A 136,246-nucleotide genomic window follows, 5' to 3' on the forward strand; every position below is an offset into this window, starting at 1 on the left:
CATTAATGGGCCTGACCTAGTGAAGGGTTGGGATCTAATCCTATTGAATTGTCTTAGTTCGAATTTAGAAAATATTGTAGAAAAATAATTTTCTAATAAATGCCTCGTTCGAGACTCGGGTAGGAAGAACTTAAGTCCGAATATGGTAAAACATAATTTAAAAAAAAATCTTGATTATTAAATTAAAAAGAAAAATTGTCTTTGATACAGCAGTAGTAAAATGCTTGAAGTTTAAATGACCCAGTAACTCATCTATCTCATTATAATTTTTTTATGAAATTATATTATTATAATTTGTAATTAACGCTTTAGTTTTTTTTTAAAAAAGTAAAAAGTTGTGAGCTTTGATACAAACAGACAGTTAAATTTTAAAATAATTAATTTACTATTTTTCTCACAAATAAATAAATAATTACTTATTCTAAAAAAATTCAGAAAAAAGAAATTGGTATATTAAGACCTAGTGCGAAAGCTTTTACTTTTTAGGTGTTTTTAAAAATTATATTTTCTTTAAAAAATATTAAATTAATATTTTTATTTAGTAATTGTTTTATGATTTTCATGTAATGATATTAAAAATAAAAATAAAAAATTATTTTAATATTTTTTAAATAAAAAATACTTAAAAAAATATAATGTAGCTTTGGGTTTGGAAGTCTTTTAAGAATTGTCTTTGAAATGTTATATATATATATATATATATATATATAATGGAAAGGTGGATAGGCTAAAGTACAACAGCGTGGATCTTAACGATCGCACACTCAGTCCTTGAATGATTTGAAATGCACTATTTTTTTATTTCTTAAAAAAAAAAAAAAAAGCTTGGCAAAGTATAATATTGTACAAAAAGTCTTGGCTACGACAGTTGAGCAAATTGTGTTGTGTAGGTGTAAAAAATATAATAGCATTTGTTTTCATTGTTTTCAGACTCGGTTTGGTGGTTGATTTGATCTAAGGTTTGGATTTTGAATTTTGATCAAGTCATTGAATTTTGACCGGGTACTAGATTATTCGAGTTAATTTTTTTTTTAAATCAAAACAATATTGTTTTAGTAAAATAAAAAAAATAAAAATCAACAAGTTGCAATTGGGTTTTTGACAAGTTCTTGCCTGGGTTACACCGGGTTTTTTCTTCCCTTGTTTTTTTATTTTAATCCGGTTTGGTTCCAGTTCTGGTTCGGCCAGGTCTTATGTCGACCCATTTGACCAGATCGGTTTCAAAACTATGTTTGTTTTCTATATATATATATATATATATATATATATATATATATATATATATAACAAAATGCTAAGCTTTTTTAATCCTTTGGTGGGTTATGTGTACATCCATGGCATCTCTATATTCTACTAGATGCTTTTTTTAGTTTTTTATTCTAGGTGGTGATGCTTTCAAGAACAACATGATAAAGATGTGGGATTTCTTTATTTATTTGTTGGGAAGTCATTTTGGATTTTTGTTCCATTTTCAACAATATAATATATTATCGAGTTGCAATTGCATAATTAATTAGAAAATTAGACGCAACCAACAAAGTTGATATGGACATTTATTGATATAATAGTAATGACATCACGATGAAGATGAAGATTTTATGCAATTCCATGTATGTAGAGCCACTTACAAGTCCAAGCCATGAAGCCAAGAATAAAAAAGTTTTCCTCCATGAGAAAGCTATAATTTTGCGGAGTTCTTGTAGTTAATTATTAATTAAGAGCATGAATGGTGATAAAAAATAAATATTAGGACCCAATAGTCAAAGGGAATCTGCATAGTGACATGGTAATACCACTTTATTCTAGCATTACATTTCGAACACAACATATATATAATTAATTAAACAACTTTGAATATATTTTAGTGGTTTCCACATGATCATTGTTTAAATTATTAAATTTCTAGTAATTATATATGTAATTAATGGTCTAATCCTATAAATTCATCCGAATACTGTTTAGTTATGGATAAAGCAAGGGATATATATATCTCATCTTCTTATATTTTTTATTTTAGAAATAGATTTATTTTATATACATCACTATTTCTTTAATTAAATATATTTCTATCTTTTTTTGTATTTATACTGTCTATCACAAGACATTGACTAAATACAACATATTAAGAACTAATTAATCTGTTCTTAGCTAAAGTCGCTCCCACCTTCTTCTTCAATATTATGATACCCACTTGAAAATTTAAAACTCCATTTAACCTAACTAGACATCAGCCTGGCCACTTTATTAGAAGAATATACGGGCCTAAATTATTTTGTCCAAATTAGCTGGCCACATTCTTTCGTCATCATATGAACCGAAGGAGATTGTATTTGACTCAGATGCAAGAACACTAGCTAGATCTTAAAAAACATCAATGGCGGACGCCGCCTTCTTTCCTTTACCTTTTCATATTTCACATAAATGGTGTAGTCCTGAAGTCTTTCGTCCATGATGCATGGATCTTCCATGCGTCTATATTGAAGTAAAAAATTAAAATATTCTTATGATTAGAACTAATTATAGGTAATATGTCATCTGTTTTTTAAACAGTAACGAATTAATTTGAACATGATAGAGCTCATATATACTCAACGAGTCAACCATTCTTTCCTGACTTAACTTCTGTACAGTAGTACAATTCGAGATTTATACGAAGAGCATGTTTCTATATTTCATAATTTAAAAAGAAAATTATAATTTTTTATATTTTTTTGTATTTTCATATTATTTTAATATATTCATGTCAAAAATATTTGTTTTTTTTTTAAATATTATTTAATTTAATATATTTTTAAATAAAAAATACTTTAAAAAACAACCCTAACCATATTCTTGAAAAGAGTTTCAATGGAGATCACACGAAAAATAATCCGAACTCTTTTCCGTACATGCAACTATGCCAAAATATACACAGTGACCCATTTATGTTGAAGGAAGTCTGGTGGCACTATCTTCTTGCATATATGTTAGCAGTACGCTATGTGCAATTTAACTTTCAAAAAACGTTTTTGAAATTTTTTTCGTCTTGTTCTTCAAATCTCAAAAATAAATTTTAAAAAATTAAAATAAAAAATTATTATTTTTATATATTTTTAAACAAAAAACACCTTAAAAATACAACTACAACAACAATTTCATATTTTTCCCTCAGAAATCTTTTGAGTATTGATTGCTAGCCTAACTTGCCCCACTCCATCATTTATTATACAAAATATAGTGGGTGTGGTTGGTCTGACTGTATTGTTTAAACCTACATGAATGTATTGTTTATAGTGTCCTAAAGAGGCGTAGTATAATCATAAAGGATTTGAAATCTACATACTAGATCTCAAATTCAAGTAAGGACATACATTTCTTGTAAAAGCCTGGAACAATCGAAGTTTTATTTGTTTATTTGAGCCTACAAAATATGTTTTTTGAGGGGTAAGATTTCCTCAAATCCAAAAAAAAAGTAATATTTATAGTGGCCTCCTAATGCAAGTAATGCTAAAAACGTATTATTATTGAAATAATTAATACGTACGTCAAGCGATTATTTTTCCAAGACCATACATGTGACATGCTCCAGCTCTATAGTGCATATGCTACAAGATTGATAATTACTTTGCATAGCATTATTTATCGTGTTTGCAAAGAAAAAGAAGATAAATTAAGTTAAAATGATTATAATAATTATCGAGTAATATTTAGTTACTATTTCGGGAAAAAAAAGAGAGATGAATATAGTTAGAAGTAGATTACGAACATAGCTAAATGAGCATTAATTCACTTAAACCTCATCTGTAATTACTACATATATATGCTTAATTAGAAGAATTAATTTACTTAAATTAAGTGCAATACTATTAATTAGCTGTGATTTTTTAAGTGTTTGATGATACTTAAAAGTTATTATCCGAGTTTTTTTCATATATTATTTTCGAAAACTACAATTTATAACTCTTTAAACGCCACAACCATGACAAAAAAAGAGGCAACTCTTTTCCAAACGGACCGTGACTTTGGGTAATATTTCTTACAAGGGATCAAATGCCTTTTGTCAAGGCATGTCCTAGTGGACACCCCTTAATCTTAATACTTAATAAATTAAATAAAGATTACTTCTGCTAATACCAGCTGTATGCCTAATTGATCGTGATTAACTATTATCCACTTTACTTGATAGAATAATAACACATGAATCCAGCATGAAGCTGTTCTACGGATCATGTGGTGGGAAGAAAAAAGTGACTTGAATCAATGAATTGGCCAAGCCTCCTAGCTAGCTCTTGAAACACCATAAGATTCAGAGGGACAAAAAATAGTATGTACATTATAAATATATGTTTCTGATTGACCATTTGAGAAGGAATCTATTTTATATTTTTAAAACTGAAGCATTTTGTTTTGGAGCACCACATGTGAATTATGTCTATGCCCTTTTTATAATTTGGTTCAATAAGAGCATAGACAAATTCACCTATAATTTGGTTCAATAAAAACCAAATTAAAAAAATATAGAAAAAAAAAACATTGTGAAAAATCTACTCATAGTATAATGTGAGTGGATCCACAATATATTTTGCACAATAAATTCCCAATGCATTTTAGATTTATAGTTAATAGTTAACTATCTTGATTATTAATTATTCCCTGTATTCTCATATGGATATATCATATCAATCCTCTCAACTTATATTTCTTTCTTTATATATATATATATATATAATATATATATATATATATATATATATATATTCATGGATTAACTAATTCACAAGTAAAATTTGTAAGAAATCTATATAAAAAAAAATTACCACAAGATACAAACTACCTACAATCTGTCTGACTATAAGCAGCTCCATTTATTCACCCCAACAGTCTTCTTGTATCGATACGTTTTATAATAACATACTTTTTTTTTCATTGTAACATTCATTATAATTATATTCAGGTTTTTTATTAATACATTAAAATCATTAACTTCACAAAAAATTCAATTTAATTACAAAACAAACTCATGATTCTTTCAACTCTTATCAATTTTACACCATTTCATACGTTTTACAATCTCTTTAAGATTCTACATCTAAAAATGTGGGAATTTTTAGCGGAGAGCAGTGATGGGGCATGATTCAGAAAAGCATGAGATGTGTAGACATTTTTTCAAGTCCTAGGAAGTTTAACAATTATATATGTCCAATAATTCAAAAAGATGCAAGATTAGAGCCCCATTGAGAAAATAAAATATACATATCTTGTGAAAGTAGATTGGTGAAGGTCATCATTTTCATGGAACATAGCTTTTTTTGGCCTACATTGTTAAAGACAACAAATTATTGTTGGAATGTATAAAATTGCTTAAATGTCTGAGATCCAGGGAAGAAAAGGAAACAAAATAAAAATCATGGTAAAAAGTTTTTTTATTTGATGATAAAAAAAAAAATTGACTCATTTTTTTATAGATTTTGAAAGTGTGCCTTTAACATCAAATTGATATATTCAAAAAAATTTACTAAATTCCTTTCTAATCTACATAATTAAGAAAAAAAATCATAAATAGTACAACACTTTTGCTGTAAAACTTGATTTTTTAAAGAGTTTTTAGTCTGAGAAATTATCAAATTAATAATTATTAAATGTTCTTTTAATAATTTTAATGTACTAATAATAAAATTAAAAAAAATATTTAAATATATTTTCAATTAAAAATCACTTAAAAAGCATTATCAATCACAAATGGCTATGCCATTTACAGAGAACAACCAACATCAAGTTATTTTACTGCTCATTACATAATTAATTCACCATAATCAGTCACAATCTTTTCAAAATTATACCTGTACATTTTTTTTATTCATCATAACTATCACGAACACACCGAAAAAAGAAGAAGATCAAAACTACAGGAGACACCACCAACAGCATCAATCACAACCAAATACCCACACATAATAATTTTAGTACATGATCATGTCCATGGTAGGTTGATTCAAATGGAAATCAGCATTATTCCACGGATTCATGAAGAAATCATCACCGAGCTGATGACCAAAAGCACTAGCAGTGGGGGCAGCAGCATCCTCATGACGTTCAAAAGTGCCACTGCAAAAGTTGACGTATTCAATGATTTCATTGAGAGAATTCAATCTGTGGCTCAGCTCAGCCATTTGAGCTCTGAGGATAGAGTTCTCAGCTTCGATATTCATGTAAAGCTGAGAGGTAACATTCATCCTTTTCAGAATCTCATTATTTTCTTTGCTGAGTTGACCAAGCTGTCCCATGAGATCATCCAGGTGTTTCTGTTTCTTCACTCTGGATCTTCTTGCAGATTCTCTATTAGACAGCATCCTTTTCCGCTTCCTTTGATCCATAACTTGCTGCAGATCCTCTTCAGAACTTGAGTTCCTCAACATGGTTGTTGACCCTGAAGATGCCCCACTAGAAGAGGCCATAATATTTTTCCCTTAACAAATAAATATAGTACTGACAACAACAATAATATATGAACAAGAACAAAAACAAACCCAAGCTGTAATTAACCCTGGACTATGCTTAATAAAAGAGAACGCACGGGACCAAGAAAATGATTATTTCAAGATGGTAATTAAAGATGATGGCTCTATGGGTTTTCAGAGGGGCTAATCGAGTTCATGAGAAAACATAGAACCAGTAGAGGAAGACAACAGAGAAGGATTGAACAAGGTGAGTCCCGCGCCTAAGAGTGGAGTTTATCGTAAAACCAGAAAGGAGGATTTCACTGAGTACAGGAGTCATGAACACTTGCTATTCTCAAACATCAAGAAAAAGATGTGTTCAGCATAAAAAAACAAGAGAGAAATAGAAGAAATGATGAAGTCAGACACGGATTTTGAGAACTGGGTTGTGTATTTGTATGAGCAAAGAAAATATTTGTAACTATAACCTTATCAGGCTTATCTAGAAAGGATGGTGTATAGGTAGAGAAGAAGCAAACGAAGGCTGAGAATCTTTCTACTGGGAAGATGAGGATAAGAAGGAGAAGAGGTTTCTGTGGGTATTGGCAATGGAATTTATAGACTGAATCGCACACCGGAAGAAATTATTTCAATTAAAATATTGGAGGAAAAAAAAAGATTGAAAAAGGAAAAAAGTGCAAATATCATAAAGCTCTTGGTCTTGAGTAAATGATAATTACTGGGTGGCAAGTTTTATCAGTTGAAAGTCAAAATTAAATCACACAAAGGATAAAGTAAGTTTTCATAATTATATATATATATATATATGTTAATGTAGTATAATTTAAGTTTATTTAGAACTTGAATGATCCGATTAAAACTAATAAAAAAATAATATTATCATTAATATATCTTCTTTTAATTTTTTTTAAAGAAAAGAGCTAGATCAATCCTCGTGGCTTTACATCTTAATCATGTTAGTTTCATTCTTTATAACGGTTGTTTTTGTTTTGGTTGTAATTTTGATTAATTTGCTAGAGATATTTTTTATTGGACCATAAATGTAAGAGCCATGGCTAACCTGGCAACATTTAATTATTTTCTTGGAAAAAGAGTATTGATCTGCTAGGTACTATACTGTATATTGTGCAATCTTGTAGCCGTACAAATGGCACATGCATGGTGCCAGATTCATGAGTGCTGGTGGTGGCCTTAAAGAAGAAAACTTTGGAGTTTGGAGTGGCTACCTACCAGCTGTGGGGGACACTAGCTAGCTAGCTAGCTCGCTCACGGACTCTGTTTTTTCAACTTTCATGAGCTTGCATCAAATCTGAGATGCAATCATGGCTACTGGACCCGAACCCAAGTGGCTGGTTCAATTCGGAAACATGTTCGTTCTTTAAAAAGAACCAGACAAAAAGTAACGAAAAATCTTTACGAGTTGATCATCCAATTGATTCAAAACTATAAATTTAAGAGAAAATAAAAGAAAAAATTGACTTGGTTTGATTCGATAAAAACCCAGTTTGATATATTACTTGATTGATTTAGATAAAATTCAATAAAATTTTATTGATTTATTTAAAAAAATTAAATAAAAACATCATCAATTGATTTATTATTTTAATACATGACTGAAGGGTTTTCTCTGGTCAAGTTTTTATAAATATAGTTAGAAGTTGGTACTCGATGAGCTTTTAGATAGTTATTTGAACCACCCAACGGGCTATAATAACTTAGAAAGTTCTTTTTTAATTTAAAAAAAAAAAAACAACATTAAAAATCATTTCTTAAGGTTTAACATTAAAACATGCCTTTTGAAATATAGAACTTGACGAACATTCGAGAAATCATCCTGCTAAAAAAAAAATCTTATTAATAGCAAAAGATCGTTTCTCTTTGTTACAAATCCTATAGAAGAGAAAATGAGACAAATATTAAAGCATATAATAGCCTTAAAAAATATAAATAAACACATGAAGAACACTTGATAGACTTCTATACGCCCTGGAGATTAATAAATATAAGAAATATATGTATACACACACACACATACACTGAAACCTTAGAACCCACCGAGTGTTGGCTAAAAAAAAAGAAAAAGAATACAATAAACAAATGAAAACGAAAGAGAAAACTTGATCCTCACTTACCTTTTAATATAAAAATAAACAAATAGAACTGTGCATGGGAAGAAAAGGAGATCAAAGGGTTGTGTATATATAGGGGAGGAAAGCAAGCCTAAAGGTCAACAAAAGAAATAGATTGATGTTTAACAATATTACAACTCATTTACATATTTTTAAGAAAATATCAATATAATCCTCAATAAAATATTTCGATGATTAAGTCTAAGAATCCTTCAGCCTGCTATTTATAGATTATAATTCAAGGATTATCATTATAGTAATTTTAATAACGCTCTGTGACTTGACATATATATATATATATATATATATATATATATATATATATATATATATATATATATATATATATATATATATATAAAGAATTGCATCTCTTGATTATAACGCAGAAATCTTTATGTACATTATATTATCTTGAAGATTATTCTGTTTGTTATTATAATGGAGGACATTTTCAAAAATATTTTCATTTAAAATTATATTATTTTTTTATCACGTGAAAATAAATAAAAAATACTAAAATAAAATATTAATTTAATGCTTTTTCACTCAAAACACATTTTCAATTTCAAATTGACCAGATGAAGTTTATTGAAAAGGGTTAAAAAGAATGGAATTAAAGAAAAAGTTGATATAATTATAAGTTTTTTTTTTAATTTTGTTAAAAACAAACTAATTACTCTTCATAGTATAAAAAAAAACTAAATCTTCTTTTGACCAATGTTGATGGTGTTTAATTTAATAGATTTTTTTTAAAAAAAATCTCTTTTCTCATTAATCTTTTTATATTATCAACTTTTATTTTTATTATTATTATTTATTAAAGAAATTAAATTAGAAAAAAAATATGAAATGATAAAAAAAATGAATTAAGTAAAAATGAATTAAAAACCAAAGGGGTTAAAAAAAATCCTACACTCGACCATATAAGAATCAACATTGGTACACCAAGGCTTGTAGCCCAGCGGTGGCAAGGGCTTCCTTGTCTCTGCATTCTGGGTTCAAGTCTCAGCGTGTACTCTTGTCATCCTCGCGGTGCCTTACATGTTCATTGGGTTTGCAGGATGTTCAGTGAGCCGTGGGATTAGTCGTGGTGCGCGCAAGCTGGCCCGGACACCCACGTAAATAAATAAATAAAAAGGAATCAACATTGGTAGGTGGGGGTGTTTGAGAGTGTGGTAGTAGTTGTTTTTCAAATGTATTTTTTACTTAGAAATATATCAAAATAATTTTTTTATTTTTTAAAAAATTATTTTTGACATCAGCACGTTAAAATTAAAATGATCTGAAAATATAAAAAAAATATTAATTTAAAATAAATAAAATAATTTTTTTCAAAATCATTTTTAAAACTAAAAAATAAACTGACTATAACCAGAGTTACTGTAATTTTCTCATGTAATAACTCTTTTTTTTTTTGTGTTCAAATCTTCTAGAGAAATTATTAATATGTTTGATAATACAATGTAATGTTATTTTTAAAATTATTTTTGTCTACAAAATACATTAAAACAATTTTTTTAGATTATTCTTTGTATTTTTAACACTAGCATATTAAAACTATAAAAAATCATTAAAAAATATATATATTTATATTTTTTCAAAACCAAACATACTTTACAAACTCAACCTTAAACTAGTGATTTCAGAACAAAGACAAAGAACTCACTATCACAAAACCAGGAATTTATACACATGTTACAATCACTAAAACAATTTTAAAATGATACTGGACTAATTCCAAGCTCTAATTGACAAGCAAGCCGCCCCCGCCCCACCTCATGACTCTCTCAAGAAAACGACTCCTACTTGATGCAAGTTGTCTAAACTATTGCATTCGAATTTCTACCATAGCTAGTTTCATAACTGTGTGGATTTGTTTTTTTAGATGATTTTTGTAGTTGTAATTTGAAAAAAATAAGTTTAGAAAAAATATTTTTAATTATAATTAGTTGGATTTAGATATGTATTTAGTAAAATCTGTAATTGAAATTTATGTATAGCAAAATACATTTATAAAATATTTTAGTATTTTTAACAAATAATAAAAAGAAGACCACCAAAGAATATTTATAAAACTCAATTAAAAAAACATATAAAAATTGTTATACAAAACCTGAGTTTTAAACTCAATTTTTTGGTAATTCCACGACATAAAACTCAATTTTTTTTTAATATCAAACATGTTATTGCGAAAAACAAACACACTCTAAGCATATTCTTCGCTCACCATGATTATTATGCTAAGTAATTGGCTCAAGGATCTTTTCCTTTCCTTCGAAGATTTAGTAGAATAATGAGGGAATCCTCTGCTAAATTAAGTTGCTTGTGCTTCATCTTCCAGGCATTACTGTTCTTTTTACCACCTAAGATGTAAAAGGGTTAGAGGTCGATCCCTACAGATTTTGAAGCATCAAAATACATTAGTGAATAGTGCCTCATCCTATATATATTACCAGCTTAAGAAAGCTTCAAATCTGTTACAGATTTTTATATTATAGATTTTTATACTATAGATTTATGTAAAACATTATAAATGAATATAATATGGATTTTTATGCTCGTGTTTAGCTATTAATTCTTTAAGAGTTAGGTCATTGGTAATTAAATGGTGAAATAATTAGAAAACTATAGATTTCAAACCTTTTTTAATCCAATCACTTTACAAAATTTCTCATTCATGATTAAATGAAGGATTTGGAATCCAAATTCGGATAATTATATACCACCACGACTTTTAACTATCTTTCACCATCTTAGAAGCACTAAAGCTTCATATATTGCTAGTTAAATTATATGTATATTTTATAGATTCATGAATACTTCATTTTTAAATAAAAGTAAAAACAAGTTTTTTATATTTAAAATATCAAATAATGCAAATAATTCTTAGCTCTTGTTTGTTTTTGTATTTTAAAAATATTTTTTTAAAAAAATATATTTATTTTAATATAAGTAATCACATTTTCAAAGATGCTCGTAACCATGATTATGCAATCAGGCTGCCTGAATTTACCTAATTTACCTAGATAATTTTCCTTAATTGGCAGGTGGACACTGGACAGTGCCAAGCCAGTCATCAGCTTTGAATTATACTTGCGTGAAATAATTAAATTGCCTCTTTATTTTTTACGCCTTTTTATCATGGGTGGGGCTTGGCTAGGTTTCCTCGAAGATGGTGTCTTTGACTCTTTGAGGTAGCCAGGATGGGAATTTAACTTTTTATACTTAATATCCTTACTTTTTACAGTAGGGGGCGGGGCCTCCCTATAGTTAAAGGGCAAAGTAAAATAAAGGAAGAAGGTGAGGGACTGCTGCTGGTGGGCTGAGGAGTGAGTGAGGAGTCAAAGATGGTCCCTCAACTTTTCAATCTTTTAATTGATTGTTTTGTTTTTTCTTTTGATTTGATTTTTGTGTGATAATTTGGAGAAATGATTTTCACATGCTGTTTAATAGCCACTGAAAAAGCAAGTGGTGCACCCTTTTTCCTTGTCTGTATATATATACAACTAGGTGCAGTCCAATTAACTTTATTGATCTTATAGTTTTTCTAGCTAGGTTTTTAGTAGGTAGGTTGCTTCGTAACAATCTCTTTATTAATTTCATACCCAATTTATATCCAAATCATCACCAAATTTTAATGCAGAATATTAAATTCGAGTTAAAATGAAAATAATATTAAGATAGTGTTTGGTATTATAGTAATGGTTGCTTAAAGCGTTTTTCACTAAAAATATATCAAAATAATATTTTTTAAAATTTATTTTTGACATCAATACATAAAAATAATCGAAAAAATATTAAGAAAAAAATGGATTTTTATCAAACGGTGCCTAGATATTGATAACATGTCAACTTTAGGGATTCAATTGTGGAGGTTTTTAGATTAGGGATCCAATTGAGAACTCGTGAATAGGTGGAAGACTAATTTGAGGTTTCCCTTACTATCATGCTTAACCACACAAATTGAAAATAATTGTACAAAATCAATTTTCTCGTGGAGTAGTTCACAATTCAAGTACTAAAGCAATAATTTGTTGCCAACTTAGTATTACATTACATTTTGATATAGATTCGATCTCACGAGGGTCTATACTACTAGATGTCTATAAATTCTATACTTTTTAATTACTATCATAAGTATACTTTTCTCGCTTTTTATATATATATATTTGCATTAATATTAGAAAATGTATATACATATATAATATATTAAAAATACATTGAATTTCATATAAAAAACTCACAATAAAAGACAATATTTTCTACGAATTCTCCATCTTTTTCTTTCAATTCCCTTGATTTTTATAAGACAAAAGACAAACACTGCATGATGTATGGGATGAACATGGATTGTGACTTAGCTTGGAAGCCGAACGTGGGGGAATATGGCTCATCTTAAAAAGCTTAGCCGAGTCAATTTGAGTAACATAATAATAATTATTTTTTTTTAAAAAAAAAGAGCTTTACCTGGCTAGAATGAGGGGACACAGTAGCGTTTGGAAATACAGATCAATTTATATATTTAAAAATTTTAATTTTTTATTAAAAATTAAATTTATTATATTTTGAATTATTTTAATGCATTAATTTTAAAAATAATTTTTTAAAATAAAAAAATTATTTTAATATATTTTAAAATAAAAAACACTTTAAAAAATAATTATAACTACATTTTAAAATAGATTCACAAGAGATTTAAAGAATTATGTATATCACATATTTTAGGTAGTTAAGGCAGTATGGGATTTTATTATCCATATTTTTTCAGATGTTTTTGTTTTTAAATATATTAAAATAATATATTTTTATTTTTTTAAAAAAATATTTTTAACATTAAAACAACTTAAAATTATAATAAAATTAATTTTAGATAATACTTTTAATACAAAAGCAAACACACTAGACTGCAATTTATAAAACCTTGACAGCTTTGTCCAACCGATCTAGTTTTTTATTTATTAATTGGTCCATAGATTTGAGCTCCAGACACGAGGACTTCCATAGCAGTGATTGAGGATTTTTTTGACTGTCAGATGCGTTGAGAATGCAATAAATTCCGGTACGTGCCTGAAAAAGAGTTGATGTAATAGTTAGTGCAGTAATGACGGAGACTAGGGTAGTTGGTGACTTTTAAAGTATTTTTTTATTTAAAAATATATTAAAATAATTTGTTTATTTTAAAAATCTGTTTATAATATTAATATATTAAAACAATTTAAACTTATAAAAAAATAATTTAAAATAAATAATAATAAAAAATTCAAAAACAATTTTTTTTACACCAAAACAATCACACTCATGAAGTTACAATCCAATTCACTCACTTAAGACTTAATTTAACTTTATGTTAAACAACATATTTGATCATCTCATATTTATCTGTCTCAATCATGACCTTGACTTTACACTAAATTAAATACAAATCAAGTTTAATAATTGCATCAGTTTAGATATAATATAATAGAAGGAAGTGATTAAGAGGTGTTGAAAGTGTGTTTATTATTATTTTTTAAAGTAATTTTTGTTTGAAAATATATAATAATAATATTTTTTATTTTAAAAAAATATTTTTAATACCCACACATTAGAATAATTAAAAAATATATAAAAATAATTTTAAATAATTTTTTTTTACTTTTTTTAAATACCATTTAAAATGAAATTCTAAACTCACATGAAAACAAGATGGAGAAATCTTGAATGGTACCAGCTCTGTTTGTTTTTATGTTTCAAAAACGTTTTAAAAAAATTAATTTTTTTTATATTTTTACTTCAAATTAATATTTTTTTATATTTTTAGATTATTTTGATGTGCTGATGTCAAAAATAATTTTTTAAAAATAAAAAAAATATTATTTTAATATATTTTTTAATAAAATATATTTTAAAAAATAACTACAATCATATTACTTGCACCCAAATTTTAAAAAAAAAACAAAAACTATGTTGTGTGATTTGCTGCAGTTTTTGGACATTAGCCCCCCAAGGAAAAACAAAGACAATATGGACGAGGACCTACAAGAAGCATTCAGATATGGCCAAATCTCTCAACTATTCATTTTTTTTATTATTAATCATGAACTATAGAAATTAATTTTTAATAATATCAAGATTACCTGCACCTGGTCTGCTTTACAATTAAAAATCCATTTAAAGTTCACTAATCTGTTCTTTGGAAGTCAGTGGACGGCTGGAAGCTTCCTGTGGCTCGCCATTTCTGACATTATTTTTCATATAAAACATATTTATCTTGGAATTAAACACGTATCCTTTTATGTTCCCTTTGCTTTTGTGATTTAAAAGCTTTTTTTAATTAATTTTTTATATTTTTAGATATTTTAATGTGTTGATGTTGAAAATAAATTAAAAAATAAATTATTTTAATATATTTTTAAATAAAAATATTTTAAAAAGTATCATTACTAATACTTTCCCAACTTTTATTTATATATATAAACACGGCACACATTTCTATAAAAAATTATCATAGACAACATGCTGTCGATGATAATTTTTTGAAGAAATGTGTGCCAACTGGCTTTACTGTTTTTGCATGCTTGTGTTAACCCTAACCTGTAGCTGGACGCCACTGTTTGCGGGACAGTAGCCAATCCTTTCAGTGAAGTTAGCGAAGGGGGTCAGCCTTGATCCAAAAGTTGAGGTCACAAACCATTGACAAGGAAACGCGATTTAAAGTTTTTATTTTTTATTTAAAATTTTATTAAAATAATATATTTTAATTTTTAAAAAACTATTTTAATATCAGTCTATTAAAACAATAAAAATTTAAAATAAAAATTTAAATTTTAAAACAATACAATTTCAACCGTATTTTTATTATAAATAAGATAAAAATAAAGTTATGTTTAATAATAACATATAAGATAAAATTAATATTTTTATACTTGATTTATTATAGATAAGACAGAACACAAATAGATGTTTTACTCTTAATTTATATTTTCATTACACTTACAATGTTTGAAACAAATAAATAGAGATCATTAGTTTTTCACATATACACATATATTATCATTCAATCTCCACCTCTTTATTATTTTTTTGTTAAAATTTAAAATATTTTTTAATATATTTTTTAGTTTTTAGATATAATAATGAAAATTTAAAAGACCGTTTGTTTACAAGGTGGAGGTTGCGGTTAAAGTAAAACGTAGGGGCTAAGATTTTTGGTAAAGAAAAAAACAGTAATTACTGTTTTTTGATCCCATTATTTATTGTGTTGCAAACGTAAGGTTAAAAGAAGCAGCCAAGAGCTGCTTTCACATGCTTCTTGCTTGTTTTAGTCAATAATTGAGCTTTATTTCTCTACGAACTCTACCCATCATAATAAATTAATCCTTGGGGTGCCAAATATTTATGCCCAGAAAAAGTAATTTATTATACATAGAGATTCTTTTCTCTGTATGCCAATGTCAAGCCATCACTAGCTTTCTTCTTATAGATGATGATTATAGCCTTGTTTGGATTATGGTTAAATTATCGTTATTTTGCTATTTTTTAAAATAAAAATCAAATTAAATTTTTATATATTAATATCAAAAATAAATTTTATAAAATTAAAAAATATAATATTTTAAAACATAACTACCAACCTATCCACCTAGTAAAATAAAATAAAAAATTTAATTTTTTATTTTTAATTGTTTTATTTTTTAAAAAATAGTGTTTAACATTATTCAATAACACTAATGATAAATTAGACGGAGATCGCAATTCCAATTTTATTTTTGATGATATTTTACCTGATGTTGTTGCGCGCATAAGAAACCAAAAAAACTGTAGTTCCTTGTCGAATGTATTTCATACGTGATGGAATTATAGATAGTTTAATGGAATAATGAAAAATATTTTATATAAAATATTATTTATTTCATGATATAATAACAGCTGTTAATTTTATAATATTTAAATTAAAAACCATCAATATTAATATATATTTTTTGAAATTATTTTACAACCTCAGTTTGAAAAGTATTTTTAACCAAACACATTAAACTACTTTTTGTTCAACCTTCAATTTCAACCATGGTTTTAACCATACATATATATTTTCAAACCAACCTCAACTAAAAGTACTTTTTATAAAATAATTTTTTTCAAACCACAATTCACAACAACAATCATAATACCAAACACGCTTTAAGTTAATTAAAATTAATAGCTTAGATTTGAATGAGAAGATAGATATTAAAATTATGAAATATTTAAAGGAATATTTGTGTACAAAATTTAACTTGATTTTGTGTAGTTCCTTCTATCCTTTTTCCCTAGGGACAATTTTTTTTTTAGATCAAGACAAAAATCATTTATATCTTCGTTTACGTAATCAAATTAACAAAACATTAAAGAGTATCATTAAATCACTTTATCAACACTCATAAAATATTATTTATTATAATAGGTTTTTTTGTTTTTTTTTTGTTTTCTTAATTTTTTTTTCAATTTAACCCTTCAACAACTCAACTTTTTTTTTTTTTTTTCAATTTTATCATTTAATATTAAATTGTTATGAGAATTGTGATTTATAATTTTTTTTAATTTTTTTGTTGGGTTATATGCTAGATTCATTAAATTATATTTTTCTCTCGATTTCAACCTTTAATATTATATCTGTTAGAAGTGAGACTTCATAATTTTTTTTTATTTTTTTTATGAATTTATCATAATCTGATGATTAGGTCATGAGTTTAATAAATTAATTCGGGTTGTTTTTTCAATTGATTTTTTTTATTTCATCTTTTAACACTGAGGTAATTGAAAATTAAGCTTTATAATTTTTTTTATTTGCTTTCTATGAGATTTTTATTTGCTTTCATAATTTATCCTAATCTCATTTTTTTTTTCAATTTCACTCTAAAAAAACTCAATCTTCTTTTTTTATTATTAGATTATTTTCGAATTGGGTTTCGTAATTTTTTTTTAATTTTTTTTATGTGGAGTTATCTCGATTGCATGAATTTATTTTTCTTCTCTCGATTTCAACATTAGATATGTTGGAATTGACATTCATAATTTATTTATTTTAATTTTTTTTCTGTAGAATTATCATGGCCTCATAACCTTGATTGTAAATTTTACATGTTAATTTAGATAATCCAATATATTAGAGTTTCAATATTTTTTTTTTAAATATCATCTAATATATCACCGTATCAATATTTTAAAAAAATATTGTCCAGTAAGCATTATAATATATTTTTTTAAAATATCATCTAATATATCACCATATCAATATTTTAGAAAAATAATTTTCAATATACATTATATTTATAGTTCATGATTAATTTTTTTTTAATTAAAAAACAGTTATCAACACTTTGACGATTTCTTTATATTCAACAGAAATTTATCCAAACCCAAGAGATGCTTTCAGACCTAATATTTCTAATTAAGGGCCATGCCTGGGTAGCTTTATCTAGGCCTAGTTTTGCCAGGCCGAGCTTAAGCGAGACCAGTGGCACAAGGCCCCAGCAAAATATGTCCAAGACTCTCTCCATATGTCTGGTCCGCACGTCACTTCAAAGTTCAAGCTTCAAACTGCCGAATACCAAACCACGAGACAGTTTGTTGCAAGGTAGAAAACCAGAGTGCAATTTTATTACCAGAATTTCTTCATTTCAGCTTTTCAACCATCATGATGCAAGCCACTCTGATATAAAATGTGAACCAAATCGTTACGTTTGATGTTTTCTCAAGCACTAGAGCTGACTAATGTCTAAAAAGGAGGCAGATATCTCTATCACCACTACCAGATTGCCTTTTTTTACCAGAATTTCTTCATTTCAGAATTGATTGCTTCTGCTGAGACTGAAACGCATTTCCCAAAACTGCAAGATCTAAATCTGAGTTTAATAGCGTGCCTCAACAGCTATCTCTCTGCTATGGTGTCCCATCACTTTAGCATTCCTCGAACCCTTGAGCAATCCCATTGTTTCATAAACATGCGGTGAGATACATGGTTTGTCTGCTAGATGAGTGGCTTCCAGTGCTGCAGGTGGCTGGTTTTCATTCTCACCCGCAGCCTATCAAATTAGGCACCGAAGGGATCTGTTTCGGGGCAGGGAAGAAGATGAAGGTGAAAGAAAAATGAAGGATCAGAACAAGTCAAAAGGTGAAAAATATGAAACCTCATGGTCCTCATCACTGATTCTAAATATTGATGCATCAGCTTTGGCACAATACTTCTGGGGAAGATGGCTACAAGGCCAGATATAATTTATAGACCACAATAAATGGTGGCATACCTATTTACAATCTTGCAGGATGCCATAGTCAGGCTAAGAAACTCTAAACTATAACAAAATGTGGAAACAAAATCTCGGTAAAAATTACAGCACATTTTTTCTGCACCGTGCTTCCAAGTAGAAATATAGAACTGGTCTCGTAGACATGCTAGGAGAAAAGATTTTGGAACATTATCTTGTTAAACAATTCAAAGAAATAAAGAGAAATATAAAAAGATGATGAGGCTATGGTTTCATTGATATTATATGATCTTATCACAATAATTTAAAGAAATAATTTCAACTTAAATACAAAGAGATTATATATAAGTTAAATTGAAATAAAATAAAATATCATTCTACCCTCAATAAATAAAATAAAATAACTCTATATTTCTTAATATTTTCTCTCAAACTCACAATGCGGCAATTACAAGCATCGAGAGTTTGTCAACTAGAAAACAAAAACGGGAAATAAAATGCTACTTACTAAAGAAATGTATAATCTACAAAGAAGAAGAAACAAAAGGCAAAATAATAATGTCATGTTTGAGATGATGACGAGTAAGATGAAAATCAATCTCAAGTTGCTTAGTTCATTTATTAAAATCGAGTTGTAAGCAATTTGAATAAAACTCTAGTTGTCATAATACATAAGAGTGAGATGAGAAAACGAAAATGAAAACTCCTATATCTGCCAGTACCAATGTAACTAAACAATCTCTTTGGTAATAGATGTCATATCATGAAATTTTGATTTGGTTGATGATTGAGAAATAATAGATTGATTTTTACTCTTATAAGAAATAAGAGAATCACTTAAAAAGATACAAAAATTGGATAACAGACTTGTGATCTGTGGGATCTCTGCCATGATCGACATTCAGAGCATGCACACAGCTTCATGAAAAGAAGTGGATGAAAGTAAAAGACTCTGAAAGACTGTACCTCAAAGATATCGCAAAATAAAAAGAATAGTTGTCCAATGAATAGTAGTAGGAAAAACAACAAACTAACTAACAACATGAACAACATATGTAATATCTGGACGAGTAATAGTGAGATATACCAAGCTTCCAATAATAGTACGGTATAAAGTAGGATTTGACAAATGTAAACCATTAGATGAAGAATACTTTACGTTAACCTTAACGAGAGTATCTACAGTCTTATTATTATTAAGTTTAGCCCACTCAAGAATATCTATAATATATTTTGACCGAGCAAGAAGATAATCTTTGGGTGAATAGGCCACCTCAATATCCAAAAAATATCATAAAGAATATCTTTTTAATACTCATATTTTTCTAGTTAAGAGGTCCTACGTCATTCTCTAATTGATACTGTTTTGCAAAATTTGATTACGTGAATAACCTTTATAGATGACCTCATACCTCTATTGTTGTCTCATTCTTTGCCAACTGCATACTTATGAAATGCTTAACAGAATCGTTAATTCAAATAATAATCTTTATATTGTTTGCTTCTCAATCATCTATTAAAGCAACATAACCCACATTAGTATTCCTAGGTATCATGAAAATTTCACCAACATATTCCTACATTTTTTTATTCTTAAAAAAATTTCTTATCACATAACTTCAATACGAATAATTTTTTCCATCCAACCTCATCTCACAGATTGAAGCGAATCATCTCTTTCAATAGCTATAATCACTAAACAAAGAACTAAAATGCAAAAGAAAAGAAAACAAAATACCAGATTGCAAAAAGTAAACAAATATTTTTTCGAAGTTATACAATCACTAAAAAATAAAAGAAGAGAAATACAAAACTAAAAGATAAAGGGGCTGAAGTTTTATTGATACTGCATGATGTGATCATAATAATCTAAATTAATAGTTTTAACCTAAATACAAAGAGATTATATATAGGCTAAACTGAAAAGAAAATAAAAATACTATTCTACCCTTAACAAATAAAACAAAACAACCCTATATTTCTTAACATATTTATCTATTTGCGAAAACAACTTCTGGGTGGTAATGAAGCATCTCATCCCATATCATCTCCCTAATCATATGTTCCCCAGGATTCTCATCTATGTCAAGATTGACAGGGACCCGTGCTGGTGGGTCGTGTCTTGGATCGTACAGCCCCGACATGTAAGGGTGTAGAAGTGCTTCTGTCACACTAATTCTCTTAGTAGGATCAAACACCAGCATCCTTAGCAACAAGTCTATGGCCAAAGGATCAGCATGGGGGTATAGATGTGAAAAATGGATTCCCCTTGCATAAGGAAGTGTTTTGATGTACCTTCTAGCTTTTGGGTTATCAATGAACTCAAGATCAGTATCATTCTGGCTCCCAAGGACACTGATAATTAGCTTCAGCTGGTTAAGACACTCTGTTCCAGGGAAAATAGGTCTGCGGCCAAGAATCTCAGCAAAGATACATCCGACAGACCAGACATCAATGGAGGTTCCATAGTTGTCACAGCAGAGTAGCAGCTCAGGTGCACGATACCAGCGGGTGACAACATATTCGGTCATGAACTGCTCATTACCTCTGCTAGTTCTTGCCAGCCCAAAATCACATATCTTCAGATCGCAGTTGGCATTGACAAGGAGATTTCCAGGCTTCAAGTCCCGATGAAGAATGTTTGTAGAGTGGAGATAATTCAGCCCGCGCAGCAACTAAAATATTGTATGAAGATTAGATGCTAGCAGAACAATATTGAGAAGAAAACAAATCGATTGAAAAGCAACTAGTGCTATGCATGGATTCACATTTAATCATTATTCAAGATTAGTTTCACTGGTTATGCTATGTTAAAGCACAGCTATCAAGCTTATTTAAATTTCACCCTGTAAACCATCTAATGCTGTCATCATTACAATATAAACCAGTATCTCCTGGAAAAACATGACTTTACAACATATAATTAGAGAGGTAAAAAAACGCAGCTGTGATTCCCAGTGAAAACACATTCTGCAGATTGATTATGAACATTAGCAAGAAATTGACATCACAAGACAAGCAGAGAGAATAACAATCTTTTACATGCTACCATTTGAGAGAGAGAGAATTTACCTGAAATATAAAATACTTGCAATGATCATTGGAAAGTGGTTGTGTGGACTTGATAATCTGATGCAAATCTGTATCCATGAGCTCATAAACCAAATACACATCCTTGAAACTCGTCCTATGAATAGGCATCATAACATCCTTCAAAGCAATCACATTCTCATGTCGGATATGTCTAAGAAGCTTCAACTCTCTGAGAGTCCTCAAAGCATCAATCTTGTTCTCAAGCACATTATTGATTTTCTTGATGGCGACTTTCTCGTTTGTTTCCCTATTAATCGAAGAGCAAACAACACCATAGGCCCCTCTACCTATAGGCTTAATCGGAACATACTTTGAATCAACCTCAAACACAGTTTCCCACATTGAGTAATATTGCTTCCCTCTTGGCCTAATTCCATTTGGAGGGTCCACTAAAGTTGCCATTTCCCTGCAAATTGTGAGCGAGAAGAATTAAAGCTTTACAAAATCTCATCAACATTCACATAAAAGGAAACCCAATTCACTTACCCACCAATTAAAGCAAGACATCTAATCAAGTAAACAACTTTGAAAAAACTCACACACACGATGAATGATGATGATTCAACAAGCTATGGTAAATATATATACGAAGAATAAAGAAAAGGTGTGGAATTGATACTTACTTGCCGCAATCTTTGATCTTTTGAGATCACCTTCTTGCTTGCAATGTTATTCTCTGTGTCTGTAGCTTTTCTTGCTAATAATTTAATCACAGAAAAACAGAACTCCCACTTTCAACAGATTCCTCTTAACCAAAGAAAGCAAGTTCAAAAAGCAACAAAGTCCTGAACTTTCACCTCCAATTCTTGCTCAATCCCTCAAATAAACAAACCCCACCAAATTCTCCTCCAACTCAAGCCAAGAATCACATGATCACAATCAAAGCAAAGCCCAAAAATCCTTTCTTTTTCCCTCTACACGCAGCCAAATTGCAAGACTCTCAAAACCCAGAAACCATTTGCCTTCAAATAAGAAGCCTATAAATAAAAGCAGAATCTTTTCCACAATCCAGTGGAATTGGAGCTGGAGATCTTATCTATACAGTGAAAGTGATAAAAAAAAGATCTGATCTAACAGGGTTTTTGTTGGATACTCTTGTTAGAACAAGGGGGGGGAGAGGTGAGGGGGCAGTGGTTAAAGACGTGAAGGCAACACAGCAAATTGTGACACAAAAGAACAGCTATGACGCAATTTGCTTTGGGTTTTAGGAAACTTCACCTCTCTTCATGCACAAACAAATATGCATCTATATATATTTGCTTGTCAGTTTGACGGCTTTCGTTTAGCTTGGCTTTGGCTCCCTCAAGTCTTTCCTACTACATCTCGGAAAGAACAAGGTTGGTGCCTTTGCCTAACGGGGAACGGCTAAATTTATTTCCATTTGACAAAATATCCCAATTATCAATATTTTTTAGGTATCATCTAAACAATTTCCCTTCAGTGTGACAATATTTCATCTTAACAAAATATTCATACTATCAAAGTAATTGGCAACAAGGTTTCTAATTGAGACTTAGTTCAAGTGGCATTTCTCTCAAGTTTTGAATCCGAGGCATAATTTTCGTTTATAAAGGAGGATGATGTTCGTTCTTGATTATATTTAGAAATATATTTATAGTAAAGGTTTTTTATAAAAAAAAAAAAAATCAAAACTTTACGCTAAGATCTAAGAGCGTTTCATCAACAATCTAAAATATTCATCTTAAATTTGAAAATCTCATCTCTTTATTATCTAAATATTATCTTGAATTGTTCAAACATTAAACTCTCAAACTCGTCAAAGTTAAATATGTAGCACGTTTTGAAAATGATACTTGAAATATTTAAGAAGCACCACAAACAGATAAGGGCAATTGGTGGAAAATAACAAAGTATTAGGTCAAACCCAAGCTTAAATCCAACATATAGCTTATGGCTAAAAGGACTTCCATCTGCTTGCATAGTCTTGTTGAACGGGGAGGATATGCTTTTTACGCGTTTGATAATTGTCGCCTTTTAATCCATTAAAACTAATAATTCAGTCAATCTTGTGTGTGCATGACGAGTAAACGTCGCTAGACACCAAGAGGAAAGCAGCCATAGGATTATTAGAGCCGGCTGGATTTCCTTAACTTTCCGATAGCATACCCTCCTCCTTCCGATCTAACGCCTTGGATTCATAGGGTTCAAAGTCACTGTTACAAACTTTTTGTGGCGTATCCTATGGGCCATCTTCCCAACATGGGTCCGGTTCCGGCTAATTTTTTAACCGGATAACTACATAGTTGATTTGCAGTTATGGAATTATCATGTTTTCAAATCGAATTATAAATTTGTAGAATCATTAAATTGCATTTTGTCATTGATATTAAACTTGTTGATCCAGAATACAATTGCCCTCTTCATAACTTGAGCCCGGTGTAAAAAAAATCAATTTAGAGCATTAACTTGATGGTCATCCTATAACCATGTAAACTCAATTAAAATCTGATTTGATTTTATAAAATAATTATCTTTTATTAACTTGAATTAATCCACTCAATTTAAAACCTGATTATTGCACCAGATCACCTCTTGGATCAAATTAATAGCTCTAATTTATTGAACTTTTTTTTTGACTGTTATTGTTTGAATTTACCTGCTAATAAAAACAATGTATAATTTTGTTATATGAATTTTAATATGATCAAGATAGACTAAGTTTTTATATTTTTTTTATTAATATTTGATGCAATACATGGGATAGTAAACGATTCAATAGTTTTTCTTCTCTCTCTTGTGATTTCGTGGGAAAATAGAGTAGTGTCATTGGGTTGGTGGTGCTATATGTAGCCTCAAGTGCTGTCAAGTGTAGGCTGCTCTCAAAGGAAGTAAAAATGAAAAACACGACCACTTCCTCAATCATAAGCCAAATTTTAGTTCCGTAAGTGGTGGGCGTCGGTGGGGTGGGTGTTTAAAGTCTATACATGGGTTGATGGACTTAGGGAGAGTGTTTATCACCTATTATTTTTTAAAGTATTATTTTTAAAAATATATTAAATTAATATATATATTTTATGTTTTAAAATTATTTTTTATATCACCATACCAAAACAATAAAAGAAATAAAAAAATTCAAAACTTTTTAGAAACACTATTGGAAACAACTTCTACGTACAATGTTTGAAACATATCAGAAGTGGTGGACTCAAGGTATAGTAAGAAATCGAGGGAGTAAGATGTATTTTTACGGTACTGCTGCTGCCTGTTCTTTAGTCCAAGTAAACCCCCTTTTATCGATTGGGAAAAAAATCAACCTAGTCCCTCACCTATATATTTATTCTTGATTAAGTCCCAATAGAGGAAACTAATGTAGCTTTGACATCAATTGACATAATTAAGAGAATGGGAAATGGAAAAAAGTTAAAACTTTCAAAAACCAAGAACTCCAGAGCTTGGAGATACCTAAAATATTTAAAGTTTTATTCATTCAAGTCTCATTCCATAAAATGCAAGTAATTAAAAAAAGCTATAAAACCAAATAGAAAAAAAAAAAAAAAGAAGCTATTCTCTTCAAATAAAAAAACTAGAAAATTGTAATAATACCATTGAAAAAAAAGGAAAAAAAAAAAATCTTTAAGCTTAAAAAGAAAAAATAAATATAATTAAAAAAAATACTTATTTTTTAAAAAAAACTCCTGCGTCAGTTTCTCAATTTAAAAAAATCAAGTCCTCGAGCTTAAACCTTAATGAAAAAATCCGTTCTCCATCACAAACATGTGCACATAACTTTTTTATAGTAAAACTTTCTCGAAATCCTTTTCCACCATGAAACATGTTCAATATAATATTTTTTGGAGCATAATCTTAGTGAAAAAAATTAATAATATTTTTATGTGTGAGCCAATCCATCACAAGTTCTTAACATTTTTGTATAAATCACTCATTATGATTCTGATTTTCAATAATATCACATGACAATCAACGTTAAGAAATTGTTAGGATTCAATACTAAATGACACAGTCGGAAGTAAATGATAAGCGAAGACACTTAAAATATATAATTTTTTATTCATCAAAATCTCACTTGGCAAAAGACTATCGCGTTACTTTATATATGAAAAACTAGAAAATTTAAATAGAAAAATAAAAACTATTCCCTTAAAATAGAAAAACTAGAAAAGAATAATAATACTAAATAAAAAGAATAAAATAAAAATCCTAAATTGAAAAAAAAATATTCTAAAAACGCAACAGTATCATGAGCTAATATTAGTTGTCGCGTAAGCTAATTCTAGAATATTCTTTGCCATGAAAACAAAAAAATAAAATGTTCATAGACAAATAATTTTATATATCAGGTACCTAATTTTTCAGACATTTATTAATTGCACCCTTTAATCAATGTAGGTTAAGTTTTTCTCTATATAATGTTCATATTTAATGAAATAATAGGAATTTAATGGGAAAAAAAGAATTTGATAGAGAATATAAATGAAAATTCTCTTGAAATATAGGGCCTAATTGATGAAATAACTTTTTTCGGGACTCAATTTACAACCTAATTTAGGATTTCTCCTGGTTTGACCAGTTGAGAGATTGTTTAAAGCGTGGGATCTGCAAGAATATTAAGGGTATGGGCCATAGAATGTGGGCTATACAATTGTCGTCTGAGCCCAGCCAGAAACAAGTCGAGAAAATAAAAATGTGGCTGCTGGGATTCGAGCCCAGGTCTCCACGGCCACAACGTGGAATTCTTACCACTAAACTACAGCCACTTTACTGTGAAAGTTTAACCAGGACACATATTATATTGTACTATAATTGATAAAAGTGCCCTTTACTATGTGAAACCATTATTTAGTTAAAAAATTTACCTATAATTTTATTTTCTTTCTGATTTCCTTTCTCTAAAATAAAAAAAAATGTAAGCTTTTTTCTACACTTAACCAACACGTTTTCATCTAGACATGTCCACTCCCACATTTTTTTCTTTATTTTTTTAACTATTAAAGAAAGTTGATGAACATATAAAATAAATGTTGATGTTGTAAGCCAAAATCTCTTTTCTTTAGGATATTTAAACAGCTTTTTAACTTCATTAATATCATAATTATTTCACAAATCTAACTGATCATATCAAATATAACTTCATCGATCTAGCTATCTATATCTAACAGAGATTACGGAGAATTCATAACTTGCTTCAATAACCACAATTAGATTAGATTATGAAGGAGGTGACTTTGGATAATGAATCCTTGCTAGTAGATTTGTCTTGTTTGATGATTTGGACGGTGGTAACTCAGGAATTGGCTTGATTTTGTGATGCAGATGGTGGAGCTTCAGAACTTGCTAGCTACTATATATATTAATAATTACACTGCACCAAGGTGTCAAAAACCCTACCACACTTGGTGGCTAGCTAAGTATGCATGCTGTTGATATAGATCTATATGTGAATAATATTACCAAATATAATTATGAAATGCAAGCTGCTAGAAGCTTGTATATGGTATTGTATGGGCAATGTTTGGAGCGCAGAACCACCAATTATTGTGAACTAAAAAGCCAGACAAGGTGAGGGTATGCTTTTGTGTAAAGACTGATGAAATCTAATGGAAGATAATGAAAGATTATGGTCCACAATACTACACTATTTAATTTCCCTTCTCTATGCTAAGGAAAAAAAAAGAAGAAAAAGGGAAGCATATATTCTTTGGCTCCAATGCCTTGTCTTCTTCTCAAACATCTTTAACCCCATCGACTTTTTTTAGGCCCCCTTTTCAGGCCTTTGCTTCTACACGGTATGTTACTCCCTGGTTTAACTTTGTTTTTCCTTGCAAGGTTAAATCAAATATTAATATTTTACAGTAAAGTAGCAAGTTTCTTCCCATATATTATATGCTTCTTCACTTGTGTGGAGCTGAGCAACATCACGTGCATTATTCTCTTTGAAGTTATATATTGCTTAGATAGAGAAATCTAAAATTAAGTTTAATATTTAGCTGAAAAATGTTATGGATACAGAAATCCATGCATAGCGATCAACAAGCTAGAGGAGAAGGCTTGTCAAAGATCATACACTGATCATATATGTGTTTAGTAGAGTAATCCTTCCTTCTGAGGCGAGGCAATTCAGCAGAAGTGATAGCAAAATGGTGCCAATGTTGAAACAAATTCTTGGGAATGGTTGACTGGCAATAGCTGAAAAAGGATGAGGAGATCATGGCAGACAAATTTGATGTTCCCCCATTTTCCTTTCTCCTTCATAGAATTTGGTATGTTTATGTGTGTGTAATTAGAACCTTTTTTTTTTTAGTATAATGTCAAAGTATAATGCATCCAACGTGGATTCCAATTGGGTGCCTGCCTATGTATGAAAGTGGATTAGACAGACTAGGTTCTCTCAATTAGATTTTAAAATTCCAGCTGACTTAGAGCGTACTATAGGCATCTTGGAATCCCGATGGGCTTGCAATTATTGGGAAGGAGTTTGCATAATGTCATTTTTATGCTATTTCTTTACAAAAAGAATCCATGTGTTGATTCAAATGATCATTCCCTCTATGGTTTTTTCTTTTCAAGGATTTCCCTTCTCGGTTAGGTCGGAAAGCAGTAGAATTTGACCCCGAATAAACCCTTTTCCAAAAACTAGTGCCACTAATACATAAATCATGTTCAAGGCTCATCCAAATATTTAATTATTTCAAAGAAAAGAAAAGAAAAGAAAAGAAAAGAAGTCGAACCTTTGGACACCAACTTGTACTTGAACATATGAGGACTCGATCGAAGGAAAGTGTAGGAAATGAATTAGGGAAGGCAGCGACAAACTTGCCCATAATGTAAATCTCACACATTCCCTGTCACCTTTTCCCTGAGCCTCGCTTTTCTTGTGCTCTTGGATTATTGTATTACCTCCTCTTTTTGATGAAGGGCCTCTTATTATTTGTTAATTAAAAAACATTATTATATTTAGCAGCACTATAACTTTAATTATCCCCCCCCCTACATGATTAGTGTATATATAAAATTAATGGACATTAGGGTTTCATACTCATCAACTTTTATATAAATATAAATGTTCCCTTCCATAATACACAAGAAAAGATTATATATATTGATTAGGTTAAGGTTAATTATCAAATGACCATGCATGCACTAGCTAAACCTACAGAATCTTAGTTAAGTCGTTTTTTCCCCCTAGGTTATACACCATTTTGCCTAAGTTTTGCTATCACACAAGGTTTTAAATATTTCAAGTTTCAAGTTTGCCATTATTTCCCTCTAGCTACCTTTAGGACCTTTGCTTGCCGTAAGGCAAAACAAGGGCTCGATTATATGGTCAAGCTAGCAATATTAGTTCCGTCTTTCATGAGTGATATATATCCAGAGAGTGCAAAAAAATCCATCCAAACACAGTTTTAGAGCAAAGTGAATCTGCAAAAAAGGTTCTTCTTTAAGGTGATGATCAAGCTAGGGACACTGGGATAGGGAAGAAGGACATGGTTTTTGATCTTGCTTTCTTTTTTATGCATGCTACTTTAAAGCTGAGACAAGGAGGTGAAAAGAGAATATAAGTGAGGAAAGTAACGCGCTAAAGGCAAGCAAAGAGGTTCCTGTGGGTGATTCTTTCAGTAGAGAGTGAAAGGTTCTGATAACATCCTATTTAATTTATTACGCTTATCTAGGGATTTTCAAGTCTAAGAAATTACATAATGGAGCCTGGAAATCTCCACCTCCAGCATCAGTTTCAAGAACAGTTTACAGGTTATTATTCTTCTTTATTATCACAATCTGCTGATTACAATAAGGTTTCCAGCACCAGTGACTTGAACCCAGGAACAGGCTTCATTTTGTAAGTATTTCTCCTCTCTTAGTAGAATTCTACTTTGTTTTTTCTGGTTTGAAGCTCTACGAAACACGGGTATATAAGCTTATACATGTTCATGGATTTAAGTGCACTGTATATATAGTAGTGCTTCTGATGGATTCAATTTTTAAAGCATGGCTACTTCCTCTATAAACTTAATGCTTTCTCCTAGGTTCCATATATGCTGCAGCTTTTGGTTGCTGGAATAGGGACTGGTAAAGGAAGAAGTTCTTTATTATTTCACTGTAATTTAGGCAAGCTTAACTTTATTTGCCAAATGGTTCATGTACTTAATCTTCGAAAGGCGTTTTCTCTAATATTATAGTTATTTTTCTAGGGTCTGCGAGCATGCAAGTAGTCTGAACCTAGGATTTTAGTGGATCTTACTAAAAAATTTCGTATCATGATCGTCTGTTTCTCTTATTTATGATCATGCAGGAATATTAACAGTAATACCAACAACAACTATCAAACTGATTGCATCCCAAATTCAAGGGTCTCTTGGCCACCTGCTTCCTTGACTCCAGGGTTGAGTTTCTGCCATGCAAGTGGTTTCAACCAACCATCTACGGCCAATGAATTTCTATTGGCAAAGACCAAAGAAGAGTTGCCGGACCCTTTCTTCAAGCCAGGTGAAATGATGCACACTGGCTCTAATGTAGAGGGGTCATATTTTCTGTCATCTAAATACAAGCACCAATATTCTCATGATCTAGGTGAAAATCAATGGCCTCTCAACAGCTTATCTTCTCTTCACCATATTTCAGACTCTAATGCTCAAAAAACGGCAAGTCTGCAGAATCTATCTGGTTGTAACAGATATAATTTTAGCCATATTTTACCAAGTATCAGTATTTCAACATCAGATTTGTGTTCTTCATTAGTTTCAAGTTCTTTGGACTTGAACTTACAAGCTGTGGATCTTTTATCAACTAGTACGTATGATGGTGCTGCAAGTTTTAGCCAGTCTTCAGGAAACACTCTCGATCATTTCACGCGAGAACATAAAGATAGCCCTTCAAAAAGCTGCAACAAAGTGGGTTTCTTAATCTTATTAATTTCAGTATAGTTATTCTAATTGTGCCTCTATTAATACACCTTGGATCGATTGCATTTCTGATGATGTACACCTCATTTATAAAGCTGTAAACTGAAAATGCCCCTTTTGATTTTGAAGACATCAACCATTGAAGATGGATTTGGGAGAAAAAAGAGACCTAGCAGTAATTTTCAGTCCAAGAACTTTCTCACAGAAGCTAAGAAGAACAGGTCCACACCACGATCCTTGTGCCCCCCATTGAAGGTGATGATTTAAAGCAGTATTAGTTTAATCTTCATTAAGTCAGAATTTATACCATAGATTCTTGTTTAAATGTGGAGTTGGGTTGTTAACTAGGTCAGGAAGGAGAAACTAGGGGACAGGATTGCAGCTCTTCAGAGGTTGGTGGCACCTTATGGCAAGGTGATAATTAAATCTGCACATTATTCTCCTGATTAGGAATGTCTTAAAGAAATGCATTAAAATATTAATTTGACCATGCTTATATTTTAAGTTTTTTGTCCATTGTAACTTGCAGACAGACACTGCCTCTGTGTTGACAGAAGCAATTGGATATATACAATTTCTTCATGACCAAGTGCAGGTGATTTATCCCTCTCCATTTTTCTGTCCATAGTAATACTATCAAACTAACATACTTCACTCTGAACTTGATAAACTGGTGGACTTTGTTCTTCTTACTAACTCTATTTAGTCCTTGTTGCCGACAGACACTGAGCGTGCCGTATATGAAGTCCTCAAACATCAAGCCAGCTAGAACAACGCAAGTGGTAAGAAATTCTTCTAGGGAAGTTTCCTCATAGTTACAAGTATCTCATTAGATCATCCGTTGTACCAAAATACATACGTAGATACATACATACATACATATATATATTGTTTCCAAGGGAAGTTTGAGAACCATTGTACTTATTTTCATTCTATTAATTTCTTTAATGTGATCATCAATGTATTGTTAACAGAGTTCAAATGAAGAAGATGGGAAGGGGCAACAAAAGAGAGATCTCAGAAGTAGAGGGTTATGCCTAGTGCCTCTATCTTGTGTATCATTCTTTAACACATGCAATGGCGACATGTAAAGATCCCCGCAAGGAAAGAATTGAAGATAGCATATGAGAAAGATGTTCGAAGACTTCATGATGAGCTCAAGGCTGTAATAAAGATAGGTTTTCTATGTGAAATGTTTAGTTTTAGTAATGCAACAATTGATTCTTGGAATAAACAGGTCTTTCTTTTATCAGTTTGTTCCTCATAAATTCACATCCCTATCAAACATCAAATTGTAGAAAGTAGTTTCTTTACTAGTGCAGCGTAATAGCCAATTAGAAGACATTTTCTTCGGTTGGGCACAACCACAGATTAACAAGGCGAAGGGGATTATTTGGAAGCCTGCCTTAGTTTCATATTGTCTGTGAGTTAAGGTCAGCTCATGAATCTATGAACATCTGAAGTCATTCTTCAAGGAACTGATACCAAACCTCTCTGGTCTCAGAGGTCATGCTTGCCTAACTTTTGAGTCACGAGACTGCTCTTCATAGCAGGGTAAATTCTTAAACGATATTTAAGAGTAATTGTACAGTATAAACTGAGGGGGGTATTAATCATTATTCTCCCTTTGATCACTCGCAGTAGACAAGTAATAGGTGTTCAGAAGTTTTTACATGATATATTATATAGAGTTATAAGACACCAGGATTTATCGAAGATACATGTTTGTTAGAAACGCAAATTGGATCTTCACAAAACCTTTAATTGCTATATATACACGAATTTGAACAAGAGAGCACGCAATGGAGTATACTTCAAAACAGAAAATCACAACAGCAGTTCCTTAAGCACCTTTCAGCATCCAGCTTCTCCTCCTTTACCAGAACAACTGCATCACAGGCCAAACAATATTAAACATGATTTATCCATTAAAATTCCAAAGCTGAGCAAACTTATGATGTGTATTAGTACTGTACCATCTTCTTCTTCTTCTTCTTCTTCTCAAGATACGCGACAAGCTCCGCTTGTTGAGCAAGTGAGTCCTCGAGAGCCTGAATAAGCAAGGAGTAATTGATACAAATGAGAATTCTAACTTACTGTTTCTGCTTTTATTAACTCTGTATTCACTACCACGCATTCATTTCCATGGTGAAATACCTTCTTAGTTGCCATAAGCGCTTCCTCCAAGGCCTCAACACGACTTATAGCAGCATTCAACATTTCCTCCTTTTCGGGTGGCATGGAAACAGGCTTAGCACTCAAAACACTCACTTTATCTTCCAATTCAGCCATGCGCTTCAAGACAGTCATGTAATCTGCACCGGAGATGGCAGGTGACTGCTGTTCCCGGCCCTTCACCGACGTGTCATCGCAATAGTCAGGATTGGAGTAGATGGTGGCGTCGGTCAGCTTCCTGGGAACATTGCGTGTCACTTTAATCATGGTGACAATGCCCGTAACCAAAGCCATGACACCGGTGAAGAGTGGTGAGTTGATTGCCTGGGGAGCCTTGCAAGCATCATACTGAGTGTAGCAATCTGCTTTTGAAAATTATAGAAACTTTGATCAACATCTTGAACTAGCTGGATATATGCCCTGAATTTCACTCACGCAAGCCAAATTTCTCATATCGTTTTGTCACCAACATAATTATAATTAAAATTTGGAATAATCTGCAAGTCATGGTTTCTTGAGAAGGAAATAGTGCTTCTCAGGAGAAACTAATATTATCTTATAAAAAAAAGATAAATACATTCATGAAGGAAAACCACACAGAAATATAAAACAATATCTAAAATCAATTTCAAAAAAACTTTGTACAAAATCAATGCTAAAAAATATCGAAAACAAAAAAGACATTAAATCATCAACCCAGAAATAAAATATTCTCATATCACAATTAAAAAAAAAAACCCTTGGATCAATTTCAAAAACTATGACATGATCCTATTGCGAAAATATTCAAGATATTATTGGGGAAAAAAGAAGATAGAAGATTGCAAAAAAAAATCCAAATTAAAGATGCTTTCTAAAAAATGCTAAATCACAATATTATACATGCATTGTTGTTGAAGAAAAACATTCTCTACAGCTACAATAAGCACGTTAAAAATAATAAATATTACACTAATTATATGACAATGATAAGGAAATTACTTTAAGTACATGTGTTAAAAAAACTCATGCTTTATTAAAAAAAAACTATATATTAAAAAGGTCAGACCATCCATGCATACATGTGCTTATGGCTAGGAGATGGAAATTTGAAGACTCCTAAATGAAGAAAATGAAGAAAACTTTTGTAGATGAATTTTTAATGTCCTGTCACAATCTATATTCTTCAAACCAACTTCCGTATAAGCAAATTACTTTAAAAATAAATAAATATTATGAGGGGTGTAGCTCAACTGATTAGGTTTGAATTTACTTTCAGAGATCACCAGTTTCGAGTCTCATAAATCTCAGTTACTGGAGGACTTATATGGTTGTTAACTTCAGAGCTCGTGGAATTAGTCGAGGTACGCGTAAGCTGACCCGGACACCCACGTTAATTTTTTTTAAAAATTGCTTAAAAAAGAAAGCATATCCATTTTTTTTAATTATTTTCCCATTTTTCTGTTTAAATGTCCTCAGTAACAGTGTCGAATTGTCAATCCATTTCTCTGTTTCTTTTTTTTTCCAACGATTAAATTAAATGGTAAGATTTTATAAGGATATAGTAAAAAACCTAGTTATAAGATACCGTCCAAGTAGATGTGGCCTATCACGGCAGGTCCATGCGACCCGTTAACCCGGAACATGACCGGAGCTGGGTTGCTAAAACTGATATTTACATTACAAAACCTATATTTTTGGGTCTTTTTTAATGAAAAGAAAAGTCAAAAGTTGAGTTAACCTTGTTCAACTTGTATAATCTCCAACTTATACAAACTCCTAACCTAGCCCCAATTTATAACAAGTCCTAACCTAGACTTTGAGCCGTGTCTGACCTTGAATTAGATCTTATAATTATAATAAAAAAAATATACCAATAATTCATTCTTTATTTTTCATATAATTTGTAGTTCAATTAAAATTCAGTCAAAATCACAATAATATACTTAATTTAATCATATTAGCAAGTAATGTGCCTATGGAAAGAGCAAACTTACCATTGTTTACCACTTTTTTCCAGCTCATATCCACAGATTTATCAACCATAAGCTGATAGTCCTCTAGCTTGTAAGCCTGCAGGTTGAATTTTCCAGTGAAAAGGTAAAAGGAAAAGGCATTTGAACTGTCAGGCAAAGCGGGAATCAAGAAAATAAAAAACTAGCACATTAATTGTCATTTTTTTTTTTTGACAAAGTTACTCTAAAAAGATAATTACGAAAATGACATACATCTCTGGAGAGGTTAAGTTTGCGCTATTCCCAATAGCACAACCCTTTAATTATTTTTATTTTTATTTTTATTTTTATGGGTTGCACGAGTACTAACACAACCCTTTAAAATCTTTATCTTAGTATGTAATGCAATCTCAAGACTTTGCTACTTTTCTAATTATTTTTTAGATTTCTCTTGCTCGTCAAATTTCCTCTACAAATATGATAGTTAAAAAAAAACCCTGTTTTGTAAAAGCCTACATGGCCTAATAAGAAATAGTAGAATGATAAGATTTAGAGTCATGTTTAAGAATATAATAGATGTTATTTTTTATTTTATTTTTAACAACAACATTTTAAAATAGTAAAAAACACAACAAAAGATTTAAAGCTAAAAAATTAAAAATATTTCAGAAACACGATTGTATCGCAATGGCAAACATCAATTTAGAGAAAGTTTCTTAGACTTGTACCTGCTCAGGAACAAAGGAGGGTTGTGGAAGCTGTGGAGCTGACTCCACCTTAGGAGCCTCATGTAGCTGTCAATCGAATAGGAAGTAAGAGTCGCTCAAAACTCACGCCATGAAGAAAGCAAACAACTCAGAGCAAAGAAATAATTTGGCAGCCCAGACATGCCAAAAGGGGAAATAGAATGAGAAGTGAATATTCAATATTAAACCTTTGAGTTGCTTAGGTCATCCTCACAGATTGTTTTCTCATCGGGATAATGACTTCCGCATTTCTTCGCACATTTGTGATCGCCATTTTGAACCATCTGCAAGTCACTGAATCGAATAAGAAATCGAATTCTACAAGAAACTTAGATAAGATGGTCAGTTCAACTGTAGCAAGCAGAAGAAGTTGCTCTAAGAATTGCAGATCACCTTCATAATCTCTGGGTCATTCCAGGGGCCTTTATCAGAACGCATACAGCCTCCCTTGTCAGCACAGGTGCAAGTACCTCCAAGAAACTCCGGCAACTCACTGGTACAAAAGCCATCCGTTGCGATCAAAAGGGAGAAAGGAAATAAAAAGAGGCTAGGAAAAAAGGCCACATGATTTGTGAACAGCAAATAAGCATACGGGGATAGGTGATTACACAGGGTGTAACTTGGAGATCAAAAAGAGTGAATACAATTGTGACGACTAGAAACTGAGACGAGAAAGATGGTTGCGTAAACAACCATTTATGAACTTACCTGGCATCAATTATCTCAAGCAATTTGCTCTGATACTTGTTGCCAAGAACCTGGTGAATGATATATTGTAATTAGATAATTTCCTACATCAAACTAGCAATTCAGAATTGAAATGTGTACACTTACATGGATCTTTGCTGTGGTCTTAGGGTCAAGGAAAGATTTGATGGTATTCCACAGCATCCTGAATCCAGATCCCGCATTGATGATGAACATGCGGTTCAAGGTCTGCCGAGAAGCCAACAATTCACACCAAATCACAATTATTATGTCATTTGCTAGGAAAAGTTAATGCTTTCGCGAATCTAAGACAAAACACACAGGTTCGTACCTCAGGATAATTGTCACCATCAATCTTCTGAAGGCGAGAGATGAGATCCCTTGCAGCTTTAGTTAAGCTTTTGAGGCCCTGTAATTATTAATTCTGAGAGTGAATAACTACTTCTGGGGTAATTATAATTTGTATTATGGTCTATAAAATAAGGGAAAGAAAAGAAACACATGTTTGAAGGTCACCCTAACATTCGTCTAGAATCTTAAATCACATTCATACACATGATGACAATTGTTTTATTTACACACATCAATCATTATGGTTCAAACATACCACTCCTTGCACATCCAAGATGGTTGTACTTTGATCAATGTGCCTCTTTGCTGCTAGTGAACAAGCTGGAAACTTGGCATCAAAAGTTCTCTCAAACTCTCGAACATGGTATTTGACATAGCGGTCCATGGATGTGACTTGCAGTAACTTGGCAGGATCTGCTTTGCCTAATTGCTCAATGTAAACAGGTCTTCCTTCTTTATCTACTCCATGATGCCCTTGGGGATAATGTTCCAAGACTTCACTGAGTTCCTGGAATTCGAACCCCTGAAAAACAGGGAAATAGCAGGAAAAGAACCTCACGAGACTCGGTCAATGCTCAGTGTGGTTGTCTAGGTGGATTATGGACTAAATCAAGATAATAAAAGATCTTTTAATTAAGCCATTTCCATGATCAATACCTCCAAGACTGTGTCAGCACCAAATTCCTTCCTCCACTGAAGCATATCAGACCACATTTGCTTTGTTTTCTCGATATCGAATTTCCTGGCCTTCAAGAATCTACATTATCAGAGGATAAATCTAAAGATTAATAAAGTATACATACAGATTATTTATGCATTTCAAAATGGATGAGAATCAAATCTGGAAAAACAAACTCAATCGAACCATTGAGCATGAAACCAGAAGAAGAATAAACCTGAGCATCATATGATAATCATCATGCTTTGAAGGAAGCAATTCCTCCAGTATAAGCACTTGACGGAAAGCATCGACAACCTTTAGCTCCTCTACATCGTGCACATCCTCAATTTCAACGGACATGACTTTGCTGCTTCTGCGACCCTTTCTTGTCAATGAATGCCTGAATTTGTTGGAGGCACTGATTGCCTTCTTTTTCAGTGATTCAATTCTTTTCTTCCTCTCATCCCCAGAATGTTCCATCTCTGGTACTGCAAACACAGAGCAAGCACGGCTAAAGATTAACAAGACGCATCAGAATATGAAAGCATAAAATGGGCCTAAACTCGTACAAAATATCCACCTTAGCCATATATCCTAGAAGATGAGATACAAGCTCAAAACATAAAGGAATTGCCTCAACCAGAAAATACATGATGACTAACAGAAGTTGTTAAATTAGAAAAGAAGTGACCTTGATGAATAAATGATAGCCCTTTTCAATGTGACTAGTTGATAAAAACACATTGAAATGTAAGATTGAATTAGGTAGCTAACCTGGGTTGGGAGACAAAGGTACACAAACTGCTGTTGCCATTGGTGTGAGGAATGTGCTTTTTACATAAAAAACGATGCCACAACCAACCAAAAGCCTTTGCCAAATGTCTGCATTTCACCATTATAACACCACTTATAACATAACACCAAAAAGAGAAAAACAAATTACAAAAACACAAACACAAAACAAACAAGCAAGCAAGCAATTCTCTTCCTTCAACAAAACGAAAAAAATGAAGATCGAAAGAAAGAGAGAGAGCGAGAGGGTACCTCCGCAAAGGGTGAGTGAAAATGTGAGGAAGGGCTACAAATAGAAAGAAAAAACAAATAATTTGTGGAGATTTTTGCGGAGAGGGACAGTGAGGCGCACACGACGCGGGAAGGGAAGACAAGTATATCGGCAATTTTTTTCTTATGTTTATTTTTAATGATAAATGCTGATCTTCTTCTTCTTCTTCTTCTTCTTCTTCTTCTTAATGTTGTTATTCTTGACCAATTCTCATAAGCCATAGATAGTGAGTGGGTTGTTTTTTTAAGCTAGCTGTACTTTGCTAAGACAGGGAGATTAATGTGGGGAGAGAGTGGAAGGCCACCACTTTATTTCCTTGACAGAAAAATTGAAAATTATTTCCAAACAGCAATCTATCTGTCACATTTCCCTTAAAAAAAAACATTGTTCTACTTCCGTACAGACAGCTTAAGCGACACTTGTCTCTATGCTACGTGGCAATAAACAAACTCCGGAGTTGATCCTCTTTCTTGTCCTTGGATCAGAGAAATTTACCCTAATGCTAGTGTTAATGGCGCGATGTTTCATGTCGAATTTCTCTGAATCACAATTTGGCCTTGCTATGTTCTGGGTAACTATGATCTCCCTTATAACAGCTAGGGAAACTTCGAGGTATCCTTTGCCGTTCGATGTAAAAGCTGTAATAGTGACTGTTGGGGAAGAGTTGTTTTTATATTTTTTTTTGAAAATATATTAAAATATATTTTTAATATTCTAAAACACATAAAATTAATTTAAAAATTAAAAAAAATATTCAAAACTTTTCAAAAATATAATTAGACCGCAAGCCAGAAAGCCAAGCAACACCACAATATAACAGAGAATACCAGATAAATCAAAATGAAGTTAAAGAAGCACTCAGGCGAAAAACTTTAGGACAGAATGATTTGAGTTAACCCATCTTACAATTAGAGAGCTAAAAAACAACTGATATTCATCTTCATCTTTAATGCTTTTACATTTCAATGACGACTTGAAAACTGCAGAATATTAATAGTAACACCACCAGCCCTCGAGGAGCAGCTGTCATGCACATCAATTGGTTAGTCACATTTCCAACAAGCTATGCAGAACCGTAACTATCAGCTGGAAAATTTTGACACCGGTTTAAGTTTGTTGTGCAAGAAAGTATAATTATCTCTTAACTTTATGATGAAATCTCTAAACCAAAAGATCAAATGTCTTCAGCGAGTTGAACAAGTCAGGTTTTTAAAAACAAGCTCGTATCACTTGCTACTGGATATCACTTGCCACTAGCTGTATGTTTGAAATACGGAGCTGTTGCAACCAAAGTGCTATTCATTTAACTCCACATTTCCCATCAGGATCAGACAGCAATTTCAGTTCTCAGAAAATAAAAAAAATGTTCCTGAGTAATTTCCAATGAGGAGAATGAAACTACAGATATAATTGATAGAAATAACAAGCAAGAATAATACTACAAGCTCAAATTTCAAAAGAAACAGACAACTGAAGCCCAAAGTTGCAGTTTCCGGTTTTTTAATCTGAATCGGAATCAGGATTGGTAGATGATCTTACTGTCCTTCGACTGTTTTCATGGCAATCATCATCTTCATCATCTTCGTTATCTTTCTTCTCACTAATTATACCTGTAAGACAATGGTTTAGAGACTTGGCCGGGATCTATCAAATGCACAGCAAGTTGGACAGTTACCTTTTTTTATCAGTATAATCTCAAGAGTCCTAGTGGCAAAATCATCTTTTCCTCCTATATCTTGAAAGCCAACCAGTCTATCTATTGCAATCCCTTTACTGAAAAAGTGGACAGTACATATCTTAGTATAATACTTGATAAACAAAAATGTAACTTCTGCATTTCAATATCTGATGCAAAAATCAAATGTTATGGTCACAGAAGAGAAGATGGACATGTATAGCTTGAAGCATAACAATAGTACACTTTATCAAATCATTCAGTAATCATTAGCGTTGATTGGTTGACATCATTCTCCCCCCAACTACATGTCTGCCATTACCACTTAGTTTACAAGTAAATAGAATCATGAAAGCAAAGCCAAAATACAAAGTTTATGTTCTTCTCTTGACTTCAAGGAAACTATCGTTCAAGAAGAGCATAAATAAAACAAAATGCAACAAATGTGGCCTCACCTGAAAAGTATGACACAAGGCAATGTTTTCACTCCAAGTTTGGCAACAAAGAAGGGTGCATTCTGCATTTGATTTGGAAATAAGTACAATGTACGTCAACTCATTTTGCACACTCGAACAGACATTTGCAATAAACAAAGCTTTGATTTCAATTTAGCTTCCTAAGCAAACAACAAAAATTCAAGTACTGACCTCTGAATCCAGCTTGATGAATTTGGTATCAACATGCCTTGGTGCAAGAGACTTCAAATGCTTATCCATTATCCTAGGGTAGTTGATTAACATGATCACACATCATAGATCATAAAGCACATAGAATGTGTCAATTCCAGTAGCAAGTGCACACGTGCATGTGTGTGTGCGTGTGCATGTGCATGCAAGAGAGGATTTAAGTGCTATACTTGCATCGATAGAACTCCTTATGGTAGAAATGGCAAATTGCTTTCTCAGTCCCAGTGACTTCACCCAGGAAATCCCCCTCGCTTATCTCCCTGTATTCCCCATGGCCTTTCCTCTGTAGGGCTTCTCGTTTCTCGGCTTCTTTCTATTCAAACAAATCCTATGGTGAATTTTAGCAGTTTCAGAAAGCTTAATCATTTCTAAACATACATGTGGTAAAATAAGGAATATGAAATTATTACCTTGAGAGCTGCAATCCTGTCTGCATGCAATTTTTCCAGCTCTGGATCCTACAGAACAAATGCAAGCAACTTTCAATAAATGAGATCATGGAAAATGCAGGTACCAATATTAATGAAACATCAAACTTACATCCATCAACTCATCAAGGTCAACTTCTTCATTGAAAGAACTCGATGACTTTAACTTCTCTTGAGCAAGAATTTCCTGTAACATAATCATGTAATGTCAATAATAACTGTAAAAAACAATCAAAGATAAACAATTCAACGCCACATTTTTATTTGAGTATTCAGTCTGTCAGATCAATTCAATCACATATATCTTTACCAACCATGAATGGAAAAGGCTGATATGTACAGCCAGGAATTAAGTTTGACATCCCGTTTCCTCAATCAAAATCAGTATTTTATAATTGTTGGAAGCAAAGCCTTCTAGTTAAGAACTCTGAGAACACCATAATATATTTTAGCAATTCAACAAGCACAACAAAAGCAATAGGAGTACACAAAAAAGGTATGTGCTCGCACACAACCTGAAATGCATCCCCATCTCTGTTGCAACCTGTTAACTATCATTGGACCATATATTTGCCCCTAATTACTATTGATCCAGTAAACTGATCTCCCAATGGGCACGTACTCACAGGAAACCTGGAATTCTACATTCACTTCTAAATTTGGCAAAAGTTCTTCAATATTTCCACTTTAATCCCCAATACACTATCTAGGCATCAATTTGCCCAAAATTCAATCTTTTCTATGAAGCAGAAGTAAGAAAGCTTCCCTCTTTCTTCTATCAACATTCTCATAAAGCAATAAATTTCTTCTCCAATAAATTTCAAAGCCACACAAAAAACCTGATAAACCACAAAACATTAAGGGATGCAAAGTGGGTTTCCTTCATTGAAAGCTTAAAGTTGAAAGAAATGCAAAAAAAAGAGAGCAAGCTTTACATCAAATTCCTTCAAATAAACATAGACCCAACAGTAAGCAAAGACATGTGCGACGGTTTCGACAAAAACCCATTTGAGAAAATAAAAAAGAAGACAACTTTAAAGACCAAACCTTCTTATAATCACGAGCAGCTGCTGCTATTACATTGCCAAATGCCAAATTTGACAATGTTGATTTAACTGCATCAGGATCCATTTTCCTATCTGCAAAAAAACGAATCATAACACAATTAAGATTAGTGTATTAAAAAAGAGAATTAAAATATCAAAAAGAGAAAGTGAAGCAGATCTAAAATTGGAACCTTAGCAAAGTTCGATCTGAAACAGTGAGAGGAAGAAAATTAAGGGCAATGGAGGGGACTGGCGCTATGCTGGGGTTATTTTAATTAACCCACCCACAAAATCGAGGGACATGTCGTTTGCACCACCAATAGTTAGTTTTGAGTGTGTGAGACGACGTTTAGGTGCTGCCTTTTCGCATTTTTCATGAGTTAAGTTACCGGCAGTTCGTTTGCTACGTGAAGTACCATGTTTACACTGAAACTTTGGAGTTTGCAATTATTTATTTATTTATTATTACCATAAAAAAAAAAAAAAAAAAACCGAACTTTGATAGGTTTTTTAGTAAATTAATTAGATTACGAGTTGATTTCATCAAGTTGGCTTGATTATATCTAGTTAAATCTTAACTAATTTAATTTGAAATTTAATGAGTTATAAACAAGTCAAGTGATTTTAGCTTGATAGGATGTCATTAGTATAGCCTTAGTCAAATAATCTATGATTTTCAATAATAGTATCAATTATTTTTTCTTTTAAAGGGGCAATTAAGAGGATGAAGATTTTCAAAGGGGCTAATCAATCGATTTCAGAAACTTTTTACAAGAAAAATTTTCAACATAAAGAAAAGGTTCAGACACCGAACATTTTTGGGGGAATCATTCTTCGCTCACGATTACCTCTTGCAGGTCGAAGAATTCTATTCCTATTATTGAACTCATTAACTATTTTCTCTTCTTTTCATCATCATCAGTTCAGAATCTTCGCTTCTCCATCTTCAACTTTGCCTTTCTCCTCACTCTTAAACTTCATTAGCTTCACTATGCTTCCGCTTAAGGAAGTTAACAAGTCCTTGAAGGGCAACATCAGCATTTTCACTTGCTAGGAGTTCCTCTGCTACCTCTGCTGGGGTTACGTTAGTCCTCTGAATTAGCCCTTCAATTTCGTCGTAGAGATAATGGTTCTTGTCGCGAATGTCAAGGTAATTAGAAGCCAGAATACTGAATGCTTGAGGTGTGCAGTAGGGCATGTTAATATGCACATCCATTCTACCAGGACGCAGCAGAGCAGGGTCTAGCCTGTCCTTGTGATTGGTAGTGAACACAATGATTCGCTCATCACCGCAACTTGACCACAATCCGTCAATGAAATTAAGCAATCCAGATAGTGTCAACTGCAAAAAAGACACAAGAACAGAGTCAAATTAACAAATTAGGCCATTTTGTGCACAAACAATATAAGTTGCAGATTAGGAAATTTTAAGCTTGAAGGGAAATGAGTACTAACTTTGGAGTTAGAACCATCATTGTCATCCCCTCCTTGCTGCCGATCCCGTGTTTGCGCACTACAATCGATATCCTCAATCACCAAGATTGACCGACTCGTGGTGGACAGAAGGACCCTCCTCAGATCGGAATTAGAAGACAAACTACTTAGCTCCAAATCATAGATATCGAACTTGATATAGTTAGCCATGGCAGCAATCAAGCTTGATTTTCCAGTCCCAGGTGGTCCGTACAGCAGGTACCCACGTTTCCAAGCCTTGCCCACTTTCTTATAAAATTCTTTTCTTCCCAAAAATCTCTTCAAATCATCAACTATCATCTTCTTCAACTCTGGATCCAAAGCTAAAGTGTCAAAAGTAGAGGGATGTTCAAGATTTATGGATCCCCACTCACGATTATAAAGCTTAACAACCTTCTCCTTATCTTTTATCTCTTCACTCCTCTTCAAAACATGAGGCAAGTAACGATCCATAACTTTCTCTTTGTACTTCTTGTTAAAGGACAATTCAAAACGCCTTGTTTCTTCGTAGTCACTGTTTTCTGGCTTTGTACAGACATAGACCCACGTCAACTTGATATTCTCGTACACATCTGTAACTACCTCATCGTTTTCGATTGCGAAAGAGATGGTATTTTGTTTTGGTGTCTTGCCGATTTTGAGTCTCTCTGTTGATGGGCTAATTTTAGTATTGAGATAGATTTCTGCTGCATCATAAACTTGGTTGCGAGACACGCCAAAATGCTCATCAATGACAAGGGTGATGTTAGGGGAGAGAGGAGTGAAGAGGTAGGGAATGGCAGCGGATAAATAAGAGCGAAGCTCATCAGGGATTAGTTCTTTTTCCATGGAACGGATAAGCATGATTGATCCTGCAAAAGTGGTACAAGCAGAGACTAATGTGGATACTGATCGAGGCATGTTCGTTGGAGAAAACATGGTGATGGTTGCAAAGATTCGGAGAGGGCTGATTGTTTGTGATTGGTGAGAAATATGAGCCACTGAGGTCGAATTTATAGTGGTGGAAGTCATGGAAGCTATACTGGTGGTCTCTTTTTCTGGGGGCTGTACAGCACCCCGGTTTCATGAATTTTTTAAATTTTTTTTTTATTTAAAATTAATTATTATTTTATTTTATATTATTTTGATGTGTTAATGTAAAAAATAATATTTTTAAAAAATAAAAATAAAAATATTATTTTAATTTAATTCCAAATAAAAAAACATTTTAAAAAACAATTACTTTTCCACTCTAAACATTCATTTCGTATCATTTTTAGCAAGGTTATCAGCAGAGTGACTTAAACTAAGAGGCACTTGAACAATAATTCAAGACCTCACTTGACAAAAATCCTAATAAAATAATAAAAATATATATTTTAATTATACTTTATAAAATAAATATTGTTTCCACTTAACCAAAACCTTACATATAAAATAAAAATTATTCAAGGTCCAATGATCAGACATATATAAAAAAAAATATAAAATATGTCTTAAATATTTTAAAATTTTTCATTTATAATTTTGCTTGATATCCTATTTACGTTAAATCGACTCTGATCCATAATAAGAGAACGACACCGTTTGTCATTGTGTTTGTACCTGCGTTTCATCAAATTTTGAATTTTTTTTTTTGCTAAAATTGAGTGCGGTTTGTACTTTTTGGATCGTTTTGATATGCTGATGTCAAAAATAATTTTTTAAAAATAAAAAAAATATCATTGGTATGTATTTTGGCACGAAAAAGCTATTTGAAAAACAACCGCTACCACATTACCAAACACTAGCAACGTGATGGAATAGCTTACCAATTAAAGGCAGATGCTTACATGAGAAGGAGAGCAAATATTCATTGAAAGAGATGTGTTAGGGTGGGATGAGTCCTCATGGTAAGTTAAGGTGGATAGGGATGCCATATGTTTGGCCAAACTACACATACACTCTTTAACTATCATTGAGTTTACAATGATTAGGGCATTCATCTACAAAAAGTCTAGGGCAACTATTAAGTTATTAGATAGATCCAATCTTAACTTTTCATTTATGGAAATGATATTGCCATTATCTCTTCAACCTTTTTACAAGAGTTAGGTGTGTTTACCTAGGTTAATTTTTTTTTATTTTATAAAAAAATAAAAATGATATTATTTTAAAAATAATTTTAAAAAAAATCAACGAGTTTGAAAGGGTTTTTTCAAGTTGAATGGGCTGTGAGTGAACCTATATTTTTAACTAGGTCACACTAGGTTAATTCTTTTATTTTTATTGAAACCTAACTTGGTTTAAATTCTGAGTCAATCTAACTGATCGAATCAGATTTTAAAATAAAAGCACCCTCTCAATCAATAAAGTTGTTAGAATTTTAATTGATATTATTGATTGGTGAAGTCTGATCCAAAACTTAAAGGGATAAAATATTTTGTTTCTATTAGTTTGTTTTTTTTCTCGGGCCTTAATTTTATTACCCTTCATCTATCAATAAAAGTTATTTTTAATAAATATGTACATGTTAAAAAAAAAATAAAGAACAAGTAAGAATATGTATAATCAGAATAAAACTTTTTTTAAAAAAATCATATTATTTCTTATATATATTTTTATCTTTAGAATACAAGACAACTAGTTTATTTATGAAAGAAGAAAATGAGAACATTAAAGAACACTAGAAAATCCAAGTATATTGAAAAATCAAAAGACTAAATTCAAAAGTCATAAAGTCTAAAAGATTCTAACAAGCATTTAATATATATAATTATAGATTTTATAACCGAACATACTTATAGTTATTTTTTTTAAAAATTTCATGTATATTTTACATTCTCTCTAAATAAATTGTGAACCTAACCATTCAATTTATGTGTCATTCTATTACAGCTTCACTTTATGAGTATTGAAAAACAAAAAGAAACAACTCAAGTGATTTTAGCTTGAAAGGATGTCATTAGTATAGCCTTAGTCAAATATTAATCTATGATTTTCAATAATAGTATCAATTAAAGAATTAATTTTTTTTTCTTTTACCTTTTTTATGCTATTAGATTGTGTTAATTAAACTTTTGGGAGGTTACTGATACGTGGCCATTTTATGGAAAAATTTGATTATATAGTGTACAAAAGCCTGAAATTGGATTGGTGCCCGAAAAGTCGAATTAATTAAACTCCTCTAATGAATTTAGCATGCTCAATAATGACACTTTGGTTGCTTTATGTTATACTCCTCGCCTTTTTACCTTTAATCTTTTTTCTTTTACGACTTCAAGCAACATACGGCCCGACGGGTCGGCCATATCTAAAAAAATAGTTAATTAGAGTTGATTTCATTCGATTCGATTAACTTGTGTTTTGATCTATTTAATTAAATCTCATTAATTTTTGGTTTTAAAATCAAAACTTCAAAACAATATTGATTTTCTCTCTTTTTATTTTTATTTTTTTAATAGATTCAGAACATCTGACAATAGTTTAATAAATCACATCAAATCTGGTTTATTTCTACCGATGAGTGTGAGGTATCTTTTCAGGGATAATGATAATAATAATGTGTGTATTTGTTATTTGTAGTTAATAGCATCAAGGAGATTCCATTTAAGTTGCAGTGAGTGTCGTTGTTTTGTAATGTTATTTTGGGTAACCTTGGATGCTTCTCAATCTCTTATATATTTCTCAATCTATTTTTTAATAATGTAAAATATTAAAATTATATATTTTTATATTTAATTAGTGTTAGAAATTTAATTTTTTTAATAAAGTAAAAGATAAAGATAATAAAGTAACATATGATCTCAAAGTCAATGTGAATGTGAATGTGAAAAAAATTCTACTCTATGCAATTGCTTTGAACTTTCTTCTTACTCCATTAACAATTTCCATGACCAACTTTTCACAAATTCTAGACCATTTTTGGGTTTTATGTCCACGCGGTTTCCATCCAAGTCAGGTTCAATGCTTTTTCGTGATGCTTTCCTTTGCATGATTGCTACTAGAGAACTTTCTCATTTTTCTACACTCAATGACCAAAAGAACATTGCATCTAGTGTTAATGTATATATCGTTTAGCTAATTGGATGGTTATATGTTGTATTTATTTTATTTATAATATTTATTAAATATTTAATTAATAAATCTAATATTTGATTAATGAATCTTGAGTAAAAATAAAACTTTTAAAATAAAAATACTTTGTCGATGAAATTATAAGGTCATTATAATTATAAAATTCTTATTGCAACAAGACATTATTTCTAAATGTTTCCTCGTCAATACTCTATTAAAACTGTTGAGACTGATGCATATTATATTATTTCCTTAAGAAATAAAGCAATTGCTTTCATAAATTAAGGTATAAATGATACTTGAAATTAATATGTAAGTGTTTATCATATGATATATACTAAATTGATCTAGATGAAAATGCCATATAAAAAAATCATACATGTCTATGAAAAATTCATGTTATAGTTATATAAATAATCTTTAGAATTTTTTACAGTATTACACATTGGAATTGGAACCTTAGCAAAGTTCGATTTGAAACAATGAAAGAGGAAGAAAACTAAGGGCGATGAAAGGGGCTGGTGCAATGCTGGGGCTATTTTAATTAACCCACCCACGAAAGCAAGGGACATGTCATTTGCACCACCTCTAGTTAGTTTTGAGTGCGTGAGACGTCGTTTTAATTGCTATCTTTTTGCATCTCTCATAAGTTACTAACATGTCATTTGCTATGTGAAGTAGATTTGATGGGGTCTTAACTCGGTTTATTATATTGTAAGTTGATATATCCAGTTGATTTGATCTTATCAAATTAATTTTTATTTAATTTAATTTGAGTTATAAATAGATCAACAAATTTCATAGTTAATATGCGAGAATGGATTTATTTATTATATGATTTAATCTGAAATAAATTTAATTTCAAATCAATTTAAAAATAGACTAATCATTCAGCTAGAATTAAAAAATTTATCATTGAGACTCCCAAATATAGCTAACGAGGATGTTGTCAATGACATATTATATTGATATAGTTACATGCTGCCGAGTGTTGGAGTACATTGACTACGAGACATTAATAAGGAGTCAGTCTTTGAAGAAGTTAGGCCCAGTAGAGATCATAAAAGCCCCATTTATTTTATTGAAAATGAGTTTTTAGAAATGATTTTTTAATTTTTTTTTGGCTAAATTAACAGCTAGAGTTTTGTTTTGGCTAATCCCTCTGGAGATGCCTGAAAGGAAGGAGAAGATACAATGGCAGCCAAGTGCTCGGCCTCAATCAGCAACCTAACAGAGTGTTTATTTTTGTGATTAAACTTGCTCTTAAAATTGCTTTCCGCGCTAAAAAAAAAAATCAAATTAATGTTTTTTTAAAATATTTTTCAATAGTTTTGAGCAGTGCTGATGTTAAATATGAAAAAAAAAAAAAATAATATTGTTTTGTTGTATTTTCAATTAAAAAACAACTGTAGTATGTTACCAAATACACACGAAGCAGCGGAGGGGAAATGGGAGAAAAACATGATTGTACAGGCAGCCAAAAGCATAATCCACCAATTCCCGAGACTTGTGAAGACATTAGCAACAGCTAGCAGAGAGCTGCGGGCAAGATTGAAATCCTATTTACCATGAATGGCAACAGTGAAATCCCACCACAAGGATAAAATCTCAGTAGCTTGAGGATCAACGAAACAGATGAGAGACAGGAACCAAAACAAGAGTCCATTACAAAAAATGTAGAGATAAGATGGTCCAAGAATCTAAACAAATAGCAGGAATTAAGAACTGAAAATCTGCAAGTGAAGTGCAAAAAATCACAGCAGTACTCTCGTTGATAGCTGACAGCAAACCTGTCACAGGCAAGAAACAAAAGCAAAATTGGAGACTTTTACAGCTACTTTGGTTTTACATTATCTCCTGTATTCTCCCTTTGTCCAAACACCCCTCTAAACCAACCATCTTCCACCGGGAAAGACACCAAGTTCGGACCCCAACTTGCGTCTACAATTTTCGTAGATGGCATCGATTATCGCACCATTTTCCACTCCATTTCTAAATCTGAGAGAGATTCCATCATCAATCGCTCAATTTTCCACACACTGTTGTTCTCTCTAATAAGGGTTTCATGCGTCATAGCAAGATTTCCAGAAGATATCGAGAGATATCTAGCATATGAAGTGAAATGGGATTGATCCAGGTAGTATTTAACTTGCCTGGATAAAACTGGAGACAGAGCTCATGTAGCTTTTATCAAGTTTGCCATCGGGATGAGCTAAAACGCAATTTTAGGGACAAAACAGGACTTCTACTTGAACTATCAAGTAATTGATGCATTCGCTAAGAACATAGGAACTGGTGTCTGTTGCATAAACAATCAAGTACTGCCTTCAATTTCATAACTTCTTCATAAACCCATCATGATTTCTTAGCAGAGAAGAGTACTCGTTTAGCTGTTATATAGAGAAAGTTAACTCCTCAACAGCTCATTTTTTTAATTTTATGAGCTAAAATGCAATTTGGCAACACTGGCATTAATCAGCATCCACGTTATAATTGCAACCCAGAACCCACGCATACAAACAGAAAGAAACAATGCCAACAATAGTGGCTGCAAACTCACTTTTCCGATCTTATTAACTATCATATTCAAACTAGAAACAAGAAAGAGAGCTACACTATAACCATTAATGGAAGCAAGAAAGCAGACACAAACCAAACGGAGAACAAGTTCATTCCTCAATAAAAGAAAAAATAATAATAAATAACAAGTCTTTTGAGTCAGAAGCCTGACACTTGTAGTTGACTTTGCTCACTGTTAACATTCTCCCCTATACAGACCAGATGATGTTTCTGAAACAAATCACTTGTCCTGCAGCACAAAATTGGAATCAAATTGAAGGCAAGGAGCCTATTATTTTAACAGGTTGAAAGAGACAAGAATAAAAACTCCCAAAAGATTGGACTTACAATGGAAAGCAGAAACAACTCTTTTTGTAGGAATCTGGAAATCCAGAGTTAAATAAGTGGAGAAGGCAAAGATGCAAAAAACTAATGCACTAAAGCATCATCTATTATATGATAAGCACAAAAGAAAATGGTGTCCTAAAGTGATATATGATGTCAACGCAAAGTGAAAGGCCTTTTAGCTAAACTTAACAAGCATCTACTCTATGCAATTGCTTTGAACTTTTTTGTTACATTAACAGTTTCCATGACCAAGTTTTCGCAAAATTCTAGACCATTTGTGGGTTATATTTCCACGCGGTTATGCAAGAACACAAAAGGTTTCCGTTTCCGTTTCCATCCAAGCCAGGTTCAATGCTATTTCTTGTTGTTTTCCTCTGACAACCAAATTTCCTTCGCATTATTGCTGCTAGAGAAATTTCTCAGTTTTCCACACTCAATGACAGGAGAGAGCATTGCATCTAGTAGCTAGCAAACTAGACATCTCATAAAGAATTGCACATATAAAGTAGAGGAAAGCCTCCTCATTATAAATCATATTGGGCTTTGTTAACGATTCCACTTCGCCATTTAATGGACAATAGAGGAATTATGGAGATTGAAGACCCAAATAAAGGATTCCAATTTCAACTGCCATGGATAGTAATAGTACTTTTAAAGGGGCAATTAAGAGGATGAAGATTTCAAAGGGGCTAATTAATATATCTCAGAACATTTTTACAAGAAGCAAAATTTTCAACATCCAGAAAAGGTTCAGATACCGAAAACATTTTGGGGAATCATTCTTCGCCCACAATTTCTTCTTCTGACACCTCTTGCAGCTCGAAGAATTCTATTCCTATTAATTAACTTATTAACTATTTTCTTTTCATCAACATCAGTTTTCAGTTTCTTTGCTTCTTCATCTCCAACTTTGCCATTCTCTTCACTCTTAACTTCATTAGCTTCACTATGCTTCCGCTTAAGGAAGTTAACAAGTCCTTCAAGGGCAACATCAGCATTTTCACTTGCCATGAGTTCCTCCGCTACCTCTGCTGGGGTTACGTTAGTACTCTCCATTAGCCCTTCAATTTCGTCATAGAGATAATGGTTCTTGTCGCGAATGCCAAGGTAATTAGAAGCCAGAATACTGAATGCTTGAGGTGTGCAGTAAGACATGTTAATATGCACATCCATTCTACCAGGACGCAGCAGAGCAGCGTCTAGCCTGTCCTTATGATTGGTAGTGAACACAATGATTCGCTCATCACCGCAACTTGACCACAATCCATCAATGAAATTCAGCAATCCAGATAGTGTCAACTGCAAAAATGACACAAGAACAGAATCAAATTAACAAATTGGGCCATTTTGTGCACAAACAATGTAAATTGCAGATTAGGAAATTTTAAGCTTGAAGGGAAATGATTACTAACCCTGGAGTTAGAACCATCATACTGATCCCCTCCTTGTTGCCGATCCCGCATTTCCATACTACAATCGATGTCCTCAATCACCAAGATTGACCGATTCGTGGTGGACAGAAGAACCCTCCTCAGATCGGAATTAGAATATATACTAGTTAGCTCCAAATCATAGATATCAAACTTGAGATAGTTAGCCATGGCAGCAATCAAGCTTGATTTTCCAGTCCCAGGTGGTCCATACAGCAGGTACCCACGTTTCCAAGCCTTGCCCACTTTCTTATAAAATTCTTTTCTTCCCAAAAATCTATTCAAATCATCAACTATCATCTTCTTCAACTCTGGATCCAAAGCTAAAGTATCAAAAGTAGAGGGATGTTCAAGATTTATGGACCCCCACATGCCACCATGATCACCCCCATCCTCATCATTGAAAGGACACTCACGATTATAAAGCTTAACAACCTTCTCTTCATCTTTTATCTCTTTACCCCTCTTCAAAACATGGGGCAAGTAACGATCCATAACTTTCTCTTTGTACTTCTTGTTAAAGGACAATTCAAAACACTTTTTTTCTCCGGAGTGACCGTTGTTTTGTGGCTCTGTACACACAAAAGCCCACTTCAACTTGATATTCTCGTACACATCTGTAACTACCTCACCTTTTTCGATTGCGACAGAGAAGGTCCTTTGTCTTGGTGTCTTGCCGATTTTGAGTCTCTCTGTTGATGGGCTAATTTTGGTTTTGAGATAGATTTCTGCTGCATCATAAACTTGGTTGCGAGACATGCCACAATGTTCATCAATGACAAGGGTGATGTTAGGGGAGAGAGGAGTGAAGAGGTAGTGAATGGCAGTGGATAAATAAGAGCGAAGCTCATAAGGGATTAGTTCGTTTACCATGGAACGGATAAGCATCACTGATCCTGCAAAAGCTGCATAAGCAGAGAATAATGTGGATACTGATTGAGGCATGTTCGTTGGAGAAAACATGGTGATGGTTGCAAAGATCGTGAAACTAGGGGACCCTTTTGAGATTCGGAGAGGGCTAATGGTTTGTGGTTGGTGAGAAATATGATCCTTGGAGTTCGAATTTATAGGCTAGGCTATCGTGATGGTCAATTCTTCATAGTTCATATCCTTCTTCAGCAAGGAAATGTGAGTCGGTTGTTAACAGGAGCATGTGATTAGCTAGCTTACCCATTAAAGGCAGATTCCTGCATAATAAGGACAGCATATATTCAGTGAAACGAGAGGTGTTAAAAGGGATTAGAGAGTGTTGGGAGATGCATATGCTAATCCATGTTTTTTAAAAAATTAATTTTTTTATATATTTTAAATACTAATTTAAAAAATATATTTTTTTAAAATATAATTTTAATATATTCTATCATAAAAAATATTTTTTAAAAATAAACCTTTCTAAACAAAATTTTAGTACTCTTTGGAAGTTTAGATGGATATGGACGCCAGATGCTTGGGCAAACTACACAAACACTCTTTAATTATCATTGAGGTTACAATTAGGTCATTCATCTACAAAAAGTCTAGGGCAACTGTTAAGTTCTTATGATACATCCGTTCTTCAACTTTTTATCCATGGAAAATGATATTGCCTTGTATCATGAGTTATGTGGGTTTATCAATTCAATATTCTTTATTTTATAAATTAAAATAATATTATTTTAAAAAAAATAAAAAGAAAAAAAATTAATGGGTTTGAGCGAGTTTTTTCCAAGTTAATTGGGTAATGGGTTAATCTATTTTTTTTAAAAAAATCATATTAGATTAATTCTTTTTTTATTTTTATTGAAACTCGGTTGAACGTAGACTTCAAATCGATGCACTCTGTGGGATTTAATTTTAAAACAAGTGGAAAATAATAGCACTTCTCTCAATCAATAAATATTATTAATTGGTTAAGTGTATTTAATCTAAAACTTATTGGCATTGCATCATTTCTTCTCTTGTTTTCTTATTAAATTCCTCTATTGGTATAGGTCTTTTACATTTATGGTAATTTTATCATCCTTCATCTATCAATAAAAGTTATTTTCAATAAATATACGCATGCTTTTATTTTTAATTGTCAGAATTTCGTGCATATTTTACATTTTCTCAAAATAATTTGTCAAACTAACCAATATTCAATTCATGTGTCATTCTCTTACTGCTTCACTTTATGGGTATTCAAAAACAAAGAGAAACAACTCAAGTGATTTTAGCTTGAAAGGATGTCATTAGTGTAGCCTTAGTCAAACAATCTATGATATCCAATAGTAGTATCGATTAAAGAGTTAAATTGCATTGGATGTGATGAATCAAGTGATTTTGAAACTTTTTTTATGTATGGAGTATTGAGTTGAAACCTTAATGATATTTGAGGGTCTGATCATGGAGTTTTTCCCCCTCTGTCTCTCGCACGTCCCTGTTTTTTTATTGATTAAAAAGTGGAGGTAAAAACGAGGGAGACAACCTCACAAGCTCACAGAGACAAGTGATGAATTCCAGCACCATAGCAGACAAAAACGGTGGGTGGTGTCGAAAAATCGAATTAAATAAAATCTATATTTCATACGTGGAGAGAGTTTTGAAACTCCACTAATGAAGTTGACATGCTTAATAATCACATTTTGGTTGCTTTGTGATATGCTCATTACACTTTTAGCTTCTTCTTCTTCTTTCTTTCTTTCTTTCTTTTACAGCTTACAAGCACGATCCTGTGGGTCGGTAATGCCTAAAATATTAATTTAGAGTTGATTTGATCAATCCATGATGTGATTGATTTTGTTAAAATTTAATTTTCTTCTTCTTTTTAATTGTTTTTTAATTGATTCGTAGCATTTGACCCGTAATCCAGGTATTGTACAAAATGGAGTCCCAAATCAAGTTTAATAAATATACCTACAGGCTTCTTTAATGTCAAAAGAAAAGGATGGTAAGAAAAAAAACATCATGAGAAAAGGGGCTGCGTGCTAATGTTTGCGGCATCTGGAATAATAATAACAATAAAAGCCTCTCCCTGTCAAGTTTCTTCCAATCCAACTCAACCACACACTTCTTCACCTCCTCCCAAAGCTTTCCCCCAATCTGAGGAGGCCCCTGACTGGCCTCAGAACTCCAGCCTTAGGTTCCCGAATAGCAATCCCACGTTCCTGGCCATCATTTCGACCTTCTGCCGGAGCGAGTAATGCGCGTTGGCCGGCCCCCCGACCTGCTCTGCCTGGACCTCTACCAGCACGAGGGATAGGAGGTCGGACCTTAACCTCCTCTCGAACTTCATCAACCACTTCTCCACCTGCCGCTGCCAAGTAGCGACGAAAGGAATTCGCCACCCTCGGCTCACCCGCCTGAACCGCGAAGGCTATCTTCTGATGAGCATAATCAAGGAGGAGCTCCTTACGGCCATCTACTCAGAGAAAATCATACATGTGGGATTCCCTCACTTCGTTGGCGTACCTGGTGCGCACCATCTCCAGTAATGACTAGGACAGGGGGGCGGCCTCCTTCTCATCCCGCCGGCACTCTTCCTCATACTTCTCGAAACACAATCTGGTAAGGTCCTGTTCATCCATCTGCTTATACTCTGATGCAGGCCTGAACTCAGTCTCAAGCCTAGTGATGTCACGCGCCAACTCCGCCTGCTTCGTGGCGATCTGAAGCCTCAACTCTGTTATCTCATCCTCTAACTCAAACCTCCTTCCTTTCTTCTCCTCCAAAAAATCAGAAAGTTGTTGACTGAGAATGTGGACCAGAGCGACAGTCCCAACTTCCTGCCCGGGCCTAGCCCTCTTCCTCAGAGTTGCCTGCTTCTGAATGGTTCCGAGCTGCTCTGCCCCCTCCGGGGTCCTCAGCCAGCCACAGAACTTGAAGAACTGCACCTATAATTCTGATTCCAGAAGTAGCGTCTAACCCTAAGGGCGAAGATATCATCCCTAGCAGCTTGTTCAGTAATGGCGCAGACGATCTTCACACAACTGATGAAGCTCTTGACGGAGAGGAAAGAATCCAACAATGACTGCTGTGTCCACCCATCAATGGGAAAGTAACTGGAGCGCAAGGGCTCCAGGGTCTCAGCCAACTGTCTAGCGAGATCGTCCTAGCCCCAGGAAAGTAGTAGTTATGTGCAGGCCCAGCCATTGTGAACTGATGAGAAACAAGATGACCTGAAAAGGAAAGATAACAAACCCAAAACAACAAAAGAAATACACAGGGAGGGAGGGAGGGAGAAAAGAAGAAAACAGGGTTAGATCAAAAACTATAAGTGTAACGAAAGGCAAGGGCGGTGAGTCAAACGTGCACCTGTGAAATTTACATTGATATCAGTGCATTGGTAAATGAATAATTATTTTTTTAAAAAAAGAGGCGAGGATAAAGATGAACTTGGCAAGGCCAATTAGTTATTTCACTTTAATGATGGTTGTAACTGATGCTCTCCCTTAAACTTACAATTTAGCTTTATTCAGTTTATTATTTCTTAATAAATCAAAAAAAAAGTTGCTGAAATTAAATTAATTCTTTTGATTTATATTTTATTTTCTAATAATAATTACAAATTGAACAAAACTAAAAACCATACATGTCATCTTAAAATAATTCAATAAGCTTAAATAACAATTAATAACATAATTATAAACAATAAAAAATAAATACTTGAATCTAAAAAAATTAAAATGATAATGTTACTTCTCATAACTTACTAATATAGATGGTGTATATCCCTCTTCAATCGAATTCAAGAATTTAGTTCATAGTTGCTAAAAAATTAACAAAAATGAAGAAAGAAAGAATATTTTTCAACCTTGTTTCAGCTATATTTTATTCTATTTATCCTCTTCCTTGGTTGCAGAATTTCTTCAGGATTATTAGAAAAATTAGAAGTCTTCATGGGACATAATTAGTTTCTTCTTCTTTATTTGGTCCTTAAAGTTGAATAATTCTTTTAAAATTTATGTTAAAAACTGACTCTGCTGTTATTACGAATATATAGTAATTTCAACTCTGATACAACTTAGACTTTGTTTTCCAACCATCCCAGCTGTATTAATTCATCCATGGCATGTTAGAGGTTCGACCTACATCTTTTTGGGTCATAAGGCCAATCATTTTTATGTAAGACTTTCAATTGTAATAGAATACTTGGTACCGTTAGTTTCCTAATCAGATCAGAAGATTCATATCATCCTTCATATTGCATTTGCAGTTTGGCCTTCAAAAGGATTGTATCTGACTTTGAGTCCTTAATGAAAGTTGTATTCCTGGATGTGTAAATAAAATTGGGCTTTTGAATTGCTATTCTCGTTTGAATATCTAGTGTAAAAATAAAAAATCCTGCTGCTAGTAGGATTATAACTTGAGTTTGCAGATTTAATTAGAAATCCAAATGAGATTAGATTTTTGTCCATAATACCTTTCTTGAAACCTTGACAAGTATACTTCGACTTAGATTAAGTTCTTGTTCTCATTCGGGAACTCTAACTTGAAGAAAAACATGTTATAAGAAGTTAGGTTCAAAATATAAAATACAGAATTTCTTATCTTTAGCAATTAATTCACAAAGTCTCTTAGGCATGCTAAATTCATAAAAATAACTACCAATAAACTCAAATAAGCTCAAAATACATTAAAAAGCATATTGTAAACGGAGTAAAAATATATGTATATTTTGCACTAATCAACTACTTGTGGTTTGTGACAACTCAACTTTGAAACAATTATTTAAAATCGAAAAACACATTTTATCTTTAGATAATTTTTATATAAACTTAAAAAAAAAACCCCTATATTTATATAATAGGATCTTAAGACCCTAAAAACCATTTTAAATTTGTTGTTTTTGCTGCTTGTATATCTTTTGGGAAACCCAATATTTAATAGCAAGTAAACTAGACATTTCATAAAGAACTGCGCATATAAAAGATGGGGAGGGCTTCGTCTTCCTCATTAGAAATCATATTAAGCATTGTTAATGATTCCACTTCGCCATTTTATGGATAATAGAGGAATTATGGAGATTGAAGACCCAAATCAAGGATTTCATTTCAACTGCTGTGGATAGTAATAGTACTTTTAAAGGGGAAATTAAGAGGATAAATATTTTCAAAGGGGCTAATTAATCAATTTCAGAACTTTTTGACAAGAAGAAAAATTTTCAACAAACAGAAAAGATTGATAAAACGAACATTTTTTGTGGGAATCATGGATTCTTCGCCCACGATTACTTCTTTTTGCACCTCTTGTAGCCCTTAGAATTCTATTCCTATTAATAAACTTATTAACTATTTTCTTTTCATCATCATCAGCTTTCAGTTTTCTTTGCTTCTCCATCTTCAACTTTACCATTCTCTTCACTCTAAACTTCATTAGCTTCACTATGCTTCCGCTTGACGAAGTTAACAAGGTCAACATCAGTATTTTCACTTGCCATTAGTTCCTCTGCTTACGTTAGTGCTCTCCAGTCTCCACTAGCCCTTCAATTTCATCATCGAGACAACGGACTTTCCACGCTATGATGGCATGGAAGATCAAACCAGGTGGATTTGTTAGGTAGAGTAATTTTTCGAGCTCCACCGCATGAAAGCGAGAGAAACTTCCCACGGACAGTTACCACTTAGATGGTGATGTCCAATTATGATATCAACATCTCAAACATCGTCGGGAAGGTGTCAATTAAGAGGTTTTGAAGTACTAGTTACGGCCCTTCGAGATACCAAATGTTTTTTGGGGATCTCACTAATCTTAAACAAACATAGAGTATCCATTATTACGTTTGATCGTTGGTTACATCGAGCTGGCCATTTATCTAAAGAACAAGTCGTGTGCTTCGTGAGTGGGTTGAAGGACACAATACTAGCTGACGTCCAAACATATAATCCAAATTCCTTGTCTAATACATTTGTTTTTGCACGACTCTTTGAGTCTCATATATATACCTAACGTAGGAGAGGGTGGGTGGAACCTCGGAAAGCCCCATCAATCACGAGACAACCACCCTTACCCTCAACATCTTTCGCCTGAGCCCGTACCTCCACCATCAAGAGGTCGAGTTACAAAAATGGGATTTTATCCCACAAAAAGGGTGAATTTTAGATGTAATAAAATGAAGAGCAAAGGATTGTGTGAAGATCTTTATTTTTCAGTGCAAAAGGTTTAGTTCCACGTGGACTCTTTTCTTTTACCTGTGGAAGGATGTGATATTGTCTTTGGAACTCGATGGCTAAATATATTGGGTCCAATTATTTAGTAATCAATGAGCCATGGATGCAGTTTTGGTGGTAGGTAGAAATGGCGGAGTTGCATAGGACCAAAGGGCTTATTAGTATCCAGATTACTAAAAAAAATGAAATTGAGAAAATGGTGAAAGGGTGTGGTGCAGCCGAGCACGAGTCCCTCTTCCGCTCCTGTGTTCTTGGTAAAAAAAACATGATGGCTTGTGGCAACTAAGTGTTGATTACAGGCACTTAGTAAACATTACAGTCAAAGATAGGTTCAAGATGCTGGTTGTAGCAGGACAAGGATGACTTATGTTTTTAATAATTTTTATATTTTTTATTTTAAATTAATATGGATGTCTGGATGAGCTTGCGTATACCTCAACTAATCTTACGAGCCCTAAAGTTAACAACCATGTAAGCCTTTAATGACTCTGAGGTTTGTGAGACTCTACTGATCTTTGAAAAGTAAATTTAAGATTTGATTAATTAAACTTTACCTCTTATAATTAATAATTTTTATATCTTGATTGATTAAGCGAAGGATAACATGGTATTTATAATAAAGTATCATTTATACAACTAAAAAATATAACTATTTTTTAAAAAAGTTAAATTCTCATAAATACTTATGAAACTGGGATTTGGATTTGTTCCAGGATCAAGTACTTCTTTTCGATTGGTCGTGAAAACTATTATTCTTTCCTGTCCATATCTCGACCAGAATCCGTTAATGCAAGTAGAGAGGAGAGTGTGAACTGAAAAAAAAGCTGAATAAAAAGTCAAGCCAGCGTGCACTAATTAATAGTTAAAATTGTTCAAGATCCGAAACCATGCCCTCCAATTATTAGAACATGAATAGAACATAATGAAAACAGGCAACAGAAATGAATTTGATAAAATAGAATTATTAATTATTACTATAAAAGGTGTTGGTTTTTTTACCATACAAAACTCCATTGTTCATCCTTTTATATATTATTTGGATGAGTTGTGCAAAATTTTGTGTTTTTTAAATTTAATTCTTAAACATGTTTTCATGATATTTAGTTCTAATTAAAGACTAATTAATTTTGATTTCTTATAAAAAAAATAGAATTGAAAGAAAAGAGATTGAAATGAAAAGGACGCCAAACATTGATGTCATGCTATAAGTCTTGCAAAAGATACACTTTCGTCCTTAAACTTTAAAAATTACATAAATTATATAATTTCAGTACCTTATTATTTTTCTAATTTAATTTTGATACAAAAGTTTATTTTTGTTATTTCTTTAATTCCTAGTTAAGAGAAGAGAGAGAGAAGTCACCAGATTCCAGCGATAAAGAGAAAAAAATGTAGTTGAGATCGATTCAAACCACCAAAATAGATAATATTTATGTCAAATGGTTCCATTTGACGAGGAAAATTTATATTAGGATTTTTTGTTTACCTTTAAAGTTTTTGAAAAAATAAATCTGAGCTTAAGTTGATTTTGTTTTTGTAAGACCTGATATATATATATACACACACACACACATAGATTGTCATTTAACATTTTGATGTGAGATAACTATACTACACTCCATGCCTGAAATGTTTATTTTTATAGCCCACATTCATTAAGATTGTTTCTTAATAGTTTTTTTTTATGTGGGATAAGCATATATAATATACTTTCATATTAATTGTTTCTTAATTTTTTGTTATAAGATAACTATATATAGCTTATATTTATATTAATTGTTTTTTAAGTTTTTAATGTAGGATAACTATATTACACTTTATATTTTTTTATAGTCTATATTAACACAAGTTGTTTTTAACTTTTCAATATAAAATAACTATATTATACTTAATTCCTCACATTTTGTTTATAGCCTTTATACACCTATATTATTTCAAAACTTTTTAAATAGAATATTAAAATCTTAATTTTTTTTTTACTGAAACTTTTCTAAATAAAATATTAAAATCTTAAATATAATTTAACGTGGTCAACTACAGAAATCTGAAAGGAGTTTTTGGGTTTTGAATTTGATCGCTATGATCCTCTGAATTGCAATATTCAATGTCTTCACTGACAATCATGGTCCTATCATCTGTATACAATAATGCACCTCTTAGATCGCTGTCAGAATTTAGGCTTTCAAGTCACAAATAATTTTATATCAAACGCAAGAAATTGTTCATGGGATGTGGAATGTCCCGAGATTAACATGATGTGATAAACAACTAGCTGGAAAAAAGCAATCCTAACTTTAAATATAAGTTCTGGACCAGGTTTAAATTCAGTTTATACATTTTACAGACCCACAGTTCTGTAAAGGTGGGCTAGTTTAACTAGTCAAAGTTGAGAAGGCTTTTAAATTAAATTTAAAAGATGATGTTTTTGCATTTTTTTATTATTTTCCCAACCATTTTTTGGATTTTAATGATTTTTTTAGTTATATAACTTGTAATTAAGCTTGATTTCTGAGTTCATGGAGGTTAGGCTCCCAATCCCTGCCAACTCTAAGCATAAAAACCTTTGCTTTTTTCTTGAACTAAGTTAAATGTGAGATCCTCTCGTATTTGGAGATAAAATTATGATGGACTTTCTAATCATCCAATACAAGTACTTTACTATAAAATATAAATGTGTTTTTAAAAACCAACTAAAATTGAATAAAAAGATAAGCTTCATGGGCTCATAAGTTTGAACTTGAATTTAATTAATGAAAAATATTTTCTATCAAGGCACTGATTGATCAATAATCTTTAAAATATATTAATATATTAATCAATACAATAATTATGTGATAAAAATAAATGTATTAATGAATGTTCATAAATTATAAGTAATTTATGAACTATGAACATCCATGAATTATAAATATTCATCAAATTTAATAAACATTAATGAATTATAAAGATTCATGAGAAATTAATGTTTTAGCTCTTTAAGTCTTATAAATAGATGTTTTGGTAGAAATAAATATGAATTTTCTTGATATATATATAATAATCATGTTAGAATGTAAAGCCTAACATGATTTTATCTTCACCTCACATTTAATTTCACCTTAAAAAACCTATTTCATGTTTTATAAAACCAATTCTAACAAATACTTGTACAAAATTATTTCCATGTATCCTCAAACTTCAATTCATAATAACTGTTGCAATAGCCGATGGTTTCACCGTCCGTATTTTAGAACGGACATATTTCCATGTTACCTCTGTCTTCAAACACGTCAAAGATCTGGCTGTCGGCTACGAAACCTTCATCTTAATCAAACTTGGCCACTCTAACTACTCTGTCTTCCGGCCCAATTCTGGAGGAAAGGTAATATTCTGCAGCTTTGACAAGTTCATTGTCACCAAAGCTATCCCATTGAGTAGTCATCAATGATCAAAGTTGCATAGGATGGATCATGTTTCTTACGAGAAAAAATATATATTATGGTTGAATGCTGGAGGAAAATTAATGCAGTAGCATGTTATAGAAAGTAATGATGAAATTTGAGAGGAAGATATTGGTTATTAAGTGTTTTTCTCTTCTATTCCCTTCCCTCTTGTATTATATATGCTTCTAATTATAAGTCTATTTATAGATTTAAAATCCTAAACAAATTAAAACTTAACTGACCAACTAATTTCTCTGTTTTTTAAAAAAAATAAATCAGAAACCTAGTTTATTTTCAACACTGAATCCACTCCAGCACAATTTTGGTATTTCTTAGTAGCACTAAGAATGTGGAGAAGGATACATACCATGACAGTAAAGAGGTTGTCGAAGGCAGCATCTTAGCATATTCTAGAGCAAAAGCTGCCATGGTGATAGCACTACAACGATACACACACACACACACACACACACACACACACTTGAGGAGTCAAGAAGTCCATGAGTTTAATAACTATGGTTATCTTCTAACCGATTACAATACTGATGAATTAAGATTTTCTCATCTTTCTGGTTTCCTTCTATGTTGAAGGAGATTTTTGTTTCTGTGTGAAAGTTTTTGGATTGCTATATAGACTAGAAGCACAGATAGTTGACATAAAACGCTGAAGGATAATATTTTCAGATAAATTTCTGCTGCAGGCCTGGCAATAGCAAATTAAGTTCAAAACAGCCCTTTAAGGGTCTACAATCAAGCTTTCAAACAGTATCACCTTTTGTTTTTAAGGATACATAACAACGAAATTGTTGTCCATTGCATTAGAGGCAATAGCCAGCCTTAATTGGCTGATCAATAGCTTCTTCTCTTGATGGGTTTCCTTCTGCTTTTAATTCTAACAGATCCTCTACGCTTGTTCTCAACTTTCTGCTTTTTTGCCTTTTGTATTTCACCCTTGTGTAAACCTTCATCAAAAAGTTCATCGCCTTCCAATTTCTTTCTCTTCAGTAGTTTCACAAGCCCTTCAAGTGCAGCATCGGAGTCCTCACTTGTCATTAGCTCCTCTGCCACTTGCGCAGGAGTGACCTCTGTATTTTCTATCAGGTCTTCAATTTCTCCAAACAGTCTATGATAGCCATTAACGCCCAAGTAATTGGAGGCCAGCACTCTAAACCCATGAGGCGTGCAGTAGGACATGTGAATGTGCATGTCCATGCGTCCCGGACGCAACAGAGCAGGGTCTAGCCTGTCTTTATGGTTGGTAGTAAATATGATGATTCTTTCGTCCCCACAACTTGACCATAATCCATCAATGAAGTTCAGCAAGCCAGACAGTGTCAACTGTATCAAACAAAAATAATTAGAACAACTAATGTTATCAACTAGTTAACTACACGACGTAATATTGACGATTACCAGAGTTAATTTGATGAACTGCACATCTCAATGTAGTATAGGGATCAAAAGATCTGGCTTCTAAGAAGCAGTTCAGATCATGATAGGATATTTTTTGGGTTTTAGTGATTATGGTGATGGCCTTGAAATATGACTGGAGTCCTCTCACTTTTTAGCAAAGAATCTCGAAGGGAGTAACTCTATGGTTATACAAAGGTTTCTCGTTTTCGAAAACTTTTTTTTACTACCAGACCAATGCTGCCAGACATAATAATTGTTTATTACAAGGCCCAAAACCTGGTGCAAGTATCCTTGTGACACGGCAGGAGAGAACCTAAAGCCAATTACAGACACGATTGCAGCCTATAGCCTTACAATGACAACATGGAGATCCATCTTTTTTCTGCAAGTTTTGTCATGGTGACCAACCAAAATGCTTTTAAAGGGTACATGTTTGGACGCATCACATGAATAATGCAATAATGCAGAGACTTGATCAGAAAAGGTTATATCATATGGTGAGTTCTCGAAAAACACGAAGACCTTTCTACACCTTCCATTAATCAAAAGACACGAGGACTCTCCACGTCCACTGATAATCAAAAGAGAGTTTTCCATATCACAAAGTGGCTCTACCAAGATTTTTTATGGCGGTGTGGTTTTGGAAAAGGAGATGAGGGACCCATGGCGATCATGTGGATACATTTCACCTGGCACATATTAGAATTTATCCCTACCAACATCTGGACACTCCAATTTTTGCCAGCAGAAGCATATGAGGGAAACCTTTGGACTTTCTTTTTTTAATAAAAATCGAATATTGGGAAGTAAAAATTTGCTAATTCTAACATCTTCCTAGTTTTTAGTGTGTGAGTTGATGGTGGAAGGATGATCAACTGATGTTTGGGTAGTTGAGGTGGTAGTACCAATAGTGCCTGTAATATTCAGGCAGTGGTGGACTTGTTGGCTTGATCGGATAAAAAAAGAGCAGCATATCAAGTATCTTACTCAATAAAAGATAAGGCAAGAAAGAAAGAAAGATATCTATCTCACCTTTGGGGAAAACCAAATAAAAAACAAAATTTACAGCAGGAAAAAATACCTGCACATCATGTTGTTTTCGACCATCTCCATCTCCAGGAGCCTGTCTTCGATCAGGCAAATCCACGCTACAATCAATATCTTCAATGACAAGTATTGATCTATTTCCAGTTGCCAGCAACAATTTTCTCAGATCAGAATCCCGCATTATATTTGCAAGCTGCAAATCATACACATCAAACCTCAAGTAATTAGCCATGGCAGCAACCAAGCTTGATTTTCCAGTCCCTGGTGGCCCATACAACAAGTACCCACGTTTCCAAGCCCTTCCTACTCTCTTATAATACTCTTTCCTCCTAACAAATCTATCCAAATCCTCTATGACAATATTTTTCAGGTCTGGCTCCATAGCCAAAGTCTCAAATGTTGCTGGATGTTCAAGATTTACAGAATCCCACTTGATATCTCCATAGGCACGTGAACCTTGAAGTGTGTGCATCTTCAAAACCCTGACCTTCTCTTTTGCTTCTCTTGCCTTTTCAATAATGTAGGGCATGTAAGATCCTAATATTTTCTCCTTATGATTCTTGTGGAAACTTAACTCGAACCATCGTTTCTCGGCTACGACATCAAAGAGATTGCTGGAGTCTTTCTTTTCAGGTTTTACAAATACCAATCTCCACAGAAGCTCAATCCCTTCATATTGATCAACGACTTTCTCACCCTTTTCAAGTTTGATTGTTAAATTCTTCTCTTTTGGGGTTTTGCTAATTTTGAGCCTTTTTGTTGTGTGACTAACCTTAGTACTTAAGTAAGTCTCTGAAGCATCATAGACTTGGTTTCGAGAAATTCCTGTGGACTCCTCAATGACTAAGGTAAGAATAGGAGATTGAGGCTTAAAGAAGTAACGAAGAGTTGATAAAAGGTAATCTCTGATTTGTTGGGGTATTAAATGGCCAAATTGATTGGCCATGGATTGAGCCATCATTATTGAACCAGCCATGGAGGCGTAGGCAGCCAACAATGATGATGGAGAAGTAAGTTCTTTGCTAGAAAACATGGTTGCAGACTTGGAACAGAGAAAGGGGAGTGCACACACGAAGTTAAATGAGAGATACATACTTCATTCTTGGAAAAGAAACCCTTATTTATACTCTAATATCCAAATAAAATTAGTCATCAAGGAGATTCAAGAGTAGCTGACTTGTCAAATACAAAGTTGATGACTTTGGACCATGTGTAACATTGAGCATATATGTTCATGTACTAGTTAAATAAATAAGATTAATTTTTTTTAATTAAAAAAATAATGGCTGCACCAAACAAGCTTACGAAAATGAAAATAAATATCTTTTGATTTGATGGTAGGGCTATGTTTAAATTTGTCATAGCATTATATAGTTCATGTTCCTTTAATGATTTAGTTTGATATAATCATTTAAGATCATTTTCAAGCTAAAATTAGGCCAATAAAATGCTATTATATATAGAGGTATTAAATCATTCTATGTTGAAAAGAAAAAGGAACCCTAAAATAACAAGAAAAAATAAGAAAGAATTTCAGAGTTATTTTTATCCAATTATTATTCAGACTTTTTATCGAATCATTTAAGATCATTTTCATACCATTATATAGTTCATGTTCCTTCAATGATTTAGTTTTATATAACTATTTAAGATCATTTTCAAGCTAAAATTAGGCCAATAAAATGCTATTTTATATATATATATATATATATATATATATATATATATATATATATATATATAATAGCCTCACACACTTGCGCATGCAATATGAAATTGATGTCTAATATTTTTTCTTTCCATATTGAAAAGAACGGTAGAAATAAGCCTCCAATATTTATTTCTGTATAAAGTTCTTCTGAACCTTGCATGATTGCTGCAACTTTTTCCATTAAAGAAGGTTGCGTTTCAGATTTGTGCGTTTGGACTTTCACGTCACCAGGACAGCAGCAAAGCTCATGATTCCATGCTTCTTTAAGCTCAGCTAGTATACTGATTTACTCTACTTACACAACCTCTGAAGGAATATTCGACCTGCAAATATTTGTTGAGGGCTATTTTTAGCTATTAGTTCATAAAATTTAAAATTTTGGTTGAATAACATGGTTAGAGAAAGTTAAACTGAAATAACATAATTTGTGTTATTGTTATTATAGTTTTAAAATGTTATATATAGAAAAAGTATGATATTAAATAAATATTGTATTTACAAAATATAATATCTTTACAAAAAATAATATTAAAAAGGAATGCTTTTCTAAATTACGTGCAAAATTGGAGGGAGATGGTCCAAATTATTATTTTTATAATATAAATGTTCAAGAGTGATGCATTCTTAGAAGACAGAGTGAACATGACATAACTTATAATATTTATAATCTCTATGGATAATCGATCCAACAGTTTAAACAATACTTGGAGTGCATGACTAAATGAAGACTCCTTTATTTTATTTGCCGAAGTCTTTAATTATCATTGAGACAAGATAGAAACTTTCTTGAAAGCCGTTCATTTGGACCATGGTTTGGTGCCTTTCGGTGTTGGAAAGGGATGATCCTCGTCACCCTCAGCAGAAGTTACTGGTCAGGTCCTGTTCCATGCTTGATTATTATAAATTTGGACAACGAAAGGTGTCCCGAAGTCTTCCTCCACTATTTACAACTTTCCAAGCTGTTGTTTCTCGGAGCCAAGCTGTTGTTTCTTGGAGCCAAGCAGTTTGATGTTGGAGGCAATGATGGTGAAGCTTTGAACTTGTTATTCCTTCATAATTAAGAGCAACTCGGTTTCACACTATTACGATATGATGCATCATGATACCAATTTGGATTCGGAAGAAGAAAATGTTGGTTTGTATAGCGTTGATAAAAAACTATGTCTCTTAAAATTTATATTTTTTTATTAAAAAAATTATAATTCAATAATTTGATGAAAAAAATAAACACAATAATTATTTATATAGAGGTTAAAACTGATCGAATCAAAAGAATCTACATGTAAATAGAAAAAGTAATTAAAATCTGAAATTAACTAGAAAAATAATTAAAACAATATCTTAAGAGTTTAATTTGAAGGCCTTCTAGATCTTGGCTGATTATATAGCCAACTGTCAAAGAATCAATTCAACCTAAAAGCTTAAGTTGTTAGGTGAGATCCCAAGATATGATTTATATTATTCCCGAACACATCCTCTCAGGTGAAAGTCTTTTGAGTTTGAAACTTACACAGATTCACACTACATTATGCTTAATTTTTATCATATAAATAGAGGTGGTGCGATTTGAACTCGTGATCTCTTGGTCATCAAGGTTTTGATATCATGTTAAAGTATCAATTCAATACAAATACTTAAACTATTATGTGAGGTTCTAAGATATGATTTATATTATTCTCTAACACTAACCAACTCTTTTATAGAAGTGTACCTATAAAATTATCTAGTAAAATTTGAATCCGATTTAATAATTAAATATAAAATTATGGTTGTTATTGTTATACTGTGTATATAACATATTCTTCTCTAAGTTTTGCCATATCAATTTATTCCATGATTGAGTCTGCAAAACATTATGCGAAACTTGTTTTTCTAAATTTTCATCATGATCCTTCTTAGTAGGTAGGCGATCTGGACGAATTAGATAATGCAATAATTAATGTATGAACATGACAGATAAAAAAGGTGATATCATATGGTAACAGGCTGGTAATATCAAAAAAGAGATTCCTATATTAAAAAAATGGATTCACTTTGATTTTTTTTATAGCGAGTGTTTTGAAAAAGAGATGGGGATTGCGAGTCCTAACCAATGTACGTGGATACATTTCAATTAGTAGCATGTGAGTTGATTTGTCGATAGAAACCTTTGGCCACTCCAATTTTTACCACCATAAGCATATAATATGAGCTTTTTTTTTATGCATTTACAAGAGCTTTTCTGAATTGCAAAGACATCAATGAAGGTGAAAACACTTTGCAAAAAAGTACCAACAAATAAAATACCTAATAGTACAATGGCCCATATGTTCATGTCAAAAACCAATTTATTATGGTTTTTGTTGGGATATTTTAGAAAATAATATAAATCATATCCTGGTACTTCACCTAAAAGCTTAAGATATTGGGTTGAAATAGTTCTTTAGCATGATATCAAAGCCTTAATGACCAAGTGGTCACGAGTTTGAAATTTTACTATCCTTATTTATTTGATAAAAATTAAGCACAAGGTAAAATAAATATGTGTAAATTTCAAGCTCAAAGAACTTACACTTGAGGGGATATGTTAGAGAATAATTTAAATTATATCCTGGGACCTCAACTAAAAGTTTAAGCTATTGAGTTAAAATGGTTCTTTGACAGGATAATTATGCACTAATTTTCTCTTGAATCATTCTTCACCTCCCAAAAATAACCATCAATATTCAAATAAAAATGCACTTTCAAAGTAACAATTTTGAACAGAAGATAGCTTTTATGAGTTGGAATATATAACATAAAAGATAATTGTGTAACTCCAACTACTTTTAACCTCTTGTTGAAAAAAAATAGCAATTCTAATTTTCATGCATTTTGTTTTTAGAATATTGCTCAATATTACATCTTAATTTTTGTCATTCTTGTCATCCCAAATTACGAGTTTGATTTAATTTCGGGTAATTTTATACGAGATTAAGTAATTTTATCAACTATATTGATTAACATTTCTACAATTTACCACTTCCAATCTATAACACATAATGCATATTATTGAGTTGGCTTAAAAAATTGATATATGACTAAAGAAAGTTTAGATTTGTGATTTTAGTAGTAAGTTTTCAGAGTTATTTTAGAAGTAGAAGGGAGAAAAATGCATAGGAATTTCATATTAGCTTTGAAGGTGATGAATTGAATTATTTCCTAATCCTCATTATTGATAATTAAATGTAGAGATATAATATTGAGTTTTGAAACCTGAATTTGGCTTTGAGATTTCTCAGAAAAAAAATACAATTTATTTCCTATTTATAGAGAATGAATTTATGTACCCCAATCTATATTTCTAGTTTCAAGATTTATCCTTATTTTTGTTAACTATTTTTATTTCTTCTTTTCTATTATATTTTACACATTATTTATGCTTTGATTATGCAGTTTATTTATTTTCTTAATTTAGTTTTTTTAATCAATCAAATTACTATTAGATTAACTTTTATTTATATAGCTATTATTAAGTATTATTATCTAGAAAAAATAATAATAAAAAAAAAAGTCTATTTGGTCTTGAAATGTTAAAACCATGTATTACTTAATACACACATAATTTTTTCCTACACAGAGTAAAGACATATCATTTCTCATCAATGGATATTTATTGCCTCCATGTTACCTCAAAAGACATTATCAATCATTGATCTACCCACCAACCAATAGCATAACAAGTACTACAACCAATACTATGCATCAACCTCTTTATCAATGGTGCAACAACTAACATCCCACCTGCAACTATATTTGTAACGAGACACTTGTGACTCCACTCACCATAAAGTCCTACAACACCACTCTACACGAGGTAAGATGATGTGATCAAAATCTGGAAATACCTTAGGTCACCAAGTAAGTGAAGAGATTCATGAGCAACAACATAACACAAAACAAGTCCTCACAACATATCTCTAAACACAAAGCAAAGCATACCATGTAAGACTACATTACCACATTACTACTTTATGCTCCTGCTTCTACATACCTACTACACTACTCATTACCTCCATTACTTACTTTCATTCCCAACGTACTTCTCTCCTTCTATCTTTAGTTACTTAAACATTGAATGGTCTCCGGTTCTAACAGGGGATTTGTTTTGCAAGAAAGCTCATGAAAATCACCCTCTCAACCTACTAGATTAGTGACAAATCTAGTCACTCAAGGTACTAGCCAAGTCCATCATTTTACCGGTTCGTCAACCAAATCAAGCTCAATCACTTCACAAGTCTAAGATTGTAGCTTATGGAAAGCTCAATCTAGTCTAAAATTTTCATGAACTCATTAGCAGTGCTCCTAATATTTCATGTTGGAATCTTTCTTACAACAAAAAATAGAAAAAAAAAATATGCATACTTTACCACATAAATAAGAGTACTGTATAATTTAAAATCCATTAGTGTCTACATAGTAAAATGGATGAGTGTGTCTAAAATAATTTTTGTTATGTATATGATCAAAAAGTGATATATTTCTTGAAGAAGATGAACATTTCAAGGTATTGCAGACCTATACCAGAGAGTATGATAACTTTTATTTTTTAGTGTGTTTTACTTGAAAAAAAATCGAATTAATAAAAAAAATCGAATTAATGTACTTTTAGTGATTTTTAATGATTTTGATTTATTAATATCAAAAATTTTAAAAAATTATATTAATATATTTTCAAACTAAAAAACTCTTTTTAAAATCACCCTTAATCACTCATAATCAATCTTTTCAGATACGGCAGTTTAAACAAATTTGATTGCCGATTAAACTTCTGTCTTATCCTTGCCTCATATAATGTATTTATCAGGAAGACCATAAAGAGCGTGTTTGGCAGTGTAGTAGCGGTTGCTTTTCAAATAGCTTTTCGTGCCGAAATACATGCCAATGATGTTTTTTCATTTTTTAAAAATTATTTTTGACATCAGCATATCAAAACGATCCAAAAAGTACAAACCGAACTCAATTTTAACAAAAAAAAAATTTCAAATTTACACCAAACATAGGTACAAACGCAGAGATAAACGGTCTCAAAGAAAGACATTCAGTCGACCATAATTTGCTACCATTCGGCTTGAGAAAACGAATGTCCCTCCAACAAAGGTCTTGGTCAAGCCTATTGTTTATTGTAAATTTATGTCTTGATTTTAAATATTTTCAATTTTATATATATATATATATATATATATATATATATATATATATATATAGTAAAAGCATAGTTTTTTAGACTCGGCCTAGTGGCCGACCCGATCCAAGATCCAGGTTTCGAGTTTTGACCGGGTCACTGGGTCATCTAGATCAATTTTTTTTTTTTAATCAAAATGATATCATTTTAGTAAAAAAAAAAATCATCAAATTATAATTAAATTTTTAATCAAGACGCGGGGTCATGCTAATTTTTTTTTTTTCACTTATTTTTTTTCAATTCAGTTCAGTTGCAATCTCAAAATATCAGAATTTTAAATTGATTTGTGAGATCGAGCAGGATTTTAAAACTACGAGGAGAAGTACCTGACGGCGATCACAAAATAAATAAAGAAATAAAATAGTGAGATGGAAGAATGAGAGCCCAAGCCAGAAAGACCCTTTCACTATTGGGCTATAAGGTTGCGGGACCGGACAAGACAATGGCCTAAATTTCTCATGTCGAAAACCAATTTCTTATGGGTTTTGTTGAGATATTTAAGCACTAATTTTCCCTTTCGATGGAATCACTCTTCACCTCCAGCAAATAACCATCAAAATTCAAACCGAAATTCATTTTCAAGTAACGATTTTGTGCAAAATCAAATGTAAATTATTGAGAAGCTCAAAGTGCTTTTAACCCTCCGTTGAAAAAACAGAAGCAATTCCAATTTTCATAATTATTTTTTTAGAATATGGTTCATTATTACATCTTAGCCTATATGAAGAAAGACCTCCTTTTCCCTTATTATTTCTTTTCAATTATAGTTTAGACATTATTTGTTCTTTTATTATCTAATTATTTCCTTAATGAATCGAATTATTATTCGAGTAGCAACTTTTATTTATATAGCAAAACAAAAAAACCTCTATAATTAATAAAATATAAATATCTTTTGGTTGAATTTGATCAATTCCAATTATCAAATAATTAATAATAAATTCAACTAAAGCTTTATTTGTGTTTTTTTGTTTTACATTATCAATCTTTGAAGATTAAATATGGGTGTGTTTTTTCATCCAATTTTTCATTATATTTATGCGTTGAATTTTTCTTTTTTTTGGTTGATAACAATTATATAAAATTAAAAAGTAAGACTTTTAAAATTCTAGTTTATTCATAGGAAGATGTCTTCAAACCCCCTATATAGATCTAGACCTGTATAAAAAAAAAAAAGTTCTTGTAGAAAATGCAAATTTTTTGTCTGTTCATTATATTCATGTGTTGATTTTTTCTGAATAATGTTTGATATTCTTTCTTACAATTGATTCGTATATATAATATGCATGCTCTTTAATTGATTTATTTTTTTGAAGAAATAAAGGCATTAAGTAAAAATTAAAATTGCAAGAGATCTAAAGGATCTAAATTATATCTTCATAGAATAATTTTGTCTGTAATTCATACGAAATTGTTTAATATGATTGATGCTTTAGAAAATTAATAAAACATTACATGATACAAGAAACAAAACTATAAGACTCTTAGGCAGGGCTAGGGTTTGTAGCTTGTACGTAGTAAAGAGAGTACATTATATTAAAGTGATTAGTTCATATGCATGCTTGGTACACAGAGTCACTAGTCAATACATCATACTTCAATATTGTCTCAGACACGCTCATTTTTCTTCCTCGTTTTCTTCCTCTTTATCAATTTTTTCCACGTTTTCCTCCTCTTTATCAACTCTTGACTCTTTCTGATTCATTTTAGCCATGGCTTTTTCCTCTTTTTCCTTTTTTTTATCCACGAGAAATTCAATTAGCTCTTTGAGCACGGTCTCATGCTCATCACTCCTCATGAGCTGTTCTGCCACTTCTGCTGGGGTCACTTCTGCTGTTTTAATCAGCTCCTCGATCTCTTCAAATAAAACATGATCTTTAATTCCAAGATAACTAGCAGCAAGAAATTTGAATCCACAAGGAGTGCAATAAGACATGTGAACATGAACATCCATGCGTCCTGGACGCAACAGTGCTGGGTCCAGCTTGTCTATGTGATTTGTGGTGAACACTATAATTCGCTCGTCGCCACAGCTAGACCATAATCCATCGATAAAATTTAGCAAACCTGACAACGTCACCTGTGCAAGGCAGATAAATCATATATATATATTTAATAATGTTTATATGGTCAAACAAGATTTAGTCAGGGAGCATTAATATGAGTTAAATTGCAATTCATTGACTAGCAACATCAAAGTTGACCATTCATATAGTAAAGAAGTGATGGTTGCCCTTTTGAAGGGTCATGGAGACTGGAAATTAATTTGTGGCTCTGGTGATTGAGAAAGGGTCATAGGATGACCCGGTCAAATAACTAGTAAGATTTCATGACATCTTGGAAAATTTAATGTCATAAAAGTGAGAGTTGGTGGGTAGTTTTTGCTATGACCTAGAACATTAAAATCAATCTGGGAGTAGATCTAGTCTAAAACTTGTTTGTGATTCGGTTAGTTTAATATTTGACTTTAGAAGAAAAAAAAGATAATTAAAACTATTAAAAAACAGTTTTTTTTTTTTTTTTACTTAACCCGAGTAAAATTTTAAATTGAGGTATCTAAGAGGTTAAATTCCCTAAAAAAAGATGTCTTTCGATCTCGAGAATTTATGGTTGCTATGTGACAATGTCAGCAACACTGCTTATTTTCTGTCGAAATGTATTGTGGTCCATCCATGTGCTCTGAAACTTCCTAGGAAACCACCTAGTTCCTTCCGATCTCTAATGATATTCTGTGCATGGCTACCAAAACTGTTCAAGCTCCAAATAAGTAGAGCCATAAATTCGATTTTGCCGATATGTGTAACGGATAAACAAATTAATTCCTAATTTTTCATTAATCTGATCCTCTCTAAGCCAGATCACTTACAGTAAACTAGAGTGTGTTTGGCAGTGTGGTAGCGGTTGCTTTTCAAATAGTTTTTCATGCCGAAATACATACCGATGATGTTTTTTTATTTTTAAAAAATTATTTTTAACATCAGCACATCAAAACATCCAAAAAGTACAAATCGCATTCAATTTTAGCAAAAAAATTAAAATTAAAATTTGACAAAACACAGGTTTAAACGCACAGCCAGACACTCTCTAAACAAATCAATTACCGGGATCCATTGAAGCAGCAAATAATAAACGAATTCCTCACCTGGCTTTTTGGTCCACTTATTGAACCTGGTTTCGAGGGATAAAGCAAGATACTCTAGGAAATTAAATGGACAATGAAACAGGGAAAAACTGAAGCCTGACCTGTTTTTGTGGAGGATAGCCAAGACCTGGCGCAGCCCTGTTTTCAGCGATTCGATCCTGCAATTCAATGGTGCAATCTATATCCTCCACCACCAATATTGACCGATTTGCAGTAGCAATAAGCACTTTCCTGAGCTCGGAGTTGCACCTCACCTCGGTCAACTCCAAGTCATAGATATCAAAATTCAGATAATTCGCCATTGCAGCAATCAAGCTAGATTTACCAGTCCCTGGTGGTCCATACAACAAATACCCTCTTTTCCAAGCCTTACCAACCTTCTTGTAATAATCTCTCCTCTTAACAAACCTTTCAAGATCTTTCAGGATTCTGTCTTTATCTTTTGTGTCCAGAGCAAGAGTATCGAATGTTGCAGGATGATCAAGATTCACTGGTTTCCATGCATCAGCTAAATTTCCATACATGTGCTCATAGTCAACTGTGAAAATCTTCAATGTCTTCTTCTCCTGCGCCATGGATTTTGCTACTTTGACAATATAAGGAAAATAAGATTCAAGAACCATTTCTTTGTGTTCCTTAGGGAAACTGACTTCGAAAGACCGCACTTCTGATCTTAGTGTAGAGGTGTGATTAAAAGAGTTGTAGTGGGCTTTAGAATCAACATGGGTACAAACAAGAACCCACTTGAATTTAACATCTTGAAAGATATCGACGATTTCTTCATTGCGGTCCATTTTGACAGTGAACTCGTTTTCTTTCTCCGGTTTGCTGACTTTGAGTCTCTGTGTTGATGGAGAGATCTTGCTTCCCAAATAAGTCTCTGCTGCCCCGTATACTTCGTTGTAGGTGTATCCATCGAATTCATCAACAACCACAGTGAGTTGGGATGAGAAACGGCCGAAGAAATTGCGAATCTTATAGAAAAAGTAGGCTTGGAATTCATGGGGCAGGAAGTCTTGAGCTATAGATCTAGCAAGCATCGCCGTAGCCGCGACAGAGGCTGCGGTGGATAGAACTATCTTTGCGGTGGCTAGTTTGGTTTCATCAGTCGAAGAAGAGATGTCCATGATTTATTATATATGGTATTGTCTGGAGCTGCAAATTTGATTTGTGGTTTTCGTAGTTTGGGTGGTGCTTCTGAAAATTAATTATACGTGAACCTTGCTAGCAAAATGTGGTGAGGAAAACTAGAATGGATGATAAGATATTGGGGAAGAAATTAACTATATATAGGTGTATGAGCTAGCGGGGAACAAGATGAGTCTTTCTTCTTCTTCTTTTCGTGATCATGAAGGAATCGACGACTTCTGATGAAAAAATATTATGACGTACAATTTCATGGAACCATCCTAGGTTCTTCCTTGTGAGTAGCGGTTGACAGTGTAGTAGTGGTTGTTTTTCAAATAACTTTTCGTGCTGAAATACATGCTAATGATTTTTTTTTATTTTTTAAAAATTATTTTTAACATCAACACATCAAAACGATCCAAAAAATACAAACCGCACTCAATTTTAAAAAAAAAAATTCAAAATTTTACAAAACACAGGTAAAAACCCAGCCCAAACACTACCAAATTATGTTCCGTGTTGTCTTTGCAAGTTTTCAAAACTCTTACAAAGACGACGAGAGTGGCTTTGGTAGATTCCCCCCCGCCCCTCAAAATAGAAAACCTGACCAGATTACTCCCCAACTATTTCTAGGTTTCTCATTATAGTCTTCTGACTACTAATCTTCTCAATTGGGTCCCCAATCTTTAGTTGTTCCCTTAATTTTGTTTCTCCATCAAACATTAGTGAATGGATGTTTTCGGAAACTATTAAATACCATCCATGTGTTCGTCCTGGGCGTCAACAAAAGAATCTAATTTTAGGAATGACAAGATGGGGATCCAAATGAATAATAGTTAGGAATCATCCTGAGAAGCTGTTAATAGTTGGAAGACTAATACAAAATTTGCCCTAAAAAAACTAAAATGATGTATATGAAATTGTGGTAGCAAATTGTGATTTAAAATGTTTGAACGAGTAGAAAACGTGGTATTTTATACCGATCAACCCTGCGTGATTTCTGCATATGAATGATGACGGTTCAAGATTTACATCCAAAATGTCAAGCTTAAGAGATAGATTACGAGACAAGGTCCAAGCTTAAAAATTAAACCTTGTTTATGCTAGATGAACAATCTAATTACAAAAAATCTGACTATTAAATTATATTTAAATTTGGTTAGAAGAATCTTCAAACTTAAACTTATTTTTATAATGGGTCAGTTCATTATAACTTCAGTTAAATTAGGTTTAGTATTTGAAAATATAATTATGGTTGTTTTTTAAAGTGTTTTTCACTCGAAAATATATCAAAAATAATATAATTTATTTATTTTTAAAAAATTATTTTTAATATCAACGCATCAAAATGATTTAAAAACACAAAAAAAATATTAATTTGAAGTAAAGAAAAAAATATAAAAAATTTAAATTTTTTCAAAAACATTTTTGAAACGCAAAAACAAACTAAGTCTTAAAAGATAGTATTCGAATCAATTTTATTATTATTATTATTTAATATTTTTGGATTCTTAGCTTTAGTTTAGATTTTATGTTGTTGTTTTTAATTTGACTTGGAATTCTGGTTTTTTTACTTTGTAAAGTTATTTTTTAATTTATTTAAATAATTATAAACCTTTTAAAGAAAAGACTAAAAAGGCAACAAGAAAGATAAAAAAACATCTGCTAAATCCAGCTTGTTCTCCTTCTAACTACAGCTTATATCGATAACAGCAACCTCTACCTGTCATTTCCAAGAATCTAGAAAGGCAACAAAAAACTGGAAAAGTTAGGCAGCAAGAACGAATTATTAAAAATCATGCTGGTAGCACCTATTTTCATCTATTACGAGAACATGAAAACGTGATCCAATTCAGTATTCCTGTTTAAAACTGTGCACTGCTATTAGACTTTGTTTCTTCCTGTTCTTCCTTTTCTTATCAATAGTTTGATTCGGTGTTTCTTTGGTTCTTCCCTTCAAGCAATCATGTTCAGTATCAGATACTCAGCGTGGATACAGACACTTAACGGCTAGAAGTGTTCAGGAATTTTGAGACATAGCCGACACTGACATGGGCAGGGTACCAGAGTACCAGACATGCGCGCACAAGGATAGCTCGCAAGCAAGAGAGTTCAAGTTTCAGATCTTCATTCTCTCATTCATTTCTCATCTCTGATTGTTTTTCATTACAGCACTCTTCTTTTGTCGCTGCTCAATTTCTTCTAACACTTCCCTAGTTTATGTACTAGAGATATATTGCACTTAGCACTACGATCAAACCACATATCACTAGATCCTGTTCTAGAAAAACATTCACTAAAACATTAAAAAAAAAAAAAAAAAAAAAACAAAACAAAACAAAAACAAAAAACAATCACTATAACACTACACACAAGCGACACTAAGTTCCACAGAAGAACATGTCCAAGGCTCCCGCAGTCAATACAAAGTTTAATATGGCCTAATAGCTTTAAAGGAGGTGGTTGTTGCATCACATCGTGTATACCTGTCTAAATTGATATCAAACAAAGAATTGAATTAAAGAATCGAAGAACTAGCACGCTTGAATTGGTGACAGCAAATGAATGTCACACATCTAATGGTATGACAACATGCCACCAAAATATGAAACACCAGTCTGGTGACCGGATATGAGAAATCTCAGTATCAGTATCTTAAATGGGGTTCTTTTTTTCTTTCATTTTTCGATACTCTGATCACCAAACAGAAGAAAGCACTTCAAAAATCTGATATGGTTCGCTGTGTTGTGGTTCAAATGTTACAAGTTTGTGTAGTATTTCTGCTTCGCCTGTTACTGTTACGCAATCCTAGCAAAAAGATTGTTGAGAAGAGGATTGAAGCACAACTTGCACTTTTATTAGCACGAAATTAAGAGAGAGGAGAAAAGAGTGACCTGGTAAAATGGACTTGGGAGAATGACCTGGTAAAATGGTCTGTGGTCCTTGCTTTTAATCAAAATAAAATGCCTAGCCAAAGAAAACTCCAAGCTCATCAATATCTCGCATTACATTTCAGCATATGCACATGTTTTAAAGAAGAGTAGAAAGTCGTGCAATTTTACAAGACTCCTACATAGTGAAAAAGGAAGAGCAGACTTTGAACTTCATATCAGGCTACACATATTTCTTCTCATTCTCCAGGCAGGGACAGAAAAGGTAACACAGAAGGAGGACATGATAATGACCTACAATAGACATATCCCGCCTTGGCATTCATTTGATGGAAATTGATTTGTACTGTTTCATTGTGCTGGTAATGGCTTGTTCAACAGGCAGTCTCTCCATGCTTGATGCACCATAGAATCCATGAACTCCCTTGGTTCTATTCAATATAAATTCTGCGTCTTTAGGTCCAGAAATGGGGCCTGCAAAGCCATTAAGAGATCTTTATAAGCCTTTAAGTCAACGTTGGGGTTACCTTACAAGGTAAATGAAACATTCAGTGAACTCTAAAAATAACATATCACGAGTTTAAACCACCAGCAAAGAGTACCTCCATGACACAGCACAATGACATTGGGGTTGATCTTATGTGCAGCATCTGCAATAGCTTGCACCTGAAACACACTTTCATCTAATGAGACAGCTGTTTTTGCACCAATAGACCCAGATGTAGTCAGCCCCATATGAGCAACAATAATATCAGCACCAACTTTTGCCATTTCCCTTGCTTCACTTTCATTAAAAGCATATGGAGTTGTCAAGAGACCCATTTTATGTGCCTTTTCAATCATCTGGACCTCCAATCTGGCCATTAGTAGAGTTGAAAAAACATGGTGATTAGATTCAATAGATAGAATAATAAGAGAAGAATCTGATAATAACTTAGTATGAGACTCTTTCAGTGACATAGTCTGAGTCATACCCATATCCCATTCCTGTCTCTTCAAGATTTTGTCTAAAATTACCATCAAAAAGCCCAACAGTTGGAAAATTTTGCACCCCACAGAACCCAATTGATTCCACCTGCTTTAAGAAGTAATCCATTCGGCGGAAAGGATCAGTTCCACATACTCCAGCAAGAACCGGCACCTCCTTGACAACCTATAAATTCTTTTAGTTAGGTTTAAAGTTGGCAATATTTCAATAAACTTGATAAAAATAAAATCATAGAAACAATGCATTGCCAACTCAGATGATCACTGAGACAGTTTACATGAGAGGGGGTTGCACCATTTTCAGCACAGAGGTCAAACTTGATTACATGTTCTGTAGTCCCCCTTAATTTGTAAAAACTGCTATAGTAACTTCAACATGGGACATTCTGCGCACCTAAAACTGGAGAAGGCATATATCGACTTAATCTTTTGTATGTTTCTGCTTATTCAGACCCCAGCTCTAAACAGAAATCCAGGTTTGATGATATACGAAACATGAAATAACAGAGGCTGTTTGTCACCCTCTCTTATTTATAACCATCACACATCAAATTTTGATTTCCTAAATGCCTTCTCCAACCAAGTTTCAAAATGAGTTCATACTAGTTACCATTTTCTAAGCTTAAACAATGGCAGTCAACAAAAGGCAGCACCTCTATAATTCAGACAGGTGAAACGAAAATTTGGTTTCACTTCTCTTTAAGAAACATTTAGAAACTTACTGGTAAGACTTCATTGGCCATGTCAATTACTATAGCATTTGCATCAGCAAAAGGCAATAAACCAGCTAAAGAGCCCCTTCCTGCCATGCGAAAGCGTCCTGAGTTGTACAGTACTATTAAATCAACACCACCTGCTTCTTCAAACTTTGCTGATATACCAGTCCCTGCACCAGCTCCAATTATGGGAAATCCTTTATCTATTTGATCTTTGAGATGCTGCAATATTGCCTGTGTCTTCTGTAAAGTCTCTGTCACAGTATTAGTTCGTTATTGGTTAGAATTTATACAAATTTTCCACTATTCATAATCTATATGCATCCATAACAACGTTTATGGAAGTTTCTTTGAGTTACAAAATGAAGGTACCTGTTGCTAACTTGCAATCAAAACTTTCCAAACAATTCAATAATGTATCGTTTAGACAAGGTGTAATTTCTCATTTTCATTAATGACTGATAAATCCAACATTTTGGCATGTTATTATAATGGAGAAATGTTTTTGACTACAACCTGGTCTTGCATCTGGATAGTTGCTTGGGCTGTAACAAATGGTCTCACAGCTTGACGAATTCAGATTGGAAACGTCCTGAAGCTCCAGATTGGGTTCAGAAACCGGATTTGGGAGATGAGTGGAACACTTAGGCTTACCCAAACTAATCTCTAAGAATGTGTCAACCAATGCATCTGCAAACTCAGGGTCATTGATGTGATAAGGATACACCTTTACCTGTTATAACAAACCGAAATTTATCAGGTAAATCATGATGGACAGCAAATAGATAAGAATGGACAAGAAAATGAGGCGTCAATAGAAGGTTGGAACCAACATGCATCATTAATAAGCAACAACAGTACCTGCCGATCTTCTGTTGTTAGTATGAGCTTCTGTAGTTCAGTTAGTAGAGTATCAGTAGCCTCAGGATCATGAAAGGGCTTGTCAGGGGAATCCAAAGCTGAGATACCCTTTAGTGGCAGGCATAAACGGACCTTTGATGATGATTTGTTGAGCTTATCTGCTATAAAACCAGCAAACTTCTTATTCTCATCAACTGTGGTTCGCATGATTGAGACCTGAAATTGACAATACATATGGAAAAGACATCAGAAAACCTGTACTGAGTGAAAGGCCACAGATTGGGTTGCTCTCATTTGCCATTTATATTGTGGCATGACATTAGTAATTTTCCTAAACAAGCCCTTTACTTGGTAGGTAATGTTAATGAAGCTACTGTAGGCTACAAACATAGAAATGGAAAACAACTTGAAGATATGATCTTCAGTCTTTGGGTATTGATCCCAAATCGAATTGTTTGGGATTCAGAAGGAAGAGAAATCCTATTATCTAGGCATATTTGATGCACTACCAAATCATGCACCTATTGCCACAGTCATTGGTATCAGTATTTTGAGAATGTACTTTAATTACCAATGGTTCTGATGATCAGTTTTGCCAGGATAGGCAATAATGAGGTTACTGCTTTAGTAAATGATGCAGAGAAGGGGATTGACATTGATCCACAAGAAGCTCAGCAAACTCTTGAAATAGCAGTAGCAAACTTGAGGTAAAAGTTGCAGAAGCAAAAGAAAACAGTATCAGATAGAAATTATTAGAAAGAATTCATCGTTTTTAAGACATTTCATGGAAAGTAAGATAGTTGACAGGGAAAAATGAAGGAAAATAATTCGAGTGACTAATGCCAGCTAGTTCAGGATTAACACTTAGTCGAATTGACTCAAGCAATAAAACCAATCAAACAAAACTTCAGCACAATCTTCTCTAGCATCTTGTGATTGAGATGTTAGGTATTCAATACTAAAATATATGCAAGAATAATATGTGAAAGGAAAAAACCTAGGTTAATGGCAACTTATTACCTGCTCATTGTGGACATGAATCTTTCTTTGCTGAAAATTAGAAGGTATGGTATTCTTAGCACCGAAGTTGACCATGTCCAAGGCTCCAACACTCAACACTAAAGGAATCTTCTTCTCTATGATCGCATCAAAACGGTAACTATCGCAAGCCATAACACCTCCAACTACATAATCTGCAACCTCAGTGGTCGTAATGTCTAAAACGCCCTAAATAAAACCAAAAAGTAAACAATAATTGCATGAGATTCAACATCACCAAAAGACAAAACCATAATCATGTGACAGCAAGTACAAATCTATCCTGAACTGGCCTACACCAAGTGAATTGTGAAGAGATACCTGTATATGTCCTTCTCTAACAAGTGATTCCATGGCCTTGCCCCCAGTCCCAGTGGCATGGAAAACCAGGGTCTCGTAACCTTCTTTTACCAATCTTTCCTTCACAGCATTCACACACGGAGTTGTAACTCCAAACATGGTTAAACCAACAGTTAACCTCTCGTTATCACTAGAAGAAACATTAGATCTCCCAAGCCTCCCATTCACCATTCCAGCAAAAGCAGCACCGGCATTCGATAACACAACCCTACTCACACTATTAATCCCACAGACATCGACGACAGATGGAAAGAGTATCAAATCCGATGATCCAATGTAAGGTTCAGTCTGACCACTAGCAACAGTAGATACAATGACTTTCGGCAATCCAATAGGAAGAGACCTTAAAGCAGATGATATTAAAGATGTGCCCCCACTACCTCCAAGACCAACAGATCCAGCAAGAGCACCGTCCACTTGAGCTTTTTCTAAGAAATTCTTAAGAGCTCTACTCATTACAGCAATAGCTTGGCCTCTATCATCTGGAAGCACATTTTGTGTTTTTTCAGCTGGACCAAGAGAGGGAGCTAGAAGATCCTTTCTGGACACAAACTCAAAGTCTCCAACACTCTCAATCTCTTTGCTACCAACCGAAACATCAACAACAACTACCTGTACCTGCAATCACCGATAAAAATTTCAGTAATCATTCACTAACTATGAAGCACCATGACCTCCGAAAAACAACGACACATTCCAATCAATTCAGCACGCCATGCTAATATTGTCTACATGATATCAATTCAGCACTACATTAACTAATCACAGAAGTGGAGACTAAGCTACATCAAATAGGTGAGACCACACATTCCAAGCAAGCCCCACGTTTTGTTAAGCTAGTGCAACATCTCTCATTTCATTATAATCGACAAGAAAACCCAGAAATCAAAATCCAAGATTTCTCAGTATCTTTCATTGCTGAAGAATTTCTATTGATCATAAAAGTGAGTTAAACTGTGAAGTACCTTAGAAGCAGAATTGAGATTGGATCTGACTGAATCAGAGAGGAATAGGAGCTCGTCAAGCTTAGTATCAGCTGTTCCAATACAGAAAACTCGAGGAGGTTTGCGGAGATGGACCATTTTTTTTTATTTTTTTTTAGCGTTAAAGACTCAAAATTGTTGTTGAGTTAGAGCGAGAGAGGGAGAGATCTTAATTCTGTGAAAGGGTGCGATGCAACGGCTTCCAAATTGCGTGGGAAAGCAGGGACAACGACCTATTGGGTGCCGCCACCTAACCATCGATGTGGCTTCATTTTTCCTGCCGTTCTCAGTGTGCTGTGACTGCTGTATTTTCTTCTTCTTTTTTCCATTAAACATTCATTCCAGTCCTTTAAAAAAAAAAAAAAAAAACAATAAAATCAAATTCGTGCTGTGACGAATCATTTAGGTAGCGTTCGAATAATTTGATATTAAAAATTAAAAAATTATACCCTGCACAACAATAATCTCAAACATACTCATGATATTTTTATTGGCAAAATATAAAATATAGATGGCGTAGGATTGGCTGAATGAGATGGACAAGATTTTTTTTTTTTTTTTTTTTTTTTTGATAATGACGGGCATCAATGCTCTATGTTGAGATCCCGGCAAATCTTCCCTTGCAAAGGGGAAATAAGCATCCACGTGACATGACATGGTGCCACGTCTTCATATCATAAAAAAATTAAAATAAATAAAAACTCTGGCAATAATAAATTGTGTTGCCATATCAATGATCACATGATGGAGCATGATGGGTTGGGCTCATCGCACCGATACAATGGCACCGGCATTGGCATAGGCATGAGAAGCACTGGCTGACACTGAGGGCATGTGCATGGATCATAGATCGGGGCCTTCTGTTCTGTCTTCTTCTCTTCAGGCTTTTTGTTTTCTGGCTTTTTCTCTTCTTCCTTCTTTTGCCCACCCTGTTTTGGTGGCGCCGGCGGTGGCCCAATGCTCACTACCTCTGCATGCTTCCCTGTTTTTCTTGTACGCAGTATTATCTCATATGGGTCTGCATTTCCTGTTACCGTTAATGTTCCCTTACCTTGGTCAGCCTCGATCGTATCTACACCTGCATATAACGTTGAATTTGAAGACTATAAATAGGATGTCCGAGGAAGAGGACACGTTTGGAACTATTTCACTTATAAAAAAAAAAAAGAATAAAGTTTCCAAATATAATTTATTTTTATTTTTTTAACAAATTTTGTCAAGTAAAAAAATTGTTTTTTACTTGAAATTTACACATATTTATACTACATTATAATTAATTTTTATTAAATAAATAAAAACAATGAGACACGAACTCTTGACCGCTTGGTCATTATACTATATTGAATAAATTCAACTTAAAAATTTAAATTATTAAATGATATTTAGAGATATAATTTATATTATTTTTTCTAGCCCTAATTATCCGTATCGTGTGTGAAATTGATCCGCTAATTTGCCAAATTCTCCGATCTCTTAAAACCAATATGGTATTGTAGAGCATAGGATTGAAGATTTAGTCATCTCCAATCTTGTGCCGCTTTAATAATCCAGCACCAGAACTGATATATTGGATTGCACCATGTGCTAAAACATGCGAGTTTTGTATTCATTGAGCGAAGACGAGTCGTCATTGTATAGCATATCTTGAACGCGGTGTCATGTCTAATCTAGTCAACGGGTCAGTTCTTGATTCGGGAGATGCAGAGAATTAATGGATGAACATCAATGAATCCATGGAGGAGGGAGACAATGGATAACAGAATGCAGGGCTTACCTTCAAGTGTAGACACAGCTTTGAGCACCTTCGTCTTGCATTTCTGACATGAAATATCAACCTTCAAGACTGTTCTCTGTACCATGATCAGTAACCCTCTGTTTTCTTCTTTCTTTCTTTCTTTCTTTCTTTCCCAAGCTAGACCTCTCAAACTAGCTCTATTGATCTTAGTGGTATCGTCAATGGCACTTTAAAAGTAGTAAAAGTCCGATAAAGAGGAGAACAGTTGTAACGAATCGTTGGGTTGGTCATCTTCCTAGAAAAAACCTAGAGCACTTTTTGTGCCTTTTTCCTGTTGTCTTCTATTTCTAGTCCTGACTAGCGACGACGACGACCTTGATTTACACAAGTTGCCATCACATTTAGCAAGCTAACAGCCAAATACTGTTCATGTTGCATTGCCTGCACCCATCCTTCAGAAAGAAACAATTAATTATCAAGATGGGATGATGATTTGAATTATAAAACTAAGATGTGGAGGATTTTAATCATCTGATTATATATTGAAAGTTGAAATAATTGCAGATGCCACTAAAAACAAGCAATCCAGGATTATTTATTAGGGGTGGTCAAAAAAAATATAACAAGATATATTATTTGTTTTAATTTATTGTACATGAGTTGTAAAAAAAATCAGCATGATTTAGTTTTATTCAAATAATTTATTACAAATATATAATAATATTTATATAAGGTAAAGCGTTTGGAGCAATACCAAATTGAGTTAAAGCAACAAAGTTAATTTTATCTTCATGATATATCTATCACTTTAATGTTGTTGGTTTTTTATACCTATCAAATATAAACATACAAAATGCTTTGAAATAAAATAAAAAAATAATAAAGAATAATTTTTATATATTTATTTTAATTGTGTTCGTCGTTCTTTTATATAATAGAGATTATCGATTATCATATCAATTGTGAGTTTTTTCAGCAATTTCTTTTATTATATAAATAATCAAATAATTTACAAAAAAATCATCCTTCATATGATTGCAAAGTCTTGTTTTAATTATTTTCATTGCTAAGAAAGCTCGTTCATTAGTTCCTATCAGAACAGGAAAAGTCAAAATACGTCGAATCAACTTGTCAACTAGTGGATAAATATTTTTTCTTTTTTAAAAGAAGAAGAAGAAGAATTAATTATCCTTAGTTTGTTTATGGTTCAACCTAAAATCAAAACATATATTGTGAGAAAAAATTGATAATTTTGATGGCTTTGCTAAAAACAAAACATAAAAAAAAAATCCAAGCATAATCAAAAGAAACCAATAAAATATATCTAATTAATTAGAAAAAAAATTACTATCAAGAATTCAAAAAAAAAAATGTTAGAAGTAGTAGATCTTAAAAAAAAAAGAGCAAAAATAATAAAATTATAAAAAAACCTCATCAAATTTTTAATAAAAATCTCAAAACAAAACAAAAATATATTTTAAATTTAAGTTATTGATATCTAATTATTTTATTTTATTTAATAAAAAATAAATTAATCGATACTCTACTTCAATCTTTCCAAAAAAAAACCTTTGTTTATAATTTGTATTGACCAACTGTGCTGTAGGCATTTGTATTAGAGCTGTAGGGAGAGAAAAAGATAACTTTATATTTTTTTTCTTTTAACATAGGTATGGATGTACCATAAAATGGAGGCAAAGTCAAAAGAATTCAAAAGTAAAGCAAAGAATAACGCTTGGGTTGGGCCAGTGTTATATGTCTTTAATATTTTATGTTTAGTGGTTTGAACTCGACATTATAACACTGAGTTTTGTTGGGAGTTGGCATTAATTTTAATTTATAATTGTACAAGTTTTAACAATGAAAGTCTTATGAGCTTGTGATTGGTTATCACCGCGATTTTGGAAGGCTTTATGATTGTGACTAGCCATCTACTCGGCAGGGCTAAGAAGTATTCCGTATAATTACGTGTGTTAGGGTTTGCTGTCCTCGACATTTGGGTTAAGAATTTTCTAGAACTGTATTTGTTCCACTATAATAAAAATATTTATCATTTTTTTTTATTATGGTTTTGTTTTTAATATCTATTTACGCCATCTTAATAAATTATAAATGTGTAGATAGGATTGTCTTCAAAATAAAGGTGAGATATTTACACACACAATGAATCCATAATTCATTAAATATTCATAATGCATTCATGTAGGTGATTATTTTTAATTTAATTTGATTTTTATTAAAAAAAATAATTAAATTGAAATTTTTTAAAAAAATTAAAACCGATTCAAACTTACCAGTTTTGATTCGGTTTGGTTTTTTCTAGTTTAGCTCGATTTTCTTGGTTTTTTCCAGTTTGGCCTGGTTTTTGTCTGGTTTTTTCGGTTTGGTTTTTTTTTATTTTTTATTTATAAAATCGAAACCAAACCGGCTAATTTTTTCAAAATTTTAATCAATTTTATTGATTTTTTTGTGGTTCAGTTTTTTCATTAATTTTTTTTTAATTTAATTAATTTTTTGATTTTTTATTCACCCATATATTTATATTTATGTACATAAATCATCTAGTGGCCATGGCTAAGCGGAGAGGTTCGCTAACTCCCAAAATTCTGGTAAGTAGAGTTCATTGGGCTGGGTATCAATTTGATTTGATTTATCTATTGGGCCTTGCTACTAGATCCTGTGTAGAGATCACAAGTGTGTGGAATGAAAAAACAATCCACTACTTCTTTTTTAAAAACACATAATCTGTGAATCATGATATAAATATGCTATAATCGACCATTAAAATGGAATGACCTTAAAAAAATGATTGCTCAGTGCATATCAGAAGAGAATCCATGATTAGCAACCATTGTTTATTTTTTATGATCTCATCAAGTATAAACTAAAAGAAGAAGGGTTTTATCTCCTCACAAAGTATTATTTATTGAAATAATACCTTGTTTTCCCTTCTTTTTTTTCTTGATTTTTCTTCAATCAATGTTATTTTTTGTTTAATTTTATTTTTTAATATTATATTTTTTTTCAATTTAATTATCATACTTTCAAGACACTGATTTAATGTTTTATTAGATTAACCTAGATAACTTATATTTTTTCTTCTTTTTCTTAATTATTTTTTTTTTCAATTTCATCATTTAATTTTGATTTGATTAAGAATTAAAGTTCATGATTTATTTTGTTTACTTTTTATTAGATTATCCTAGCGAGAATAATACTTAATTAGTTAATCCAAGTTGACTCGTGCTTTTATTCAATTGATTTTTTTTAATTTTATCATTTAATATTATATTGTTGGAAATTAAGTTTCATAATCTGTTTTGATATGCTTTTTATGAGAATATCTTGGTCTCAAGATAATAGTCAAGTTTTGGCATTTTAACTCTAGTTAAATCAAGTTGTTTTTTTATATTTTTTTAAAAGGTTATATTGGTCTTATGACCTGAGTCACGTGTCTTTCAACATTGAACTTGCTTTCATCAATTAATATTATGTTTGATTGGAAATTAGATTTTATGAATTGTTTTGGTTTATTTTTTATTAGGTTATCCTGATCTTATGACAGGGGAGTAGTGCTTATCAGTTAACTCAAGTTCATTTGGCTTATTTTTTATGTCATTTTTTTAATTAAAATTTTTGCAAATTTCATCGTTCAACATTAGATCTGATGAAGGTGCTTAATAATTGAGTTATATAATTTGTTTTGACTTTCTTCTTATCGGATTATTTCGGTTTAAAGACCAAAATCGTGGATTTAATAAGTTAACTTGTGTTAAATCAGGTCATTTTTTTGCTATAAAGTTATCTAGGTTGTATGATCCGAGTTATGAGTCTGATAAATTCACTCAGGTTGGTTAAGAATTAAAATTCATAATTAACAATATATTTTTAACAATATTTAAATTTTTTTTTTTTTAACATTCAATAAAATTTTTATTTGACGCGCAACACAGCGCCGGTCAATCTTCTAGTCCATTCTAATTAAGTAAAATTTGCAAAAACAGGTTTTCAATGAAGAAATCATTGAATCGAGTGGGTGTTTAAGGATGCCACTGTAATAATGTCTAAAATATTAATTAACATGGTACGATGAAAACTCAAACGCAATAAACACATCTTTTATATGCAAATTAGTTATTCAATCCACACTTTGCTGCAGTTATAATTTTTTTTTAAAACAAATATCATGTAGGCAGGTTATTTTAATCTATTTTTTCACATAAAAAATTCAAAGTATAAATTAAAAAACTTATACAAGTATATAATTAAATAAATCAATAACCTTATATTTAAATAAACAAAATCATCAACAATAACAAAAAAAATCAAAAAAATAAAGATAAGTTTAGATGAAGATATTCAGTTACATAAAAAATATATTCACCTGACTATGTTGTTTATTTAAATCAATAAAAGATAAATTCACATTGTAAGAAACATGTGACCTAAAAATTAAACACAAATAAAATTGACTTAATAAACTCACGCTATAAAAAATATTACGCAAGGCTCAACACATAAGAAATATTTTTTATTTTTAAAAATAAATTTCATTCAAATAAAAAAAAAAGATGAATTACAATAATATCTTGAAAAATCAAATGCTAACAAAACAAATTTTTTAAAAAAATCTTATATTATAAAAAGGAATGCAAAAATTGTGACTTGAGTCACAAGATTGAAATAAATTTATCCAAAAAAATTGAAGAAAATCATAAGGATAATATTTAAAAAAACTAATACAGAATGTTAGGAAGATCACATAAAATTAAATCCCTAATAAATAAAATGTTGAAAGATAAAATTAGAAAAAAATTCAATAGCATAAAAGGATCAAAAAATTTAAGGGTGAAAATAAAAATAAATTTAACTAAGGGCAAACAAAAATTTTTAGTTTGGTGTACTTGGCATTTGGGTTGAGAATTTTCTAAAGCTGTATTTGTTCAACTATAATAAAAATATTTATTATTTTTTTAATTATGGTTGAAGCATGTAAAATCATCCTGTTGTGTATTTTATTTACTAAGATATTTTTTATATCTATTTACGCCATCTTAATAAATTATAAATGTGTAAATAGGATTCTATGTCTTAAAAAAAAGGTGAGATATATATATAAAAAAAAAAAAACACAGACACTTAAAAAAAGTTCAAAGTATTTTGGTTAAAATTAACTTTTTAACTTAAATAAAAAAAATTGTTGCCAAATCGAGTTAAAATTATAACTTATATTATATTCATTCTTTAAAAAGGTTGCTTTGAGTTATATATATAAGTCGACGTTTTTTTAACATATTTTTATAATATATTATTTATGAAAAACAACTTTTGAATTATGATTCAAAGTCAAAAGTGATAATTTAAAAGTTTACGCAGACAATAAAATGAAAGGTCATCTGCTGCAGCCAGTAATGCATGACTTTATGGAAAGATTTTTATTGCAAGTCAGAAGTAATGCATGACTACATGGGATGTGATGTCGGGCTGTTTTTTAGCTTTTTTATAAAAAATTTTTGTTTGGAAATATAATAAAATAATATATATTTTTTATTTTTAAAATATAAAAAATTATTAAAATAATATTAATTTAAAATAAAAAAATAAAAAAATATTTTTTTAAAAAAAATATCCAAGTTGTGTTGAAATTTCAAAAACATAATTTCACATGCTGAAACTTTTGTTACGTGGGATGTGACGTTGGGCTCTGTTTTTAGCTTTTCATAGAAGATTTTCTCGCAAGGAAGGCATTAAAGAATGACCGTGGAGGGATGGGACGCCTTCTCTTGTACGAAAATAAATTCCAAGGATGGGATGGGACCCTCTACAAAAATTAAAGAAAAACAGTGTGATTTGAATTTTAAAAGGATTGTTTATTTATATGTTTTAAAAATCATATATTTTTTTAATTTTTAATTAATATTTTTATATTTTTAAATTATTTTGATGTGCTAGTATTAAAAATAATTTTTTTAAAAAATAAAAATATTATTTTAATATATTTTTAATAAAAAAATTACTTTAAAAAATAACAACTATAATATTTTCAAACACCATTTAAATATATTGCTTTTATAAATCATATTCGAGATTGAAAAATGCAAGCCTTAATTGATGCGTACGTCATATACCTCCTCCTTCCATTTCCATCTATAAGGACTTGTTTCTAACTACCGTGGGTTTTTTTTTTTTTCACAGTAAAAAAATTGGATAGGCAAAACTTTTCCAAAATGTTTTTTGATGTAAAAAAAAAATATGTAAACCAAAAGGTTTATGTAATATTTAATTAAATTAAATTGAGAAATATCTGAATAATAAAAACATTTCATGATAAATTGAAAAAAAATATCTTTGAAAACAAGAAATTGATTAAAGTCAACCTAAATCAACACTAAATAGTGTAAAAGACATATAATCTTGGTAATAAAAAGCAAATCAACTTAGATTAACCGACAAAACTTGTATTTTAGGTTACGAGACCAAAATAATCTAATAAAATCTTTTTTAAAAAACTACAAAGTCAATCCATTTTAAAAACACTAGTGTCTAATGTTGAAATCACAAAAAAATAAGCAATAAAAAGGATGTCAACCCACGTTAATTTCTCTAACTTGTGTAATCTAGAGCCATTAAACCAGAAGCACCATGTATGAAGAAAATACAAAGCCTAATTCAAAGCAAATCAAACATTGAAATATAAAATTAAAAAGAAATATCAATTAACAAAAGGATCTATGATAAAAAAAAAAAAAAAGTAATTAAGAGAATGTAGGTGAGAATTGAAATTAAAAATATATTAGAGGGTAACCCAATTTTTTTTATTAGAGGGTTAAATTAAAAATAATAATAATTTAAACAAAAAAAATTAAAAGAATAAAGATCAAATTGAAAAAAATACACCATAAATTTAAATTAAAAGATGAAACTGAAAACCAGTAAAACTTTTACAATAAGTCCAAGAAAAAAATTAGAAAAAAAAAAGGATTGAATTGAAAAAAATAAAACATGACAAACTAAAATTGAAGGACTAAATCGAAAACAAATAAAATTTGTATAAAAGGGTTAGTAAATAAAATTTAGAAATCAAAAGACTAAAGACTGAAATCAAAATACCAAAAATAAAAAGAAATAAGTTGTTTGTCTTTTTTGAAAAATTTTTGATAAAGTTTGGAGAGAAAAAGATTAACGCACATGAGGTCTTGGTCCAGTAGTTCAAGGGACTTGTTCCCTTCCTTTGCATCCTGGGTTCAAAACCTTCACCCCCGCAGTGCCTTATATGTTCACTGGATTTGCAGGATGTTCAGTGAGTCGTGGTGCGCGCAAGCTGGCCCGGACACCCACGTAAATAATAAAAAAAAAGATTAACACTGCATAAACATGAGTTTGGCCATATGAGATGCCGCAAGAGCTAACAACTTTTTAAATTTTAAAATTAACTAGACCAAACTACTGTTGATGGTTATGAAAATAATGAAAAAAAAAATACTAAAAAGACCAAAAGACGCTGGACCTATATTTTAATTTTTTTGGTTTCAATAGAAAATCTGTCATTTCCTTGTATTTTGGAAAAATTAAAAAGATCTAAATACCCTCACTTAATAGCTTAATTTTTCTTATAGTATTGAAGTCATGTTACTGTTATACAAATCAAAAGACACATATACCTCTTGATAAATCAGGAATGACTAACAGGTCACCATAAAGACCAAAATACCCCCTATTTATAACCTTCTCTTTTTTCTTTTTTTTCTTGAAAGGCACAATAGTCATTGTTATGCAGCAATGAATAGTAAAATCAACGTGTCCACAAAAAAAATATGTTAAAAGGAAAGGTGATTTCTCTATAACTATAAACACACTTTGCTATTCACTACAATAATAGCCATTGTTATGTAGCAATGAATAGTAAAATCAACATGTTTGCACAACAAATATGCTAAAAGGAAAGGTGATTTTCTTATAGCCATAGACACCATTCCCTACAATAATGGAGTTAAGTCTATTGTCTTGGCTAAAAAAATTGGTTGCCTTTGAACCAAGGGTGTTTTGGTATTTTTACATGGTATATTAGTCATTATTGATTTGTTTAGAGCTATTTTTTCCTATTCAACATTTTAATGAATAATAAAATAATCAAAATACCCCGAAAGAGTAAAAAAAAATCAATTGTTTCGAGTAGCAATATCTAGGTATTTTTATTTTTTAGTATATAGTACAATTACACATGTACCCTTATATCCAAAAAATTTAATTCATTGGGGGTAAGAAGTATTATGATCTTTTTGTCTCAATTTGTTATTTTAATTTTTAGTTTGATTGAGGGTAGTGATATAATTTAACATAAAAATAATATTTTTTTTTAATAGAAAAAGTTGGTGGCGCATGCACAACACATGTCTACATATAGAAGCCTCTGTGTACTTTGGGCGGCACATATGAAGGCTTCTAGTAGTAAAACATAAGCTTCATTCGTATTATTTTATTCTTTGTTGTCTCCTCTTCTAAAATAGATGGTGCATGTAGTTAAAATATTGTTAGTGTATTGTCGATGTTCTTTTTTTTTTTTTTTTCCGGTTGTTTCTCTCTCCTACCCCTAAAAAAGCACTATGGTCCTTATTGTTATTGGTATTTTAAACTCAATCCTTTTAGTTTTGATTTTATTTTTTTTGTCATTTCTCGTTATGTTAAAGTTTTGTTTTTGTATTTTTTTTTCGATCTAACCCTTGTTTCTAATTCGTATTTATAATATATTTCGATTCAATCATTCAGCTTTTAATTTTTAATTTTTCTTCTTTATATTTTTGTCAAAAATTTTACTGCTTTAAATTTTATCTTTTAAATCAAGTTTGTGATTTTTTTTATTTTTTCAATGATAATAATAATGATTTCAATTTGATCCTTTTTTTTTTAATTTTTTATTGTTTTCCTTGGTCTTTTTGTCAAAAGCTTTATAGTTTTCAATTCTATCTTTCAGATCATGTTCAAGGTTTTTATTTTTTCAATAATTATAATAATAATGTTGATGATGATAATAATAATAATAATAATAATATATATAAGGGTAGTGGTGGTGGCGGTGCTATTATTAATGATAATAATGATGATAATGATTAAGTTAGTGATAATAATAATAATAATAATGGTTGTGATGGTAATAATATATAATAATAATAGTGATAATCAATAATTATGATAATAAAATTGATAATAATAATAAATTTTGGCAAGAAAGAGGAGAGAAGATGGTGGTGTAGTGTTATGAACCGTGCCAAGTAATAGCAATGGAGGAGGGTTATGGGTGTTGTCAGCTTTGCTGGTTGGGAGAGAGGAAGGAGGGTGGAGGCGAGTCAGGGATAGAGTCATTAGCAGAATTTTTAGATTTTCCACAACTTATTAAAAAATTAAGATTAAAATATTTGTTTTTTTATTTTTAAGTTTAGGTTTTATGGTTGTTAATATGATAATCACTATAGACTTACAAAATTGTTAATTTCAGAGTTCATGAAAATAGTTAAAATACGCAATTATTCTAAATATTTATTTTAATTAAAAAAAGTGTTGTTAACTTATTATTCGTACTCTATCGAATTATTTTTTTTATCTTACTTTAGTTTTGTTATAACAAACATAAATTTTAATGTGAAAAAAATAATAATAAAAACAAAAGAGATTTACATTATAAACGAAGACCATTATGATTGGAGCATACAGTCTTTATAAAGTAAACACCGAGGATTCCAATTTTTCAAAATAAATAAATAAATAAATAATTGTATACACTACCTAATGTTTGCGTGTTTGATTTTAACGTTGTTTGATGATGTACTAACATTATAATATAAATTATATTTTAAGATTTTACGTACCAACTTGCTTTAAAGTATCATTCACTTTCTTATTTAACTTTATTAAGCTTTTCTCTGTTACTTCCGATCAAGACAATTTCCCACGAACTAATGTGTGAATGCATGGATTCCATTTTCAAGGGATTGCTTCCTTGTCATTAGAAAAAAAAAATTTTTTTTTTAGAGAAAAACAATCATCATTCAAAAATAGATATCATTATCATAAAAAATAAGAGGGTGTTTAAAAATGAGTTTTAACCTGTTTTTTTATTAAAATTAATTTTTTTACTTTAAATTTAATTTAATTTTATTATTTTTAAATCATTTTGATCTACAAAAATTGATTTTAAAAAAAATATATATTATTTTAATATTTTTATAAATAAAAATACTTTAAAAGATAACCACTATCACACTCTTAGACACCTTCTAAATAAATTATCATAAGTGGAAAGTAAATGGAAAGTAAAAATCTAATTTTACATTATTGATAAAAGAATTAAAAATGTTAGTGGATGTCTCTAGTCATGCATGTATGGTCAATTAAGGGAGAAAAATGGAGTGATGCATTTTTAAAAAAAATTAGAAATTTTTTTTATTGTAATTAATGAATAAACTAGTTCAAGAATATCATCTCCTCTCGAATAAAAAAAAATGAAAACTTTTTGAAATCCTCAGTATCAAAATGAGTGTCCATTATAATATCCTTTTGATTCTCAAAATATATATTTATGATTTTTGTTTTTTACTTTTTAATGTCCACATAACTAAGTGAGATGCATTGATTTTCTCTTATAAAATAAGTACTGTTGTAAGGGGTTAATGTTAAATAATAATATAAATTATATTTTGAATCTTCATCTAATAACTTAAATTATTTGACTAAGATAGTTTTTTGATATGATATTAAAGTTTTGATGATCAAATATTTATGAGTTTGAATTTTATTATTTCTATTTAATTGATATAAATTAAATACAAGATAAAATAAATTTATTATAATCTGATTTTTAATTTAAAAATCATTTCGCTATTATAATAGAAAATAATTTTTTAAAAATCTCTTAATGTATTGGTAAATCATTTCGTTGGTGGGCAGATGGCTAATGGAAAGCACAAATATAATTTAATTTAATGAAAACGATTTTTTCAATTAAGTTTAAAATGTTATAATCCGTGAATGACTCTAGAGTCTTATCCATGAATGAATTATGATATATTAATAAAAATATGTTGTTATAAATTTTGTTTCCAAATTAGAGCAAAAACCAGGTATCAATCGAGAACCCGGATCAGAGGCTAAGAGCGATGCATGTTTTCCATTCCAGGCTGTCTTTTGGGGCTTCTCTGTCTAGAGCATCTCCAATGGATGGAGAAGCTAAATGAAAAGTTAAAAATACAAAAAGCTAATATTTTAGTATTTTTTTTCTTGTTTTGCACATTCCAAGGGGAAAGCTAACCAAAATACTAAAATAGCTTTTCTCTCTTACAAGTGTTATTTCTATATATCTCTCTAAAGAGCCAAAACTAATAAGATGGGACCACTACAAAAATAAACTAATTAAATATAGCCACGTGAAAAAAAAAAACATCAAACTTATTAAAAAATAATAAAACACTTGTTTCTTCTACTCCAATATAAATGGCTCTTCAAACAGCTTTTTTCTATTGAAATAGATATGATAAAAAAAACTATATTTATATTATTTAAAATGTTATTTTATCAATTTAACTTTTCAAAATAACATTTTGCATTGTACTATTGGAGATGCTCTTATGAGCTAGACATCCCACGTCAGCACCTAGTCACTTAAAAAATAATGGAGTAGCTAGACATAAAAAATGGAAAGGACGGTTTCCAACCAGCAAGGCAACCGGTAAAAAACAAAAGGTAAAATCCCGAGTGATCTAATAAATTGATTTGGTAATTTAATTGCCTTTATAAAATCATATTAAAAAACTATTACTATTTATTTTTTATTTTTTTAATAAAAACAATATTATTTTATTTTATTAAAAAAATATCAAGAATTAATCTTGAATAATTTTGTAATTTAATCAAAACACGTAACACGAATTTTGAATCATACATTGCTGATTACTAAATTAAATATAAAAACTGAATTATTAATATAAAAAATAAAGATTTTTTTGAAGTTAGATACTTACACAGAAGTAGTTGGTGCACCAAACCTTATCATGCTTGCTAGATTTTATGATTGGATTTGCTATGCTTGATGTAGGTTAACCAACCAAATAAATCTAAGTGTCCCTCACTTAGAATAATCTACTAACAAAATAGTGGGTGTCACTTGTAACTTGATGTGTCAGTGGACATTACTCTTAGGTTAGAGGATTATTTGGGCATTGAGGATTTTTTTTTAATTTATCAATATCTAAATAAATATTTATAAAATCAAGCATAAACAAAATAACATAAGTTTATTTGAAACTACATTAACTTCAAATAAAATAAAAAAAATAATGAAAACCAATTAAAAACTAAGTAAATATTAAAGGATAAAATTTCAAAAAAAAAAAAAAAACCCAACATAATGAGATTGAAAAAAAAATTCAAAGAACAAAAAAGAGCACAAGAAAAAGGCCTAAGCAAATGATCAAGGTTGTCAAAAGGGTTTTTTTAACATGACACGAAATATAAAATATAAACTCGAATTGAATCGTAAAATTATAAAATCACAAGTAAAATATTTTAATTAATTATATATTAACAATTTTAGTCAAACAATAAATAATAACATAGTGTGGGGTTTGATAATTGTTTAATAATATGATAAATCTTGTTTTTTAAAGTGTTTTTAACTTTAAAATATATTAAAATAATATATTTTTTTATTTTTAAAAATTTATTTTTAATATCAGTATATTAAAACAATTTAAAAAAATAAATTAAAACTTACCCATGAACTTAGATTTCAAAAAAAAAAATGGCAATTTAGTAAATAAATCGCAACATCAAAATCAATCATAAATAAGTGTTCAAGTCTTCGACTCAACTCGGTAAGCCTTTAACTGTTAAGAAACCTTATATGGTCATCGACACACACAAGTTACAACTCAGCACTAACCCGATGGAGATAGAAAAGAAGCCCACAGAAACCATTAATTCAAGAAAACTCAGCTAGAAAGAGAGTTTGTTTGTGTATATTCCTTTTCAAGAAATGGCAAAGTGGAGTTCTTGTTTCTTAATTTCAGCTACAATCTTAATCTTGATGGCGGTGGGCTTATCATTCACTATTCAAGGAAGTGGGGATCAGGTGGATTCCTACCACCACTACCACTAGATCATTAATCTGCAACAAGGGGTCTATAATAGAGTGCATAGCTGAGGATGGAGACGAGTTTGAGATGGACACAGAGATCACCAAGTGTATTTTAGTGGCTAACAAACACACAGAGAGGTGAAGAGTTTGTCAAAGTCGTAAACTTGATCTGAGTTTACTACTGAATTTCCTCGAGTTTACTGGTTTTCAAGCATCTAACCCAATTTTACACAGTAAATGCACACTAACTTGTAAAATCGTACGATTTTACGAGTTAAATCACAAGTTTGATACGAGTTAAATCACAAGTTTGATAACATTAGCTATGAGTTTGTTAGCCTAGACCTATGCATTTGGGTCTTTATTATTTTTTCTTTTAAAGTATAAATGACATATCATTTATCCTTGTTTTTTGTTTTTTTAAAGAAAACATCAGGTGACATATCATCTATTGTATCTAGATTTCACCTTAAAAAGTCGGGACAAGAATGTTTTACTTCTAAAATTTTATTTTTAACAATTTTTTTATACAAAAACACCTTTTAAATCTAAATAAACTCATTTATGTATTCAAATAATCCAAAAAAATCCACCCTTATATTTGAAGGTGAAATAAGATCAGGCAACTTTCTTTATTCAATCTCAAATGAGAAACTAAAAAATAAGAACAATAAAGTTTTGGATGAAAATAATATTTTAAAAAAACTAATGGAACTTATAAAGAGTCAAATTATAAAGAAAAAGGATCAAGTAACGTTTTAAAGTGAATTTTGAAACAGCAATCTAGTCATTCGTGTACTATGCTTCATCGGAAGTTGCCACAGTGGCATTGCTAGTCATTCGTGGCATTGCTAGTCATTCGTGGACTCTGCTTCATCTTTCATTTTGTTTAACGAAAAAAGGAGCTCTTGGCTCCACACGGGCCATGCGTGCACCCTAGCCTAACTTTCTACCTTTTTAAAAAAATAAAATTTGCTAAATATCAACATTCCTTAAATAGAAAAAGATTATTTTATATTTTTCAAACAACCTCAAAAATTATTTAATCAATCTAAGATGCATAGTTTTTAAAAACTGTAATGACACCAACACTGAAACTCTAGAGCTGATCATATCACTGGTTTTTCTCTCTCTCTTTAAAATGATATCAACATTGATTATATCAAGGATTTGATAGTTAATAATTTATATTAATTTTTTTATTGATTTTATCTCACTTAGAAGCTGTTCATGATTCTTCAGCATGTATTAAAAAAAATATTATCAGAATTATATCGCCTTAATTCTTTCCATTATTATCAATTCTTTTAATTGGTTTTTTAGTGATAATAAATAATTGATCGCATGTTTGTTGTTTTCATTTATCGAAATCATACATGTAAACATGAGATCAAAACATGCCCGGAGATGGCGAGCATCGGTTGCTTGAGAATATCCTCCATTGATTATTAAGCAAGAACTTGCTTCTATCTTTGTCGCCACTCTCTGATCTCCATAATACGAGTGCTTGATACGGGCTATCTCTCATTACAGCTATGATCCCATTAAAATGGCCAAAAACATTTAAGAAAATGGCATAGATTTGAAGAGGATCAAGGACACAGCTGCTAAACTCTGCACATGAAAGGTAGCCATCATAAACATCAAATGCGTGTGTGTTTGGAAGTGTGGTTATAATTGTTTTTTAAAGTGTTTTTCACTCAGAAAAGTATACCAATAATATATTTTTTAATTTTTAAAAATTATTTTTAAAATCAATACATCTAAATAATTTAAAAACATAAAAAACATATTAATTAATATCAAACACGTTAAAAAGCCTCTAGTTTGGTAGGAAATTTAGTCATAATTTGTCGTGAAGGTAGTGTCCAGTAATATTTGTGAATCATGTGTGATGACGCCCTCCATCTTTCATGAATAAGCCCTACAGCTTTCATGTCAGAATCGATATTCGAATACGACTATAGTAATCTTGTGTGGTTATAAAGTTTGCTATCGTCAATTTCTTTGGAAAAAAATGGGGACACTGCATGTCGTCGAACAGTGGAAATTGTAAGTTCCGTCTGTGTTCATCACCGCACGCCTGCGTTCCTTGAATAATTCAAGTGTGAAAGCTCCTCTTTTTTCCCTCCTCGATGATGCTTTTCTTTGTTGTTGTCTTTCCCATGTCCTATCACAACAGTTTTCCTCGGCCGAGCTGAGCTACTGTGTGAATGCAAGAATTCCCAGCTCTCTGTCATGTGGTCAAGAACCTTCTCCTTCCAAAGTTCTCGAGACATCCTTTTCGGAGGGGGGATGGGGGTGGGAGGTTGTGTTGACATGTGGGTACTTTTAAAATATTATTTTTAACTTTAATTTCAAGAGAGAATCTATATTTTCCTGGGGATTGGAGATTTCTCTATTTTTTATTTTATTTTTCTTTGTAATTCATCACTCTTTTTTATTTTAATTTCTTTGTAATGAAATTAAAAATGCAATTAATTCATGTATTTTCAAGATTAGGAGTTGTAAATTAATTGTCCTTTTGAAGAGTTATAGTTTCTTTCTTTGTTCTATCTCGAAACTCCAGCGTTGTTTTACTTTCTTGATAGCATTTTTAGATTAAAGGCTATTTTGGTATTAAGAAAATTTAATTATTAGATTTAAAAAATACATTAAAGAAGAATAATAGCAGTCACTGGAGTAGCTTTTGCTTGTTATGAAAGATGGATGTATAAATAGACGAATATTCATATATCTATTAAGAAAATGTTGTATATATCTTTCATGTCTATGTATCAATTTTGAGAATAAAATTTAGGGAAGCTCTATAACTAAATAAGATTACCTGAATATAAATATTTCAATTTTTTTAGCAACTCTTTGGAGGTGTATTAGAGAAGCATAGTCAGACCAATATTAATAGCTAGGCATGCACATTTATTTTTATGTTAAAAAAATAGTCGTGTATTGTTAAAGTAGATTATTTAATTCGCAGAGTTGTTAAAGTAAAATAAAATAAAAAAACTTTAAGGTTTATAATTTAATTGGTAGATTTTAGATTTACTTTTTAAAAATTATTAGTTTGGGTCTTAAAAATCTCAGAATCAATAAAAATTTACATAATCATTAATTTCAGGATCTATAAATTAGTTGAGGTGTGTGCAATTTAACCCAAACACATCCACTTAATAATAATAATAATAAAAAAGAGAAATCGGTCCAATGACTCTCTAATACGAACAAGAACGTCGTGATGAACGTGTGATGAATGGCCCAGCAGACTGTTTGGAGAGGCGATCCCGTGGCTTGTGATAGAGTAGTATCCGTCTTTCTTATCTTTGTTCAACAAAAATATTGAGTGTATTTTTTGAACTGTAGTTCATGCATTTATTTTAAAATAGTTTTTTTTTTAAATATTAAAATATTTTTTATTTTTGATATTAAGATATTAAAATCAGCAAAAAAATAATTTAATATTTTTTCAAACTAAAAAAACCAAAAACAGAAATAAATCTTAAAATAATCTAAAACCAATTTAAAATATATTATATAATAGGAGCGATTTACCAAGCATTCAAACAATGAATTTATACTCTCTTTTTCTCCCAAAAAAATCACGAAAAAATGTCTTTCAAGTATCATATGGTCTTTTAACGGTAACATTTCATTATTTTATTACATATTTAGGAATACAATCATGATTATTTTTTAAAATATTTTTTTATTAAAAAATATATGTTAAAATAATTTTTAATATCAATATATCAAAATGATCTAATAAAATAAAAATATATTAATTTAAAATAAAAATAAATAAAATCTAAATTTATATTTATTGTTATATTTTAAAATTATTTTTTTAAAAATTAAAATATTTTTAAAATATAAAAACAAAACATCCCATTGGAAGGAGATCCTCGTACTTGTGCTAAAGCAGTCACCGTCTTTTTAAGGGTGATTATTTTCGGTTCGGTTCGGTTTTTACCTATAAAAAATAACCAAACCGGTTTTTTTTTTTGAAAAAAAAACCGAAACTGAACCGAAACCAAGTCAAACCGACTGGTTTTGATCCGATCCGGTTCGGTTCTTGATTTAAAAAAACTGAGAAAACCTATGCCTCATTTCCTGAACCTTGTCACTGTCAAACAAAACAAACTTAGCAAGATCTTGTTTGAGATTTAACTGGTATTGTTTGAGAAACAAACAAACTTATACCTCATTTCTTTAGCCTTGTCACCATCGAGATCCAGCAAATGGAAGCAGTGGTCTTCCTTTTCATTCTCAACAAGTTCAACAGTTCCTTTTCATCCACTCCTTTTCAACTTCTCATAATAATTCTTAGCTGCAACAGTCCAAATCTTCCTCAACTACAAAGATCAACGTTCTCTCGCACCCAAGCCTAGCAAGATCCGCCACACCCAGATTCATCCTAGGATCAAGAGGCAAGAGGGTGCTGCTTTTAAGTCTAGGGAGAGGGAGAGGGAGATGAAGAGGCGAGGGGGCTGAGGGGGAGGGAGAGAGACAAGGAGAGGCGAGGGGGCTAGGGTTACTGGCTGGGGGGGATAACTTTTTATATTTATAGTACCATTTTCTATTTATAGTGCATTTTTTTGAACCGGTTCGGTTCGGTCCGGGTTAACCGGTTCTTGCATTACATAACTGAAAACCGAACCGAACTGAGATTTTTTCTAACTATTCTAATCGGTTTGATCGGTTTTATTTTTCGGTTTAGTTTTTTCGGTTAATATTTTTTTGGTTTTCTCAGTTTATTCAGTTTTTCGGTTTTTTTACACAGTCTTTCTTATCTTTGGTCAACAAAAATTGGCGAGACCTTGCTAAAAAAACCATTGGTAATCCTTGCATGATAAAAGAACCTAAGTCCTATGCAAAAAATATTATATAATAGATGTGATTATTAGATTTTCTATTGGAGATCCTTTTCCTTTCTAGGCCACACATGTAGTTGGTAGATTTTTGGTTCAGTATTACCGACATTTGTTTTTCCTTTTTAAAATTCATTTCTAGCGATTCAAATTTGCGAATTAGCTATTCAATTTTGGATTTAATTTCTATTTATTTTATTTGACCCCATTTTTTTTATTTTAATTAAATTTTAAAATTGATTATTTTTTAATTTTATTATATTTTAATTTTTTAAATTGTTAAATTTAATCCTTATTTTTTTAATAGATTTTTTTTCTTTATTTGAGATGGTTTTTGAATTGAAATTTTTTATTTTTTAGTTTTTTAGCTTTTTTATTGAACTTAGGACATTTATGATTTCATGGGTTTTGAGTTTAGATGATGAATCTATATTTATAAAATTTGCCTGGGTCATTATTGTAGTATTATTATAGTATTTTTGGTTTTGGAGGATTTTAACTTATAAATCAGTTATCCTTCATTTTCGAGTGTGTCGGTAGGCCAATTATATCATGTTTTTTCAAATCTTAAGGAGTCGATTGTAGATTTTTGAATCACAAGAATTTAATTGACAAAACATATGATCTGTGTGTTGCATGACCTAATTGAGATTAGATCATTTGAACAAGTATCGAAATTGTCCATTCATAACACATCGATTTCACACAAAGCTACAAAAAATTGAGGACCACATGCATGAATCCAGCACAGAGATCATTCTTCTAGGTTGTATATCACGTTAAAGACGCACATGACCATTCATTACACATTTATTTTTATTCTTATGATAAATATTTTTATCATGTTATTGTTTTTATTTTGGTCTACGGAAGTCTTTAATTATTTTTATTTTCTAATAAATAAATTAAACTCGTTATCTCCTCTTTGTAAGCGACCCTTTATTAATTTACAGCATTGCTGGCTGGTTAACCTTCACCAAATGTTCTTCACACTTTATTATTTTCGTGATAACTTTATATATCTATTCAGTGTGAATCTGACTGTAAGAGAATTGACCATGCCCGCTTACCATTTCCACAGCGAGATCATAGGCATGGAGGCCTCTATATATAGAGCCAACATGCAACTTCATTAAACACAATAACTCAAATATACACACCAGAGGGGGGGAGAGAGTGAGAGAGATAGAGAGAGGGAGAGAAATGGAGGTTGCTCAAGTGCTTCACATGAATGGGGGAAGGGGAGAGAAAAGTTATGCAGAGAACTCACTGGTTCAGGTAATTAATTATATAGATTATGTGAATATACATGCTTCTATATATATATATATATATATATATATATATATATACTCAGGAGCAAGAAAACAATAAATAGTCATCGAACGCTATTTGAAAGTGCACTGCTCACAATATATATTTACAAAAAGTAGACCCGAATCTTAAACCTCTAGAACGAGTGCATTTTTTACATATTTGATACTATTAATCATACCAGGAACAACGTATGTAGATAATATGCTTTATTATCTTAATAACTAGCAGTGATTAGCTAGGATTTTGAACCAGAACTTGAAAAAATCCTATGCTTGCTGGGGAAACTATCAAGCACGGACAAATCGCTCTTCAATAACTAGAAGTATTTGAATTAAATGAGAGAAAAAGCTATTCTTCTTAACAGATTACTGCTTTGTATTTTTGGACATGCAGCGAAAGGTGATATCCATCACAATGCGAATCGCAGAAGAAGCCATAACCAATATCTACAGCAGCACCTTCCCTACAAGTTTAGCCATAGCAGACTTGGGATGTTCATCAGGACCAAACACTCTATATGCAGTATCTGAACTTGTCAAAGTAGTGGACGAGGTTCGCAGAAAACTAGGACATCAATCACCAGAATATCAGGTGCTGTTGAATGATCTTCCAGGCAATGACTTCAATGCTATCTTCAAGTCATTGGCAGGCTTCCAAGAAAATCTGAAAAAACAAATGGGAGATGGGTTTGGGCCATGTTTCTTTGCCGGAGTCCCTGGTTCTTTCTATTGCAGGCTTTTCCGTGCCAAGAGTCTGCATTTTGTCCATTCTTCCTACAGTCTCATGTGGCTGTCTCGGGTAGGGCATCGTTGTATGTCACTAGTTACAGAGGCTGCATCATAAAACTTCCGGCTTATACGCCCTTTTACATTCAAATAATTCCGTAGGCAAGATAGCAATAAGCACGTCTAATTAATAAAGGGATAAAGAAAATAAAACAAGATTATACAGAATTATGTTTATGGTTTCAAGTTTTAATTTATAATTTTTTCTTCGTGCATGATTATAGGTCCCTGAAGGGCTGGAGGGTAACAAGGGGAACATTTATATGGCCAGCACAAGTCCACCAAGCGTGCTTAAGGCTTATTACATGCAGTTCCAAACGGATTTTACTCTGTTTTTAAAGTGTCGCTCGGAGGAGCTGGTGGCAGGAGGGCGTATGGTTTTAACAATTTTGGGTAGAAAAAGCGAAGATCCTTCCAGCAAAGAGTGTTGCTACATCTGGGAGCTTTTGGCTGTGGCTCTCAATGACATGGTCTTAGAGGTAAATTTTTGATGAGTAATGATATACATATATATATAAACTAGAGAAGATCAAAATAATAAGAACAAAACAATGCAGGGGATCATAGAGGAAGAGAAATTTGACTCCTTCAACATTCCTCAATACACTCCATCTCCATTTGAAGTGGAAACACAAGTTAAAAAGGAAGGGTCCTTTACCATTGATCGTTTGGAGGTATCTCAAGTCAATTGGAATGCTTATGATAATGAAGTTCACCAGTCTGGAGCTTTTGAAGATGGTGGATACAATGTTGCTAGGTGCATGAGAGCTGTGGCAGAGCCCTTGCTTGTTAGCCACTTCGGTGAAGCCATTATCGATGAGGTTTTCTCTAGGTACGGAGAAATTGTGGCCAGTCGCATGTCTAAAGAGAAGACTGAATTTGTCAATGTGACTGTTTCCGTGACTAGAAAGGGATGATCTTGATGACTTGCTGATTCGATCATGATCATGTGGTTGCCAGTATTATATTGAAATTAATCTATGTTTTCCTAGTTTACTTGCTCATTGAATGTTGTAGCTCACCTGTTGTTCATGTCCTAGTCTTGAAGGATCTGAGCAGCTAGTTCGAGCCTTTCTTAATTTTATAAATAAAAAAGAAAGTAATCCATTATGATTTTCGTCCTCAAGCTATGATTTACAATTTGTCAAGGAATTGGAAGTCCTTAAATTGTTTGCCTGCCCTTCATTGCTCTCCTTTTCTTTTGTAAAACCCACGGCAGTTCTTGGTTGTTTATTTAAAACAATAAATCCAGTCATTTAATTCGAGGTTTAGAATCGGTCGGGTTTGTACATATATTATATATATTAATTTAATCAAACAGTTGATTTCAATAAAATATATCAACTATACTGCTTACACTTATCACATGATATGCATCGCAAGTTAAAGTGTAATAAAATAATTATCTTTCAAAATAATAATTAGCAATATTTTCGTATACTTACCCTTTTGTTTAATTGAATTTCCACCGAAAAAACTCATTTAGGAAAGTCTTTGACATCCATTCATTGAATCTTTATGCAAAAGCCATGGGGGTAGTATTGGTCTTAACGATTAATTATGGAAAATGCTAGGGTTACTTGATTTTTATATAATTTATGTCACTAAATTAAAAAAATTAAATATTTCTAGCATTATTCTTGAATAATATGTTCTAGTTTTCTGAGCAGGTTATCTCTTCCTATGTTTTTTCTTGTAATTTGATTTATGTTTATTTGTCTTTGTACTTGCTTTTGCTTTGTTTCTTTAGCTTTTCTTCAAAAGTAGTTTAATCTGACTTGGCAATAAAAAAAAAATTTATCTTACGAATTGGGACCGTATCATTTCAGGATATATATATATATATATATATATATATATATATATATATCATTATCATGGCTATAGAGCTGGTATTTTCTTTTCTGCCATCCAATATAATCTCACAATATCCACTCCTGAAATGATACGGTCCCAATTCGTAAGCAATTTGTCGAGGTTATCATGCACGGGCCCTAAAAACCAATGATTCGATCTAACTCCATTTTTTTGTGGATGCAGGCTACGGAACTATAAAATTATTTTGATATATCTCACGTCCAAATAATTTCAAGAGGCAGTAGCACGGTCTACTGTCTCTAGAAATAGTGTGTTTTTTTTTAATAATGAAAAATAGCAGAGGTAAAAAAAATATTTAAAAATAATAGCATGGTTAAAAAACATAATGTCGGGATTAGTGTTTTTTTAGATAAAAAAAAGGTTCATCCTAATAGTGTTTTATCTTGAAATGTATTATCCTTCAAATTCAAATCCTAACCCTAGCGAAACTTAAACCCAAACTCAAGAAACATTGTTTAGATCAGCATTTAATTTAGTGTATTTTCAAAATTAAATGTTATTCTAGCCTTGAGCATGAACAGTGATGGCAGTCTAATATTGAGGTTAACATGCAAAGATTGTGGGTTTTTTTCTTTTTTTTTTTCTTGTCATGTGATGTTCCCTTCTTGGTTTTATACCACACATATTTTTTTTACAACACTTATCTTTACGAAAGAGGTGTACTTAGTATCGCACAAGAGGGTTATTTGAAATTATAGTAGTAATAATAACTTAAAATGTTTTTTATTTAAAAATGTATTAAAATAAAGTTTTTTTTATTTTTTAAAAAAAATTATTTTTAATATCAATATATTAAATTAATTTGAGAACATAAAAATAATTTAAAATTTTTAGGAATGTAATTACTCCGTATTTTCAAACACACTCATGAAACCGGATTGAATCAATAAAAACAAAAGCCTTTGATACTCCGATAGAGGAAGCAGACCTTAAAAAAAAAAAAAAAAAAGGCTAGAAGGCTTTCTACCTTGACTTCTGCATTTTAATGAAGCATATCATGACTTGATTTTTTACTCTCATTTTCATTTTCTTCATAAATAAAAGATATTAAAAATAAAAATTTACAAATATATATATTTTCAATCTTAATCATTGTTTTCTTTTCCACTTGTGTTTATTTAATTTTTGTGTATAAGAAAATATCTAGAAAGTAATTTTAAAAGAATATAAAATATAAAGAAATAAAATAAAGGAGAACGATAAAATACGATTGGGGATACTATTGGACAAATAATTTATTTTAACAAGCCAAAAACTAAGTTGAAGAAGGTAAAAAAAAAATGTCAAGAATAATTTAGAATGCAATTGGGGACATAATTGAATAAAAAAAGAAAACAGGATGTGATTTTGTTGTAATTAAAAGAATTAAAGAGCTAAGGATGAATCTGTAACAAGATGCTAAATTTAGGGGGTTCAATTAATACAATTAGAAATGCAATTAAAAAGGAAAAATGGGATTTAGAGCGAAATTGACCAAGAATGCACAATTTTGAAGAGCAATGACTAAACTAGAATAAGTGTCCATATTCAAGGGCTCAATTAATTTTTTTAGGGATTAAATTTAAAAGAAAATTAAAAAAAATTAAAACATAATTGAATGAAAATTGTAAAATCGAAAATATATAGGGACTGCAATGAAAAAGGAAGAAAAAGTTCAGGACCCAACTGAATTATAAGCCTTTTCCAGAAACGGCATCGTTTGTTTAAAACTGAAACCAAAAAAAAAAAAAAAACACGAAGAAGAATAACGTCGTTTTATTCATTCTGAAACACCAATTTCACAGAATAGAAGCAGGCATTCACAATCAATCTCCAGTCTTGATTCTTCAGCAGGAATCACTCCAGCGAATCATTAGTGAATAATTAAAAATGGTACAAAAAACAAAATTAATATTTTATTATTATTTCCCTGAGTTTTTAATCAATTTTTTTTTTCTTTCTAGAACTAAAATCAACAAAAATCTAAATACGTCCCTCCCTCCATTTGAAAGTAAACTTTAATAGAAAATTAGATTGACTGTAGAGAGTTACTGTTTGTTTTTTCATTTTAAAAATATTTTTAGAAAAATTTATTTTTATTTTAAATTAATATATTTTTTAATATTTTTAAAATTATTTTGACGTGTTAATATCAAAATTAATTTTTTAAATATAAAAAATATTTTAAAAATCAATAATAATTACATTCTAAATAGGTGATGAATGACCGGCATAAAAGTTAAACGTGGAAAGTTATGCTAAAAAAAAAATATATAATTTTTAAATTATTTTTTAAATGGAGTGACAGCTAGTATCCAGTATAACTTGCTAGAGCTGAAAAACCCACATTTTTTCTTTTTAAAAGACCTCTTGATTCTTTTTAAAAGACCATGAAGACGAAATGAAGAAATGTAAGAGTTGAACATAAGAGTTAAACATAGCCGCAATCAAAGACGACAACAAGAGTCGACACTTAATCAATATTCAAGTGGAAATTAAGCTGTAGTGAAAGCAGAATCATCCTCTCCCATAATAATATATAATAAATTAGGATTCGATCACGGATTCTCAGTACACTTGCCTTTCAATCTTGGCCGTCAATCGTTTACTGGCAAAGAAGGTAGCAAATTATTGAAGAAATGTACTTTGAATTTAGGGTGGGATGGCGTGGCCGCATGGGAAACCAGATTAATGATGAAGTGACCAACCATGTGAAAGAACGCAACAATAATTCCCAAACGCATTATCTTGGGAGAAGCTAAAGGCTGGGAAAAAAGAAACTCTGGAGCACCTCCCATCGTGGTGGAGCACCTCCTATCGTGGTGGCGTCATGAAATCTCTCTTCCACGTCCATTTCTTTTATGCTCGGTGTTCCTCTTTGTGTGGCGTGTAATGGCCGTGCTAGTTCTAATGGAGAATGACAAGAAGTAACCCTAAATGACAAGGAAGCTGTGATTCACGCGTCTTGCTGGCTTGCTACAAAGAAAATATGATCATATGCTTGATTATTATGCATGCCTTAGTTTTATAGGGACATTGAAAGTAGAGGTTAATTTCCTTATATTTACCTTGCCCAATACAACTTAGAGGTAGAGAGGTCGTTGACCTAAAACCTTGACAAACAAATCTATATCAGATTGTATAGTAGACAACAATACATAGTTCAAATCATGGCTAGTAATCATTTTGCGACTGGCTGTGGTGGACCGATCATGGCATGTTACTTAAGAGTTATTAAATTTGTTCTAGTTATTCGATCCACATCATATCAAATACCAAGTTTCATAAAATATAAAAGAGTTTCTTATTAAGCTGGATTCATGTGAGTTTTATAAAAAAACATTAAAGGAGTTGACTTGTTGATCTAAACCGATAAAAAATATAAGATGATTCTTGCCTTGATTAACTTAATAAAAATTTATTGATTTTTTTAGTAAATAATTAAAATATTATTATTTTAATTTTTTTTAAAAAATATAACTTTAATTAACTTGAATTAATTTGTTCTCATCAAACAAATGGCATCTTTTACTATTACTCAAATAATCATGAAACGTATGCTTGCATATTTGTTCATAGGTCAAATTAAATATGTAATTATTAAAATAATTGTTGAAAACTCAAGTGGTGAATATATAAGCATAATAACTTATATATTTTTCTATATTTTCATGAAACTAGAATTTTTTACTTGCATTATATTATTTAGTTTACGTACTAGAATTGATAACATCCGAGATTATGTAAGATTGTATACGAAAGATATGTTGTTGGCTCTCTCTTTATATGGACTGGATTAAAGGGATTCGTCAACCTAAAATTCGGATTCCTTTCTTGTCACAAATATTCACTTTTGACTCATGTAGTTCAGAATAGCAACGCACTCATCAAGAGCAAGCTCAATGCCACAATTGGATTTTGTGGTGGAAAGCTTCTCCCAAGTGCACATTCTGCCTTGGCTAGATGCCTTTTGAAGCTTCAGAGGAGTTGGGTTTTGTATATTTCCTGAGCGCTGCACGATAAACAAGAACCGAATTCAAATAACCAGTCAGCCACCATGGTAGAGATTGTCATTTGATTTACTCTGAATAAGTTGTGTTTTATGTACCAGAGCGAGATTGGCAAGGACAACAAAAGTGACCCACCTTCTTTTTCCAAGAAAAAGCCTATCTTCCCCTCTCTCTCCACTGTGAACCAACCAAAATCGCCGTCCCAACCATGCCAGTCAGTCACCGGAAAACCCCATCACTGTCATAATCCAAAATCCATCAAGAAATTCCAACAACCCATCACTTTTTTTTTTTTGGATTCGAGGAAACCCCATCCTCCGGAAAGCGCACTTTGTGGGCCCAGATAAGCAAGTAAAACCCCGGCTGTCCCAGGCTCTTACAAGAAGTGCACGCCCTGACTCGAACTCAAGACCTGTTGTGCAGATCTCAAGCCCTTTGCCACCAACAAAAAAAAAATCATAATTTTTTATGTGACAATATGAGAAAAATCAAAGAATACTTGTGAAAACCATATAAAAATTAACAATCAAACGATTGTTTAATTTCCATTTAATATTAATGTGTACTTTTTTATATATTAGGCTCATAAATAATTGTTAAAAAAATGATTAAAAATATATATATAAAAAAGGTATAATCTCATTTAAAAAGTATAAAATGATTATAAATAGCATTGCAATGATTAATTTAAATAAAATTTTATTTTAAATTAAAAAACAATTATGAGTTTAGGAGGCCATGCCATGCATACATTTGGCCTTGAAAAATAAAAGGGCAAGCTCAAGTGGGCCTGGACAAGCCCTACTTGCTCACACCTTTTTATGCTAGGAGGATGACATGTCGTCCACTCAATGTAAAAAAAAAAATAAAGTGAATTATATGTTTTCTATTGTAATAACTTTCTTGCCATTAGAAAATCAAGTTGGAGGTTTTAGCTGCTAAAGGTCATTTTTAACTCATTGGACTAGAAAACATCTCTACAATATTCTAGAAAGCTAAATTACCTCATTTCTAACCCCAAAATACAACAAAATAACTCCAAAAATCAAATCGAATCTAAAATTTTTCTATAAATCCCAATTTACTTTTCTAGCATGGCTGATGAGCCACTATTAGAAAATTAGAAGGGAAAAAAATAATATAAATACCAACAAAAAATATTTCATTGATGTTTATAGATGAAATTTACAAGGAAAAAATATCATTAGTAATTTCATATGGAAATGATGACATAATAAAAAAATAAAAAAATTCTATTGGCATTATTGACGTGTCAAATTTTTGACAAAAATTTCTTCAGCGATTTTAAAACGAATTAAAACTTGAAAATTCTCTCCTCTCCAATTTCATCAATTTTAACACCTGGCTCACAAATCTAGCCACCCAACCTGTTGATGTCGATACAATCTTTCATCAACTTTTCTCTTTTGATTCTATTTCTTGTCAAGTTTTACTATTTCAAGTAAGCAGACTTGTGAATTTTTGTTGTAACTCATTTATTTTTTAAGTTAATTTATTAAAATTTGTTTTATAATAATTAAAATTTTCTTGTATATTTAAGTGTTCTTCTTGTTTTATCATATGATAATTTTATTGTATTAATGTATGATTTGTATTTTAAAGTTTGTTTAGGATTTAATAAAAATAGATTTAATTTGTCAGTTGATGAAATTTAGTATGATTTTGTAACTTAGACATGTTAGAATTGAAGAAATGATGAGTGATTTAATGGGTACAAATTATTTTTTGTTAATTTTATGGCTAAGTTGGAAATTTGAGGAAAGTTGATTTTATGTGGAATTGATAATAATTAAAATATATTAATTTAGATTGAATAAGTTTGAATTGAAAAAATGATTGGGTCCTAGTTATTTTTAGTCAATTAGGGGTTTTATTGCAAATTTAGAAAAAAAAATTAAATTATTGTGTAATTGATAACAATTAAGTTATTAATTGATCTTATTATTTATTGATGATAGTGTGATATAAAAATTTATAATGCTTATGATAGAGACGATAATGGTGATGTTGATGGAAGTAGTTATAATGATAACATTTATAGTGACAGTGATGACAATAATAGTATCGGTAGTAGTGATGATTGTTATAGTAATTATGATATTGGTAGTGATTATGATGTAGTAAGATAGTGACAATAACTAGTTGTGGTGGTGATAATTATTTTGATGATGGAGGTGTAAGAAAGTTATAATGAGATGGTGATAAAATGATGATTGTATTGATAAAAAAAGACAACGGTGTAGTGGTGGAGTGGTTGTTGTTGTGTTGTTGTTGTTATTGTGATATTTTAAAATCCCAAGTGAACCTAAAAGGAAGGTGAATTAGGTTACCGATTAAAAACTTCTTCTTAACATAAAATAATATATAACACAACTTGAAGATCAATGCAAATAAATTGAAACAATAATGGAGACAAGCTTAAAGATATATAAAAAATCAACATAATAAGTGAAGAGATAAAGTTAAGAGATCATGCATCAAGATTTTTATGATGGTTTGAAAAATCATATACTTCACTCTTTGAACCTTAGATTAAGTATTCTTTATCATATATGGTTTTTTTAGCAGGTGAGATCAAATCTTTACACAATTTTTTTTTGGAATTAAGATTAAACTTAATCCTTTTATGGGTTAGGATCAAAATCTATCACAATCTGTTTTTCCATATTCAAGATTGAAACTCAATCTTTTTACAGGTTATGAATCAAGTCTATCACAATCTTTTTCATAAGTCAAAGATTAAAACCTTTCTTAATAATACTTATGGACAAATATTAAACAACTTAAATTGCCTTTAGAAGCCCTTCACAAGTATTTGTAAGTGTTCCATAATATTACACTCTTAATAAAGTTGAATGAATGGCATATTACATAATTTTTTTTTGGAATTAAGATTAAACTTAATCCTTTTATAGGTTAGGATCAAAATCTATCACAATCTGTTTTTCCAGATTCAAGATTGAAACTCAATCTTTTTACAGGTTATGAATCAAGCCTATCACAATTTTTTTCATAAGTCAAAGATTAAAACCTTTCTTAATAATACTTATGGACAAATATTAAACAACTTAAATTACCTTTAGAAACCCTTCACAAGTATTTGTAAGTATTTCATAATATTACACTCTTAATAAAGTTGAATGAATGACATATAAAGTAGGAGGGATTTTACTAATAACACTTCAACCTTGTTTTTGGATGAATCAAGAGTATAAAAAAAGGGTTATATGAGGTTGTATATGAGAATGAATGAGATAAGAATTTTAACTTGGATGTTCTTTTTCTATTTTTCTAAAGAGATGGGCTTTTATAAAGCTAAAAACTTAAAATAGTCATTGAATATAACTTTCTAAAATTTATGCTCGTTGGAATATTGATTAGACCATTTTAAGCATTTATGTTTGTTTCATACATGCATTTCAATGCAACAAATATAGCCAATCAAAATATTTTTGGACTTATAGTAGTAAGCAAAATCAACACCATTTTACCTAAATCATACATGAAATTTTGCCTAAATAGCAATAAAATATTCTGTTAATAGTTTTCAATTTTTCTAGTAGTGAGCAAAATCAACACTATTGAATTCTCATCTCTAAAAAAGACTCATTAACATCAAATTTGATCTTTATTATAGCCAACAAAAATTTCTCTTTCCTTATTATTTTTTATAACCTTTTCTTTCTTCTTTCAAAACCTAAAGACTAAAAAGTAATGAAAAAAAAAAAGGTATGGGAACAAAAACAAAAAATAATAATATTTAAATGATCAAGTTGCAAGAAAATAAAAACATCAAAGATAAAAGTCTATATTTTCACATTACTGTAGCGCTACAGTAACGTCAACAATGCGACAAAGCGTTGAGATACAGTAAAACCCTTTTCATTTAGAATATTTTGTAATTATAATTATAATACAAATTCTTAATGTATTTTTAAATTTAAGTTATCATTCTCGTTTTGTTTTATTTTCCTTTAGAAATAGGAAAAATGATATAAAGGGATTCAATGAACCATGATATTGGTAGAAAGACCTGATTAGACATGCTTTAATCATACGTGACGAATAGTCACTTTACCACGTAATTTTTCACACAAAAAAAACCTTTGTAGCTTGACTTGCTATTTCCATATTTGTCTTCTCCCGTGGATCTTTGTCATTGAACTTGAAGTTCATGCGTGGTGGCATCCATTAAGGAGAACGTGGGCATTGCAGTCCTCCCCCATTTGATGAAGCTTGCGGTCTGTCCACCAAGCAAGCCCTCGGTGAACACCTGTCCGACACCTGTGCTCCTTGACCCTGGCAAGATGGGAAGAAAACCATGGGCAAGAAGAATCTTTTTTCGACATATTTCAATATATTGAGTGCTGATTTGATGGACTCAAAAGTATTATTGCTTCCAAAGACGAGTGGGAGAGATTCAAACAGCACTTAAAGTAAGATCCAAGAACACAGCACGTCCTGTACATCAAGTCAGACCAGTAATGGCCAACAATGGAGCTTCACGTGCAGGTCTGCTGCTGGAATCAAAGATTTCTTCTGCAGCTAGCCAGTGACGCAATTATCATAACACAGCAGTAAGTTTAACGGTGAAGAGGGTTTCTCATATTTCTTTTTTTCGAGTTAAAATCTTGAAACAGTAATTGGGAGTGAGTTAGTTTTTTAAAATATATTATTATCAGGTCACTGTAAGGGATACAGCAATAAAATGGTTTTATAAAAACACTGAATGTCTGTGGACTCATAATTAAGTTGATGTAAGATACCTTCCAAGAAAGAAAAAAGTGACACAATTATGATTGAATGCCTCTTTTACAATCTGTTTGTTGGAATGGGAAAAGGAACAACAGAGAACAGAGAAAAGAGGGGTGGTAATTGAAGGATGAAAGGACATTTTTCCAGCAGAATGGACGAACACTATCTGTACCCTCGGATTAAAATAAAGGATTTATTTCTAATTGATCCCATTAATCTTCTTAATTTTAAGAGAAGGGGACCCATTTTGTTTTCTTATTTCCCAAATAAATTGAAACAGAGTAACATGGGAGCTTGCCATGTGATTGTTAAATAAGGACATTTCAAACTCAAACACGCAAATTATTGGCTAAATCTCATTAAAAATAATAAAAAAAATAACATAAATTTCATAAAAGAAGAAGAAGAAGAAGCAGAAATACTAAGATAAATAAATAGATAATAATAATAATATTTTTTTCATGTGAATATAGAATCAATAAATAGGATCAATTACCATGCACCAAGTCCATTTTGTTCTCCAATAAATATATAGCAATACATCTTTTTTAAGCGTTCTACCACCTTCGGCACCATTAATTATTTTATGTTTGGAACTGTGTTAATACACGTTTTAAAAATGTGTTTATCAAAAATAAAAAAAAAAAAAAATATTTAAATATATTTGTAAATTAAAAGCAATTTTAAAAAAGTACACTGCAAACCAAAAAGCTTCATGATAATGGATTCCATCTTTCACAGATTTTCTGGGATGTAGTTGTATGCCAGATATCTACCTTTCAAAATGACTTTTCTTTATTTGATTCTTGGACACGAAGAAATTAGAAGACCTATGTAACTTAGAGAAGCCAAAAATCCTTCAGATCTCATTGTCTCGGTGGGGAACAATCAAATGTAACATCGGGTTGGCTTTGCTGCCCCATGATAATGATGCTACCATGACACCACAAATTTAAATGTTATCTTGAGACACCATCGTGACCAATGTATGCTGAGAAATTAAAAGGGATGAAGGGTAAAAACTAAAAAGAAAAGTGCAAACCATGATTGAAAGTTTCCTTTAAAAGAAGGATGATTACAGGCACCAGAGCAAAGAAACCGATTGGCACAAACCAAAATATGGATGTTGAGAAGGTCTTTCACATGACAGGAGGTACTGGAGATAATAGCTATGCCAAAAACTCCTCATACCAGGTCTATAATCCTCTCCATCTTCCACTAGTTAATGTTCTAGCTCTGTAATTTGTGTCACTTAACTCCTTTCTGCACTTATTTTTCCTTTCATTATCTCGTTTTTGTTGACAGAAGAAGGTATCTGACATGGTCAAGCACATAACCATGGAAGCATTACAAGAAGTCTATCTTGCACTAGCACCAAAGAGCTTAGGCATAGCTGACCTGGGTTGCTCCAGTGGATCTAACTCATTATCAATCATCAAAGATATTGTTGAGGCTGTGGAAGCAGCAAGTTGTAAAATCATGATCCCGGCGCCTGAGTTTAGAGTGTATCTTAATGATCTTCCGACTAATGACTTCAATTCAATCTTTAAGTCGTTGCCGGATTTTTACAGGGACCTTAACAAAGAAAGAAGTGATGGGCCTCCCTTGCTTTTCATAGCAGGTTATCCTGGTTCATTTTACGGGCGACTTTTCCCCAACGATTGCTTGCACTTTGTTCATTCGTCATACAGTTTGCACTGGCTTTCCAAAGTAAGGTTTTCCCCTTTCTTCTCTCCTTTCTTGAGTTGCTTAGAGCACTTTCTCAGAGTTGGTCTTTCTTATTGCTTAGCTATGCATATCAATCAAACATGTCATGCAGGTTCCTCCATCACTTTATGATAAGCAAGGCAAACCGATTAACAAGGGCAGCGTTCACATCTCTGAATCAAGCCCTCCACTTGTATCCCAAGCATACTATGCGCAGTTCCAAGAGGACTTCTCCTTGTTCCTTCGTTCGAGGTCTGAAGAACTTGCTAATGGAGGGCGTATGGTGCTGATAATGTTAGGAAGAATAGGTCCGGATCATGTTGATAGAGGCAACTCATTCTACTGGGAACTCCTTTCAAGATCTCTTTCCATTTTGGCTACCCAGGTCTGTCTGCGTCTTTCTTTATGTGGGCCATATTGATCCACTGATATTCATACGAGGCTCTAATGTGTGGAATGTGGGTCATATTGATCCACTGATATTCATACGAGGCTCTAATTTGTTGAACACAAATTATGTGGGTCATATTGATCCACTGATATTCATATGAGGATATAATTTGTGGAGCGCAAAAAAAAAAAAAAAAAAGTTTTTGCAAGTGAGAAAATTGTAAGTGATCATAAATGATATTAATTTTTTGCAGGGGGAGATCGAGAAGGAAGACATAGATTCTTATGATGTACATTTCTATGCACCAACCAAGGATGAAATGGAAGCTGAGATAAGGAGAGAAGGTTCCTTCGAATTGGAAAGATTAGAGATGTTTGAAACAGAGAAGGAACTGTACAAGGTTAGTGACAACTATGGAACAGAAGTTGCAATGACAGTTAGGGCTATCCAAGAATCCATGCTTTCCCACCATTTTGGAGAAGGAATTTTAGACGCTTTATTTGACATCTATGGAAGAATGGTGGAAGAGGAAATGCTTAAAGAAGAAATTAATCCCATTACTTTTGTTGTAGTTCTTAGAAAATTATAAATGATAATTATGGCCATGAAAAAGTTCCTGAGTTATTGCATCTTTTTTTCTTGTATTTAAATATGAATGTCAACCTGTTTTAACTTTTGAAATTAAATAGTAGTGAAAATTTCCAAATTTAATCATTCTCCAACCCGTGGAAAAAATTAATTCAAGACACTATTTCTCTGGAGTTTCTTTTGTTAGTACTGGCGCGAGTAATAAATTGAATTTAAGATGTCAAAAAGATAAAAAAAAAAAAAGCTTTTTTCTTATATAAAATTAATATTGGTGGATTAACCTGATGGCTTTGCTTTAATCCATCAAGGTTCATCGGTTAGGATCAAAACCATACATCAAGAGTTTCTCTATCCTAAGTTCCTATAACTTTCAATTTTAGCACTAAATTAATGTTAGGTGAGAAAGGGAAGAGAAGATACATGAAAGTGCAAAAATACGCAAGTTTTTTTCATTTAAAGGAAGTGTTTGAACTCGAGATCACTTCAGAAAATGAGAAACAATAATTTCTTTAAAGTTATAATTTATTAGTGAAAAATGACCATGTTAGAAAACAAAGAATGCTCACAACACTTTTCTTTTGGGTTTTCGATAACCTAAGGTGATGTGAATTAGTGAGTTTCTGGTAACCTAAGGTGATGCAAATTAGTGAGTATTATCAAAGAATATCTGCAACTAAAAGGATCAAATATAAATTGATTGGGCCATGTATCAATTAGGTTTATAACAATGTCTGCAACTAAAAGGATCAAAGATAAATTGATTGGGCTGATTCTAGTTATTTGGGTTAACAAGTTGCAACTTTGACAAATGAAATATTTATATATTTATTGGGTCATATCTGAAGCTACAAGAAAAATTTTGCTATAATTCTAATAGGACTGGAAACTAGATATATCAAGTTTTTTATCCATATATGATAAGCCTAGTAATTCATTAAGAGAGAGAATGACATGCTTAAAGTTAGGCCATAAGTTATTATACGAGTTTTGTTATTTATTTCTTTTATTTAGTTGAAACTCCTTTGCTATAAGGAAAGCATAGGTGACATTAATTGAGATTATTTTGACAAGTGTTTTCGTGTTAGCAATGTGTGTTTCCTTTTGTTTTGTGGATTTCCACATTCGCAAAGTTTTCTTATCATTTAAGAACATTAAAAGCGGCTTTGGACTTATTTTTCTCAATGCATAGTTTTACGCTAATAAATATAATTTTTTATTTGATTTTTGGACCAAACTATAATTTTACCACTAGATTTAAGAGATATTTTTATATATCTTATTAAAATTTCATAGCGATCGGACATATGAAAGACCTTGAGGTAAGGTCTATAAGCTGCTATGCTAGATTTGTATTTGTTTTCTAGTTGATTTAAGATTTTTTTTTTATTTTATTTAGAAATCTTTTGTTATTTTCCAACTTTATTCAGGATATTTTACCTAATATAAATAGAGTTATTTAGCTTCTATTTAGAATTAAAATAATAATAATTAGAGATGCATTGATTATTCATAAATAAAATTTGTGTGAAAGAGTTTGCGTTCACTCTTAGTTTCTCATGGAACTACTCTAACTTATCAACGAATTAATTAAGTTTCGTGACATCTTTCTTATACTTGTCGTTCGCATCTCAATTATAGGCATTAAGTGGGGGTTGGTTACTTATAGTATTGTTGTTTTGGTACAAGTTATGATTATGTCAAACTCAATTCCAAACTTGATATTAGCTTTATGGGGAACGATTGATTTAACTGTGAGTTTTTAAAACTTTATATCTACGGGTTCGCATCATAAGATGACTTAAAACTAAGCAATAGGCGATGCATCTTCTACTTCAAATTCCTCTATCCTTTACAATAGATAAAAAAACATGATACGGTAAAATGTATTCGTAACATTGATACATTCTTATACTATATTAAAAAAAAAAAAAAATTGAATCCTTGCAATATATTTGTTAATGTATATGTCATGTAGTCAATTGTTTGGTTACACTTGACAATATTGACTTTGTTCATGTAAACAAATTTAATTTTATAAAGACTTATTTATCTTTAATATTCATCAAATATTTGATTATTGAATCTATAGTAAAGATAAAGTTATTTGGACAAAAATAATTTGAAAGAAATTATAAAGTTTGTTATATTATCGAATTCTTATTGCATCAAAGCATTGTTTCTAAATTTTCCTGGTCAATACTCTACTAAGACCGATCGAATATTAATTAGAATTGTTAAGACTAATACATATTATGTTTGTTTTTTTTTATGAAAGGAAACAATTGTTCTTATAAGCTGAGGTATGAATGATACATATAACTAATATGCAGGTGTTTGTTAGGTGACATGTATACTAAACTAACCCGCATGAGAATTCTATATGGAGAGATCACTTGTTCTTATAGAAAGGCTAATATGACGGTTGTGTAAGTGATCCTTAGACTTGAGTCACTAAGTTATCTTATATAATAAGTGTTATGCTTTGATCCTGTTACATGTTGTCCTACTCAAGGGTAATAAACGAGCAAATATTGAGTACAACATGAACTATATAAAGATATTTAAGTAATCAAGAGAGGATTTATCACCCTATATGAATTAGAGAAAATGTTTCATCTATTCTCAAATAGTATGGATTGTAAATCCTTATGTAAGGTAGAATGAGATTTGAAAAGAATTTTAAATCTTATTCAAAAAGTCAATAACTATGGTGTTGAGAACAAACATGAATTAACAGAGTAGACACACTTCATATAATAATATCTAAATAAGAAGTATTGTTGATAAAGAGATAATAATTACACTAATAATCTAGTAATTTAAATATTAAGTCAAACAACTTATGACTTTTCTAATATTTGAAGAATCATGACAGGTTGGTAGACATTGTATTTGATCTTCCAATATAAATTAATTAATTGTTAAATAGATTATAAATTAATTTATTGATTTATTTAATCCTATTTTATTTAGGAATGTTATTTATATTTGGGTCAACTTATTAGGGAACCTAATTGGTCACACACATATAAATTATTGGTTAGAAATTAAAATAAGATGATTAATCAAGTGTGACTTGATTATAAATAAGTTTTAGAAATTGAGGACTAAAACATAAGTTTATACAAGGAATTACAATAATAGACCTAGAAAAGTTAAGTAAGGACTATATTGAATAAATTTCAGAAATTATCCTGAAATAACAAATATGATATTATTTAAAGGACAAATTGATATTTTATCCTGTATAAGGTATTTTAGATTTTCTTATAAATAGAATGTTATGCCTCTTATTTTTTTAATAAAAAATAGTACAACACAATTAAAAAAATAGAATAATATAAAAATCTAAAAAACATAAAAGAAAATAGCTAATACTCAAAGGAATAATAATCTCTCTTTTCTAAAAGAATTTACAAGATTTTTCACTAGTGGTTCGTGTGAACTACCATTAAATGTCGGACACTTGCACAACTTGTGATTTGCGATAACCTAGCCTGAAAGCAATTATTTAAAGCTGAAAAAAAATATTTGATCTTCAAGTAATATTTATATAAGCCTTAAACAAATCTAGATATGTCTAATGAGATCTTAGAACTCTTAAAATATTTTTAAAGTTTATTGTTTTCACGTCGTATATGTGTTTCTAGAAACCAAATAACAGTGTGGGTTTTAAAGCTAATAAAGAACTACACAACCTGGGCATACTCAAAATCCACGATCATTAAGTAAGCATTCATATAAAGAACATCATTTTAGAAATTAGCAAGCAGGATGTCCTCAAAAGAAAGAGGAATGTCCTTTTAAGAAATAGAATGATCAAAAAGATCCCCTTCCTTATATTATCCTAGTTTGTTAAAGGTTATGGTTTCACTTATTTTGATATTTGGTCAAACTAGACAAAAAACTCAATAAAACAAAAACTAGTATGTACATTATCTCGAGAAGTAGAGTAATTAAGAACATCTACCTCCATAACTTATCCTAGTTTGTTATAGGTTATCATTCCACCTATTTTAGTTCTAGTCAAACAAGACAAAAACATCGATATGATCATATTAAATGACGTTAATTATGAAAGTTATCAATCTTAACCACAATCCCACCAACATCATCATGACATGACCACTGTAATTAGCACCACCAAGTTACATATACTATTTCTCTACTACCACCATCACTTTAGTACCATCAAGGGTGTGCAAGCAATTGAAATCATTTCATTTGATTTCTAAATAATTTATTCAACTTGTTTTTTTTTCTTAAAAAAGAAATAATAGAATTATTAGCCCATTCTAATACTTGAATAGATTAACATTTAGCCCAAAGGGGGGGAAATAGAATGGGGTGTGGCTGTGATTTTTGTGTCATAAGAATATGCATGTTGACTATCTAAGATGAATTGTCAAAAACTCAATATGAGTTGCGATCTAAAACTCATTACGAGTTAGGTTTTTCATGTGGGTACGTTTTCCTTCATGATACAAATCCTTGTTCTTCTTTTTTTTGCTACAAGCCTAAATTTCAAGCAATTTTAATCTTTCCTCCAGGGTTAAAATTTAGTAGAACATTTGCTCGATTTCTTAGATGTATCAATGAAATGTGAAGAAATTGAGCCAAAACTACTTTATAATTTATGGAAAAAAAAACTTGAGGTTTTTCAAATCCTTTATTTCTTATCTTAATCTTGAGAAATTTATTCTCTTTAAGGTTTTTTTTTAAACTGTTTTTATCTTGAAGTTCTATATATAAAACAAATTTTCATTTGAGAATTTCAACACAGACTGATTTGGGAAATGATTTATAATTCTATCTATTTGTCATATGAGTGAGAAATAATATCATTTCAGATTGATTAAACAATAATTAATTTATCCAAAGTATAATTCAGACAACAATCAACATATTCGTGTAAATTGTTACTTGTAGCTTCTTAAATATATAGCTTGTCAAACATGAAAAGAAATGCACTCCATTTCTCCTTGTCATTCTAATTAAAGCCTTATATAGAGTAAATTAAAAATAATAATAATAAGAGACACAATTTATTATGAATTGGAACATTGATTTATCATTTTCTTGTTCTTTGATTTTTTTTGTTTTGATCATTGAACGTTTTTTGTTTATTGTGGATTGGATCTTGACAATTTGTTTTGCTTTGTTTTCTATTGGGTTCTCGCGGTATCAAAAAAACACAACGACATTGAGTTAATGTTCAATTTTGCATGAAATATTCGGATTTATTGTTTGCGAAAAATAATGAGGGGACCAAAATTAAATGTGACAAAAAATGAAAGGTTTTTTTTTTCTAGCATTGTTAATTCAACGCCTTTTTGAAAGAATTATCCTTAGAATTTTTTCAAAATTCTTTTTTGTCCCATTAGTTTTACAATTATATGTTTTGGTCAAAAAATTAATTCATGTTTTGGTCTTTAAGTTTAGAGAAAAGAGAGAAAGCCGCTAGAAAATATATATAAAAAAAAGTTGTCAACTGGTCACTATTCAATGACATAAAAGGCCAATCTTTTTATCAATGAGTTCCATTTCATGAGAAAAGTTTAATTTAGATATTTTTTTAGCATTCATCTTAATAGAAAAAATAGATCAGGGTTGAGAGAGAAAAGATTTTTCTTGGTTTTGGATTTCCATATAAATCTATTGTTTGGATGTTTTGACTTAAGTAATTGGTTTCTTGATAATCTAATGATGTTTATTAGGTTTTTTAGGTAAAAAAAAAAAGCTTGAAATGATTTTTGGATCCAAAAAACCCCTGCTTGAATTTTCGACCATTGAATCTAGGCAAGCAGATGACATGTCATATACTTTCATTTAAGAAAAAAAAAAAGGACAAACAACAAGTTGTTTTCCCATTTATAAAAATAGAGTTAGGAGTGTGGGCCTAGCCTTCCAATCCCACACGCATTTGGCTTTCTTTTTTATGTTCCAACCCAACTGACCCAATAAGGCCACGAGACTGGACTCCTTTGGTGATTTGTTTTTAATTTATATTCATTGAAATTAAATAAATAAAAATATTTTTAGGATAATATTTTATTAGATATTGGTTCAAGTTTTACTTTTTTTAATAAGATTATATTTTTTTTATCATACCAACAATCAAGTAATTTTATGATGCTTGTGAAGTAATTAATGATATTGTATTAGTTATTTTCTAGATCCACTTTAAAGAAATAGAGAGATACAACTAAGAGAGAGAAACCCTATATCAAAATATTATTATCACTCTTGGTGGGTCATGAATTTTATATTCTTGTTTATTTTATATTTACCCTTTCTTTAAAGTATGTAATGGAGTAATTAATATGCATGTACTACTTACTCTCTAAATATCATAAATTTTTTCCAACAATTGTTCTTTTTATACAACCATTCATGATTCTTTTTTTTTTTAATATATATATTAATTTATTCATTGTATTTTTTGAACATGTATATTATAATTAAATAAAAATTGAATTCCAAGAATTTCCCCTCTCCATCAAATGAGCATTTTGTTGTTCTCATATTTCTTTTATACATTCGAGTCAAGATTATAAAAACATTGTTTTTTTATTTATTAAAACTTGCTTTATGATTCTAATAAGTTGTTATGTCAAAAACAAATATTCTAATGAATAAAATGCAAAAAAAAAAAAAAAACACATTTAATGAGATAACATGGTTTTTTTTTAAAAATTTATATGTGTTTTTTTTTCTTTTTTTTTCATTTAATCTAGATGATTTTTTTATATATATATTTGCTCTAATTGATTTAATTTTTTATCAGATTAAGAACCCTGGATAAAAAAAAATATTTTTTGGAAAAATACATTAATAAGAAAAGGAGAAATTATAATAGAAAAATTCAATTGAATTGAATTGAAATTATTATTTCTTTTTATATAAAAAAGTTATCAATGCCTAATTATAAAATATTAAAAATTATTCTGTCTTTAGAAAGGTCACCAAGTCAGTACAATCTATTCAATTTACAGAACCAGACACAATTAGAAAATAAAAGGATCAATCCACGCATGCACTAGATCAACCTCGTGTGAGACTACTTTACACCTGGATAGCAGATAAAACTTGCTTAATTAATTAATCATTAATCCTACTCGCGAGGGATCTTGTCTCGAGTATTGACAAATCTGAAATCACCAAATCTTAACAGCATGTGGACTTAAGAATTATAATAGAACTTCAAACATAAAATTTTGTGTGTTCTTATCACTAGATCTGGTTTTATTTTATTTATGGTATTTGTCTAATTTATCTTGTGATTTTCTTGATTTAAACTTGTTATTTAATTATTCTTCTTGTTTTTCTACTCTTTCACGAGTATTGGTGTTATGATAAAAACATTACGCAAATTTTTAATAAATGGATGTTCGTTCACTTGTAAAATATATATATATATTTTTTTTATTTTAGATTTGAATTCTAAATCTTTAGTTCTAAAAAAGAATTTACTGTATGTTTTTTAAACATTTTTAATATGGAATTTATATGACATGTAAATTCGTTTCATTCTCTATATTTAGAAAATCCTTGGTCTCCTGTATATTGGTTGTCTTGAGATATATATATATACATAGATGACGAAGTCTTCCTACTTTTAATAAGTTCGATAAAATTTCAATATATATATATATATATATATATATATATATATATATATATATATAAATAGGAGACAACAATTAAAGGCTAGTTAGGCTCTATATATCATATAGACACTAAAAGTTATTTTTGTCGGTGAATTATGAAAGACTAACATCTACTCAATTGGACATTTACTATCAAATTCAAACCCCGATCCATTGTTTCTTTTCGCCATGGTTGTTGAATATAATGCCTGCTAGTCTCTCTCCCGGCAATGTTGTCAGCCCCTGCATTTGTTTTTCAGCTCTTAAATCTTTATGTTCATCGAATCCTTAGAGATCACTCATATATGGAAGATGGTGCTTGAACAAATTAAACAGCAAAGAAACTCGTCCATTCTCATGGAACAGGGCGAGGCGAGCTAGGTCACCTTGCGCTACAGCTTTGAGGCAGGAAGGGGACAAACACCAAATATTTCATGACATAGCACAGTGGCACCTACTGCTAGGCTGAAAGAAAGAAAGAAAGAAAGTATGTATGGAGGTTGATTCAACAACCTGCCATTGCCGAGCATGCTCGAAGCTAACAATTTGGATAAGAACCCTACACCCGTTTTGTCCTTAATACTTTCAAGATCAACAAGGGTCGCTAGGGTGTCATTCTTTGTTTTTCTCTTTTTGGTTTCCCTTTTGTCAACACTCGGCAATTGTATGTAGACGAGGGCCCCTAGGAATACCTAATGCGTCATATAGTTTACATGCACGACACTTGGGATTTTGCTGGTGACTCCTTTTTCTTCTCGATAAAGAATAATATAAAAAAAAAAATAAAGCTCAAGCGTGGTTCACTGACCGTACATCCAATTCACTATTCACTGCGATATGTAATTATGATTTTTCCAAAAAAAAAAAAAACAAACGTATTGATACGGAAGGTATTTTGGTTTTTTACTGTACTATTAGTCATTAAACACATGATTGGAGTCTAATTATTTTTTTTTATATTTTTTAACATAGTAAAATGATATTATAGCATTTTTTAAAACTTGTTTAGAGGGATGAAATGTGGGCAATTTTATCTTACATGTTGATTAATTATTATTTTTAATGCAAAACATTAATGTCATATTAAGTGCACGCGCTTATGTGCGGAAGACACTCAAGTACTTTAAGCAATCTCCTAATTATAAAAATGTTCATTTGCTTTGTCCTTGGATGAGCACCACTTCAAGTCTTCTTCTCAATAGTGTGATGTTGTTACTCTTTTCAATTTTATAATTATATTTTTTATATTTAATTTTTTTCTTGATCTTTTAATAAGAGTTTTATTAATTTTCAATCTTATTTTTCAATCTAAATTTATAGTATATTATTTTTTTAATTTGATTCTAATTTTTTAATTTTTTTTGTTAAAGTTATTTTTTTTCCATTTAATTGGTTTGCCTCTAATTTTTTTTTTCAACCTTATTTTTTTAATTATAATTTTTTATTTTGGATCTTTTTATGTATCTTTTTCCATCTATCCTATAATATTTGATTTACTAGGAATTGAACTTCACAACTTTTTTATGTATGGTGCCTCTAGTCTTATGACCCGGTCACAGACTTAAAAAGTTAAGATGGGTTGATATATTTTTTTTGCTTTATTTTATTTTTGATTTTGTTGTTTGGCATTACTTTTTTTAAAAGAAAACTGGCTTTATAGTTTTCTTTAATTTCTTTTATGTAAAGTTGTCCCGACCTCATGGCATAGAATGTGGGTTTAACGAGTTAATCCAGACTGACTCGTCTTTTATTGTTTAAATTTCATGTTTATCATGCTAGATCAAGTTAAGTTAACATCGGTTTGTTATCCTTTTTCTTTACTCACACGGGTTTGGACATCATTTTTCCACTTTGGAAAAAAATGTTTTTCACAGGTTATTGTTGTTTCCTTTTTAAAAAACTAATTGTATGTTATTGTTGCTTCTTCTTTTTGTATTTTTTTTCCGTTTCACTCAAATAAAACTAACTTATTGAGTGGTTAAAACTAGACTTTGGTCTTTTTTTTACAAAAAAAAAAAAAAAAACATACTTACAACATCTAAGAATTTTACATAAAAAAAAAATAGCATGGACTAACAACGTAGCGAAGATCCATAACTAGTGATAACTGAAATTGCAAAAATGTATTTGTTTCATATAGATTATGTAATACTATTTTTTTTTCTGGCTCACGGGATAATTTTCAAAACATATTTTTACTTAATTTTATGATTATTAAAATAAGTATTCGAAAACAAAAGTTATTTAAAATATGAAGTAAGAATATATTTATTCAGTCAGAATTTTGTCTTCTTATTTATGTATTATTTTATTTAACGTGGTCATCACCTTCCTTATCAATAAAAAAATAAAACCAATTAAAATAAAATTTCATATGCATTCAAATGATTTAAATTTAGAGGGAAAATGTATTTATTTAAATAAAACACCCTTTTCATTATTCATTTATTTCTTGTTTATTTTGGCAAAAAATTATTTTTTTTTTTCAAAAAGCTTGATTAGTCATATTAAAGCTTATTATGGTCTATAAAATAATTTTTAACCAAGAAAAAAAAAACTCAATTTTTAAGCGATAAATAATTCAAATTTCATATGTAATTATTCATAAATTTATTTTCAATATTACAAAAAAAGAGCTAATCTTATTTAAAAACTATGTCATAATCAAATATTTTTTTAAATATCATTTGTATTTAAAGAAAATAGAAAAAAGGAAAACTAGAAGGTGAGGGGTCATAAAAAAAAAAAAAAAAAAAAGAGCAAGGCACATTTGGGTCTAGAAGGACGGGTGGGCTCGTGAGCCTAGCCTAAGAGAAAAAAGCCTAGCCTCGTGTGCCTGGGTTTTTTTAGATGAATGGACAACATGTCGTCCATTAATATATTTTCTTACCATCTTTAATTATTGAAAAAAGGGGTTCTAAGGGTTTGGTTCCTCAAAACTTGAAAACACCTAAAAAAACATAATAGAAAGCTCAATAATCTTATTTCTAACTTGAAAATATTTTCTAATCCCTCTAGAAATTACAAAAAGCAAACTAAATAAAAAATCTACAAGCTTCAATTTGTTTCTTATGAAATAGTTAAAAGACAAAACCACCTTCATTAAATTCTTCTTTTCAAGATGAATCCATTGACATAATGTTTGGTCTTTTATATGACACATCTCTTAAGACATCATGGAGGTAAACATGATAAAAATAATGTTTGTGGACTAAAATGTAAAAACATAAAACTACAAAGATAAAACATATACAAATCAAAAGCTTTGAGGACCAAAATGTACTCTTTTTGCCTCAGAAAAAAGTAAAAATGCATTGCCCCCCTGATATAAACAGTCCACATTAAATCAAAAGTAGTGCCATTGTGTTGGTTTCCTCGTAACAATATTTCGTGCATTAATCTTGTTTCCACAAAAAAAAAAAAATGGAAATACTGATCATACCTTTATGTTAAGTATAGTTAGTATTATAGGCTCAAGAACATGAGTTTTTGTTGTTTTTCTTCTCCTTGTTGTAATTATTTTCTTATTAGGTTATATGATATTATATATCATATTTAAACAAGACGTAAATTTGTTTGCAGTACTATACTCAGATCCCGTCTTGCCACTATATATTGATCCTTAGAATTTTGTTTTTCTATGGCTCAAACTCTTGACTTTTTTCTGGAAGACGGATACTAAATAGTGCTTGGATTAATTCTATAGATTGATCATGTTGAAAGAGTATTTAACAATTTTATTCTCAAGGACACATCCTCGTGGTTACTCAAACTCAAATCCTCAAAAGAAAGGTGAGGAGGATTTGGGAGAAGAGTTACCCTATAAAGTTAGGGCATGTTTAGAAATATGATTGTGGTTGCTTTTTATGCTAAAATGGATCAAAATGATGTTATTTTAATTTTTAAAAAAATTATTTTTAAAATCAAAGCATCAAGACGTTCCAAAACATATAAAAAAATATTTTTTTAGCAAATTTTTTTTTTTTTTTAAACGTGAATACAACTGCGTTTCCAAACATTCTTTTAGTCTCTTGATTTTAAAAAATAAATATCATCTATATCTATTTTTAAAGGATAGTTCTATCTACTTCAGTGGTGTTTTGTATTGTGATCTAATTATATTTTTAAAAATTTTTGAATTTTTTAAATTTTAAATTATTATTTTTTATATTTTTAGATCATTTTAATATGTTAATATCAAAAATAAATTTTAAATGAGAAATTTATTTTAATATATTTTTAAATAAAAAATACTTTAAAAAATAATATATAGATAGACTTGTTATTAATATAATTACAAAATCATACATTTTTCTGAAAACCTCTTCCCTATATAGATAAGTATGGCATAGATTGTAATGTAAATAAGAAGGAAATTATTAGAAAGCATAATTTCTTCAACAACCATTTTTATATTTTATTTTTTGATTAATATGAATATCTGAGTTAGTTTGTATGTACCTTTAACTAATCATACAGGCCATGAAGTTAACTACTATATAAGACTTTAATAATTTTAAAATTTGCGAAACTTGAACTAATAACTTTTAAAATATAAATTTAAAATCTAACTAATTAAGTTATACATCGTAGAGTTACTATTTTCATTTTCTGCTTAAGCAAGTGGCATGTTAAGTACAAATCGCATTACATGATGTTGACCTACTTAGAAGAGCCCAAACAAGATCAAACTTATTCAGGTATATAAGCTTATGTGCTCATGACTTGAAATCTGGCACGACTTTAGACATGTCACTAATCATAGTCTATAAATTAGTAAAAGTAATTAGGCCTCCTAAAACGACAGGGGATCTGTGCTTCTTGCTGGTTGAAGAAAAATGGCCCCTGAGCTGACTCATAATTAGGGGCCTTAAACAACATTAGATATATAAAACCTTGGTGGACTAAAGTATAGGAAGTTCGTACATAAATTTGTCTTGGTGGTCTTGCATAGAATATGATGCCATTACATTAAACTAAGCTACTACTAAAAGAAGTGGGTTTTCAAGACTAAATAACTTAATTAACTTTCATAAGTGGGGTCTTAATTAATTAATAATATTAAAGTCATTAGCAGCAGAAAGAAAAATTCTTCGAAAAGCTAAAACCACGCCTGAGCCCAATCCCTCTAGTTTGTAAATTTGATCAAACCAATCCTACAACTCTAATTAGAGGCAATTTGAGTTCCCTTTCCCAATTATGTTCTACAAATGGCATTCATTTGGCTGTTCTCTAATTAGAGAAATTGGATGGGGGGGCTCAAATCGCCTTCAATTGAGCTAACAAGAGAGGTTGATTTGAACGAATTCAAAAAAATAAAGGATCTAATTCGACAAAAGATCAAAAGTAGAGGGATCACATGTGATTATTAGCCTCAGAAAAGATAAATTTAGCAGAAAAGGAAAATATGCGCTACTTTTTTTTTTTTTTTTTTTCTGTGTTGAATGTGGAAACGCACCCTAAGCTAAGCTGCTGAAGGAGGCTATTATTTATACACTGGTCTTCCATGAGAACAAAGAGAGATCAATTATCATCCCCAACTTTCAAATATATATATATGATAAATGCAAATTCGCAGTAGTGCAGCTACATTACATGATCGCATATTTGCTTTTTGTCTTTTTTTTTCTTTTATCCCCAATTTTCAGCAATAAAGGCAGACCATTTATGAAGCTTTAGCAGAATGATTGGAAGGTTTATTTATCCAGCGGAGATTTCTTTTGAGAGAGCTTATCCAAGTAATGGATAATAGCAAGCTGCCTGCCACATTATATAAACAAACAAATGACATATAAAATATATATATTTCCCCTTGAGAGGGCCGGACTGCTGGCTACCACTCCTAAACACCACGCTAGAGCATGCCTAGCCATCCAGTCTCTTCATAAAAAGAGAGGGCAAAGGTGTTTGACATGACCTTGGGGGGGAGAAAAACATTAGTGAAAGCTAAAGCGGTGTCTTATGTTGGGTAAAATCCCTTTTAAAAAATACAATGAGATAACTAATTCAACCACCCCAATAGCCATTGAAGGTGGAAGTAATCATGACTGCCCAGAGAAAAAGAACAGAAAAAGGGAAGTATTAAAGCAAGGTAGGCAAATTGAAAGATCATGATCAATTCACTAATCAAGAATTATCTAATGTTTCTTGATTAGAAAAACAAAAGTGGCTTTTCCTTGGGAGATTAAAAGGATGGTGAAAGGAAAGTATATTTTGTTAGGGAATTATTACTACATAGTTCTATAATGATTGGTGCTAATATATATCCACTGGAAATCTCTAGCTATTTGCTTCGGGGAAAGCTTTGTGGGACAGTGCTTAACAACACTGCCGCGAAATCTTGGTTTCGAAGACAGATTTTATCATTAATCAATTGCACCAAGAAGAAAATGATGAACTTTCTCATCCCACGGTCTTCCCTTTCAAGAATCAAGCTTGTCATGTCTTAATGATTGAAGAAAGCTGCCTAATAGCAACAGAAAGAGGCTTGGCTAGCCTAAGTTGACAGTTTAACCACTTGTGCTTCTGTCTTGATCATTACTAGTGTCTTTCTAACAAAAGGGTATGCCCACATTTCATTTTGGGTCCTCGATAATTGCAAATCTTGCTTGATGAGTTGCAAGCATTCACCTTAGAAACCCAAAATGAAGATGTAGCTCCCTCTATAGGAGAAAAGGTAAGAAAATCAATGAGTTTGAGACTGAGTTGAATCATCCATAGACAATGAACCTCAAGCTCTTGGTAATCAAAGACAAGATGATAGAAAAGTCCAAATAACATTAATCGACATCTAAGAAAGTAGATGTGGTTTTAGAATTTAGCAACATTGTGAAGAAAGACTAGGTAGGTAGGTCTTTACAGCTAGTTCATGTTGATATCAATCAATCATAAAAGCATATGTGCAATTTTGGAATACATTATTCAGTTTTGTACATATGTTATTTATGTGCTATGAGGTTTATATTTTTATTTCAATTTTGAAAGTATTTTATTCATTAATATGCACTGTAATTTTAATAGATCTCACCAAAAATTCTTTTTTTAATTCTTGGTTAAAAAAAACTATAATTTATTATTTTTTAAAGCAATCTTTTTATCATAAAAACTATCACGAAACATAACTAGTCTCACGTGACAGCATTATAACAGCAAAAGAAGAAGAAAGAAATTCTCACCACCTTACACTTCAGGTTTCAACAAACCGAGCCTTCTTCTTTCATTTTCTCTTACACCCTTTATTTTTATTTTATTTACTGATGGAGGACAAAATAAAAACTCAAGTTAATTTGCATGTTTGACTGGCTTAACAATTAAAATCAGTGGACATAATTTCAATCAAGTTAGGCTCGAAATTGCAATGAAAACAGGAAAATCAGAAATTCATAGATTTTATTTATCTCTCTTAACATTGTTTCTCAATTTCAGCAATATCTGTGATCTGATTTTGAACAACAACAGACATGGACTCTTGTCGACGAAACATCAAATTCCTTGCAATGAACTCATCAACGGCACGCTGGAATTCTTCATCACTCAACTCGTTCTCTCTGCAAAGCAAATTCTCCTCTCCTGACCCCAACTTCTCTGTCTCCGATCTCCGCAGCAGCTGCTTCTTCTCCTTCACATAATTCTTCTTCTCCATCTTCTCCGACTTTGTCCTCCGAAATTTCCTTTTTTCGCAGTCAGAATCCAAGTCTGAATATATTTCCGCGTCAGGAGCGTGATCTTCATCCCCATTTTCACGGTTGCGAGTGGAAGTATTCTCTTCGGAGATGACGATATGTTTTTCTTGGAACACTACTTCCTCCTCTTTTGTTGTTGTCTCCATCTCTGTCGCTGTCGCTGTCGCGGCATGAGACAATAACAAATCAGGATTCTCTGAGAGAAATGGCTTTGGACAGTTGCGGTTGCTGTCAGTGTTTTTTACTAACTCCTCGTACAGTTGAGTATCAGCATTGTCTGCGCCGTGATTCTCGCCGGAGAATCGGCCGGACTTCGCTATCAAGGTAGCAATTATCCCATTAGAAAGCAAGAAAACAAAGAGTGGGCTGGCTATTATGCCGGCTAGATACCGGAGAAACTCCCCGGAAATCTTGACAGCAAATGGAAGCTTGTTAAAGATCCATGAGAAGAGGATTAAAGCAAGACAGAATTCCAGTAAACGAAACACTTTTGTTAAGGTTTGTAAGTTGTTGTATTTCAGCATTGCATTAGCTTTCTCTGCTTTTACAGTATCAAAATTGTTGAAATCCATTTCTTGATCTTACAAAGAGAGTGAAGGATTGGACTAAAGAAGAAAGATTGAGCTAAAAATGGGTTCTCATGGAAAGGAAAATCTTTGTTCAAAAAGAGCGAGTGAAACACAAAAGAGACACAGAAGAGTCTAAAAATTAAGGGAGAGGATTTGTGATCCAGCGAGTGCTTACTTGAGTCTCAGAGAGAACTGAACCTTCCTTGGAGTGGACAGATGTTTTCCTTTTATATTTGCAAACAAGAGGAACAGAGTTACACACAAACTGATTAGCCTTTCCAGAATTTTTTTATTATTATTTTTAATTAATGGGGATTTGTTTACACAAAGTGTTTAAGAGTCCTGAGGGTGACCTGATTTTCAGACAGGCGTGGATTATTGCTTCTTAAAGTGGGGCCCAATTGATATGCCACGTCGATTATTTTATATTTTTTCCCCTTTTCTTTCGGCATTGAGTCTGTCTTTTTGCTCGTTTTGATAGCCTTTAGATCTTTTGGTTGCTAGACTGAAGTTGCTTGTAGCCGTGGGATGCTAGAAATTTTCAATTCTAAATAGTTATTTGGCTATTCTTGTTGCCTGCCCCGTGAATCGGGTCAAAAATCAATTCTAGCATACTAAAAAAAAAAACATGTAGGCATCGTTCAAATTTTTGCAGGCAATGGAAAATCTAAAATGCAAATCGAAAACTTGATTCATGTGTATAATAAAATTAATTATTATTATTATATACATTAATTAATAAATAAAAACTTGAAGCTTGACATGTAATCCACGCATCCTATAACTAAAGTTTTGAAACTTGACCTGGTCTGTGTTATGAGTTTTGATCAGATATGGTTATTTGGGTCAATTTCTGATTTTTTAAAAAAAAATTAAAATAATATTATTTTAATAAAAAAAAATCAATGGATTGCAATTAAGTTTTTGACCGGGTGTTACCAGATTACCTCAGGTTTTAATTTTTCTTATTTTTTTTTTAAATCCAACTCCGAAATTGATCGGATTTCGAATCGACCCACCAGACCGATTTCAAAACTATAATTATAACAAACAAATATAAACAACTTTTTAGTTT

The 136,246-nt window shown here is 31.2% G+C and overlaps 13 protein-coding genes and 1 non-coding gene across 16 annotated transcripts; 3 read left to right on the forward strand and 11 right to left on the reverse strand.

Moving 5' to 3' along the window:
• Nucleotides 1–5,939: 5,939 nt before the first annotated feature.
• LOC118063076 (bZIP transcription factor 11) lies at nucleotides 5,940–6,434 on the reverse strand. Its single transcript, XM_035076984.2, has one exon. It carries the CDS (start codon nucleotides 6,432–6,434, stop codon nucleotides 5,940–5,942), a length of 495 nt encoding a protein of 164 aa, XP_034932875.1.
• Nucleotides 6,435–20,609: 14,175 nt separating this feature from the next.
• On the reverse strand, nucleotides 20,610–23,312 carry LOC118063075 (mitogen-activated protein kinase 7). The gene is made up of 3 exons (XM_035076982.2): nucleotides 22,512–23,312; nucleotides 21,868–22,294; nucleotides 20,610–21,470 (listed from the first exon to the last, which is right to left on the reverse strand). The coding sequence occupies exons 2-3, from the start codon at nucleotides 22,288–22,290 to the stop codon at nucleotides 20,787–20,789; spliced, it is 1,107 nt and encodes a 368-aa protein (XP_034932873.1). The 5' UTR covers nucleotides 22,291–22,294; nucleotides 22,512–23,312; the 3' UTR covers nucleotides 20,610–20,786.
• A 3,240-nt stretch (nucleotides 23,313–26,552) lies between these two features.
• Nucleotides 26,553–26,624, reverse strand: TRNAH-GUG (transfer RNA histidin (anticodon GUG)). Its single transcript has one exon. It is a non-coding gene; the product is annotated as a tRNA-His (tRNA).
• A 2,438-nt stretch (nucleotides 26,625–29,062) lies between these two features.
• On the forward strand, nucleotides 29,063–32,016 carry LOC118063074 (uncharacterized). The gene is made up of 7 exons (XM_035076981.2): nucleotides 29,063–29,704; nucleotides 30,158–30,755; nucleotides 30,897–31,022; nucleotides 31,116–31,181; nucleotides 31,297–31,362; nucleotides 31,490–31,549; nucleotides 31,742–32,016. The coding sequence occupies exons 1-7, from the start codon at nucleotides 29,565–29,567 to the stop codon at nucleotides 31,856–31,858; spliced, it is 1,173 nt and encodes a 390-aa protein (XP_034932872.1). The 5' UTR covers nucleotides 29,063–29,564; the 3' UTR covers nucleotides 31,859–32,016.
• A 432-nt stretch (nucleotides 32,017–32,448) lies between these two features.
• Nucleotides 32,449–39,325, reverse strand: LOC118063073 (phosphatidylinositol/phosphatidylcholine transfer protein SFH12). 2 transcript variants are annotated; one of them, XM_035076980.2, is made up of 15 exons: nucleotides 38,387–39,325; nucleotides 38,117–38,224; nucleotides 37,578–37,830; nucleotides 37,339–37,438; nucleotides 36,938–37,204; nucleotides 36,662–36,739; nucleotides 36,457–36,558; nucleotides 36,331–36,380; nucleotides 36,016–36,115; nucleotides 35,811–35,906; nucleotides 35,605–35,670; nucleotides 34,919–34,994; nucleotides 32,925–33,304; nucleotides 32,744–32,818; nucleotides 32,449–32,655 (listed from the first exon to the last, which is right to left on the reverse strand). In XM_035076980.2, the coding sequence occupies exons 2-15, from the start codon at nucleotides 38,154–38,156 to the stop codon at nucleotides 32,644–32,646; spliced, it is 1,695 nt and encodes a 564-aa protein (XP_034932871.1). In that variant the 5' UTR covers nucleotides 38,157–38,224; nucleotides 38,387–39,325; the 3' UTR covers nucleotides 32,449–32,643. The 2 variants fall into 2 exon arrangements, with proteins under 2 accessions (XP_034932871.1, XP_034932870.1); XM_035076979.2 differs by having other exon boundaries at nucleotides 32,925–33,307.
• Nucleotides 39,326–39,684: 359 nt separating this feature from the next.
• Nucleotides 39,685–42,606, reverse strand: LOC118063071 (thioredoxin domain-containing protein PLP3B). Its single transcript, XM_035076978.2, has 9 exons — nucleotides 42,432–42,606; nucleotides 42,242–42,333; nucleotides 41,307–41,381; nucleotides 41,177–41,224; nucleotides 40,937–41,079; nucleotides 40,728–40,800; nucleotides 40,536–40,597; nucleotides 40,081–40,178; nucleotides 39,685–40,015 (listed from the first exon to the last, which is right to left on the reverse strand). The coding sequence occupies exons 2-9, from the start codon at nucleotides 42,323–42,325 to the stop codon at nucleotides 39,906–39,908; spliced, it is 693 nt and encodes a 230-aa protein (XP_034932869.1). The 5' UTR covers nucleotides 42,326–42,333; nucleotides 42,432–42,606; the 3' UTR covers nucleotides 39,685–39,905.
• A 365-nt stretch (nucleotides 42,607–42,971) lies between these two features.
• Nucleotides 42,972–44,689, reverse strand: LOC118063070 (AAA-ATPase At2g18193-like). The gene is made up of 2 exons (XM_035076977.2): nucleotides 43,696–44,689; nucleotides 42,972–43,582 (listed from the first exon to the last, which is right to left on the reverse strand). The coding sequence occupies exons 1-2, from the start codon at nucleotides 44,629–44,631 to the stop codon at nucleotides 43,211–43,213; spliced, it is 1,308 nt and encodes a 435-aa protein (XP_034932868.1). The 5' UTR covers nucleotides 44,632–44,689; the 3' UTR covers nucleotides 42,972–43,210.
• A 6,638-nt stretch (nucleotides 44,690–51,327) lies between these two features.
• LOC118063342 (AAA-ATPase At2g18193-like) lies at nucleotides 51,328–53,307 on the reverse strand. Its single transcript, XM_035077364.2, has 2 exons — nucleotides 52,068–53,307; nucleotides 51,328–51,954 (listed from the first exon to the last, which is right to left on the reverse strand). The coding sequence occupies exons 1-2, from the start codon at nucleotides 53,046–53,048 to the stop codon at nucleotides 51,406–51,408; spliced, it is 1,530 nt and encodes a 509-aa protein (XP_034933255.1). The 5' UTR covers nucleotides 53,049–53,307; the 3' UTR covers nucleotides 51,328–51,405.
• Nucleotides 53,308–63,285: 9,978 nt separating this feature from the next.
• On the reverse strand, nucleotides 63,286–66,266 carry LOC118063300 (AAA-ATPase At5g17760). The gene is made up of 2 exons (XM_035077313.2): nucleotides 65,129–66,266; nucleotides 63,286–63,972 (listed from the first exon to the last, which is right to left on the reverse strand). Exons 1-2 carry the CDS (start codon nucleotides 66,185–66,187, stop codon nucleotides 63,484–63,486), a joined length of 1,548 nt encoding a protein of 515 aa, XP_034933204.1. The 5' UTR covers nucleotides 66,188–66,266; the 3' UTR covers nucleotides 63,286–63,483.
• A 7,342-nt stretch (nucleotides 66,267–73,608) lies between these two features.
• LOC118063346 (AAA-ATPase At3g50940) lies at nucleotides 73,609–76,476 on the reverse strand. Its single transcript, XM_035077368.2, has 2 exons — nucleotides 75,252–76,476; nucleotides 73,609–74,088 (listed from the first exon to the last, which is right to left on the reverse strand). Exons 1-2 carry the CDS (start codon nucleotides 76,275–76,277, stop codon nucleotides 73,627–73,629), a joined length of 1,488 nt encoding a protein of 495 aa, XP_034933259.1. The 5' UTR covers nucleotides 76,278–76,476; the 3' UTR covers nucleotides 73,609–73,626.
• Nucleotides 76,477–79,113: 2,637 nt separating this feature from the next.
• On the reverse strand, nucleotides 79,114–86,051 carry LOC118063297 (toMV susceptible protein tm-1(GCR26)). 2 transcript variants are annotated; one of them, XM_035077311.2, is made up of 11 exons: nucleotides 85,889–86,051; nucleotides 84,857–85,192; nucleotides 84,097–84,203; nucleotides 83,093–83,749; nucleotides 82,754–82,960; nucleotides 81,734–81,949; nucleotides 81,389–81,605; nucleotides 80,879–81,126; nucleotides 80,144–80,322; nucleotides 79,772–80,025; nucleotides 79,187–79,643 (listed from the first exon to the last, which is right to left on the reverse strand). In XM_035077311.2, exons 1-11 carry the CDS (start codon nucleotides 85,971–85,973, stop codon nucleotides 79,492–79,494), a joined length of 2,658 nt encoding a protein of 885 aa, XP_034933202.1. In that variant the 5' UTR covers nucleotides 85,974–86,051; the 3' UTR covers nucleotides 79,187–79,491. The 2 variants fall into 2 exon arrangements, 1 of the variants encoding a protein (XP_034933202.1); XR_012170388.1 differs by lacking the exons at nucleotides 84,857–85,192; nucleotides 85,889–86,051 and having other exon boundaries at nucleotides 79,114–79,245; nucleotides 79,352–79,643; nucleotides 84,097–84,443.
• An 18,908-nt stretch (nucleotides 86,052–104,959) lies between these two features.
• LOC118063341 (S-adenosyl-L-methionine:benzoic acid/salicylic acid carboxyl methyltransferase 2) lies at nucleotides 104,960–107,068 on the forward strand. The gene is made up of 4 exons (XM_035077363.2): nucleotides 104,960–105,118; nucleotides 105,551–105,955; nucleotides 106,167–106,421; nucleotides 106,500–107,068. Exons 1-4 carry the CDS (start codon nucleotides 105,044–105,046, stop codon nucleotides 106,857–106,859), a joined length of 1,095 nt encoding a protein of 364 aa, XP_034933254.1. The 5' UTR covers nucleotides 104,960–105,043; the 3' UTR covers nucleotides 106,860–107,068.
• Nucleotides 107,069–117,479: 10,411 nt separating this feature from the next.
• Nucleotides 117,480–119,307, forward strand: LOC118063296 (probable methyltransferase TCM_000336). The gene is made up of 4 exons (XM_035077310.2): nucleotides 117,480–117,779; nucleotides 117,891–118,295; nucleotides 118,405–118,677; nucleotides 118,937–119,307. Exons 1-4 carry the CDS (start codon nucleotides 117,657–117,659, stop codon nucleotides 119,270–119,272), a joined length of 1,137 nt encoding a protein of 378 aa, XP_034933201.1. The 5' UTR covers nucleotides 117,480–117,656; the 3' UTR covers nucleotides 119,273–119,307.
• Nucleotides 119,308–134,322: 15,015 nt separating this feature from the next.
• On the reverse strand, nucleotides 134,323–135,174 carry LOC118063354 (uncharacterized). Its single transcript, XM_035077376.1, has one exon. The coding sequence runs from the start codon at nucleotides 135,172–135,174 to the stop codon at nucleotides 134,323–134,325; it is 852 nt and encodes a 283-aa protein (XP_034933267.1).
• Nucleotides 135,175–136,246: the final 1,072 nt, after the last annotated feature.

This window comes from Populus alba, chromosome 7 (assembly GCF_005239225.2).
Source record: "Populus alba chromosome 7, ASM523922v2, whole genome shotgun sequence".
NCBI classification, from domain to species: domain Eukaryota; kingdom Viridiplantae; phylum Streptophyta; class Magnoliopsida; order Malpighiales; family Salicaceae; genus Populus; species Populus alba.

Coding starts and splice junctions, on each gene's coding strand:
- LOC118063076 (XM_035076984.2), bottom strand. CDS start 6,434: ATGGCCTCTTCTAGTGGGGCATCTTCAGGGTCAACAACCATGTTGAGG.
- LOC118063075 (XM_035076982.2), bottom strand. CDS start 22,290: ATGGCAACTTTAGTGGACCCTCCAAATGGAATTAGGCCAAGAGGGAAG. Junction 21,471..21,867: donor GCAAGTATTTTATATTTCAG/GTAAATTCTCTC, acceptor ACAATATTTTAG/TTGCTGCGCGGGCTGAATTA.
- LOC118063074 (XM_035076981.2), top strand. CDS start 29,565: ATGGAGCCTGGAAATCTCCACCTCCAGCATCAGTTTCAAGAACAGTTT. Junction 29,705..30,157: donor CCAGGAACAGGCTTCATTTT/GTAAGTATTTCT, acceptor ATGATCATGCAG/GAATATTAACAGTAATACCA. Junction 31,182..31,296: donor TGGTGGCACCTTATGGCAAG/GTGATAATTAAA, acceptor TGTAACTTGCAG/ACAGACACTGCCTCTGTGTT.
- LOC118063073 (XM_035076979.2), bottom strand. CDS start 38,156: ATGGCAACAGCAGTTTGTGTACCTTTGTCTCCCAACCCAG. Junction 36,559..36,661: donor ATGGTGACAATTATCCTGAG/GTACGAACCTGT, acceptor GCTTCTCGGCAG/ACCTTGAACCGCATGTTCAT. Junction 32,819..32,924: donor CGCTTATGGCAACTAAGAAG/GTATTTCACCAT, acceptor TTGCTTATTCAG/GCTCTCGAGGACTCACTTGC.
- LOC118063071 (XM_035076978.2), bottom strand. CDS start 42,325: ATGGATCCTGATGCAGTTAAATCAACATTGTCAAATTTGGCATTTGGC. Junction 41,080..41,176: donor ACAGGATTGCAGCTCTCAAG/GTAATAATTTCA, acceptor TTGTTTGAATAG/AAAGAAGCCGAGAAACGAGA. Junction 40,016..40,080: donor GATTATACTGATAAAAAAAG/GTAACTGTCCAA, acceptor ATTGTCTTACAG/GTATAATTAGTGAGAAGAAA.
- LOC118063070 (XM_035076977.2), bottom strand. CDS start 44,631: ATGTTTTCTCCAACGAACATGCCTCGATCAGTATCCACATTAGTCTCT. Junction 43,583..43,695: donor ATGATGGTTCTAACTCCAAA/GTTAGTACTCAT, acceptor TCTTTTTTGCAG/TTGACACTATCTGGATTGCT.
- LOC118063342 (XM_035077364.2), bottom strand. CDS start 53,048: ATGTTTTCTCCAACGAACATGCCTCAATCAGTATCCACATTATTCTCT. Junction 51,955..52,067: donor ATGATGGTTCTAACTCCAGG/GTTAGTAATCAT, acceptor TCATTTTTGCAG/TTGACACTATCTGGATTGCT.
- LOC118063300 (XM_035077313.2), bottom strand. CDS start 66,187: ATGTATCTCTCATTTAACTTCGTGTGTGCACTCCCCTTTCTCTGTTCC. Junction 63,973..65,128: donor GAAAACAACATGATGTGCAG/GTATTTTTTCCT, acceptor TGTTTGATACAG/TTGACACTGTCTGGCTTGCT.
- LOC118063346 (XM_035077368.2), bottom strand. CDS start 76,277: ATGGACATCTCTTCTTCGACTGATGAAACCAAACTAGCCACCGCAAAG. Junction 74,089..75,251: donor GCTATCCTCCACAAAAACAG/GTCAGGCTTCAG, acceptor TGCCTTGCACAG/GTGACGTTGTCAGGTTTGCT.
- LOC118063297 (XM_035077311.2), bottom strand. CDS start 85,973: ATGGTACAGAGAACAGTCTTGAAGGTTGATATTTCATGTCAGAAATGC. Junction 85,193..85,888: donor AGCTGTGTCTACACTTGAAG/GTAAGCCCTGCA, acceptor CGTTATATGCAG/GTGTAGATACGATCGAGGCT. Junction 84,204..84,856: donor CAACCCATCATGCTCCATCA/TGTGATCATTGA, acceptor AAATGGTCCATC/TCCGCAAACCTCCTCGAGTT.
- LOC118063341 (XM_035077363.2), top strand. CDS start 105,044: ATGGAGGTTGCTCAAGTGCTTCACATGAATGGGGGAAGGGGAGAGAAA. Junction 105,119..105,550: donor CAGAGAACTCACTGGTTCAG/GTAATTAATTAT, acceptor TTGGACATGCAG/CGAAAGGTGATATCCATCAC. Junction 105,956..106,166: donor GTCTCATGTGGCTGTCTCGG/GTAGGGCATCGT, acceptor GCATGATTATAG/GTCCCTGAAGGGCTGGAGGG.
- LOC118063296 (XM_035077310.2), top strand. CDS start 117,657: ATGATTACAGGCACCAGAGCAAAGAAACCGATTGGCACAAACCAAAAT. Junction 117,780..117,890: donor CCAAAAACTCCTCATACCAG/GTCTATAATCCT, acceptor TTTTGTTGACAG/AAGAAGGTATCTGACATGGT. Junction 118,296..118,404: donor GTTTGCACTGGCTTTCCAAA/GTAAGGTTTTCC, acceptor CATGTCATGCAG/GTTCCTCCATCACTTTATGA.
- LOC118063354 (XM_035077376.1), bottom strand. CDS start 135,174: ATGGATTTCAACAATTTTGATACTGTAAAAGCAGAGAAAGCTAATGCA.